Here is a 125,290-nt window from a genome sequence, read left to right on the forward strand (position 1 = left end):
TGTCTACCCAGAGTATGCTCACATATGGAGATTCCTGTCATAAGTACAAATCAACATTGTTATGTAATGGTTTTATACCCATATATGGCAAAGTTGAACCAGGCCGGCCGCTTTAGGAAATAACACAAACACAAATTAAGGTATTTATTTTTGAGGGGTGCTAGCCCCTCAGCTTTAAATGTGTGTGTTGTCTGAACAAACATAAAAAATGCCATGACGATGAACAGAGAACTAATGTTTGTGTTGTGTGAACAAACATTTAAAATGCCATTGACAATGAACGGATAATTTACGTCATATGTGTCTGAGCAAATCGGCATAGGGTATGCCTCCAGGGACCACCATTCTTGATGATGATGTACGATGATTAGAGTGCCCCTCACTTCACACGGGTGTGATTTTTGAGGGGCACTATAGTCCCTATGCCCAGTTTTGTGTGTTTGTGCGTACCACATTTGTGATGATTTGATTGGCCAGTTTTGTGTTTGTGTGAGCACGGAATGTGATGTATGATGATGAATCATGATACAATTACAAGTGTGATTTTTTTATATAGGCCTATATCATTCGGCTGCGTGCCTTTGCCAGGCTGAATTAAAGGCCAAATCACCATTCATCGGTTAGTATTTGGGTCCCGCCATCGGAGGGCACATAATTTTCCCGGCATGTGGCCGAAACCGAAAGGGCCTCTCCAACTCTATTTCCCAGGCTGAATTATGTTGCGTTCACACGGGGCAGATTAAACGATGCAGTCTACCATTCATTGTCAATGGAAGCCAGCGACATGACGTTGCAAAGGCGCAAAGATGGATGCATGATAGCTTCTCCAAATCAACTCACAACGTGCCTTTGCTTCGCTTCATCTGCCCGTGTGAACGCACCATTAGAGGCCCAGCACATCCCTGGCTGGTGTGGAAAGTCAGCTATTGGAGATCCAACAGCAATCTGCCCAGTGTGCCTAACATTTTGTTAGAAACACCACAGTTGGAAATGGAAGGGATGGTGGGGGCGATGGCGAGTTTGAGCACTGCTATAGTGTCTTGACTATTTAGAAGGGGTGACCACGAAAATGTTTGGGAATGATGATCAGTTTGTGCTCTGGTATGTGATGTTAGACCCAAGCTCGATCAAAGTGCATCAGTGCGTGTGTGTGTGTGTGCGCATGCGCGATGGTTGGTTATATTATCAATAGGCCTATCACATATTTTTCCTTGGTAGCCTACTGACAAAATAACAAAATTAAACTAACGAAATGATTTAGACCAGGCATTCCTGGATATTGCTTTTCGGTATGGTATCTTTACACATCAATTCCTAGTCTGAGCGTTAGCCAGAGTTAGCCTCTCTGATGGAAACAAAAACCAAGACATTTACATGTAGGCAAACAGGTCGAAAGGTACATGCTCTTTATGTAACATGTTGTACCTGATGTGTGGGCAAAAAAAAAAGAAAATCAATGAAAAACACAATGACCAGTATCACAAGCCAGGAAAAAGTGTCTGGTTTCAGACTGACTGGATTGATATCCTTGCGGCATCCTTCTTGCCATGATCTTTAGCCTGTGGCTAAGAGGGCATGACTTCTACATGGAATAAAGCAAAATAAAAATCTCATGACTGAAAATGTAAGTAAAGATGATGCTTAGGTATTATCATTATAAACGCATTGTTCCACACGTGACACAGCAGCCAACCAGTTGAAGACATCCTGGATGTGAGGCATTAAGGTTGCGTTTATGACATTTCTGTGACCATTCATGTTTATGGAAGATGCTTAAATGTCAAACTTGTATTCTATTGCTGACCAGTTGGCTGGTCAGTTAAGCACAGTAATACCATGGTCAGTATTCCAGTTACTAGTAGTGTTGGCTCTGTGGGCAGGTGCCAAGTGCTGCTGGAAAAGGAAGATCAGCATCAACATAAAGCTTGTCAATGTACGGAGGCACACAGTGCTGTAAAATATAATAGATGGTTGTGTTGAAGCTCTGGACATGACAAAACAGTGATGATTTAGCTGGTTTATCTGCTGTTGTTGATACACTTGACAGTGAAAACTTACCAATGGTTTCAACACAGCCATCTTTTTAGAGTACACTGTGCTTCAGTATGTTGACAAGCTTCATGAAGATGCTAATTCTCTTTTCCAGCTCAATTTGGCACCTGCCCACAGTGCCAAAACTACTAGTAACTGGTGTACTGACCATGTTATTACTGTGCTTAACTGACCAGCCAACTGGCCTGACTTGAACCCCACAGAGAATATAGGTTGTATTGTCAAGAGGAAGGCGTGAGACATAAGACTGAATACAAATTAATTTACGGCTGTTATCAATATCAAAGCAAACCTGGGCTTCCATAACACCTCAACAGTGCCCCACTGCCACAGTCTGATCACATATATGCCACGCCCCATTGAGGAAATATCTACGCCTAACACGGGTGGGCCATGTTGATCTGTGTCCAAGGAACAGAGATGCTCAATTTGCACATGCAAGTGATCCATTGAAGTGTGCTAGTAGTCCACTGCTCCCAGTTTGGCACACACTGACCCCTAGTGTGCAAATAAGAGAGCTGTTCAGACTGCACTAAAGTGATGATGCAGACTTGCTTTGTGTTGTGCCTGAATATTGCACAACTAACAAAGACAATGAAAGAAATAGTAAGACAGAAGAGTCAGACACACCTATGAAGCCTTGAATTCATGGAGATTTCATTGGTTTCCTAAGCCAATAATTTGATGACCAGCGGAGTCTCAATTTGAAGTAGTTACCATCATTGGTAATTCATTTTTATAATTTGATGACCGTCAATTGAGTCTCTGACTCAGACTCCGTTGGTCATCAAATGATTAGCTTAGGAATGAAAAAAAAAGATCTCCAGTACCAAGCAGATGACAATAACACAAGGGTGCATATAAACAGTTTTAAAATTATATTTTGACAAATAATAAATATTTTACACTTCCCACTGCCCTTCAAACCTTTGCTAGAGGAAGGAGAGGACGGGAGCAATTAACAGGAAGGGTTATACAGAACGAAAAGACTGTAGCCTCCATTCTGGCCTCACATTCAGGCAATCATTCATTGGCAACATTACAGGGAAAAATGAGACATATTGGTTTCAATAGGGATAGGCAAATTAATCACTTACGCCTCGGTAGCCAGGCTTTTATTTCGTTCGCATTCGGCTCAAAAAGAAAAGCCTGGGGAAACGAGACACATTTCCTGATCTAGGAGTGGGAGTGAACTACAGTGCAGAGGGGCGTCGCTCCAAATTTGGTGACTTCAGTGTTGCCCACTGTGTTCTATACCAGGGAGGGGAGGGGGGGCGGGCGCTCAGATCAGTGAACCAATATGATCCAACACTGTAATCCCGGCGGCACCTGCCCCTCTATACCAGAAATCACGGTGGCTGGGCAAGGCTACTTATGGGGTAAAGAGAAAAAAAAATAGTATAATTGAAAAATATTGTTACTCATGGCTGTTCATAAAAAAAAAGCCCATGCACATGGCCTAAATGTTTTTGCCACTGTACCAAGTCTCAAAGATCTGAACAGTAGTCGGTAAAGAATGAGGATCAATGTCAATACACCAAAATTGTGATTTAGTATGTGTTGCTATCTGTTGTGCCATATACACAAAATAATATGTGCACTTTGGCAAAAATGTAATATTTACAAAAAAAGAAAAACTATATACAACAAGGAATTGAGCAAAAAGTCCTTCAGCAGTCCTTACATTGCAATATTGAACAACTTTGTAAAAGTGTTTGTGCAGACAGATTGTGTATCTTACAAGAGGGATTGTTTGTACAATACCTTATAAAAAAAGTTCTCATCAAATACAACCAACTGCTAATAGCTGCAGCCCACATTCTCTGCTTGTATAAAAAGAGCACTACAAGTTTTCTTCAATGTTGTTACAATTACATATTAGTCATTAAGTGTTTACTGGTAATGTAAGACAATGTCATTCGTATTCATTTGTAGATTGTTTTGTATGAATGGGAACACAACATTTGAAGGCCTATTAACTGTGCCCATTCAGTACAGGAACCCCTTTTGGTGTTTTAAGCATTAGGTTATACTTTAGCTATTGAAAAATAGCAGATCTACAAGCTCATAGCACGTGAGTGCCACGCTACAAGGTTGTAGATCTGCTATTTTTGAAGAACCGTGAAAATGTGGCACAAATCTTTGAATGTATATTCTTTCACAGTGAACGTTTTTAACTCAAATCTTTGCTTCCGAGGTGTCCCTGGAACAACACATTTTCAGGTGGGGGTCCGCAGCCAAATACAGATAATTCTGGGGGACCTTGACATGAAAAAGGTTGAGCACCACTGACATAGAAACATAGGTTTTTCAGAAAACTGTTTAGATTTAGAAGATTTTTTTTCTAAATGGCTTCATCTGAATTGAATGAATTTAAAGCTTGTAGTATTTCTTCCAACCCAAGCCAGATGGCGTGAAGTGTGGCTGTGGGCACTGCTCTAGGATTACGCTACTGGGCCAATCCTCTCAAAATCACGTTTTACCCCAAACAAAGATCTGGGACTTAAATTCCCCCAAACGACAAAAGAAAAGATCATCTGGAACCATATACAGTTTGACGAATTGCATTTTAGAACGTCTACTATGAGATCATTTCTTGTGAACATCACTTTTGTACAAGCAATATCTAGCTAACAGAAAAACACAAATTTGTTCAACTGAATAGTGTTCATACCGAAATCCAATATCGTTCGACCTGACCTGCTGTTTCTGTCTTTAAGAGCTTCTGAAATGTTTTCCCTTTCTTTTTTTAAAGGTGTCATTTCAACGAATCAATAATTAACTGACCCTTATCAATGAACGAGAATATGCATTAGTGAAACATTTTGGATGGGACTTTAACAGAAGACTGAATAATGTTATATGAATAAGTGATGGGAGACAATTCCGTCACTTTTAGGGAATTGAATTGATCTGGTTAAAGGTCCTGGCAATGGTCTTGTCCATCTACTCATCTTTTAAGCTGTGATAGATGCTCAACATTCTGAGGCTGTGTACAGAGGAATACTATCCTTAGTGTCACACACACACACACACACACACACACACACACACACACACACACACACACACACACACACACACACACACACACACACACACACACACACACACACACACACACACACACACACACACACACACACACACACACACACACACACACACACACAGAGCAGGGCAGTGAGTAGAATCTCTTCAAGTTACGGCTGTCTTAACAGCTCGTACCGTCTTCAGAAAAGTTGATGAAAGACCATTGCCACCATGGAGAAATGTCCTTCATCGCCGTCACTGGACGGCGAGAGATTCTCCATGACAGGGCATTAGTGAGAGCTAGGTTGATACAAGCCCTGGTCTATCACCATTTTGTTTTGTGTACATCAATGATATTGAACTTGACCAAATAGAAACAGGGGAAAAATGAAAAATAAAAAGGATGAAACCTTCCAAACCAATCCTCTTTGCCATTAGCAGCAGCTTAAAAGAAGACCAAAGTCTTAAATGTAAAAATATATATATGTGTGTCATCCTCTGGGAACCCCATCATCTTTTCTTCAGGCTGGTATAGGTGGTAAAATAAATGACCATAAATATATGGATTTATCGGGTGAGCCCCCGTCCCACATCTCTCCCTCTGTGTGTGTGTGTGTGTGTGTGTGCTTGCTCTCATCACCATGCTACAATCTTTCATCCCAGCAACAATCCAGACAGTGCATTCAGGTCTCTCATGTAAGGGTTGTCACTCAGGATGCGGTCAATGCGCTGCTTCTGGTCGGGGAAGATGTCGTACAACTTCCTCTTCAATTCCGACGTCTCTCCTGCGGAACGCTGGGGTGGGGGGGCGGCCGAGGGCGAGGGCGCACGCCGGGGCCACTCGAGAGGGCCCGAGTGAGGCCACTGTGGTTCGGAGGGTCTGTTGGCGAAATGAGTGGGCCAGGGCTGTGGCGTGGAAGACTGGGGCCGTGGGACTGAGTTGAGGGGTTGGAGTAAAGATGCCGTTCTGGGATGTTGGTGATGCTGCTGCGACGACGGACGGTTGTCCAGGGGCCTCGATGGGGGAGGGGTGGCAGAGTTTCGCCTGCTGGAGAAGGAAAGAAAGAAATAGGATGGACAACATTGTCAGGAAGACAGCAGTCACCACACAGACAATATATACCCCTCTTGCTGACATGGTTATTCAGGCGCAGTGGTTCCCAAACGTTTTAGAAGTTTGACCGGGACCCAAACTAGTGAAAATAGCAGATGTACAGTGGTGAGCACTCCAAAGTGTCACTGGTGGTGCCTCCCTGGCACCTCCCTGGCACCACGTCTTTGGTGGTACCACTTTATTCCATGCTGTCACCAGGAGATGGCAGCAGAGAGCAACTAATGGTCAGACACAGGCATTTTGTGTCAGTATGAGGCAGGAATGCTAAATCAAGACATTTTGAGGCAGGGACCATCTATGAAATATAACACCCAGGAATTGCACATAATACAAAATAATGCATGGCTTTTATTAGCTCTTTAAAGTTATTTACATTGGTATATTGAATGGGCTATACTCTTTAAATATATTAAAATATAAACAAAGGCTGGAATCTAATAATGTAAGATCCTTGCATTAACTGCTAAAGCAGAGGATCTCAACCTGTCTGTGGACCACCAGTGGTCCCTGAGGGGCTCCAGGTGGTCCCCAGTTAAATGGATAGTTGTTATCCAAATGGACCTTTATAGATATTTTACTCTATTAAATTTACTCTATTTAACAAATAGTGGCACAGATAGTCTGTCTGTCTGTCTGTCTAATCCCTCAAACACGAACGCAAGGACAACACAAGAGACGGTCGCGGCCACACAGCCAACTCAAGGTATGGCCACTGAGCCAACTTGGGGACCCAACGCAAGGACAACACAAGAGACGGTCACGGCCACACAGCCAACTCAAGGTACGGCCACGGAGCCGACTTGGGGACCCAACGCAGCTCCTCCAAGGAAAACAAACAAATTAACGGAGCTGAACGTGAATCCCCCCCACCGCCCACCCCTTTTTTTCCCCCTCACTGTATATGTTTCTTTTCCCTTTTTACCTCCTTTATGATGAATTCCTGTTCTGTCTATAGAAGTGTCTATTTGTACGTCTCTAAATGTTTTGATGATTTGAACATGGTGGACCCTATTGGAAACAAGTGTAATGCTTAATTGGGTCGTCCACTCACAGTTAACAGCCTTTGTATTGAGTTTGTGCTTGAAATGTACTGTAATTCTGCAAACTGTTAATAAATTCTTCAATCTGTCTGTCTGTCTGTCTGTCTGTCTGCCTGCCTGCCTGCCTTTCAATTCATCTTTTGATGAATTGAACATGGTGGACCCTCTTGTAAACAAGTGTAATGCTTAATTGGGTCGTCCACTCACAGTTAACAGTCTTTGTATTGAGTTTGTGCTTGAAATGTACTGTAATTCTGCAAACTGTTAATACATATTTCAATCAATCAATCAATCAATGCTTGCCTGCCTGCCTGTAAAATTACAATATTTGCCTCTGAGATGTGGAGTAGAAGTAAAAGTATTGGAAATCGGCAAGAGAATATAGAGTATTTGAATTCATATTTAATGATGTTCAGGAGTTTAATACAGATGTGAGCTAAAATGCTTCACAGTTTCCTGGCAAGACAGTTCATATTACCCCACCCCCCATGGCGCATCCAACACCTTTAGCTGTGTCCCAAACAAGAACCAGGGTGAATTTTATTCACTTCAAACTGTGCTCTCCTGTGTTTTTTTCCCTGCACACTGTTCATAAAGGATTAAATCAATCAACTATGAACCCTAACACAATGTTGTTTGTTTTGAATGTATCATTAGTTTTCATGTTCCATTTACTTTGAAAGAAGCAACCCAAATGCAAAAGTAAAGTAAACTGGTCCTAAACAGACCCAAAACAAAGACAAAACTTGACTGGGTACAAACTCAGTGAGCAGAGTCTTGCAATTGAGAAAGGCCGTCATATGCAGTCCTATCTTCCTAGAGAAGACAGGCTACACTACAGTATGCATCCACTGCACACAAAATGAAGTGGAAACTGAGTTACATTTCCTAACCGTACAGAACTCCTGGGCTGTATGTTTTGATTAATTGAATACACAGGACCTCAATGGAAACAGGCCATATTTTGGTAAATGGTAAATTGTGCTTTTATATAGCACTTTTATCCAAAGCGCTTTATATCATACTCGTGTTTGTATTCAACTGTACTTTATGTGCGTGTTTCTTGCAAACTGTTTCTTGCAAATAAAGTAGTCAATCCATCAATGAGTTACAGTTACACAATGGAATCCTCATTTATCTCTGAGAGTGTAGCCTACAGGAGTCTGGTTTCAACTTCCAGTCAAGAGTCCTAGATGAGACAAATGCTAGGTTAATTTGCATGTAGTGTTTGAAATGAAGGGGGATGGTCACTATTCTGGTCTGGTAGCCTACATAGAGAGTGCATGCTTTAGTCTACACAACACCAACCAACCAACAAGTCTAAATTGTTTTGACTGCATGTTTTCAAGTCAGTTTTAAGGGGTATTATCTCTGTAAAACAGTTCTGGTAGGTTTTTGAGATTCATTCTTTAGATGCTAAATGAAAAATACATTACATTGTGTGGGGTTTCCTGGCCATACATTTCATAGTACCCCACCCCCCACCATGCATCCAACACAATCTGGCCTCTGTGTCCCCAAAAATGGAGCCAGGGTGAAATGTTAAATGTTACTCTTCTATGTTGAATAGAAGAGTAGTAGAGCGCTTTGGATAAAAGTTAAAGTGCTATATAAATGCAACATTTACCAATGCTTTCAATGTAACCCTCAATGAAATCAAGACATTTTGAGGCAGGCTTACTTTATTATATGACACTTTTCATGCAGTGCCTTTTGAATAAAATGTCTTATAGCAGGACAGTGTGGACATGTATTTTATTATAACACAGCTTTATGGGGTTAAGAAATCTCACTTCCGTTTAATTAACTTAAATTAGTCCATGTTTTTTATCACTCTTAAGACTTCATAGAAAGTCAGCTTCCAGGTAAATATACTGAGATTATAATGTGGTTTCCATCTCATTCTTTGTGTTTTCTATACATACTATAGTATACTATATCTTTCTACCATCTTTTCTTATTTTTTAGCTTAGTTACAAAACACATTTACCACTTAAAACTAGGCAATTTGAATTTGATTATGCAGTTAGGATACTTCTGGTCGACTCTAATTGAAGAGGTAGCACAAACTGGGGGGGGAAGAAAATTCGCATTGGATTTCACACAATGACATGCAAATTAATTAACACCTAGCGTGCCCATCTTTTCGCCCTGCTTTTAGTAGTACTGTAGTTAATACACAACTGACTGTAACAATGTTATAAAGATTTGTTTTGGGGGTCAAGGAAATTTATATTTTAATTAGACCTGTCAATGTTAAAGCGATAATAACGTCTTAACGCAAATTAAATTGAATAGCACTCATTTTTTGACGCACAATTAATGCACGGTGAAGTTTGATAGAGCATTGAGAGACTTGCGTGCGTGTGTGTGTGTGTGAGAGAGAGAGAGAGAGAGAGAGAGAGAGGATCCTGGACAGTGTTTGCCATTGTTCCAATAATAATAATAAAAAACATGCATTTGCATAAAGCATTTGTCTACTCCCATGGTGATAAGATTATTAAAAACTTGAAATAGATATTTAAATCTTGAGGTTCCATTTTACACTCTCAACAGTTTAATTATTGTTAAAAATCTGCATTACTTTAATTTACCAACATCAATACAGCATGGAAATGTGAACATAGGCTATTCTTTAGTTTGGGTCTGCAAGGCTAAATCTCATCAAATGGCGTCCCGTGGCTCAAATGCAGAATAAATATTGATGTGAAAAGGTTTGAAAACCACTGATTTAAGGTATATTTAGAACGGATAAAAAATATAGGATTAATTTGCGATGGACAATCATGCGATTAATCATGATTAAATATTTTAATTGATTGGCAGCCCTAATATAAAGATTTATTTTAGGGTTAAGGAAAATTATATTTTAATATATTTATAGGCATAAGAACATCACATTGCTTTACATTCTACAAGCTTGTCTCTGCCTCAAAATTACTTGATTTAATTATTGTTATATTTAATGTTTTATAAGCAAATCTACTCATTAGGAGATCTGAGTTAGATTCCACAAATAATACATTGTTTTTTAAGTTTTCATTTGTCTAATGCTGTTAAATGGGATATACACAGTTTTGTTTAAAGAAACAATTGCTTTTTAATTCATCCTACGGATTCTGCTTTATTTTCTATTATTTTCTTTATTTTCTATGTTTATAAAACATAAAAATAAAAGATGACTGAATAAAAATGACTGAAATGCATTCACCAATGAATCTAGTAAAAAATCATGGACTCACATGTGCCACACTGTGGCTGATTTGCCACACTACACCATTGACACCTTTAAATTAAGTGTGAATCGTGGTACCACCAAAGGGGGTGTGGCACCACATAGGCACCAGGGAGGCAGTCAAGTGGTATCACTGCCAGTCTCAACTGCTCACCACTGTACAAGCACGCAACGCATCGCTTCACGCCACGTTGCAAGCTTGTAGATCAGCTACTTACTACTAGCCTGGTTAATAAACCAGACCGAATCAGCCGTTGGCAGTGGCGGCTCCAGACCATTTTTACTGGGGGAGCTATAAGGGAGCTTGACTAATAATGGAGGTGCTATGTTTTTTTGTTGTTAGGCCTACCATTAGGAGAGATAACAGGCCATGTTGATCAAAATAACATGTTTTCTAAGTTCTCTAATTGTGTAGACTTAAATTAACTTAAGTAATGCAGCTGTTTAACAATTATTCAACTCTTGAGTGTAAAAATTGAACCAAATGGACACACTTGGTTTCATTTTACACTCTCAAGAGTTAAAGATTTATAAGGGTTCATTTGGTTACCAACTCTCCATCATTTAGCTGGGGACCACCTGGAACCCCCTCAGGGACCACTGGTGGTCCCCGGACCACTGGTTCAATCAGAACCACTGCTTTTCAAGTTTTAAATACTCTTATCAACATGGGAGAATGCTTGCTTTATTGCAAATGCCATGGAAGAGGGAAACAAAATCATAAACTCAACTCAACACACAGTCTCTCACACACACCCAGGCGAGAGCTCTCTCTCCGGGGACCGCATGTAAATCCGACGGAGCATTAGTCCGACATGCGGACGCATCTCGGACTAGTGTCTGCTCCTATGCTCTCTCCTGTAAGCACGCACGCAGTCAGGCTGTCAACATTAGCTTTAGCATTAGCATGGTCTGTGTAGCATCAAGCTATCACAACTGACTGCTATGTTTGTCAACCAAAACTGCCAGAGTTTTGCTTTTGCCCAATTCAAAGAGCTTCTGATCTAACACATTGTGGAGCAAATGAATTAATAACGAGCCCAACGAACGCGACGACTCGAGTGCTCACAGCTCAACTTCCCAGCCCACACTGGTAGGCTACACTCTGCGCACCGGTCCTGCACAGGCTGACGGACGAGTCACTGGGAGAGAGAGTGGGGAGAGAGGCGGGGCTCACTGACTGCCTGCATTCACATGAATGCGTCTCTCAACCATTCTGTCAAACTTCACCGTGCGTTAATCGCGCGTTAAGTGGGGGAAAATGTACATTTTGTTTGAGAATTTCTTGGGGGTGCTACAGGGGTGCTATGGGATTTTTGGAGGTGCTATAGCCCCCGCAAGCCCCCCCCCAGCGCCGCCCCTGGCCGTTGGCAAAAAAAATGTTGCCTGCCAGCGGATTAGGGTCTGGCGAGGCTCAGTAGCACGCCTCTTTCCTACAACCGAGAACAGGTCGGGCCAATCGGGACACGGTATGCAATATGGGCGGGCTTTGGTACAGTGACGTTCAATGCTTGAGAACTTTGACTGACAGTAGCTCTGACCAATTGCGTCAAAGAGAAAATGTTTGAACCCGCCCCCCGGGAAATGAAATCCAAGTGGAGCCAGCCCAGACTAATATACCGCGACAGTGTTGTGTGATATTAGTCTGGCTTATTAGCCAGGCTAACTTACTACTACTTGTTAATTATTTTACTTTTATTCATGGAATTTCTTAGATTTTATTTTTTCCTTAAAAGTATTTAATTATTTTTAATTCAAAAAACAAAAAAAATTGTTCCACAACTTTAAATTTCAAAAATAGAGTTTGTGTTATAAAGAGACACTTCTGTGTGTGTGTCACTTCATCCCTTCTCTTGGATGATCCTCCGCCAGGCCTCCGAGGTGTCAACAAAGTCCCTCAGGTTGTCATTCATTACGATACTACTTGTTAATTATTTTACTTTTATTCATGGAATTTCTTAGATTTTATTTTTTCCTTAAAAAGTATTTAATTATTTTTAATTAAAAAAACAAAAAAAATATTTGAAATATACATTTTTAATTTTTTACGTAGGAAAAGAAAAATTGGATTTTTACTCGAGCTCACTGTTTGGGAAACGAGTCGACAACATTGCAGAGTGGCTATAGAGCCACATCACACACACACACAACACTTGCACACGCGCATACAAGACAATGTATACACGGCCTACCTGTCTTTGCGCAGGAAGACGTCTAGGGGAGCGCCATGTCTCCCCATTGGGTCATCAGGGATCATGAATAGGTCCTCTACAAATGTGAACTGGAGTAACCTATGGGAAGGGGGATTGATTTATTTGAAAATATATGCATTACCAATTCATAGTGATAGCAGCTGATAATGTGGCTTTCTGCAGGGTCTGATATATATATGAATCTTCCAATATCATCAGTGAATTATTTCTGCTGTGCGGGAGGAGGAGGAGGCTAAGAAGAAAAAAAAAAAGGACAAGTGATCATCTTTCTAGTGCCATCAATGCTACACCATGATCCTGAAATGGTTTACCACCAATGCTGATGATAAGAGGCTTGCTAAAGGACGTGGCAAGAGTGATTTACACCGGAAGTCTATGTAACAAGAATGTTGACAATGTTTTCAGCAAACAGGGAAAAAAGTGTGTAAGATGTATACATTGCTTTGACTACAACAGAAACTTAAACGCAATTTATCCAGTTCCAGAATGACCATCGTTACCGTCGGACAAAAACCTTACGTGACCAAAACTGTTACTTACTAAGTGGGGGAAAGAAATTTGTTTTCCAAATAATCCAACGTAGTAATTTAGTCATAAGCTCTTGGTAATACTTTATTGGTTAAATAAATATGTATAAAACTCACAGACTTAACCCCGTCGTTCAACCTGGCGTCTCTACTTTGTTCATGTCATTATAGGTGAAAAGTTCCACAACTTCAAAAATAGAGTTTGCGTTATAAAGAGACACGTCTGTGTGTGTGTGTGACGTGTGTCACTTCATCACCTCTCTTGGATGATCCTCCGCCAGGCCTCCGAGGTGTCGACAAAGTCCCTCAGGTTGTCATTCGTTACGATGACCCCGCCCGTTTTCTCTGCCAGGTGGAGCAGGAACCTGTCAGTTTGCACATGTGTGTCGGATGGAGTTGGTGATGAGACAGTCAGGATGGAGATGGGGTTGGTGATGAGACAGTCAGGGTGGAGATGGGGTTGGTGATGAGACAGTCAGGGTGGAGATGGGGTTGGTGATGAGACAGTCAGGGTGGAGATGGGGTTGGTGATGAGACAGTCAGGGTGGAGATGGGGTTGGTGATGAGACAGTCAGGGTGGAGATGGGGTTGGTGATGAGACAGTCAGGGTGGAGATGGGGTTGGTGATGAGACAGTCAGGGTGGAGATGGGGTTGGTGATGAGACAGTCAGGATGGAGATGGGGTTGGTGATGAGACAGTCAGGATGGAGATGGGGTTGGTGATGAGACAGTCAGGATGGAGATGGGGTGACAGGGAGTTGGTGATGAGACAGAGTCAACATGTTCATTAGTAATGAATGAACCCATCAATTCTAGGTTAGGGCTGTCTGTCAGGATAAAAATGTTAAGCTGATGATTAATTGCGATTAATTTGATTAACGCGTTTCTTTTTTGCATTGAACAATGGAACGTTACAATTTGCCTTTTAGGCTTCGTAATCACACATTGCACAGGGTAGAAGACGACAAATAACTTAAATACACAAAGAAATCACTCACACATTTATTTTTAGTTATATTTTTTTCTTTCCAAAAAATGTACAAAATAGCGGAAATAGTTGATCTAAAAGCTTACAACACATCACAACGTGACGTGTTGCGCGTGACGTGTTGCGCGCAGTGCACCAGATGTTGTTGATGATGATGACAGTAGAGAAGTGGCATGTACATTTGGCATCCTTACCAAGGTGCTTAAGTACCAGTGTCTTAAGAATGCTATTATACAGCTTGGTTACAAAGTAATGTTCATAAATCAGCCGAGAGCTAAAGGCATTGGCAAAATTCTGTTCAGTCTCTGCGATAATTGCCAGTCGCCAAATATGGAGGAGGCGATGCTTCCTGTACCCGTGATCTGTATCCTGAAGCACATGTTGAGTTTTCCAAGTTTGTGCAGCTACTATTGTTCGTGTTCAAGAATTTCTTGTTAAATGTGAACGCAAAAAAAGATGTTAAATGTGTGTGTACCTGTCATCGTGCGAGGCGATCCTCTGACCACAGACCTCTCTGGAGGGAGTGAAGGAGAGCAGTCTCAGGTCTTCCAACTGGTTGAGGAAGTGTTGCTCTGACAACAAGGTAGGGTGAGCATTAATAATAGTGCAATTCATATCAAGAAAAACTTTTACCAAAGGCTATCTAAATCACACAAAAAAATCATCAAGACAACAAACAAGGCACAAAACAATGCACGCACGCACACCATATGACCACACACACACACACACACACACACACACACACACACACACACACACACACACACACACACACACACACACACACACACACACACACACACACACACACACACACACACACACACACACACACACACACACACACACACACACACACACACACACACACACACACACACACACACACACAATTCTAGTGTCAAACATAACATGTAAACATAAACACACTCCACATATGGATGCATGTTGGTTCAATCACTCACTCCTACAGCACTCAAATATAAACACACCATCTATATACCTATAGTGAGTCGATCTCTTTTTTGGCGCCACTGAGGGACAAAGACCGTAATCTCCCTGTGGCCCCGCCTCCAAAATGCCTCCACTGCCAGGGCGATACCTCGACAAGAGAAGACGCGATGAAGGCCGTGTCTAGAGAGAGATAAGAGTGAGAAAAGAAGTTATTCCCCATGGTTAAATAAGACTGTGCTTGGGGCACCCGCTAGGCGCATGCCACATATAGGCCCTGGCCTGACAGCGTGTTGCGGGTTCAAGTCCCATTCATGACGATCTTTTCTGCGTGTCTCTCCCCTTCGTTCTCTCCCACTTTCCTGTCTGTCTTCACTAAGAACTATCAATAAAGGCAAAAAGCAAAAAGAAATAAGACTGTGCTTGCTGTGCAGACTGGGCTTTGATTCCCCTGAGTGTTGTGCACTCCAACGAACATGATTAGCTCTGTTCATGGGTGGGAAGCAGGGCGTTCTCTCCGCTGCTGCACTAGCAACACCTAGTGGTTGGTCAGGAGGATGCCTGTTGAGAAGGGAGCAGTGTTGCTGCACATTCATTACGCCCTTTCATTGAAGCTCCTCACTGTCAGGTGAAAAGAAGCAGCTGGCGACTCCATGTGTAATGGAGCAAACGTGCTTGTCTGCACACCTTCCCCATGAACAATAGCAGGGGTTGGCAGTGGAGAATTGGCATGATGACTGAATTGGGGAGGAAAGAAATGAAAAAAAACATCAACACAAATATAACTGTTCTATGCTTTATTAAGAACGTGTGATAGTGTGAAGTGACATAATAGAGAAGGGCTGGGACAGCTTCAGATGGAGAAGTAGACAAGATTATTCAGCTGAAAGAGGGTGAAATGGAAAGGAGAAATAAGAAATAATACTAATAAGTATACATTTAACATACGAGCTTCTAAAACACTATTTAAAAAGCAGCCTTGTGGAGTCAGGACTGGAGCCGAGACCTTAAGGATAATTATTCATAAACTAACGCACAGACACACTAAAGCAGTGACGTTGTGCGTGTTCCACCATATGCACGTCAATGCAGCAACGAGGACACACAACCGCAGGACAACAACCTAAAGGTTCATTTACAAACAGACGCACGCGTGCATGGCCGTTAGCACTAAGCACTGTACGCAGTGACGTGCACGATAGTGACGATACACTACATGCACGTCAGTAGACAAACGCTGCACCAGAGCAGCAGCTAGGAGACATGTCACCGCAAGACAACATCCACAACAAACACCAAGCAGCTGTAGCCGAAGCGCTGAGAAACTCCCTGAAAGCAGCCACGCTCACCAGACAGGAAACAAGCTGCTGGCTGCTACCAACCACAGAGATATTTAAAATGTGTGTTTCAATACACTTCTGTTCTGTGTGCCCTACCGTGTCACATACCCTAACAGTATCAAGAAATGTTGACAGTCGGACATTAATATGCCATCATCTCGTACAGATTTCACGTAAAGAAATAAGACCAAGTTAGGTTTACTTGATATTGATATTAAAAATTGACACCAACAAAAAGAGAAACATTTATCTCAGTCACAGCGGTCCTAACAGTATGCAGGTTATTGTGTCATGGACATGTAGGGAGGGAAAATCAATGTCTCAGGCTTTTGGGGTTGATTTGAAATTGGGGAAGAGTGAGACAGTGCCTTATTGATAACTTATTGGTGCACAGCACAGCAGTAGTGTGGTCAGTAGTATCTGTCCATGTATATATGCAAACATAACGGAGACATGCATATTCTAACCAACACGTTTACATAAAAATGCTGGCATACCATGCATAGTCACACTAAAGGTAACTCTCCACCACTCTTACTACTTCAGACTGCTAGTCTGTTGGCATTAAAAAGTTGTCTGACAGCACATTGCATTCTTGACACCTCCACACCCCACCAGGAGGCGAAAGTAGCAGCCTGCCAGTGTTGCCAGGTCTGCTTATTATAATCGACTTTGGGATTGTTTTCCTGTAAAGTCGCTTGTAAATATTCATAGTTGCTGGTTCCTTTAGTTTGGACTTATTTCTGAAGTGTAGTTGCTTATTTGGGATGGCTTTCAAGATTATTTTTGAAAATAGCTGATGTAATAGGGCTCAAGTGGTGAAACCGGTGGCTTTTTTTGGGCTTGTTTTCATAGACATGGTAGATCGTTTCACTCACAGAATCTGGCAACTCTCCGTTTCTGCATCAAAACAAAACACTTTTCACCAGCCCAGGGCTAATGACCGTTTTTGCATGTGATAATAGTTATTGATATGCAAATTCAAAGTTGAAAGACAAAGTGATGACTGACAGTCTGACACCACTCACAGCAGGAAGAAGACATGATGCAATCAGTAAAATAATCAAGGAAACCTGGACACACTCTGAAATCAGTCAAATTACCACACAAACCTCGACTATTCCCCGATTCTGAAACAGACCACTTTCACATTAAGTCAATCTAAAACTGGTGTATGTCTGTACAAAGAACACATTCACTGGCCTATACAACAAGTACAGCAATTGTCTATGTCTCTATAGGTGACAGGGCCATCTAGAAGTGTGTGTGTGTGTGTGTGTGTGTGTGTGTGTGTGTGTGTGTGTGTGTGTGTGGCTAATCTCGCAAGCTGCCAGATGGATGCCACATGGCCACATGAAGTCAGAGATCCACATTGGAGTCAAGTCCAAGATGTTGATCCCGAGATCCATGTGATAAGACTTTTTAACGAAGCAAGGATGATTGGAAACGGGACTAAGGAACCGCAAATTATTTGAGCGACAATGAATCGTCATTAAAATGTCATAATCGTGATAGCCCTAATACAGTTAGGGCTATCACGATTATGACATTTTAATTGACAGCATAAACATGCATACAACAAGGGAGGGCAAAAACTAAATCTGTGTATACACGTATGGTATGTCACGTGACACATCACTCCTCAATGCTGTCTTTCCCAATATGTGTCCACGATCTGATATCCAGTAAAGGAAGTCAAGAAGTCATAAAATAATTTAAAGGAAGGAGAAATGAACACATCCTGTACACTATGAACAGTCAGTCATGTTAGGATGACCAATACTGGAGTTTACTTCAATATCTGGGGAGGTAGAGAGAGAGAGATAGAGAGAGGGGGGGAGGGCAGGCAGGAAATACTATTACGAAAGTGAGAGGTAATGAAAGGTCCATATTGGGATCTCCATATATGGCCATAAACAGCGGTACACAGGCAGACAGAATGATATGAGATAAAATGGTAAATTGTGAATTGTGTGTAAAATGTAGTGCTTTACAATGTGCATTATTCACCCATTCGCACACCGATATGGCGGAACAAACCATGCACTGACCTGCTCATTGGGAGCAGTTAGGTGTTCAGTATCTTGCTCAAGGACACTTGACTGTAAAACGGGGAGCACTGGACAGAAAAGCGTGTGCGGGCGTGCGCGCGTGTGTGCGCGCGCAACTGCGCATGCATGTGAACTCACGCCATGGCGACATTGCTGCCATCGATGATGATGTGTCTCAGATCCGGACATCCTGGCTCGTTTGGGAGGGTCAGCGTGTATGGCATCTTCAGCGACTGATTGAAACGGGCCAGGCCCGTTATCGGGGGTGCTGGTGGTTCAGCGGCCGGGGGAACCCTGGCTCCACCCCCATTGAACCCCATATGGCTAATTGTCTGATAGGGCTGATATGAAGACGACACGGGGCGCGACGTTGGCTCAGTTGCCTGGAGGAAGAGAAGGGGCTCGTTAGATCCAGTGGGACGAACTGCAAAGTATTTCACACAACAAACAGCTTGGTCGAATTGTCACCATAACAACAATAGCCAAATCATAACCATAACTGATGGAAAGTTGTGTGACAATGATGCAGAATTTCCATGACTTAAGTGTTTCCAACAACAATGTGAGCCCTCAATGGTAACTAAAATAAATGGTGCACTTATATTTCACATATTTCTTTTACATAGATTTGTTTATTACATTCACCCATTCACACACCGATGGTGGAGGAGGAAACCATGCAAGGCACCAACCTGCTCATTGGGAGCAATTAGGGCTTCAGTGTCTTGTTCAAGGACACTTCGACACCAACTCTGGGGTAGCCCGGGATCGAACCGGGAACCTTCCGATTCCCAAGCGGCCGCTCTACCCCTGATAGTGGTAAGTTCTACTGACTGAGCCTTGCTGTAAATAATAAATCTAAACTACATGTAACCACTTAACCATTAATTAATAGCAAATCCTTTGCAAGTTGCCCATTTCTAGAAGTCCTGGAGGTTTGTATGGAAGATCTTTTCACAAATCCCATGATCGGGGCAACTAAACTTAATCCAAAAACACCAGTAACATCTAACATTTGCGGTGGAGAGAAATCTAAGGTTCAGGTGTTAAAATTAAGTTTCAAATATTATTTTTGGTGGGGGTAAACAAAGCTTGGGAGTTCACAATATATCACCTGTCATACGTTTTGTTTTTCGTTTCATTTGTTAAAATCCAGCAATGACCTCAAACTTCTTTTTAGGGTAAGATACTAATTCACAACGGGACTGAAATCACCGTTTAGCCCCAACAGACAGACACCTTCTATTGATACGTACGTTGGTGGAGGTAGAGGAGGAGGTGGTGGTGGTCGTCAGCCACTGGGGGGCACTACGGAGCGCCGTCACACTCTCCACTCTGACCGGTCCTCCCAAGGTCTGAGTCCCGCCCCTGGTGATGTAATCCATCTGGGTGGCCCCAGCGCCGCCCCGTGCCAAGTAGTCCGTCCTGGATCCGGACTGCGTGGCCGGAAGCTCCATCGGTGCCATGGGCGTGCGGGGCGGCCGGTTTCCTGGCATGGCGGTGTCCGTGGCGAAGACGGTGTCGTTTTCGTCATCGATGGTGATCACGTCGTAGTGTCCTGCACCTCCCTGAGCGCTGGAGCTCCTCTTGATGGTGATGGCCTGAGTGATGAATAAGACGGTGATGGTGTTGAGGTACGTGTCCAGGAACTTTGGGAAAGTGTCATAGTAGCTTGTTTACAACTGAAACACTGAACATAGTACTCTTATTATACTTGTTATTATTCAAAATAATAATTAAAAAAAAACAAAAAACAAATGGTTCAAATCCATTAATTAAGATTCGAGTGCCAACCCTAACGAGCGAAGGTTCGAACCCCGAATGTTCGGGGACAGCCTTAGTGTGATATGAGTACATGCAAAACCCTATGATATGTGCACTTCCAATTCATGTGGAAGGTAATGGGTCCGATTGGCAGGGGGATTGAGTGATTGCTGCCACACACTACTTGACAAATAGAGGGTGAGGTGCAGGAAGAGGGGAGACCTGTGTACTAGTGTGAACAGGTGGAAGAGAGAGATCTCAAGGGCGCCAGGGTCTGTAGTTAGTGGCAAAGTTGCATTAACTACTGGTAACGTGCAGCCTGAACTTACGAGCCGTCGAGCTCAGCCAAGCGCGGAGTAAGTGGCCGTGTCGGGACGCTGAGGTGACGGTGACAACAGCGCTGGACTCATGAGTGAGCCGCCGGTCGACTAGGAACGCATCGGGGGTGAGACAATTCCTTGTTGTGTTGGATTGCCGGTGGATTACAGTTTAAGGGTTACCCCGGACATTGGTTGCGTTCGTACAAAAGGAACTATACTTTCACAGGAGCATGCTAGGAGGAGGGACTGTTCACGATTCAAAGCGCCTGCCTCGCTACAATTGAGGTGGTGATTTGAGGGGTAACAGACTTTGGGACTTTGTTGGGTTGAAAGGGGATTGGGGAATTGTTTGTTTGTTATTTTGGTACAGGGAGAGAGTTAGCAAGTGTGTTGTATTTCCCGATTGATTTGGCAGTTATTAAATATGTGAGTCTCACCAAGCTAAAAACCTGCCGATCCCGTCTTTTTCCTTTAGTTAGCAGTTTAAAGGCCCATGATTCCTCCCTTAAAGCATGCCTGGTGGATATTCACTTATGGATGTCTCAAAACTTTTTACAACTAAATTCTGATAAATCTGAGATTATTCTGTTTGGTCCCCTCAGTTCACAATCCACAATTCTAGACAGTCTTGGCCCCCTGGCAACAAACGTGTCTCCCGTTGCAAGACATTTGGGTGTCCAATTTGACTCAGAACTCCACTTTGAACTGTTTATAAGAATTCAAACACAATTCCATGACAACCAGTGACATTGGGAGGCATAGTACCTGCTGAGTGCTGTTCTCGCTGCCACTGCACTGCCTCCGGTGGCCCAGGCCATTACTACAGCCACCGCGGAGGTTGGGATTAATGCTGCCTGGGTGCAAAAATGCTTTGTTCAGCACCCGCTCTTTCTCTCTGCTACGGGACACTGTCGAAGTGGAAGATGAGGAGGGAGTTTCTGTGGGGTGTGTAGAGTTCAATCTTCCTTCTTCATCTTTTTTCTTCGTTTCCTTGACGACTTTCTCCAGGATGAGAAAGGTATCTTCTGTTTGCCCAGTTTGGCTTAGGACTTGCTCCACCACTTCCTTTGTGTAGCCCATTGATCTGAAGAGAGCAAAACCAAGTTTAATTGTTATTGAATTGCTAAGGTAGAGCACACTAGAAAAGACAATCAATACAATAGAATAATAATAAATTAATACATTTTAAATTATTTTACCAGACTTTCATGACTCTTGAATGTTTTCTAAAACAAACCATTCAAACATTGTTACGACTAAAACGTGATTCAAGTGTAGCTTTACTGACTTTACTAACTGGAAAATATTATCATATACAGTAGATATACAACACCTGAAGAAATTGACCAAACAGCGCAAGTTGGTTTCTGGGCTCACTGTCTCCCCATCGTCTGCCTCCTCGTCATCCAGTTTGATCATACCAACGATTGTGTTTGCTTTGGAAGAGGAGAGGGATGTTGAACTACAGGGGGTCTTAGACCGGCAGCTGCTCTGGCTACTGGTCCCCCTACTTTCCCTCTCCATTCTCTCTCGTTCACCCTCCCTCTCCAGCGAGTCATCCCTACGCTCCAGTGAGTATTGTCTCTTTGTGTCCCGAGTTTCGCTGTCAGATGAACGCCGCTTCTGTGAAGGACGAGTCCCATTCAGAAGGATATCAAGGCACGTGCCTGTACCACTACCGGCTCCACTATTTCCTCCACCCCCTGTTGGTGCACCAGCACTCCCAGACGCCTTCTCCTCAAAGCTGGTGTCCAGGATACGGTTAGAGAGCTCTGTCACAGGGGTGCTGCTCTGCGAGCGGTCCTGGTCAGCCTCCACCAGCCCGGGAAGCAATCCCTGGGTATGCAAACCTGGAGCCTGGGTGTGGGAATCACAACAACAATCACAATACATGGGAGTCCTTTAGAAATAGAGTAATACCAGTATGCTGCAGAATCCTTTTTAACATTTAATATAAACCATTTCATGGCTTAGCCAGAGCTTTGCCATAATTTTAATTAAGATAAATGATTTGATTACAATGGAGGGGTGGAGCGGAGCGTTGCGCTTCCTTGTCCGTTCTGTTGTTGTGATCGCCACTTTGGAATATTTTTTGACACAACCGTTTTAAAGTGGATTTTCATGACAAGCAACTCAGCAGTGTTCAAAGGTAACTTAAAACATTGAAGACAGTGAAGCCTGAAACACGATCCCACAATCCCTGCAATAAAACTTCAAGTGAACAAATGCCATTGTATAAAATTACGAAACCAATTCAGCAATTTTGTACATACAAATGTCAACATTTTTTACAATTGCTGAATTACATGTCAGAGGTTTTATACCAACCTGTGTGTGTGTGTGGACGCTAGTGGGGCTCTGTGCCAATCCTAATAACTCTTCTTTTAGGGCACTGGGCAGTAATAGGAGTTCCATGGTGTACTTATCATCTCTTTCCTCCACAAAGGATTTGAATGCTCGCTTCACAGTTGTTTCCCTCTCACTGGGCAGGCTCCTCTTCTCCTAGATAACACAAGCAAGCACATCCTTAATTATTTCATAATTAATCATTTGCCTAATTAAGTCTTGACAAACCAATCCAGCAACTTTCTTGAGTAGGCACTACACTTCTAACTGTGGTTTTGACAGCATAAACTCCAGCATTGCTTTTTTGCATTACACCAAATAGGCCTACCCCAAAACACTATCAATCTACTTGTGTGAACATAGCCACATTACTTGCATGTAATAGATAATACTTCTCTTGCAAAATACGTTTGGCAAAACAAGACATTTATTTGAAGTGGTCATTTACTGTAACAAACGGCTACAAATGTCACCTACATGAAAGAGTGCAACAAACTGCTGGACTCGGCTTTGAGCCATCACCACGGGTTCAGCCCGGCCCAAGAGTCTCAGGCGGCCGGGTTCAGCTACCAGAACCTCTGCACTGGTGTCTCGCAGGAGCCTGTCCAGGAAGAGACCACGAGCACCAGCAAAGATGCAATGCATGTCCACCGGGTAGCGTTCCTCCTCCTGCAGCTCTGGGTCACACAGACCCCTCACATACTCCTGGAGGGTTGGAAGGAAAAGAAAATCTGCAATATAAAACACTGTGCTCTATGTGACCCAAACCTTTCCTGTAAAAAGTCTCTCATGACAAGTGTGCAATGTTGATGATAACCACCCCTATCGCCATTATGTCTTTCACCATCTCTTTTCCCGATTCCTCTGTTCACTCAGTGTTCATACTCCTCTCCCTCTGCCATTCTCTTCCATAAGCTCCTAGTAAATAAATGGCATGCTCCACTAGTTCAAAATACAAGAAACAGGTTATGAGGTTTAACCATTCAGTTTGTGCTCCTAAGAAATCATGTGCATATTTTACATAATCACCTTAATCGCAATTATTTACAATAGCAGAAAGAGCAGATCTACATGTTGTAAGCTTGTAGAGCAACTATTTCCACAATTGTGTATATTTATATATATAGTTGGGTAATATCTGATACTTCTGATACTGTTTAACCTTCATAGATGATAAATCCACTGAGAAACTGACGTTTGCTCTTTGCGGTCACGAAGTATCAATTTGTGATTACAAAGCCTAAGGCAAATCGTTCCAATGTTCAATGCAAAAAAATAATTAACGAGTTTATCGCAATTATTTGTGTTAATTAAGCATCAACTTTAATCGTGACAGCCCTACTTGATAGTCAGTTGCTAGTTATTAGCAGAGATTACCGTCAGTAGTTACAATAGCAAACCAGTGTACACTACACATCTTCACATCGAGGAGATTCCCTGAATCAGTGACGAACAGGTTGATGAATCACACTCAAGTGGGTGATGTCACTGAGAATTACGGTACAGCAGCTGCTGTGTATACATTTCTCTAACATTAGCACGCGAGAGAGGCTCAATAGTACAAACACTGACTCAATAAGGTCACGGGAGATGGGTGGATGTGGTGGGGCTGTGTGGATATCAGTTTTGCAACAGAAACTGAATACAAATAAATGGGTGTTGCTTGTGCAATGAAAGCATTGACTGAATGAGCAGGGAATTCCCATCTTTCTCACACTTCTCAAGGATCACAGACTAGCAAAATATAATATATTAGGCAAGACTCCACAGGAATCAGGAAAAACGTTTTCTATGAAAATACACCAAAATATGCTATACAGTAGTACACTATAGCTTTGTGGCAAATGGACCTCATTTTAGGGTTCTGGACATGTTTGCAGAGGGGAGGATGAGGAGGAAGCTTATTTCCATATCCTGATGCCAGTAGGCATCAAGATCCAGTATCAACAATGTAGTTATTGTGAAATTGCAGATTGGCTATTTTCACAATATTGGTCTTCTTCTTAGGTAATACATATTGTATAGTATAATTTGTTGATTACTTGATGATTTGATTGTCTTTTTATATATTTTTTAATTAAAAAGGTCTTAAAAGCCCATGAATTGTCACTAGAAATGTCCCCAGTGTACTGTATACTGTATGTTGGTTTACTGTTGAGTAACAAAACAATGTAGCACATTAAGCAAATCATCTGGGGACACCCTAGGAGTGCGCGATATGGTGATAAATATCGTATTGTGATAAAATGTCTCTTCAGATATCGTATATTTGTGATACAGTGAATGCACATTCTATGATTTGCAGTTCTATACCTTAATTTATACTTTTGTAGGTTTCATTAGCCTTTTGGTCTAAATGTTACTTTTTGTTAGCTTATGCTGTTAATTAAAAATAATCGCATGCTAAAAGATTGTGATATCATGTATCGTGATACGGCTTGAAAAAAAATATTGTGATATTATATATTTTCATATCACCCACCCCTAGGACACCGCCTAAAAATGTGTGTGTGTGTGTAATAGCATCACACAGACACTCAACAATTAGGTTAAGATAATAAGATATTCTAATAATACGGTTTGAGACAACTTCAGGCTCCACCACCTAGACTAGCCTACAAGTATGCATCTCTTTGAAGTCTGAACCATGTCTTTTAACCCAAATCACACATTGAGGCTCGTCTAAAAATATATATTTGGAGCCCCATTTGGAGAGTCCTGCCTCCCACTTTAAAATCAGAATCAATCTTTATTGTCACATCACATCAAGTAAGGCGGGTGAAATTCTTAGTTGTGCAGGCTCATCATTGCAGTTAAAAAGATAGACAGGAGAGCATAAAGTGCATAACATGACTAATCTGCAATGATACAATATGAGTGCATCATAAAATAAATACTTCATGAGTTAGAAAACCCTTGTACTAGCTTAACCTACTGGCCACAGCCGCACTCCAGTAATGTCTAGCTTGCTTGATATAAACCACATTTTCATTTGAAAAAGGCCAGGTGACAGGCCAGGCCAGGGTGAGCTTAATTTATCCAAGTTTACGTGACGCTTGCAACCATAGTTAAGCTTACAGTTTATGTTAAACGTAATTAGGCTCGTGTATTATTAGAGGCCTTTATTGGTTCAATACGAAAGCATATTCACGATGATTCCATCAGACAAATAATAGTAAAACGTGTATTTCACCTTTGCCTTTGAAACGTCGTCCGTGTTTCCTATAAGCTTAAGCCATATCTGTCGTGATGTCTTGCTGCCGCGGTGGTGAGCCTGTCCCGTGTGGTCCAGGAGACCGATAATGGTGAAGGCTACCTTGAACACCTGCTCCACTCGGGGCTTGGCGCACCTCAGCTCGTCCTGCTTGTCTTCCAGCACCGTGAACTCGTCCACGGTGGCCGGCGGCTCGTGTTGTTGCCTGCCGGCGGGCGAGGGCAGTCTGCTGGGCGGCTGCTCGGAGCAGGCTAGCTCGGTGACTCGCTTCATTCCGAGGAGGGGCCGCGTTGTTGACATTCTGTTTTTGGAATATCCCAGTAGTTTGTTTTAATATTTTAACCTTTCGACGCCGCGGGTGTCTTGGCCTTTCTTCATCGTTCCATTTGCGCAGTCTTTCTCCGACCTGCGCGCTTTAATAGAATAGATATTTGCGCGTAACAATAATGTGCTAAACTCCAGTGTGGTCGAAGAGCCTTCGAGCCTCGAGCGACGTATCCGGAAAGTCCCAGTTGATGGCGTCATCAAAAGACGACGGACGAGTTATTGTTGCCAATCTTTTTGACTATTAAACAAATTTGACTTGTTGTATAATTCTAATAATTCCTGGTGGGATTTTTTTCACTTTACTGTTCTTATTTGAATTGCACGTAGTTGGCAACCCTAATTGGGCTGACGTGACGTGGTTTTCAAGATTTTTCAATTCAGAAAGTATATATATATATATATATATATATATAATTCAAATGGAACCAACAAATAGCAGAACATTGCATTTTGCTTTAACATAAATAACTTGTCTGTGACTCAGTACTAGTGTGTAGGTGATGGCGACGGCGTTTTCACTCCAATGCTACCGCTACGCCATCTAGCGGTGATGGAAAAAAGGAGGGGTTTCTCACGAAATGGATATTATCTCGAGTGCAGTAGGTCTGAACAAAAAAGAGAAATTAGTAGATCCTAAACAGTAGGCTGAAAATAGCATACTGTAATATGTAATACAGTAGGCCTACTGTATGCGGTTTATGCCGACATGATACTGTACTAGTATTTATTTTAGGACATAGGGATACAACCAAAATATCCTTCTTGGTTACTCAAGAATTGGAACAATATCAATGATTTTAAACATTTTTAATTTATACAAAATTAACTTGACAGTCAAATAAAACAGTGGATAATCTTAACATGTAATCACAGGAAAAATGATTAGTAATATAAATTAAGTTTGAGATTAAATTACACCTATACTGTTGTGTGTAGGTTAATGGTTACACACGTTCCTGGTTGCCATATGCTATATGGGTCAGTCTGTTAGCAATACTTCGTAAATGGTGCATTTATATAGCGCCTTTATCCAAGGCGCTTTACATAGATCGTGCATTACATTCACCCAAACATTCATACACCGATGACAGAGGAAACCATGCAAGGCACCGTTTGAGTCTGGCTTATTAGCCAGGCTAACCGTCCTGCACATCGGGAGGTTCAGGGGTTCAGAGACTTGCTCAAGAGCACTTCGACATGAATCCGGTCATGTCCGGTCGATCTACCACTGAGTCACAAGGTGCCATCATGGATCCAGTCGACAAACCTTTAATCTTCCAAACGTGTACATGGACGCACGGTCTGCGACTCTGCTAATCTGACACTGATGAAATCAAGTCAAATATGTGCTGTGTACAGTATCAATTCCAGCTGTGCAAACTAAAAAATCAAACAAACTACATACTACTGTATGTAACAACACACGTGGTGAAACAGATTCACGTGTTGAGTGCGAGTTGTCAAATGAGCTCCTATTACACTATCAACACGTACTTACAGAACTCTTGAGTGCTGAGTGCTGACATGATGGTATTCACCATTGTGATTTTTCAGGACATGGGTGGAAGTCTCACTCAAACTCCTTTCACAACTGGACACAACACCCAATGAATGTTCCTTACTTGATACTGAATTAATCATTACACACATATCAACATAAACAAGTTGTGTTGATGCTTGGCTTAATGAATCATTACACACAAATCACGATAAACACATTGTGCTTGCCAACACACATGTCAGGCCACTGACCGAGGGAGAATCCTGAGTAATGACCAGTCACACCACAGCCCTTAATGCAGTGGTTCCCAAACCTTTTAGCTCAAGACCCACAAAGGAAACTAGACGTTTGCCCAGGACCCAAACTAGTGAAAATAGCAGATCAATAAGCTCACAACACGTTGCTTCGTGTTGTGAGCTTGTAGATGTCATGATCAATAGATTTTCACTACTTATTACACATTTGTTTTCTTAATGGAATTTCTTTGATTTTACTTTGATTTCTTCATGATAGTAAAGATTATTGAATTTTGTTTTTAACTCACGAAATGTTTCGCTTTTATGGGAATGTTTTTTTTTGGAAAATGCATTTGAAATAATTAAAAACAAAACGCAGGAAACTAAAAATAAAGGGACCCATAAGAATGTGTCCGTGACTCACAAATGGGTCCCGACCCACTGTTTGGGACAACAGTGTCTTAATGCACAGTATTATCCGCTAAACATATTCCAGTGAGAAGGTGCCGTTTTGCTGCACCATACCAACAGAATATTGATGAAATACAATTAGCTGAGGGAGATGAAGAATCTGAAGTCTCTGTCTTCTATTTTTGGACTTCCTGTCAAGGCCACCACTGTGAACAACATTGCACGAAATGTTTAAGTACCTGTACACTATGCATATATACTGTATTTGCAGGTAGGTGTATAATATAAATTTTCTTTTTTTGTTCCCGATTAGCTGGTGCCACAGCATCCAGCTTGTCGCCCTGGGGTCCGGCTGCATTTCACAGCTTGCTGGTCAGCTGCGTGTGTGTGTGCGTGTTGTTGGCTGTCCCGGGGAACCCTCCATCGAAGGCTGCGTTCAGCACCTCGTCCAGGTTGCTGGCGGTTGTGAAGTCAAGTTCCGCTCGAATTTTGGCCGGTATCTCCTCTAGGTCCTTCTCATTGCGCTTCGGAAGAATTATGTGCTTCACCCCTGCCCTATGAGCTGCTAGAACTTTGTCCTTGATCCCGCCCACCTGAGAACAGACCAATGCAATCACTCAACAAAAATAATGTCTTTTATAAATATTTCACGAGACTCAGATTGACCTTTTTAAGGGGCGTGCTAGCCCCTCCAATGCATGGCTTTTGAAGATTGCGTCATGTGGAAGCCAAGTCTATGGCTCTTTGTTTAAAGCACTTATGACGTAAATCGTTCGTTTGCCAGCCAAGTCTATGGACTTTAATGTTTGTTTAGAGCACTAAATAATGACGTAGGACACCATGAGGCCAGTATAAATACAGTGGGCACCCATCACTTCACACAAGTGTGATATTTGAGGGGCATTAGCCCCTCCTATATTCAGCTATTAGTGTAGATTTTCGTCTTACACAAACATTAAATTCCCATTGACAATGAATGGAGAATTCACGTCATATGTGTCTGAGGAAATCTGCGATCTTCGTCCTACACAAAAATTTAATTCCCATTGACAATAAATGGAGAATTTACGTCATGTGTGTCTGAGCAAATCGACATGTTACAACATGATGTACGATGATAAGAGCGCCCCTCACTTCACACAGGTGTGATCTTTCTATAATATGAACTACTAGTAGGCCTAGATATATGTACACCATACTGCATTTGAAAACTTACCGGTAGCACCAATCCTCGGAGCGTTATCTCTCCTGTCATGGCGACGTCTGACCTGACCAATCGACCGCTGAACAGCGATGCCAGGCACGTTACGATGGTGACTCCGGCAGAGGGGCCATCTTTGGTGACAGCACCCGCAGGGAAATGGAGATGGATGTCTGTGCCTTCCAATGGGTCTTGACCCCCCACCACTACACGCACACACGCATACAGAAGCACACACAGAAATATACAATGTATGAGTGTATTTAAATTAAGGTAGTAAAAGTTTCATACTGTATTTTTGTAATTTGCATGAATCTAAATTATGCCACTAATTGACTCAGTTGGTAGTATTACAGTATATCTTAGTTAGCCAATAGACAAAATGAGCTGTAATGCCTACCAGGTGATCAATCTGTGTGTGTGTGTGTGTGTGTGTGTGTGTGTGTGTGTGTGTGTGTGTGTGTGTGTGTGTGTGCATTTATACATTGAACGGATGTTTTCAATCTGCATGCATAATATCTGTGTATCTGCATACATAAAGGGGTGTGCTCATATGTTGAATTATACAACTATACAAGGGGACTAGTGATTAAAATGTTTTAAGGCCTGGGCTGTGGCTCAGCGGTCCAGGCCCCTTGGCTGGTAAGCCAGCTTTACAGAATGTCGCCGGTTCGAGTCCCGATGAACTTTGCTGTGTGTCCTCCCCTGATCTCTCTCCCCCTTTCCTGTCTACTTACTATCACCTGTCAAATAAAGGCAAAAAATGCCCCAAAAATATATTTAAAAAATACTTTAGTTTGAGGGCAGTAACGCAGCACATAACGCAGGCACAAATTAAATACTCCTGCTGACATGCCCAAGTGTTGTGAACCTAAACGCAATGACTTTGAACGAGACAGACATGTATGTTACCATACGTATAAAAGTATCATATCATGTCATATGTTCACAGCCACTTAGCCGGGGGTACCGGATAATAGTAGATATTATATCTGCTATAATGGATATCATAACCAATGCATCTATCAAACAAATGCAGAATTTTTAAATTGTATTTATTGTTGCATATTCTATACTTAACTTCTTTATATCATTCAATGTGTTCATTTGTCTTATTTGTAGGCTATGTATCAGGGGTGTGGCTCTTTCGGAGTGGGAACTTTGGGGGCTGGGAGAGGTGGACATGCACCTTTTTTGTATGCTATTGTTTTAATAATAAAGAAACTTTGAACAAATGCAGCACGGAGGCCGTCATGGATTGATTATTTCCTCCTCCGTGTTTGACATGGAAGCACACGTCGCTTTAACAGAAATGTCCATTCTATACATGTGTTTCTATGTTTTTTACACTAGTCTCTGAAGATCAAGTTCTTGGAACTTTGCAATCGGTCCTCCTCATACACATATGTGTATCTGTATTTCTAGGTGGTGTGCCTGCATTTTCTGTATCAATCCATGTGTGTGAATGTGTTCATTGTTGTATATGAGACGAGTGTCCACTGTCCACACACACCACTTGTCAGCTGATAGTTCTTGGCGTTAGCTCTAAGCCAGGTGATAGCCAGTTGAGCAGACTCCTTCATCACGTCTCCCAGCTGGCCAGTCAGAGTGAGTTGGCCGTCTCCCTCCATTCGACTGGCCTCCACAAACATGATCTCCCCTCCTAGTGGAGTCCACGCCAGCCCCAGGGCTACGCCAGGCAGGGTGAGGTGCTCAGATACCTACCACCCACCGACACATACACACCGACACACACACACCGACACCGACACACACACACACACACTTCAGGTGTTGCACACTTTCGCAAGCACTTGATCCTTATGCCCTAAACACACCAAAAGGTCACCATGCAACTCCTTGGGTCCAAACGGTTGTAAAACTGTCTCGACCCATTGGTGTGGCCATTGAATTCCATGCGTTCACTAGGGTCAACGTGCAACAAGACATAACACACCGCAGGGGCAACGCTAAAACAGTCTTGACCCTTTGGTGTGTTTACTGTTTAGGGCTTTACTGAGTATTTTTGTTGACTGAGTGGTGCAAGGAACAGCTTTGTCCCTATGTCCCAACCTGTGTGACTATGTCCCTGACTCCCTGTGTCCCGATGTGTAGAGTACCAATAGGGGGTGCTGTTGCACCACTTGCTTCAGACTGGTCTGATTTTTTTTTAATGTTTTATCCCACAATTTGGTAACCCATTTTTTCACTCAGTGTCAATTATCTAATCCTGGGCGCTACACCAAGCTGGTCCAAGCTGCTTCTTTTCACCTGACAGGGGAGAGTTTCCCCGGCCGGACGTAGCGCGTGGTAGGAACACGTTTTTCCGACCAGTTCTTTTCCCCTCCATCAGGCGCCCCGGCTGGCCAGGGGTAGGTAGTTTAGAGACCAGGATTACTGCATGTTTTTGTGAGGGTACCTACCCTAGGGGACACGGGGAGAACATGCAAACTCCACACAGAAAGGCCCTTTCGCCAACCCCGCCTCGGGTATGGGCACTGATGACGCGGAGGAGGGAACACGCCCCCAGTGCCCACAGCGTCCCCAGCGGGAATCGAACCCAGGACGTTCTAGCTGTGAGGCGACAGCACTACCGACTGACCCCATTTTCCAGTTATTTCTGTTCTATTTAACTTATGCCCACTGCAGAACAGCTGTCGACAACTATCACAGCCTACTGTACTGTATATTCAATGTCCACTATCCTTTTTTCACCGATGAAAACTAAATAAAAACTAAATAAATAAAAAACTAAGCTATGATGACAAAAACTATGACTAAATATATTGACAATTATGTTTGGTTGCGACCGGGTGTTGCATTCTGAAAATAGCAGATGTACAAGCTCACAACGCGTCACGCTGCAACATGTGTTGCGAGCTTGTAGATTGGCTATTTTCAGCATGCAACCAAGTGTAAAATCAGACATTACGACGCCAAGGCATTACTAGCCCCACCAAAATGCAATTTTGTAGACAAAATCAAATGTAGATACTAGATTTAGTCGACTAAAATCGTATATTTAGTAAACACTAAACCATTTCAGGTGACTAAAATATGACAAAAACTACCAGAAGTACAACCCAGGTAAAATAATAAAAATGTCATTATAAAAAAATATATAAATTATATACGATTATAGTCCACTTCCTAGTTTTAGTACAGATGGCTTTCACATTGCAGCGATCCGTATCCGAGACTTGATTGATTGAGGTCCCGGGGACGGTTGGGCGATCCACTCCCGGGAATGGTACGCATCGTTCACACCACCAAAACATTTGCCAAGTGGTCCTGAGTGCGCACCCGGGCCGGGCCCATAGTTTGAATCCCCTATAAGTCTCCTGTTCCACTCCTGCCCAGTGACTCTTGTAGTTCCCTTCTCATCTCCTCACCTCCATTTCAAACAGCGGTGGTCCCAGGATGTCTTTAAGGGCCACGTGATCAATCACTATCGGCATCTCTGGGGGTGCTGCCATGTCTGTACGCAAGCACCCACCCACGCACCCACACACACACACACACACACGCATGCGCACAAACAAATGAAATAGCAACATAGACAAATGCACGTTAGTGAGCAACTCCTGGTGTGTGGTCGCATACAAACGTTTGGTTTGAATGTGTTCTTCCATTGTCTTTGTGAGTGTACAGTTGGAGGCCATCGATATTGTCCTTTTCTTTTTGCTGAGGTTTGCGTGATCTGCGCAAAAGGACAGTTAACCCATTTTGGGCGGGAACCCCTTTTGGTGTTTTAAACATTATGTTATAATTTAGCTATTGAAAAATAGCAGATCTACAAGCTCATAGCGCGCCACCGAGTGGCGCGCTACGAGCTTGTAGGTCTGCTATTTTTGAAAAATCGTGAAAATTATTTATTTCAGAAAACTGGAGGATTTAGTCAGGCCTAAATGGGTCAAATAATAAGGGACAATATCGGTGGCACCCAACTGTATGTGACGATCTGTACTGTAGGTGGGTTGGGTACCAGCCTGTACTGATCTGTACTGTAGGTGGGTTGGGTACCAGCCTGGACATCAAATAAGACAGACAGACAGACAGGAAGCGAGGGCAGGACAGACAGATGGACGGAGCGTGGCTGGACGGCAACAGGTGCCAACCTAGTCATGTGACATCTGTCACCAACAGAGACTAGAGGAACAGCTGCTGCTGCACAAACACACACACACATAGAAGGACATAACGGAAGCACACCAAATACCTACCACAGTAGAGTATTAACACACGTGCACGCGCACGCACACGCGCACACACACACACACACACACAGTGCTATGAGCTTGTAGATCTGCTATTTTTGAAAAATCGTGAAAACGTGTGAAAATCTTTGAATATATATTATTATTATTTATTTTTTTATGTTTCATCTTACCATTTATATTATTTCAATCAGACAACTCACGAATAGATTTACCAACATTTATTGTAGAATGAGAATACAAGTGTGCATATGATATTAATCTTGGCGTTCGGCTCTGCTGCATTTTCTCCCTGCTCGGCACGATTAAACACCATCATAAAACATTAAGAGCAGATATAGATACACAATAAAACCCCCATGGGGGACATAAATAACAGAGCCCACCGGTGGTGCTGGGGTGGTGGTGGGAGCAAACATCACATAACAACCAGGAACCATATGCAGAGGAAGGCAGGAAGAGCATGCAGTCTAGTGAGCTTAAGTAGCCCGCCCAATTGATCAGCTGACTGCCACATCAGCGAATGACGTGAGGGACTTGCACACACTTACAAGGTGCTGCCAGACTTATAAAAGAGAAGCGCACGTTCTCGGCTGTGCGCAGCTTCTTTTTCCGGGTTTTTAGACAGCTGGTCCACCTCCGCGGACGACTTGCTCGACGGCCAGATTCCCAGAAACGCTCTCCTCCGCGCAAGTCGTCCGCGGAGGTGGAGCTTAATTTCCATCCACCAGCTGTCTAAAAACTCGGAAAATAAGCTGCGTACAGCTTAAGACGTGCGCGGCTGTCGACCGTTTTGCGCTTAGGTGTGGAAACAGTGATACACCCACATAATAATGCAGCATGTTAACCCCTTGAGTATAGTATGCGCCTTTGAGCACGGCATGAACCCCCTCGAGTATGTCTGACTGAACTAACTCCGCAAGCTACGCATCATATATTGTAATTTGTGATGTCATGTGAAGCATGACAACAGAACAGTGACAAAACATAATGACCAAAAGCTTCACTTTTTCGGTTTTAAAAAACTACGAGAAATGCAGGTTCACTTTGCTGGCAAAAGATTCTTGGACCGAGAACAATAGTGTGTTGCCTACCATAGCAACCACGCACAAAAGTTGAAATATGGAGATAGGGGCTTTCTGTCCGACACCAACGATACATGCTGTAGTGTCCAGTTACACAAATGTAAACAAGATGGGATCTATTAACGGCGTACATGGCTTCCCTGTGGATCTCTGACATCACGCAGCCAGTGTATGACATTTGACATCCATGATGTCTCACTCACTACCATATCAAGAATCTCCATATTTGAGCAACTTTCAGCGAAAGTCAGTTATCCGTTGATGTCCATTCTGAAACTAGAAAAACTAGAATTGTCTTCACAATACATAAAATAGGCCTACTGACGGCAGCATGCTCAGGGAATGCAGTGCGCGCACACGCACACACACACACACACACACACACACACACACACACACACACACACACACACACACACACACACACACACACACACACACACACACACACACACACACACACACACACACACACACACACACACACACACACACACACCCCCTTTCTCCCTAGGAGCCACGTTGAAATAAATTACCCAAATCAATCGTGGCCCTCTGAATCGAATCGAATGAAATTGCCAGATTTCCACCACCTACGGCACACTGGATTTTACCGCGTAAATAAATAGATAGCAACGATGCATTCATGTTAAATAATGTGTTCCTGCCGTGACGCTGAGCTGAGACGCTTACCTCCCTGTTCCTGGCCTGAGCCCTCGCTGGTCACGCCCTCGGTGGTCACGCCCTCGGTGGTCACGCCCTCCGCCTTTGGGAATTTCTGACCTTCGGCGACTTTGACGGCCACCGCCCGGCAGATCGCTCCGATCTTCCTCTCCAGGGAGCGCACGCCTGCCTCCCGGGTGTAACTGCGCACAGACAGACAGACAGACAGACAGACAGACAGAGGTTAAGCTGTTGCACAGAATAAGCCATTGCATTCACACCCATGTACTGTGTATCATGCATGGGTGGCAGCCGTTGGGTATTTCAGAAAGTATACAGTATCTTGTGTGTGTGTGTGTGTGTGACTGTGAGTGTGTGTGTGTGTGTGTGTGTGTGTGTGTGTGTGTGTGTGTGTGTGTGTGTGTGTGTGTGTGTGTGTGTCACATCAGTGTGTGAATCAATCAAAATCATGTTTATGAACAGCAAGAGTTTCACCATATTCCTATCCTCACCCTGTCTCCCTCTGGAGGAAAATATAATAGTTTGTAGCGTTTTACTGTACAGTGTACCTATTTTTTTTTTTTTACTGTACATACATACCTTATAATCATTTTACATAATAACTTCATAGAGGTGTTGCAAAGAAGAAGCACAGTCACAGTATGGTCATCTATATCCATATGTGGCTTTTTAATGTTTCCATACAGTGGGCTATATTAGTACTTGGCATTAGTGTTCGTGCTAACCAACTAGCCCAATGTAATTTTATAGCGTGGCCCTTATTTGGGAAGGCAATGGTACCATGGAATAGTCTTGGATTCATAGAACAAAATCACTGTCGAGTCATAAGCGCTCAGCTGCTGAAGCCCTACGATACTCTAGGGCAGGGGTAGGCATCTTTGACGATGGAGAAGGCCACTATATTTCCACACAAACTCCAGAGAGCTACATTGCATATTACTGTCGTAGCAAAAATAGCCCATCTACAAGCTCAAAACGCGTCACAATGCGACGCATTTTGAGCTTGTAGATCAGCTATTTTTGCTATATTTGAATTGAAATCCTGTTTTCTTTGCTATTTTGGAATCCTGAAAATATTTTTTTTATTTCATTTCAAATTAATTTAGTTATAGTTATGTTAAAATTATGAACCAAATTCAAATACATTGGACATTAAAAAAAGACAATAATATTTTAATACTTAATTAGCTGAAATGTTCTGATACTAACCTGCAGGCCGCATTAAGTGAAGGTGGGGGCTGCATGTGGCCCCCGGGCCGCCAGTTGCCCATGTAGGTTCCAATTTTGTGCTTTGCAGTAATATAATACCCCTGCCCACTTCGAAGGTCGATGACCCTGACATCGGCGGATGTTGAACACCACCTTTTGTACATTACATTAGCTGACGGTAGGTCAAGAGTTTAACACTCTCTCCCCCGTCAGACCTTTGGGTAGCCTCTCAGCTCCTATTACTAGCAGCGTCTCAGTGGCGTCATCCAGCAACATCGTGCCGAGTGCACGACGGGGCCAGTATGGGAGTCGTGTGTGGTTTAGAAATGTTCCCATAATGATCTTTAAACATTAAAAAGGAGCTTGACGTGTATACCTGAGGATTGTATCAGTGTTGACGTGATTACCTGGTGATAGTATCCAGTGTACTGATGTATTTACCTGGTGATAGTATTAGGGCTAAATTTTCGTCACCGCTAAACCCCTTATCCCTAAACTTCTTTGCCTTTTTTTTTACTATTTTGAAAAGCATTTTTGAATAGTTCAACTAGCCAATCTACATTGAGCGTTGTGAGCTTGTAGACTGGCCATTTTAACTATTTAAAAATGTTTAGCAAAATAGTAAAAAAGGCAAAGAAGTTTAGGAATAAGGGGTTTAGCAGTGACGAAAATGGAGCCCTTAGTGTCCAGGGTGTATTGATGTATTTACCTGGGATATACAGTAGTATTCGTGTCCAGGGTGTATTGATGTATTTACCTGGGATATACAGTAGTATTCGTGTCCAGGGTGTATTGATGTATTTACCTGGGATATACAGTAGTATTCGTGTCCAGGGTGTATTGGTGTGATCAGATCACCTACCTGGTGATGGTGTCCAGCGTGGTGTCATGAGGGATCTGTAATTGCTGAGGTGTTAAACCATGCTGCTCTAGCTGGTGAGGGATCAGATGACGGTGGGCAATCTCAACCTTCTCTTCCTGGGTATAGCCTGGAACGCGTACACGTGTAAACACATCCACACACACACGCACGCACGTTATGGCCTACAATTTTTGTTTCATTTTAATCGAATTAATCTTAGTCCTGATGGAATTAGTATTACTGTAATGTCGATCCAGGAACCCATTCAGTACAAATATAAATAAATATATATGTTTCCCCGTCTGCTTTTGCCTCTGGAAGCACCACCTCCTTTTTTGTGAAGAAACAGAAACTCGGCTTGGCTCCTCCCCTTTCTTAGTCCACTTCCTCCCGGGTGCCTCTGTGTTTATTGCTACTAACAACAACATAACACGTCCGGGGGCAGTGGTGCTGACAGAGTAAGAGATTACTGTAAGTGATTTTATAGGATGATGAACCCATCACTGTACCCACAAACATTACTGAGGCACTTTATAGGTGACAACGTCAGCTGTCAACACAGCCCGCCATGAGGGTGTGGGTCAAGTACTTTAGTTTGGCACTAAACACACTGGACACGACGTGTGGAGACCTTACTGTAACCCAAAAGTCTGTTTGGGAAGAAGAGTGTTTTTGCCACATTTGAACAATAGGCCTATCTCACAGCCCGCTTTCCACGCCCACTTCCGGTAAATAGTGGTGTCATTTAACATTAGCATTTACACGTTTTTTTTCTCTGGAGAATCTAAGTACATTTTCGAATGTAAAAATGTGACAGACCAATATTATTATGAAGCAAACAAGATGGTAAATCAGCTCGAACAGATAGAACAAACCTTACCTTGAGAAAACAAAAGTTGTAGACTTCTTAAATTACCTCTGTTAACATGTAGCGTCTATGGAGTGACGTCACGCTATCACCACTAACCCCGAAAGGGGGCGTATTAAGGGGGCGGGGAAATTCTGTGAGATAGGCTTATTGATAGATACATAGCTATTGTGTAATGATACATTTTAACAGCGATACGATACGTATCACAATACATGGTTGACGATACGATACATGGACGATATTGGTTCATTCATATGCTTTCGATATTCGATATGCTTCAATGATTTAAAATCGATACAGTAACTATTTAGCACAAAAATTGAATCTGTGTGAAACATGTGGCTAGTGACAGTTTTTAAGGGAAAAACACCCCAATTGCCCAGGACGAAGTTCACTGTCCTTTCTATTAGTAACACCCAGCGCCCAGGACAAAGTTTTATCCAAAAGACGAAGTTTATTGGTATGAAAACCAATCGCATCGCTCCACAGCCTAGGAGCGCCTGTTGCGCAATCCTCGATGTTGCACAACAGTGGGACGTCATCGAAAATGTTCCCCCCCTGTTTAGCCGACGACAACGAAAAAACGTTAATAACTCGCTTTCTAAATCATCAACCGACGACAACTTAAAACGTTAATAACTCGCGATCTAAATCATCCCGTCCAATTCTAAGAAAAGATCCTGTGTTAGACGGCCCCCGCTGTCCAGTCGCGTTAGATTTAATCATGCCTCCCGTTGTTGTCGATCGATAATTGAATTATTTATTTCCCATGTCCGTATATATACAGTACGTACCCGACCGCTAGGGGACGTTATTTGCTAGGTCCGTATATATACGGACCCCAACGTATACTCTGTGTATATAATGGTTGAGCCCCACGGCAGCTTTTAACATTGATCCGGTTGCTATGCAACGCTTTCGTCACCACCAGCTATGGGACGTTAAATCTTTTCTCCGTTTATCTCAATTCAAAGCAAGATTTTCAAACCTCCATAAGTCGGAATTTTGGAGAGCTATCCTTGGTGGATCTTCTGCCATCCAAAGTTCGGATGTCATTTGTGACTTTGTACCGCGCAAGTGCGACATGTAAACGTTTCTGACGACAGGTAAACAGTGTGCGCTTGCGCCAATGATAGCAAAGTGTGTGTGTGGGGCGGGGGGCCGGGCAAACTCCTCTTAAAATGAACGCTGATGGTGGCACTGGGAACTGGGATTTATGCTAACAGCTAGCCGCAATAAAAGAGTTAATGAAGTAATTAACAGTCACTGACCTGGTACCTGTAGCAGCTCCATCCTGTCCAATAGGGCTGCAGGGATGGTTGCCGTGGAGTTTGCAGTGGCGATGAAGATCACCTGTGAGAGGTCAAAGGCCACGTTGAGGTAGTGGTCTGTGAAGCTGTGGTTCTGCTCTGGATCCAGCACCTACATAGGACAATACACGCAGGGTGTGCACATGTCATTTTGTGTGTGTGTGTGTGTGTGTGTGTGTAGTGAGTACAGAAGGACTCACATAGACTTCCATTTGATTCCATTTTTACACTGTCAGCGCTAAATGGTAAATTTGTGCATTTATATAGAGCTTTTATCCAAAGCACTTGTATGCTTTACAACATATATAGATAGCAATTAGGGGTTCAGAGTGTTGCTCAAGGACACTTCGACACTAACTCTGGGGGAGCCCGGGATTGAACTGGGAACCTTGCGGTTCCCATCCAGCTGCTCTACCCCTGACTCTGAGCCACTGCCATCCCCCTGCCATGCTAAGTTAACACCCAGGATTTCATTGTGTACTGCAAAAGCAGCAATGAATGCTTTGTTGTAGTTAATTAATGTAGGTAAGAAAATATATAAATATAAAGAAGTTTGGACAAACTTGCGTGTGTGTCTGTGTGTGTGCGTGTGTGTGTGTGCACACCTCCAGCAGGGCAGCAGCGGGGTCTCCTTGCAGGCTTCTCCCAAGCTTGTCCACCTCGTCCAATAGGATCACAGGATTGTTGACACCAACCGTCTTCAATCCATTGATGATGCGACCAGGCATGCTCCCTACATACGTACGTCTGGCAGATAGCCAGAGAGAGGGAGAGAGAGAGAGAGAGAGAGAGAGTGAGAGAGAGAGACAGAGAGAGACAGAGAGAGAAATGAAGACAGGTGTCTCCTAAATATAATCTTCAAAAGTCTAGAGTGCTGCACCAACTATAATTTTTACTTTACTCAGACATTGTTTACTTCCAGTTAGTTCACGGCCCAGAACCCATTGGCCTTCAAAATAAGGGTCTGCACTGAAAAAAAAAGAAAAAATAACGTGGCAGTGGCGGAATAATTAATGAATACCTGGCAGTCAATGTGTCACAATCTGTGCTGAAACGAGAAAGGCTCGTGAATAGCTACTGTACCTCACTGTGCCAAAACGAGATTAGATTCAAATTAGATTAAAAAAAAGAAAGAAAAAAGTTGTTTTCTATTTTGTTTTATTTGCTGTTTTTCTGCTCAAAATGAGACAATCTGGGATGTTTAGGACCTTATAAAACCTGAAAACAAGCTAAGCTAATGATGCTACCACCACAGGTTGCTAATATTGTATTCATAGGAGACCATAACAACAGCTATGGATGGCTACACCCCCTGGTTAGTCAGAGGGCTGCTCTTCTTTGTTTTTTCACGGATTTCTCTGGCACTGGCACCACGTTTTCCCCTAGAGGGCTGGGATTTAACGTGTTAAAATGAGCATTGGGGGGGGACCAATTATATGAAGATATGGTTGAGAATGGGTAGAAGTGCTCCTTTAAAGGTAATCAGTAAAATCTTAAAAAGCAGACCCGTAACGTTCAAATTATTTTAATTTCTTCTCCTGGTCATAGTAACAAATCTAGCAACAATTCTGTACAATTTGTATCCAAAAATACACATTCATACCTGTGTCCTCGTATATCTGATTGGTCACAGACCCCTCCCAGTGCGATCCGGTGAAATTCTCTGCCCAGAGTCCTAGCTATGGACCGCCCCACACTGGTCTTGCCAACTCCTGGGGGTCCCACAAAACACAGGATGGGGCCCTGATGAATCAAATCAAACTTTACGCATAGAGCCCATTTAAAACAAATCGAGATTGACCAAACTACCGTACACCGTAAAATCAAGGCATCAACAAAGATCTAAAAACATTTATGCACGTGCACCCAAATGGCGTCAACAGGCATGGTTCCGATAAAATCATCAGCATCACCAGAAACACAATTTAAATGCAATTAGTAAAAGCCTCAGGAGTGATCAAAGGCCATTGAAAAGAGATGAGTCTTGAGAAGAGACTTCAACGTCTCAATGGACTGGGCACTGTAAAAATGGCAACCTGCCGGCCCAGTCAGCCCCCCAGAGCGTAGGGGCTGCAACAGCAAAGGCACAATCTCCTCTGGATCTTAGCTTAGTTGGGGGAATGGTCAGAAGCAGCATGGCTGGAGTAAGTTCAGATAGATATGAGATGAGATGAGAATTACATGACAGCTTTGACTCACTGTTCTCGCACATTATTCATTTTAGTTTGATACATTGAGCTTAACTACGTGTTCCCAAATTCACCGGATATGAAACGTTTTATTTTTGAGTGGTGCAAACCACTCCAACAACCAGCTTTGTCTGTATCTATGTTTGTGTCTATGTATGTGTGTACCTGTACGTGTGTGTACGTGTGTGTACCTGTACGTGGGACCCAAAAAAATGAGCATGGTTACTATGGTCACTGACATTACGTCAGACCACAGCTGATCAGGCTATATAAGACCTTGCACCACTCAGTTCACACGGGTGTGATTTTTTATGATGCGATTGAGTGATAAATTACCTTCAGGGTGGTCTTGAGTTGTCTCACGGCGAGGTACTCCAACACACGTCTCTTCAGTTTGTCCATAGCATAGTGGTCATCGTCCAAGACTACACGAGCTGCCCGGATATCCAGGCAGTCTGAAGTTGGTGTGTGTGTGTGTGTGTGTGGACAATGAGGGAATACAAGGTAATATGTAAAAGAAGAAAGAGGATAAAAATAAATAATTAGAAAAATATTATTAATTGAATCACACTATGGGAATTGGTCCATGACATTGTTAGAATAACATCGTAGCCTGAGGATTCTAATCTAGTGCCTTACCCCTTATTCCCTACCCTTCTTTGCCTTTATTTTTTTACTATTTTGAAAAACACTTTTGAATAGTTCAAATTGCCGATCTACAAGCTCACAATGTGTCAATGTAGATCGGCTAGTTGAACAATTTTAGATGGAGTGCCGTGATCTTTTTCCACCTTAAAACATGATCATCAGGCATTATTATTATATAAGGCGGAAGATTTTTTTCTAAAGTGTACAATAACAGTATTTGTTGTTTTTATGTGGACAGACCCGTTTGCCTGGTGGGTGGTGATCCACCTGAACTGAAGCCGCACCCACGGCTGTTGTTGTATGATAAAGGGGGAGGGGTTAGGGGAGGGGATGATATCGTGATGTCACTACATCACTGTTTTTTTCATTGGCATGTTTGACTGTGAAGGTTTCAGCCTCCAGAAAGAAACCCTAAATACAAAGTGAAGACATAATTGCACATAACAACCACACAAAGGGGTCTAATGAAGTACTGTCACCTCATAAACACATGCAAAACTGGAAAAAATACAAAAGTCACGGCTGTTTAGGGACACAGTGTTTAGGGACACTGATGAACCTTACGACAGCATCATTTGAAATGGGAGTCAAAAGGCAATTAGAGGGTCCATGACATGAACGAGTTTGAGAAACTCGTCTTGAGACACTCTGGTGTGCCCCCTGTGGACAACCTCAGAACTATTAATGAGAAAACCATACATCTTGGATGGACAAAACAGGCACTTCCTGGTCGGGTCAAAATGCTTGCTCCAGCACCAGCAAAGTATCCAACACCTTTTTAACTACTGTAACATGACCTGTAAAACCGTCCGTTGCAAATCAGCTTACAGAAGGTGAAATCTGCTGGCTAACATTTGTATAGCATAGCACAGACTGCACAGTACGCCATTTCTCAAATGCTTCAGCTGTGAAAATTGACTTCATGCAGCACTGCAAGTGCACTCATGACTGCAAATCAATAAAAACCTTAGTTTATAGCTTTTGGTGGGGTAATAATTGCGTCTGAAACTGCCAGACCAGTAATATTTACTACCGCTTGCTCCAGTGGTAGCAAAGTATCCGACGTCTTTTACAGTTGGGTGCCACCGATATTGTCCCTTATCATTTGACCCATTTAGGCCTGACCTCAACATTTTTAAAAATCCTTCTAAATCCTCCAGTTTTCTGAAATAAATATTTTCACGATTTTTCAAAAATAGCAGACCTACAAGCTCGTAGCGCGCCACTCGGTGGCGCGCTATGAGCTTGTAGATCTGCTATTTTTCAATAGCTAAATTATAACAATGTTTAAAACACCAAAAGGGGTTCCCGCCCAAAATGGGTTAACTGTCCTTTTGCGCAGATCACGCAAACCTCAGCAAAAAGAAAAGGACAATATCGATGGCCTCCAACTGTAAGTACTGTAAAATGGCCTGCGAAACAGTCCCGTATAAATGTACCGTATTTCTTTGTGGGGAAAAGCGCTTTTCTCCCTTTCCTTTATCTCTCGAATAATAACAATTAACTTTATACTATGTTTTCCTGACAGCTCATCCCATGTGAATAAGACTTGATGACCTTATGTGGTGGACCTGCCAGCTACTGTAGTCAGTCACCACCACAAATTAAGCCACTTAGCATAGCCACTCCACCAGGCCAAAAGCGTGGCCGAGACTATGTTTTGGCCCCCCGTCTGTCCGTCCGTCCGTGTGTGTGTTGGCTAAGGTTGGCTTCCAACGTTTGCAAGAGTGGCCCGTTTTGAACAAAATGCCTCAAATCATGAACGCAGCATCCGATTGCTGTGAAACTTTGTACACAGATTCCCTGTAGGCAGAGTAAGAAATGCCAACCTTTTCACATTGTCCTGTTATAGCGCCACCAGGAGGCTGTTCTTTGCAAAACACATTTATTTTAATATTACTCTACTACTATTTTTTGTCCAAACATCACGTGAATCGGTACACATCATCTCTATAGTTATTTTTCATATTGTATCCTGATTGGCTAAGATTAGGGATGCAAATTATCGATTCATTCATTAAATGATAACCATATCGATCGATGAACTGGTTAGTTGATAAGCAGCATCAAAACTAACCATCAAAGTGGACAGGAAAGACATGTTGTGCCATCTAGAAACCACAGAGGAGGTCAGTGCAGGGTCTCTAGGGCTAGAATTATAAACGTGACACCATATAGCAGAGTATTTTTACAACATGACACAAAATAGGCTGAGGGGGCCGACATCTACATGTGATAGTTGCTTACACAAGAGCAGCGCATAAATAAGCTGTAATAATAACTGACCTGGGTCATGGTGAGGGGGGACGAACCAAAAGCCAATTTTAGTCCTGGCTGAAAAGGTCGAAGAACCCTGGTTGTACACATTATTGCTGAGCAATCCTCATTACAGTGCGATAAGTGTTGTTTTTGACAGCAAAATGTTGTTGTGGATTTAGTCATAGTCTTTTATTAAATTAAATTCCATTCAGTTTTAGTCGCATTTTAGTCATCTGAGATTTTTAATGTTAGTGTTTTAGTTGACTAAATATCATAAGTCGACTAAATCTGCAGTTTGTAGCTTAGTTTATTTTTTAGTTTCCATCTAGTTTTCGTCAGTGAAAAAAAGCAGTATGACCACCTAAATGTACATTTACCCTTTTTGATGATGCTGGCTTAGAGCTGAAACACATTCATTCCTGCCCGCAAAAAATAGACGCTTATGAATCCATGAGAGCTTGTATTCTGTTTCCCCTTTTATTCACCATAATATATTCTCCCTATTTAATATGTTGTTCATCATGCCTGTTTTATCATTTTTGGTTTATTCCATTTGGTTTTCTTAATTTATTGTACTGTGCATACCCATCATCTGTGCACTTTCCTTTAATGTGAATCACAACATATTGTATTTTAATGTATGAAATATGTTGCTAAATATATAGTTAGATTTAATTTGAATTACCCTTGGTGCTCTTGCTCCAGGGCAGCTCAACCATCAGGTCCAGATAGTTCCTGGTCAGGGCATACTCAGGCATGGACTGGGGCATCTTCTTTAATCTGAATGCAAAAGAAAAAGATAAATGCAATTTTAGGGACAAGAGAACTGAACAAACAAACATATTTTTCTGCGTTGCCAACGGACGTCACCTGCCAGGCACGTTCCTGCAGCAACGCAGGCGTGTCATTAACACATTCAGACCGTAGGACGGACGTGTGGAACCGTCATATGAAATACAACCGATGGATCCAGAGGACACACACGTTCTAGCGCTTTTTCATTGATAAACAAAAAATTAAAATTCAGATCGTTTAATTTTTTTTGGTTGGCCTCTCCTTCTGCACCATACTCCTTGCTGTTGCTGTCGTTCACTTCCTTGTTTACGGCTCAGAAAGAATGGCCTGTCTCTCTTAATCTAGGGAGCTCTCCATGGTTTTGACCAGATGGGCATACTTCTGTCTTCATTTCTGACTTCAACATGCCTCTCGTTTAGAATATTAATGCTTCTAGAGCATTCATCTACTGGTAGATCTCTACCAGTAGATCACAATGGCTGTGCAGGTAGATCACATGACATGCCCCTAAAGAATATTTAATTTAAATCTAAAAACTGTTTTTTTTGGCATGAATTAAGTTGACTTGATTGATTGACTGACATAAAAAAGGGCCTGTCAGCTCAAACCCATAATGCAATACTTTGTTTTCAAGAGTGTTGCTGCGCACAAATGTCGGTAGATTACAAATTAAATACAAAAGAAAACTCTACCTATTCCATTTCAGCAATGTTATTATGTTTTCGGTGGGTAGATCTTGTTGAGCTGGTCATTTTGAAAGTAACTCTCAAGTCAAAAAAGTGTGTGCACCCCTATTCTAGAGAGACTTTATCATCGCGAGGTAAGCAAGCAACATTATGCATCCCGGTTTTTGTACGGAACAGAAGGGGGGGGGGGGGCTTTCAGAGTAAAAGCTGCCATATCTGCCCGGCACCCAGAGCTCCTATTTTGAAAGAAATCCCGGCTCTCATTGTGTTAATGACAGTAAAGCATACCCTCTGGAAATCTGGAGACTGACATTCAGTAAATCGGGACTTATGATCAAAATAAGAACATTGTAATGGTGTGTAAAAACCAAATCTAGAATTACCCACGGACAAGGCAAAGTCCCGCCACGGTCAAATTTGGCTGTTTACGCCTGTATTGATAAGCCCTGGCTGTTAGGAGTGGATAATAAAATGTACCTCTTGAGCTCTTTGAGGCAGACTTTGAGGGCCGCCTCGTGCATGTTGGCCCCGTGCACCTTCCTCTCCAGAGCCACAGTGTCATCCCCATCATCATCCTCCGCTTCCTCCTCCAGGGAGAACTGGCGGCCCGGGAACACCCCACCTTTACGCACCGATAACACCTGGAAGACAAACAGAACACCCAGCCTTTACACACCGATAACTCCTGGAAGACAAACAGAGAACACCCCGCCTTTATGCACCGATAAGACCTGGAAGACAAACAGAGAACACCCCGCCTTTACGCACCGATAACTCCTGGAAGACAAACAGAGAACACCCCGCCTTTATGCACCGATAACACCTGGAAGACAAACAGAGAACACCCCGCCTTTATGCACCGATAACACCTGGAAGACAAACAGAGAACACCCCGCCTTTACGCACCGATAACACCTGGAAGACAAACGGAGAACACCCCGCCTTTACGCACCGATAACACCTGGAAGACAAACAGAGAACACTCCGCCTTTATGCACCGATAACACCTGGAAGACAAACAGAGAACACCCCGCCTTTACGCACCGATAACACCTGGAAGACAAACAGAGAACACTCAGCCTTTACGCACCGATAACACCTGGAAGACAAACAGAGAACACTCAGCCTTTACGCACCGATAACACCTGGAAGACAAACAGAGAACACCCAGCCTTTACGCACCGATAACACCTGGAAGACAAACAGAGAACACTCCGCCTTTACACACCGATAACACCTGGAAGACAAACAGAGAACACTCCGCCTTTACACACCGATAACACCTGGAAGACAAACTGAGAACACTCCGCCTTTATGCACCGATAACACCTGGAAGACAAACAGAGAACACCCCGCCTTTACACACCGATAACACCTGGAAGACAAACAGAGAACACTCCGCCTTTACACACCGATAACACCTGGAAGACAAACTGAGAACACTCCGCCTTTATGCACCGATAACACCTGGAAGACAAACAGAGAACACTCCGCCTTTATGCACCGATAACACCTGGAAGACAAACAGAGAACACCCCGCCTTTACGCACCGATAACACCTGGAAGACAAACAGAGAACACTCCGCCTTTACACACCGATAACACCTGGAAGACAAACTGAGAACACTCCGCCTTTATGCACCGATAACACCTGGAAGACAAACAGAGAACACTCCGCCTTTATGCACCGATAACACCTGGAAGACAAACAGAGAACACTCCGCCTTTACGCACCGATAACACCTGGAAGACAAACAGAGAACACCCCCACCGATAACACCTGGAAGACAAACAGAGAACACCCCGCCTTCACGCACCTTCAAAGGAAGGGAGAGAGGAAGAGAGACAGCGGGCGGGAGGGAGGGAGGGAGTCTGAATGGGGCTATGTTCAGACTGGCAGCCCAGAAATCAAATGTTTGAACTTTCACCTGTACCAGGCACTCTTTATTGAATATAATAGAATGTTAAGGTAAGAAAATGGTTAATCAGGAATTCTCCTTTAATGAATAAATCCGTAACATCTGGCGCATCTGTGTGTGTGTGAGCATGTTACCCTCTTGTCATCATCAGGCCTGGGTTTCCTGCTTTTCTGCAGCAGCTTCAGCCCCTCTATCTGTCTGGTCAACATGGGCAGAGTCCGCTTTAAACGTTCTTCCAAGCTCACTGCATCCAGGACCTGAAGTACAGTACACGCAAATCCATGGATATAGTACTGTACAGTGCTACATAATTTCAACCAACCAAAAATATATTGTATCGCAATTTATTCATTCTCCCCAATTGAGTTGTTTGCTGTGGTCCCTGCCACTGCTGATCCTCCCAGTTGGCCTGGGGGAAGGTAGACAACCATACACTATGCCTCCTGCCTCCTGACAGTCACCAAGTCGTTATTATAACTAATAAGAACTATTATTAGGAGAATAACATTTTTTATTCAACTATGATATTGAAGAATCCAATGATGAGGGTCTCCCAATTTTTCTCCGGACCAATTGAATCCCTGCAATCAGGAGTTTCACCAGAAAAGTGTATCACGTGTGGAGGAATATAACATCCCTCCAGGAACACAAGCCCAACTTACAGTTCAGTCAGATAACTCACGAATAGATTGAACCAATATTTTATAGAATGAGACTACAAGTGTAGTCTCATTCTGTAATGTAATGTAATATTAATTAATAGTAATATTTAATCTTGGCATTCGGCTCTGCTACATTTTTCTCCCTCCTCAGCACAATTAGATAACCATCATTAACTTTCTTTAAGCATTAAGAGTAGGGAGATAGATATACAATAACAACCCCCATGGGGAACAGAACTAATAGCAGGGTGGTGTTGGGGTGGCAGTGGGAGCAAACAACGCATAACCACAAACCAGGAATGCAGAAAGAACGCAGACTTAGGTTGCATTAAATATCCTGCCCAATTGGTCAGCTGATTGCCATGTCAGCGTATGACGTATGGGACTTGCAGAACACTGTATACATACACCCACTGTATATGCAAAATATATATTTAATTTTTTGTTTATTTTTTTTCCCATGCTTGGTTTTGATGTTCCACTTCCTACCTAATTGATGAGCTACTGCTGTGTGTCTGCTAATTACCTTTAGTTATGTCAGCTGTGTGTCTGGGCAGTGGCATTCAGTGAGAGAACAATGGGGGTGAGCTTTAGGCTCAATATTTTCTGATGCCCGTTTATCCACGTTTATTTTATCAACCTGTTCAGTAGTTTTTTGGACCTTGTTTTTCTATCAATAAATCACCTTAACAGCAAGAAGTGTTCTGGATTTGTTTGAAACGTGTCATAACAGTTCCTACCGACAGCTCAGCCTCATAGCAATACTTTTATTTGGTTTGATGGGAAGAAGTAGTCGCTACAACATTATCCCCTCGAGTATATGGTGCCTGAACTAACCTCGCAAGCTACGTATCACGCTGTATACCCAGATGTGTGGCACGCATAAACTATACTTAGAGTTTCTCCCTGTTTTGAGGTACACTACATATCATAAACGATATACCTGGAGTTTCTCCTTGTTTGAGGTACGTATCATGGACGCCACGACGTCAGGGAGGGTCTCCTTGGGCAGGCTGTCCAGCAGACGCCTCAACTTGGCCACCACTGGAACGGACATGTCCAACATACCAACCAACTACACACACACACAGCGTGTGATGATCATTATTAGGTCAACTGTACAACTTGCAGTGGTGGAAAAAGTACTCATTTTTTTTATGTATGCTCAATGGAGCCAAGAGCCTCACACTGACTAGAGATTCACACACACACACACACACACACACACACACACACACCTGGACAGCAGCTTGATAGAACTTTTGAGACAGCTCTCCCAGCTCTCCATCCTGTGCTGTGTTGTCTTCTGTGGCTGTATACTGCTCCAATTGATCCAACTGTTCCACCTTCCATTTACAACCACAAAGATATAAGTATACAGACACACATGCAGGTATCATGTGCGCGCGCACACACACACACACACACACACACACACACACACACACACACACACACACACACACACACACACACACACACACACACACACACACACACACACACACACACACACACACACACACACACACACACACACACACACCTGTAAACAACTGTCTGGGGTGCTCCCAAAAGACAGAGTAGACGATAAATTGAACCTGAACATGTTTGAAAGTCCATTTAACAATGTCCTCAAACTCATACTACGATAAGGACATAACAAGTTATGTGCATACACAATACAATATTTACCACAATAAAAAAAATGTGACTGAAATCTGTAGATGCAACTTTTCTTTTCCCATTTGCATGTCATAAAAAGCTGTTGTGACTGTAATACACATGCAGTAGCTCTGAGTGGCTGGTGAAATCAGTGGTGAATGTGGCTGTGTTTGACACTGGGCAGCACAGTGAGTGAATGGTGCAGGCAGGCAGCACACAACAGGAAATGTCGCAACGCGAACATGAGCAAAACTATGCAAATATTGCTGCTGTTCAAACAATTACAAAAATATATAAAGATTTGGCCTGTAAATACATATGGAATTATGCCATCCTAGGCAAATAAACCTTGTAGAGCAGTGGTCCGTGAGACCAGTGAGACCAGACCAGACCAGACCAGACCAGTGGTCCGGAGACCACCGGTGGTCCTTGAGGAGGTTCCAGGTGGTCCCCTACTAAATGATGGAGAGTTGGTAACCAAATGGACCCCTACAGGTACATTTGGTTTAATTTCACACTCAAGAGTTAAATTATTGTTAAACATCGGCATTACTAAATTTACAAGAAGGCTACACAATTAGCTCTTCGCTAAGTCCCACCCAAGCCCGTTGTTGGCCAATACCACGTTAGCGACGGTTACTAAGGTAGAAAACTGGTCACGCTTGCAATGCTGGTCAAAATGTTTAAGCAGTGTCAATAAATATATTTGCTGTACAGCATGTGTGGACCTCAGAAAGAGGGTTTGTTTTCTTACCTTGTTATGAGCAAACTAGTCCGTTCCATGAATTATTTCGCTCCGTTGTGCAGTTTAATAGTACATATTAGAAATAAAAATAGGCTCTCATTGACTTCCATTGTAACGGGGGAACAGCTCTCAAAGTCACTCTTTTAGAACACTGCTGATTCTGACCGTTTATGACATCAGGAAAACTCACTCACTTTTATTTTTAATAAAAAATGTCAACGTTGTCTTGTCTGTTTTTGTTTTGACTTCAGTGTTGCCACATTGTGTGAGAGAAATAAGCCAACCCACCTCCAAAAACAAGCCAACTCTTAAAGCCAAATCAAGAAAAACAAGCCAAAACAAACACAATAATATGACCATATATAATCATAATAAAAAGATTGTATGCATTTATCATTATAAATACTATGTAGGCCTATGTCTATGATAATTAATGTTTTGGTAATGTATTACATACACTAATTATTAGCCTTAAGCCAAAAGTAGCGGGAAATAAGCAGACCTGGCAACCCTGACAAGTTAGTGTGGAAAGAAGTTCCGGTTTGCCTACAAAACGATCTGATTGGTCCAAATCTGTACACACACTTCTGAAGTAGCCTCGGTCTCAGCCTTCCATCCAGGCCGTTGGATGTAAACAAATGTATTTGATCTCGTCCACTTGTCGCAAACACCATACACAATTTTGGACGCGTTTGAGGGAGACACTTTAGGAGAAATGTCTGGGACTGCAGCTGGGTGCTCAAACAGCATGGAGACTTGTTTACAAACGAGAGTTGGGAACACCAGAACCGCTTCACTGTATATCTCCAACCAAAATAGTTACTTTATAAATCTATCAAAAGACGCAAAGTTTTCCTGATGTCATAAACTGTCAGAATCAGCTTTTGTTGTGTTCGCTTATGTGCTAACTGACTGACTTTGAGAGCCAGGTATTTGACCAGCATGCAAGCGTGACCAGTTTTCTACCTTAGTAACCGTCGCTAACGTGGTATTGGCCAACAACGGGCTTGGGTGGGACTTAGCGAAGAGTGAATTGTTTTCCGGCTAAATCTAATCAAATGGCAAAGGGTGTTGATATAAAAAAAAAGGTTGAAAACCACTGTTGTAGAGAGGTTTACCTCAGCCAGTGGGAACGGGCGCTCCTTCAGCAGACCTGACACGCGGAACCGACACACCCCAGTGATGAGGAGGGTGTAGTGGGGCTTTGGCCAGTTGCTGCCCACTACCTGCACTGCCATCCCTGCTGTACCAATGCTAACAAAAGTAATTACAAGAGAGAGAACGTTGGATCATGGACATTTGTTAAGACAGACAGTAACAGAAAGAGCTGGAAAATGAAAGCACATTATTTAATCCAATAAGACCGGGAAAGCATCTGTTGTCATTGATTGTAGCTATATTATAGATGCGTGTGCGTGTCACAAGAATAGCAGATATACAAGCTCATAGCTCGTCACTTGTAGATCTGCCATTTTTTGAAAGATCGTGAGAATGTGTTAATTAATTAATATGTAAACGGAATTTGCCATATCGGCATTAAAATTGCAATATCGTTATCAGGGCCATTTTTATAGCCAATATTTTGTTTTATAATACGGTTTATCTTTAAATGTGATGAAAGCATGTGACTGTTTGTTCATTAGAATTTTGCATCTCCACTCAGAATCACAGTAACTTAATTGTATTAACAGGTGAAAAGGGTCCACTGGAAACTTCTATTGCAACATTGGTATCGTTGTTTTAACCGATGCAAATCACTGGTCTGATCAAAGGTTCAAGTCCATCTGTAAGGCTCAATCCTCTGTCTGGCTGTAATGACCTTTCTAGAACAAATTTCCTTTGGTTTCTAGAGCTGACTGGATTATAGCGTAAATATTAGCACAGCCTTCGTTTCGGAATATTACAATATGACATTTTTTTAATTTATTTTTTTACATGCAGTTCATTTTCATGTCCTTGCATGAATTAGCTCGACTCGAGTCCTATCTTCAGTCCTATGACAAGATGCAAGACGTTTTCAGCAATATAACTTGAACTTGAGATTTGATTTCCAACCCAAACCTATGCAAAGTCGGAAGATCATCTGTGTCGTGTTCTGGGTCTCTGGTGTTGGGAATTACTCCTATGATGGTGCTTTTCAGCGAAGTCCCCTTCAACAATCTGCTCTTGACAAGCTGCATATTTCGTGGCGTGTCCACGCTGATTCTCATCGTGGATCCGGGTAAAAGCACCCCTTCGTGGGTCAAAAGCAACGGGAGGCGCCCCGGGATCTGAATTCCACCGTTAGAAAACATGTTTGGGGTGATTTCAGAACCCTGATAGAGTTGTTATTGTTACCATAGGGGTTGTTAACTTGTTACAACAACTCAGATGAACGAAATGTACTTTCCTCCCAATGTCGGCTGACAGCTCCATGCAAAGAGAAAAACAATGCAAACTACGACGAGAAGCGAGGAAGGACAAACTGTGCATGAAACGCCAAAACATAGCCACTGGATGAATGAAACTCAGTCCCGCCCCCTTTCATGACCCGGAAGAGAATTTCCCATTCATTTTTCCCATAGAGGTTTCAGAAAGTATTAAAAAGACCTTTAAAGGTATATTCAGTGATTTCACTGAATTCAAATATCACTTCTTTTTTGTTTTGTTGTGATAATCCTCCCTACATAATAGAGTGTGCTGACCATATAAGGAGTTCCTCCTGTCCCCAGTTAACCCCTGGGGTAAAAAGAAAATTTGGCTAGGTAGCCCAGCCTTCATCCAATCAGGATAGAGAGGGGCCTTCCGCCAATCATGATCGAGCGGGGGCTAGCCTTAATTGGTGTGCGTGCTGTTGGCCTGCCGTGTGTCCCCCCACTGTAGTGCGTGCATGGGCGGTGGTGGCTCAGTGGTAGAGTAGCTGGATGGTAACCGCCAGTTCGAACCCGGGCTCCCCCAGAGTCAGTGTCAAAGTGTCCTTGAGCAAGACACTGACTGAACCCCTAATTGCTCCTGATTTGCCGGTTGGTGCCTTGCATGGTTTCCGCCATCAGTGTATGAATGTGTGTGTGAGGGTGAATGTAATGCACAATATTTAAAGCGCCATTTACCATTTATTTACCATGTGCACATCTTGTTACCGGGGCGGACCGGGGGTTTCCAAATCACTGAATGCTCCTTTAAGCCTCGGACAAAGCCAACTCGGCTCCTGACAAATCAAGACAATAAACACAATTCTTATTTGGGCCATACAAATAATTAGATAGAAGAAAAAAGGGCAGGATACAACACTTTTTTAGAGAGATTTTCTGCCCATTTGTTCTGCCCAAAATGTTTTGTTTATTGTCATGATTTGTCAGGAGCCGAAAAAAGTGGTATTTAATTATGAACAGTAATGAGGACCAATTATGAAGATAGGTTGAAAAGTGGTGAAGTGGTCCTTTTCTGATGAATTGAAAATGGAGGGCCCTGATGTATTCTAGTGCTTTTCGGTCTCGTCCTCATCAAAGTAGCAGTTGTTGTATTGGCCTGTGCTTTCGTTTGAAATGTACCCATTCTATATACTGTGAAATAAAAATGTAAATCAATTCAATCAATCAATTAAGTTAAGTACTATAGATAAACATTAAACAATCATGCTTTCCTTGAATGGACATGAAGCTATATCAACTTGTGCTCCATTTACCGGTACTTAGTTAACTAACTACTAACGAACTGAATGAATGAATGTAGTTTTCAAATGTATAAAAATCTTTTGAAAATAGCATATAACTACAAGCTCACAATTCTTCGCATTGCGATACATTGTGAGCTTGTAGATTGTCTATTTTCAAATGGCTGAAATGTATAAAGGTTAATGTATGTTTTGTAATAACAAAAATCTACAAAGTATAGGAACTAAAGTTTTCGAATAAATGTAGTGGAGTAAAAGTACAATATTTGGATCTCAGATGTAGTGGAGTAGAAGGTAAAGTATTAATGTGTTAATGATTATACTAATACTTTATAACTAAACTTCATAATACCAAAATAATACTTCTTCATATAAGAAGCTGAAGATTTAAAAAAAAAAAAGGCCAATGTAATCTATCCAAAGAAAAGGATTGGTGGAGGTGGTATAGAAATGAATGGACTCTGTACAAACCTTGTTTATAAAAAAGAGGATTTTAATTTTTTTTATACTTTTTTTTATTATAAAAAGCCTTGTCACATAGCATTATATATTTCCAAAAATAAATATTTTTGTATAAAAATCTGTTCATAAAATCTATCTTCAGACCGTATAGTCAGACAACATAGCCACCTTTCAGTTTTATGCAATTATCATCAATAATAAGTTATTCTGTCAACTTTGAGAAATAGCATGTTATGTCCAAAATAAGAATTCAAATATTCCATAAAATGCTGTCCTTGTGTTTCTAATTTTAAAAAAACTATACATATATGAATATTATAGAATAATACACATAATGTACATTGACATTGCTTAAATTATCAGCATTATTATCTCAACATCACTTTAGAGCTTTTGCATGATGAATGTGGGTTGAGCCTCAGAAGACGAATAAACTCTGTTAAAAGATAATTTCAAGAGAGATTTACATATACTGAGAATGAGAAGAAAAGAAAATAATTCAGATTAAAGTCTAGGCTAAATCCATGTGTGTGTGTAAATCCGTCGCATTATTGTACAGCATTCCAAACTAATTTGACATCATCTTTACAGAAGAGTGGCACAACTTGGCTTTCAAGCCTGGAGCATAACCCATACCTTCCAACACTCCTGACAGGAGACTCCTGAATGTTTTACCCTGTTTCCTTATTGGCTCCCTATCCTGAAATTATCCTGATTTTCGGTTTGGGTTTGTAATAGATGTAATTACAAAATATACACATCATTCTCAGATGCTATTAAAACCTATAAAACTATCAAACTCCCTGTCAAAATGCACCAGAACCGCATTCGAAGTGTCCCTTTATTTTACACAGTTGCTATTTTCTACGGTTATGAGTATAGCCCACTTATAAGTGTGTATATATGACTTACAATATATTACTTTTATCTGGTGATATTGCATTTACAGTAACAGTACAATATTGAAAACAGAAAGGGGAAAATAAAAGTGCACTTAATGTCTCAGAGTTCCCCCTCATGCAGCATTTAGCCCCAGAGAGCAGGGTCATGGGCCCATCACTATAGGGCCAGTGTATAGGGAGGAGTTTCACTCAGAACGTTTCCTCTGTATGAAAAGAAAGATGTTATCATGACCATGCTATCTCCTTTGGGGGAGTTAAACATATTATTGCATTACAGTAATTTACTCATAGAATACAATAACCTCTGATGCTCATGTGTTGTCAACCATTTCCACCCACAAGTAAAATTACATAACCTTGCTCTTTAGTAAAACAAAACAAAAATACCGGACTGTCTGTGTGTGAAGCATCTGTCTAGCTGTCTATCTGCCTGACTGGGCCATGAGCATATAAAGCTAATGACCTTCCTAGAACAATGGACTGTGAATTAAGTATGTTTTTAAGCAAAAAAAAGTGTGTGTGTGTGTGTGTGTGTGTATATATATATATATGATAAGTGATTAAATCCTTTTTTTCCACTGAACCATTGTTTTGGACACAAAATTACAGTTGTACATGCACTTAATTTTCATGTCATTGTTTGAATCAAACAAGTTGCAAGACAAACAATCACCACTAAGCCACAAGCTATAGCAGGGCAAGGCACTCGTTCCCCCAAGACAACTTTCAGGCATGAAACAAACCCCCCCAAACTATTTTAGTACCAATGCAAAGCAGGGCTATGCTCAGTGTCGTGTTCTGGGTCTCTAATGTTGGAAGTCACTACTTTCAGTAAACTTCAACAATATTGTGTCATAAAATAGGTTTAGTTTATTTGTTATTGCTAATCATGTTGAAGGACTATTCATCTTCTCTTGAAGGAAAACAGTTCCTATATCCTTATAGGTAAAATATAATATATAGCCCAGCTGTATGCTTGACAATGTAAAACTGGATGGATAATTTCACTTGAAGTAATTTTGGTGTTAGGCTACTAAACAACGTAAAATCACTTTCCTTAATTCCTTTTAGTAGGCCTAAAGCTGCACTTTACTGCACATTATTGTGAGTGATATGTTGGATATTCGATATGACCACATTTTGGAAGAAAATCCGACCAACTCTGATCTCCATTGTGGGGGAAGCCTATGCAAGTTCACAAACTTCACATTCAGTAGTTTTTAATCATTAACTACCTTTTAGTGCTTAGCCCAAAAATGATAAAGGTATTATAGAGTGTAATTTTACTTTAACAAACTGACTAAACCAGCAAGTCAGCTACAACTAGTTGCAGGCATTAGACCAGGTGCAGGAGTGTGGCACGCTTCCAAACTGGAAAATTATACTGTAGAAAATGGGCCATGGGGACAGATGAAAAAAACATATGACTTAATATTGTACACATGAGGAAGTAATCACACTGAGGGATCTTCAGCACTGTTATTCTCATAAGTGGCACAGTGTATTCTAAAAGACAGCAATGCATTGTGTGGTTGGTTGCTTCTAATCAGTGTACATTTGAAAGGTTTCTACCCTTGCTACCACAGCTTGGTGATCTACAGTTGGAGGCCATCGATATTGTCCTTTTCTTTTTGCTGAGGTTTGCGTGATCTGCGCAAAAGGACAGTTAACCCATTTTGGGCGGGAACCCCTTTTGGTGTTTTAAACTATGTTATAATTTAGCTATTGAAAAATAGCAGATCTACAAGCTCATAGCGCGCCACCGAGTGGCGCGCTATGAGCTTGTAGGTCTGCTATTTTTTTTAAATCGAAGGATTTTTTTAAATTTTGAGGTCAGGCCTAAATGGGTCAAATAATAAGGGACAATATCGGTGGCACCCAACTGTACATCCACCTTCTTCCCTAAAAAGCCTGGTGTGGGGAAAGCATGCAAGCCAGTGTGACATGATCCTTCCAGCCCAGCCCACAGTGCAACACTGCACTATTTCTGGACGTTGCTCACACACAAAAATTAAGTAGATGATTGATCCCAGGCACACTTTAACCCATTAAGAAGTGAGGCCGATTCTACAAATGCCTTCTCAACCAGTAGTTACAATATTTTTGAAAAGCCAATGCTAAAATCTAAACACAGACGCTTTTCTGTTTTTAAGGTGAAGGAACTGAAAATATTCTGTAATGACCAAGGCCAAATAGATGTTATAGTTCACAGAGATCCTGAATCTAAACAGTTATTATGCAATAGCCCTTAGTTGAAAATGAATGAATGAATGAATGAATGAATACATGAATGGCTTCATAGATGTCAGTAATCCTTTTCCCGGTGCTGTGATGGATATTACAACACTGTTCTTCCCAAGTGGTATATTCCCAGTAGTCTGATTTCATTTGCCAAAAGGCGGTCCATTTCTTCAGTCATAGAAATCCATCTCCTCCATGAAAACCGATTTCAATGTCCAAAAAAAGATTCCTGGAGAAATCCTGAATGTCCAATGCACTTCCACAACAGAAATGTGGACATCTTGTCGGTCAGCCAAACTGTAAAGCCCTTTATCCATAAGAGATGCACTTGGCTTCGGTCGTAAACCTCTCAAAGATTAGTCCAGTTACACACTTCCCCAGAATCTTGTCATGATAAAGCCCACAGATGGGTTTCATCTTCTATATACCAGCGATTAACCTTTGAGCTTAAGCAAATACTGGTGACTCCCAGATTAATGTGGTCAATCCATCACATACCAGCCACTTATATGTGTATATATATATATATATATATACCATACCATTATACCATACCATTCATAGCATACATATATGTTCATACCCTTGCCTTGGTCTTGGTATGTGGGTATGCAGAACTACAGTGCAAAGTAGAATTGACAGAATATAAAAGCAGAGGTGTCACATAACCTATACTGTGCATATGCAACAACTTTACACATTTTCCCAGACAATCTTAGCCTATTTCTTGGAAATATGCCAGGTGACCTTGAAGGCTCCAGAAGTAATCAGATGCCTTACAAAAATGCATGGTCATGGTCAGCCTCATAAGAAATTGAAGCTGTTCTTCCTTAACCCTATCTTTCTTTACATACAAGCTTGTAGATTGATTATTTTTGGTGAAGAGATTTGGCTCTATTTTCGTCCATGCTAAACCCTTTATCCCTTTAACGACTTTGTCTTTTTTTACTGTTTTGAAAAACATTTTTGAATAGTTCAACTAGGCGATCTACATCGATACGTTGTGAGCTTGTAGATTGGCTATTTTAACTATTCAAATTTTATTTTCAAAATAGTTTTAAAAAAAAAAGGCAAAGAAGTTTAGGGATAAGGGGTTTAGCATGGACGAAAATAGAGCCCTTGGTGTAGAAGGAAAAATGAGTTGAACAGGTATAGAGCCCAAGGAGGACCCCAGTCCTCAGAGTATTAGGTTTAAGTCAAGTTACTAATTTTGACATGGACTGATTTGGCGTGGATTCCTCTGTGCGTGCACACAGGGACAAGCTTGACAGGCTTGATGACACAATAACACAATTGTACACTATTACACAATGCAAAAGCAAGCCTTAATGGTTTTCCATATTTTTTAACACATTTGAACTCATTGTGGTTTCTATTTCTGTAATAGCTAAAGCAATTGTTACCACCTGGATTTGAACAAGGGTCTCCCGCAAGGGAAACCAATCATCTAGGGCCCAGTGGAAGGGGAATCCTCCTGTGGCAGGTATACTCTGCTACATTCAACTACCCCCCATGCACCCCCTTTCCGGTTTCCCAGACAGCCGCTGTTCTGCTACGCAATAAACACAATATAAGGTGTAGAGTCAGACCTTGTGCAATGTAACCAGAGATAACCTCGCGTCACAGGCTTTCCACCTCGGAGGAAAGCCTGGTATTCGGGTTTCAATGGTTAGGCCCTAAAAATTATGATGCGCGAGATCGCAAGGAATTAAGTGATCAGAAACCCGAAAAGGTTGCATATATTTGGTCCAACACGCAATAGTCCGACACATTACCCCAAACCCTAAACTAACCCTAACCACACGCAGAAGCCACGGGTGAGTCTTAACCGGCCATGTATGTCGGAGCCAAGGTTAACCGGCCACGTATGTATCTTAACCGGTCACATATGTCAGAGCCACGGTGAGTCTTAACCGGCCACGTATGTCAGACTATTGGTACGTCGGACTAACATATGCCCCCCAACCCGAAGAAGTATTGATCCCAGACTAGCACAACATCATCTAACTCCTTACAGAGAACAGCTAACTGACTAGCCATGTTGCCAGTCTCTCTTAAAGGCCTGTTAGAATTATATAGTTGCCAAATAAATTATACATAAGTCATTGTCGTGATTGGCTGAAAGAAAAATAAAATAAAATAGGATCTGTGGTTTGAATAGAAACCTATCACAGGGTGAGGATTGTGTTTTCCTATGGCCCGGAACAGGGAGGTTCAAATGCAAGCAGATTCAAGCGTTCAAAACTATACTCTGAGCCCACCACACACTGTAAAACAAACACTTTGTATGTGGCCCAATAGACGGCAGTACAGTACATGCATTTGTGCATGCAATTGGTGTAAAAATGTTGAACCTAAAGAAAGGTTTAGTTGAATATATTGATGAAGTCAATAGCCACTGTAGGAAAATTAGTCAACAGTTACCCCGTTTTGCCCTTCTTTTTTCATTTCAATAAAAAGTACTCTGTTTTAATTAATTCTGGTCCCTGAACTTCACGACGACATCATTGTCTAGTCCTCTCTTTGGTCCTTGGGGGTGAACCATCCTGGTTCCATTCAGAGTGATCTAGTGTGAGAGTGACAACACTAGCGTTGTAATAATGGAATGCGGAAGTGCTCATTCTATCTCAATGGGATAGTTCCAATGTTTGGAACTATAGCCCATAGCACCCCGCTTTGCGGCGAGATCAAATCGTGTGGCGACTCTCTTCTTCTACGGCCCTGATTCCATTGAAGCACAACAGGTTTCCGGGTTGTGAAGGAGCAAAGTAACAGCAACGTTTCCACTCCACCATAAAGTCTTTGCTGTCTGGGAATCAGCTTCCCCCACACACACAAACACACACATACCGTGTTACTGTAAAGTCAGAATCAGTTTTAAAACTGAATCAAGTTCTGTTAACCTTAACTGAAATCAAGAGACATAACCTGACATTGTGGATATCATAATTGTTGTTAGCATTTACATCCAAATGCCATCCAATTTCATTATAGTGGTTAAAAGGTTAAAAAGACCATTTCTCTGTAAAAGGAAAATAGTAGCCACAAAGTGATCCTCTCTCTGGTAATGAGCAGTGTCAGGATTTGTGTCTTGATGTCATCATAAATACAATTTAGATTTGTGTAGCTGTGGGAGAGGCTGGTTCAATTTTCATCGTTTGAATTTTGTTTTAGGGTGGACTGTCCGTTTATCCATTTTGATTTTTGGGAAATTATAAAACTAATCCCTAATGAGTTCAACACGGACAACTACACCCTCTTGAGTTCTCAGCTTTCCGGCTGCAAGGTTGTGGCTGGCTGCAAGGTTGTGGCCGGCTGCAAGGTTGTGGCTGGCTGCAAGGTTGTGGCTGGCTGCAAGGTTGTGGCTGGCTGCAAGGTCGTGGCTAGGGCAAGTTTCTTCCTGCCTTTCCTCCAATGGGAGACACCACAGTCTGAAAAAGAGGAGAGACAACGTTGTTTCAAAGTAATGTTTAAAACGGAGCAGACCAGCAAACTGACCATGACTCTGATGAAGACCACATAGGTGGAATCGTTATCCTGTATACTAGCACCTAATAAAAGGCTCTAAATGTCCGTGCTGCTCCAGTGTCCTCTCCTCCTTCTGACCATGGTCTGCCTTTCGTGGTCCAGTGCATTTGAAGCATATTCAGAGAGTACAGACCCATTTTATAGACATGTCTCATGGACAAGTCACACAGACACACATAATAAATGACTGCTGCCAAGAGACCTCTCTGGAGTGGCCGCAGCTCATTGGGTAGCATCCTGACTGTGTTGTCAGTCAGTGCCCCTGAGCCCCCTCAACCCCTACTGCAGGGGTCTGCAACAGGCGGCTCTAGAGCCGAAAGCGGCTCTAGAGCACACCCCTAGTGGCTCCCTGTAGCATTCCCAAAAAAACGATGAAATTAAATGTTATTTTTTCACATTTTTGTTTTTCATTTATGGTTTCTGTAGGAGGCCAAACGTGACAAACACTCTTAAGTTTTCCAATTTTGTAAAAATGTGTAGAATAAATATTAAGTTTCAACACATATGTCAACTAAAATGTGCGTCATAGCATGCGCCGCGCCAGCCAGGTGTCTATTATAAACAAACCGGTGGGTGTGTGAGGCTGCTCCCTGCTACGCTACTACGGCTTCTACAGGGAGAAAAAGAAAGATAGCCGACGAAAACAGAGGATTTAACAGTTTGTGGACGTCAAACTCCACCACTGCTGCTAGTGTCATTGCAACCCGGGAGATAATAAAGCTCGGCAAGCTGCATTATTATGCGTAAATTCTTTTGTGGCTTCAGATAGATTTTGAATTTATTTTTGGTCGAAAATGGCTCTTTCAACATCGTGGGTTGCCGACCCCTGCCCTACTGTAACTATTGCCCAGAGCACTCATCATACCGATCTGAGCAGTCATCAGCTGGTTGAAGCTGAATCAGAATTTTCCCTAATGAGGACAATCCCAGATGGGCATATGGTGAACGTCATCATAGAGATGATGGGCCATGCAGTGAAGCAGGCTTAGAAGACTGAGAATCAAGATTCCACACTGGGGTCTCTCACCGTTTACCGTCTACATATATGACCTTCCAGAAATAACATCCAGGAAACGGTTAGAGTATCCTTAGCTAACCATTGGTCTCACGTTTCTAAGCAGGCAGGGCCGCGATAAAAAACAGCACTCCTGCTTTTGCTTTTCCTACATGTACTGTATGGGTTTCCTTCATGGACTGTAACTGTTTCAAACAATACTCCCCCATTCAACGGCTATACTCACAGTTATGTTGTGGGTCTGTGCTTGGGAAGCAGTCCCTGAAGAGACAGTGCATGGTACGGTAGAAGTTGTCCAGCAGGAATTTGGGAGTTTCAGCCCGCCAGTGACGGGCTGAAACTCTCTCTGGCTCCTCTGTCAATTTGTCCCAGAATTCCTGGATATGCTCTGGAAGTTCCTTCTCTAATACCTGGACACAGACGTACACATTATCCACAAAATGACATAAGCATGACGTTAGTACAGTAAACAGAGCTCACACTTGAAACAGCACATGGTGATAGTAAATTAATCGGTATGGGAACATTCTCAGACTATGGTGCACACTTTACTTTACTTTTCAGAGCAGTCTTGTTTACAGTAGCTTACCTCAGATGGGTGCGACTGTACGAAGACCCCTTCGGTGTCCCTGAATCGGCTCTCCAGCTCTGCAGTGTATTTGCGGGACGGGTGTCTATCTGACATAACCCTCAGAACCTTAGACGTGCATTCATTAATCAGTGCCCATTCTCATTAATCATAAGAATACAAAACACAGAATACTTATGCCGTTACAATACATAATTATATGCTTCTGTTTTTTCCGTTTCTTAACAGCTTGTCAGCTAGACACTTGAGACTGCACTCAATGACAGTTTGCATAAGACAACATTATCAGTTTACAGTACACATCAATTGCAATAGTAATCAAGAAGTTGATCATGAGGAACAGGTGCTATTAGTGTACATTTCAGTTAGGGTGTGGCCAGGCAAGGCTAGCAATACAACCTTGTTGAAACTTTCAACCTGCAAAGGTACAACAATTAGTTTACTGCACTGCATGTGACTTAAGGTGTTTTACGTCATTAAAATGATTGTTTGTTTCTACCTTCTTCAACACGCGCTGGTTGATCACAAACCACAGCCTCTGGAGAACTAAATCCTCCAATCCGTCCACCTGCTGTCTCTAAAGGAAATAATAGAGAAGAGGGGGTGGGGCAGAGGAGAGCAGATCAGAGGAGAGGACGGGAGTTTTTTTGTTGCATTATTGTATATCAAAATTCAAAAGATAATCCAAGATTATTTGTAAGTAGCCATTTAATAAGCAGGATCATAGTAAGACAATCATTATTGGAAATAAACCTAGACAGGGTGACCCTGGGGTTTATTGTACATTATCCCTTGCATAATACATTTAGGCTGTGAGGTACCACCGCCTCCTCTCATTTGGACACAGACCAGGAAAGGAAAGGATTCAATGAGTCATACACAAGGGGCCAGTGAGGCGCTCCAACGTTGAAGCACTGGGCCCTAGTGGTAAGAGGAAGGACTGCAGGCGGACCCGTGCTTTAACACGTAGGACCATCACTCCCTACGTCACCCATACGTCACCCCGGACCTCAAATTTGAGGTCCGGAGGAGGTACTTCCGGCAGTCTTCCGGGTGCTTCAAAACGCCACTGAGCAACTTCATCGAAATGAATAGCTTGGGGGCGGGGCTAGTGCTCCAGTTCGGTCTCTATCCTTTATATACTCTATGGTCATACATCATTTGGGATGAAAGAATCTGGAGGCATGAGGATATTAGAGAGGAGGTTAACTAACTAATTATATATTGCTACATACAGGTCGACAGACAGAAATATAAGCAGAATGTCTAGATTCTCCTACCAGTCTGCGGATGTTTGAGAGTTTGAAGACTTCCTTGTAGTGAACTTTGATGGTGTAGTTGATGGGGAAGTTGTGTTTCTGTCATACAAAGAAGAGAAAGATGTAGTCAAAAAAATACATCCTATCCAATCTTTAGCTATTGAACGGATGTGATTGATTTACGTTACATATTGTAGTAGCTTGCCTAAATTCCTTTTAAGTCAAACCATTTGCGTTATAAAGCATTAGCTGTGATTTCTTGCCAGGCTTTTATATATGTATCTCTCCCAGTCGTGCCACTACTTACACTTTTGACAATCATGTTGCCTTTTTAGCCTTGCACATCAATAAAACATCTATCAAATCTTGGGGACTGTTACGACCTTATGACCTTATATGGGGTCTTACTCTAAAGGAGTAACATATGTGGCTATCAAGGGTCACAGAGTTTTGGGGACGCTACATCAGTGATGGGCAAAGAGACTGACAGACGTGCCTTCGTCTGTAATCACGCGATTAACTACACAAATCATTCGATTAAAAAATAATAATCGTTGATTCGTTGGACAGCATTAATATATATAGAGAGAGAATATTGTATAAACACCCCCCCCCCCCCCCCCCCCACACACACACACACACAGACACACACTCACCATGAATCGTCGCCTATAACCTAGGCTGCCGTTGAGTGTCTTCAAAGCTGTACACAGAGCGGGTTGCGTGGGTGCCATCAGGACAGGCCCTAGCAGTATTAGACCTAAAAGGTACACACACACACACACACACACACACACACACACACACACACACACACACACACACACACACACACACACACACACACACACACACACACACACACACACACACACACACACACACACACACACACTGGTTTATTTCTGGTTCACAGGATCAGTAATTTGGAAGTGAATCTACAGAATGGACAATGGATAAGTCTTTTCAGCTAGCAAATGGTGCACATTTAGAGTGACTGACACATAAGAAACAGCTGATGTTATAACCATAAAAAACCTGCATGATCTATCACACCAATGCTTGTACTACTATCATTCAAGTAGTTCCTATTTCCTTCACAGCAGAAATGCCAACATCTTGACAAAATAATTGTCTCACACTGAAGTATTTATAGAGAGATGACTTCCGCACACCCGGTAGGTTTGGAGCAGGTGCGATGATGACAAGGCATATACAATGTGAAAGGAGGGACACCCGCACACTGCCACTTGCTGGGTTCAGAGCATTTTATTTAAAGCAACGTTTCGGTCTTGCGACCTTCCTCAGGCTTAATTCAAGAATGGGCTGACATTGTCACTAAATACATTTCAGACAGTATAAACAACCAATCAAACACACTGAAGTAAAAATGATTGTGCATGTGAACATGCACATACAAATGCACTGTGCGATGATGACTCTGATAGAGTGATGGAACTCACTTGATAGTGACTGAAAGACACCGATAGCTGATCATTTGCGGCTGGACATGATTGTAGAGAGGAAGAAACCCTATGCTCAGTAACTGACATTTGTGGCAGGAGTCCACATCACAGGACGAAGCCCAGCGGGCTAGGGAAAGGTTCCTACGATAGGCAGGGTGAGGAGAGTATAGCGGGGACAATAGCGGGGCGGGTTCAGTGCCTCCGCACTTCAGTAGGTGCGAGTGGACACAGTGTCTGACTCTTTGAAGCCGAAGCTGCCAAGCCAGCGCCAAAGCTCAGACCCTGTATAGGTAGGAGGCTCTCGAACTCCGGGGGATGTTAACATCTAAAAACATGTTACCATAGGGGGCGGTAGGTGGCCAGTGCCAGTGAAATTTACGACATCAGCAGATAAGAAGAGCTCTTGTTGGCGAACCACTCGTTTCAACACTATTCCAGGCAGCGCACCCCCTGCCCCTCCCGCTCTTCTGCCCAGTCAACACACACACACACACACACACACACACACACACACACACACACACACACACACACACACACACACACACAATTAGAGACGGGGAGGGCCAGGAGGCGGAGGAGCGGGGGGTGCGCTGCCCGGAATAGTGTAGAAACGACTGCTTCGACTCTTGTTGTTATGTTTGAACTGGAAGTGTTAATCGCCTATGTTCTACTAAGAGTCACACTACTAGCGACCGATCCATTGATATTGTTAGCGACAGCTTGAATTAATATTTTATTAAGCTCCGAACATCGTACTTTATCGCATTATGAGCACTAAAGTCACTAAAGGCCGTGTGCAACATGTGCATGTGATCGGAGAATTTTGGATTTTGGCTGTTACTTCCATGGATTCCAGCGGAGGCTAGCAACGGAGGCTAAAATTTGGTAAAAACAAAAAGGTTTTTAATAATTCTGGATGAATGCTCATTTATCATATCTCGTATTATCGTCTAAGGCTACCTGTGCATTATTAAATTTATCTCGTTATCCAAGGAGTTAAGTCGACAAGTTTTAAATACATTAAATAAAATTATATGTGGTAACATTCGTGGTTTTAATTCATGGATATTATTTTATCTACCATTCACTCTACAAAAAAATGGGCAAATGAAGACAGAAAGGCGATGGTCGGCGGATCCTAAAATAGATCAAGACATTTTGTGTTGTTTATAGAATCATAGATTCACTCCCAGCAAAGACTAGACAGCTGGTGAAACAGCTGACCATTCAGTATTTGAACAACTCTAAGGGGCCAAGAGCGTGCATACAACCGCATAGGCTACTGTACGTTTCTGCAAAGGAAACCAACATACTGGTTGAATTACACCATGACTTTCAGGGGAGCCGTATTCTTCGGGGGGTGGGGGTGGGATGGTACTGTACACAGTACATGCACTGTATGCACACATACAGTTGGGTGCCACCGATATTGTCCCTTATCATTTGACCCATTTAGGCCTGACCTCAAAATTAAAAAAAATCCTTCTAAATCCTCCAGTTGTCTGAAATAAATATTTTCACGATTTTTCAAAAATAGCAGATCTACAAGCTCGTAGCGCGCCATGAGCTTGTAGATCTGCTATTTTTCAATAGCTAAATTATAACATAATGTTTAAAACACCAAAAGGGGTTCCCGCCCAAAATGGGTTAACTGTCCTTTTGCGCAGATCACGCAAACCTCAGCAAAAAGAAAAGGACAATATCGATGGCCTCCAACTGTATTTTTCGGGGGGTGGGGGTGGGATGGTACTGTACACAGTACATGCACTGTATGCACACATACATGGATATAATCACCTATGCAATGTGCAACATGTACTGCAGTCTTACATTTCAATTCATAGAATTCATAGAAAGAATATTTAGCATGGGACAATAAAGAAACCTAACGAATCAACATTGTAATGCTTTTGCTTTTTTTTCTTAAAGGCATATTCAGTGATTTCACTTAATTCAAATATCACTTATTTTTTCTTATTTTTTTGGATAATCCTCCCTACTATAAAGTGTGCTGACCATATAAGGAGTTCCTCCCTGTCCCCAGTGAGCCCCTGGGGTCAAAAAACCCTAGTTTCGGTTTGGGCTTTGGGTGGTAAAGCCTTCATCCAATCAGGATGAGAGGGGCCTTCCTCCAATCATGATCGAGTGGGGCGGGCATTGGTGCACGTGCTGTTGGTCTGTTGTACTTCCCCCCACTGTAGAGCGTGTGCATGTGCACATCTTGTTACCGGGTGGACCGGGTTTTTTTCCAAATCACCCAAATCACTGAATGCTCCTTTAATCAATCTCTGCAAAGAAACAATAAATGTACAGTGGAATATTAGGTTGCAATTGCATCCCATGACAAATACAAACATGACTTGACAAATATCCAAAATGTAACCCAATAAGGATCAAAACATCTTGTTTGTTAAAACAATTGTCTGAACCATAAACTTCAATGTGTGTGTTCCAGTGGCACCAAAAATATGATATATTTCAGAGCACTCCCTACATTTCTCAAATGAGGCTTTCTGGGGATCTCGTCTCTTTCAGGGGAGACAAGATTCAAGGTTGTACTTTATTATCTTGTGTACAGGTGAGGTACATATAAAACGTATTTTTGTTTTTGGCTTCCTTCAGACAATTCAGCAGCATAGGTAACTAGAAAAAGTAGTCCTCGTGGCACAGGTCTCCACCAAGCCAGGTCAGGTTGTGGCCTCCTGGTGGCGCTATAACAGGCCAATGTGAAAAGGGTGCCATTTGTTCTTATGCCTTGGATGGCAATTGGATGATTTGAGGCATTTTGTTCCAAAAATGTGTTTTGCAAAATTCCACCTGTTGGTGGCGCTATAACAGGCCAATGTGTAAAGGGTGGGATATATTCCTCAGCCTAGTAGGAAAGTGCGTGAAAGATTTCACGTCAATTGCACACTGCGTTCATGATTTGAGGATTTTTGTTGAAAACGGGCCAGTCCTGCAAAGTTAGCCAATTAGGATGGAATATGAAATATCGGACAGATCCGTCTTGAGCACATGACTATAGAGATACTGTGTAACGATTTGCGGGATTTTTGGACAGAATCTGGGGGAGTAATATAAAAAAAATGTTTTACAAAGGTCGGCCTCCAGGTGGCGCTATAAAAGGCAGATGTGAAAAATGCAGGTCAAAGGTTTGTCCTTGGCCTCTAGGGAGTGTGCATGCAATGTTTCATGCAGATTGGTGCAGTTATAGGTAAAAAAGGTGAAAAGCTGCCTCATGGTGGCGCTATAACAGGCCGTTCTGGAAAATTTGGGGCAGAGGTTCATCGATGGTGCCGGAGAGTAGCTGGTAACAGACGGACAGACGGACAGACACACGGACGGACAGAGTGCAAAACATACTCTCCCCATGACTTCGGCTGGTGGAGACAAAATTTTAAGTTTTAAGAAAGAGAGAGAGTGCAAAAAAAGAGCAAAGAGAGAATAAAATAGACTCCATGCCAAGAGCATCGTCAAATGTACATGTGTTGTGCAAATAATCTTGTTATTATTACATTTTATTGTATATTATATTTTATTTATATTTTATAATATTATATATATTTTTTTATATACACTTTTTTACTTGTAAAACTATGATGTGACAATAAAGTTGATGATTCTTAGTTCTTACCAGCAGCATTATTATTATTATTATTATTCTTTCAAAACAACTTATTTTGTTTTGAAATATTTTGTATTTATATTCCATGTACAACAGATTAATATGTTCAACTTCACAGTATGTAAGCTCCCTGTAGCTACCCTTTCATTTGAACAATGAACACACAAATAGACATGTGAAAATCATGTGCTACTAGCCTACTACTAGTACATTAAATCATGCTTCATTCTGTCTGTGCATGTGTCTGTTTAGCCACACATCTGTTGACCAGCACATCAGTCTACAGTATCTTGTTGGTGCTCAGTATATCCTACCATGTGTTCCGGATTACATTTCTATGCCTTCCGGAGCCATGGGAAAAGGAATTCTCACTAAACTTCTCAACCCGATCAGGGGGTTCCACAGTGCACACCACCCACTGAGTGTTACAGTAAAGAATCCAACATGTGTGCGAGTATCTATTTCTTCTCATCCTTTTTGGCGCACTTAATTTAATATGCATCACCACCAGGAGAGATGAACAGTAAAATCAAGCAGCGGATAATTAATAATTTTTGCAGGCCTCTTTCAAGTCTTTTAAAGTCTATTTTGATTCAAACTGTGGCTTTCAGATCTATAGCGGTCTTCCAATAGCCAGGGAATGATCGTCGAATACATCGATATGAAGGGGCATGACAGAATGCAATCGGAAGATGGCATTCTGTCATGGCCTTCTAAAAAAGGCTCAATTTGAACAACTCGGGGTCTTTTGTAAGAGAATGTAACAAATGCCCCTTAACTAGTCACTCCAGTTAGACAGGATCCCTACATTCATACTTGACATACTACTGTACTAAAGTAGTCATTATCTAGGGATGTGTCACGCGTGCACCTAAAACTATTAGTTGTGTATTGTGTGTATAGCCTTGAGCCCAGGTAGGTACTGCACATCATGCTACTGTAAGTAAGTAAGTAAGTAAGTAAGTAAGTAAGTAAGTAAGTAAGTAAGTAAGTAAGTAAGTAAGTAAAGTTTATTTATAGAGCACCTTTCACAGACAATTACAGTCACAAAGTGCTTTAACAACAATACAATTAAAACAAGTCAATAGTCAATAAAACAAGTCAAGAACTAAATCACTAATAAAGTAAGACAAAATAGAAAAAGTAGAGTAAAAATAAAGCAATCAACATTTAACATTTAACCAGGCCGGCTATAGAAAGGCCTGTTTAAAAAGGTGAGTTTTCAACAGTCCTTTGAAAATGTCCACAGAATCCACAGTTCTTAGGTGGAGGGGGAGCTCATTCCATAGCCTAGGGGCAAAACCTGCAAAGGCTCGATCACCTTTGGTTATTTGTTTTGTCTGAGGAACAACCAGCAAAGCCATGTGATGTGGATCGCAGTGACCTTCTGGGCACATACGGTTGGAGCAGGTCAGAGAGATAAGGAGGTGCCTGGCCATGGAGGGCTCGGTGTGTAATGACTAGAATCTTAAAATGTATTCTGTAATTAACTGGGAGCCAGTGTAGGGAGGCAAGGACAGGTGTTATATGACAGGATCTCCTGGACCTGGTCAGCAACCTAGCAGCTGTATTCTGAACCAGTTGCAAAGCCAAGAGCACAATACAAACACCTGCCAATCAGTTAACCCCTGGCACCACTCCCATTAGTCACTCCCTGTCTTCACCCACAGCAGGCTCTGTGTGGCAGAAACGGCAATATGATTACAAATGTTTGCGGATACAGCTAAAAATCCTATTATGACATGCCCACATGTGCGATGCTAGGGTTTATGTACTTTTTTGACATTTCATCCAATTTGGTGAAATACATATTCAGCTCATATATGTTTGCTGAGACTAAGCAGTTTGCTAATGTTAAGGGTACAACTATACAGCAAAAAGATCTAACCACCCCAAGGACAGCTTGTGAAGTGTGTGTTTAGCCAACTTATAAAATAGGCATGGGGGAAAAAGTATATATAGTATATAAATAAAGTATATATGAACCCGAAATTCAAGTGATGTTGTACTGCTGTTAATCGCTTTCAACACAGCATCTGTGAGAAATGAAGAATGTTGTTCCAAGCTAACACATCCATCTACAAGTTGTCACATTGACTCAGGTCTTCACTGGGCACACTTCCTCCTCTCAGCAACACCATCTTTCACATGCAAACAGTTACTCATGGTCAAGCCTGGGACTTGCCAGATATTACTACTACGGTATTCCGCTGCTAACCACCAAACGTCTCCCCGAGGAAGTTTTGCTAAAAAAAAAAGGAGGAAAGGGAAACTTGAGATGCTCCACAAATGTTCCCTGAAAGGCCTTAGAGACCTCAATAGAGGCCACGGAGAGGTCCTTCTGCTGGCCTCAGCACTTTAGTAGAAGTCACCTATGTCTGCCACTTGGCCACTGCTTCCTGATCATACTCAATTGCTCAATGGACGAGGAATACGGGTTTGGCTGAAGGGGGGATCGCCCATGAAGGTATGAATAAGGTTTGCCCAGGGCACAATAGTGGGTATGTGTGTGACATCATCATCATACCCAGAAGTTATGCGGGAATGCATACTGAGTGGCAAACAAAAACTACTTTCTGGCCTTGACAGCCCATACATCCAATTTCCAAACAGTAAAGTCCAATCTGATTGCCACTCACTTTATGCATGCTGCATGCATATTGCATACCCTCAACTGGTAGCACAACTGGTAGCTTTCTCGCTCTCAGTCAGCATAGCCTCCAGCTAAAAGAAAACACCAGACAACCATGCACAATGGCAACACGGCAATACATTATTTTTTTTTAAGACGCTCCATTTTGCCTTTTGAGGTTGGGTTCATAATTACAAATAGATGACACATGACAGTTTATGTTAGCTGAGTGCCAGAGGGATCACATAGTTTTGTAGGCCAACTCTGAAGTTACCATCGAATTTTGGATAAACATATTAAATAAGCACTTGTGATATTCAAGTTTTGCACAATCTCCACCAATTAACACACTTTTCATGATTTTGGAACCACACAAGCAATGTATAGACAGAAGACAGAAAGACATGTATAATTCACTTGTGGGTTTTAGGATGATAAACGTTTTATTTGCGCGTGGAATACCGGACATCTCACCCCGGTGAGTTGTCTTCACTTTTTGACATGTCGGGGTGAGTTGTCTGTACTTTCCGCTGGGGCGAGTTGGGCGAGAAAGTACGGACAGCTCACCCCGGAAAGTGAAGACATCTCACCCCGGTGAGTTGTCTTCACTTTCTGACATTGCGGGGTGAGTTGTCTGTACTTTCCGTGGCACCCATTACAGTAGGCATAATTCAATTTCGGATCTAACTATCGGTTCCTACAGACGTGCGCAGTCACGGCTAATTATTTATTTATTTAACAGTAAAATCCGGTGAAACACTTGTAAGGAGTAGAGCGTCTCTCTCTCTCTCTCTCTATGCAGCATTGAGGGGGGGGGGGTGTCGTTTGTGGATAATGTTTGCGCTTTAAAGGCAGAGTCTCACGGCTGTACAAAGTTGCTAATTAGACGCACAACGGACGCATGATCAATCAATCACAGTTCTAATAGGCCTATACTGACTGAATTACATCTGAATAGCAAAGCAATATCGATGATGATATGGCTACTGCTAGTTACATTAGCATGTGAGAAAAGTGACCTTACATTCAGCCATCTGGAGTAACCAAATTAAGAGGGGTTCAGTCAATGGGACAGCACACTGCACTGCACACAGCACAACTTTTTTCTTCTATCACTGAAACAGTGTTTTTGTAGATATGACAACTTTTTAGTGTTTTTGTAGCAAACTGATGTTTTTAGATATGACAACTTTTTACTATATTTTTTAGTTTACATTTTTTCTATACTTAACTTTTTTCTATATTTTTTTCTACAAACTGATGTTTTTCTAAACTTTTGATGTTTACCTTTTTTCTATATTTTTTGTACAAACTGCTGTTTGAACTTTGTTTACAATGTTTCTATATTTAAATAAACTACATTACATTTGACCGTACATTTGACTCTTGTGTTATATTCTTGTGAAATATTCAGTAAAGTATAGCTCAAAGGCTACATATTCAGTCAGACTTTTGGTGAGTTGTCCTGACAACTCACCCCGAACGTGAAGACAACTCACCCCGAAAGTGGCCAAAAGTGAAGACATCTCACCCCGGAAAGTGAAGACATCTCACCCCTGGTGAGTTGTCTTCACGTTTAGGGGTGAGTTGTCAGGACAACTGGTGAGTTGTCAGGACAACTCACCAAAAGTGGCAAAAGGGGTGAGTTGTCTTGTTACCTGCGCGTGTGTGTGTGTGTGTGTGTGTGTGTGTGTGTGTGTGTGTGTGTGTGTGTGTGTGTGTGTGTGTGTGTGACTGTGTGCATGCATGCGAGCGTGTCAGTGCTTGCATGCGTCTGTCTGTCTGTCTGTCTGTCTGTCTGTCTGTCTGTCTGTCTGTCTGTCTGTGTGTGGCTGTGTGTGTCTGTGTGTGTGTGTGTGTGTGTGTGTGTGTGTGTGTGTGTAGGCACACGCACACAGACTGACATGGTAGCTAGCTTCATTGGTCAAACTGTTTTTTCTAGCCAAGCATTCACTGCAAATGATTGTTCATAAATACCTACAGTATGTAGTGTATCTTTTGGCAGTAAGTCACAGCAGTCAGTGCTTTTCTGGTTCAGGGTCCACACGGGAGCCATGTGCATTTTCAGAGAACGTTTATTTTAATGATCAATCAATCAATTTTGCTCCGGCTTGGATCAATAGAACTACAGTAATATACTTTAATCACTGAAGACACGGTACTGACGTCTGGGGACGTCAATGGCAGTTAATGAGAGAATATGAGGAGCTAATACAGTATCTAAAATGCCCATAATAACTACTTTTAGTAGATGATTACAAAAAATAATCACGTTTGTGAGGCCTTTCTGTTATTTCTGACTATCATTCCATTACTGTTGAGTGCTCAATCTGAAAGTTAAAACTAATTAAAAACTCATGTGACAATGAGACAGGAGAGACTGAGTGTATTGACCATTTTATCAATTGAAAATTATAACAACAACAGAAAAAGAAAATCACCAGGTGAACATTGAAAATATAGGGTGCATTGTGGATGACTTCGTGAAGAGCAAGTCGTCACATTGCTCAGTGTAAGGCTGTAGTGTTATTTTGATTCTTGTTTGTGTGTGATTCAACTAATTAGTCATCAATGTGAAATAAGACCAACAAACAGACAAAATAGTGTTAACATATAGCCTTGCATGTGTCCTGTACGTACGTCCGGGGACGTGCGATGATTATACGTACGTGTGTTTTGTGATGATTTCTCAAATTGAATTTGAGTGAATATTACCTACTGTGTGTACTGCTTGAAAGCCATGCAATAGGCCTATCTCACAGCCCGCTTTCCACGCCCACTTCCGGTAAATAGTGGTGTCTTTAACATTAGCATTTACACGTTTTTTTCTCTGGAGAATCTAAGTACATTTTCTAATGTCAAAATGTGACAGACCAATATTATTATGAAGCAAACAAGATGGTAAATCAGCTCGAACAGATAGAACAAACCTTACCTTGAGAAAACAAAAGTTGTAGACTTCTTAAATTACCTCTGTTAACATGTAGCGTCTATGGAGTGACGTCACGCTATCACCACTAACCCCGAAAGGGGGCGTATTAAGGGGGGCGGGGAAATTCTGTGAGATAGGCTTATTAAACATTTGGGTATGATAACGTGTTCAAGTTAAACTGTAGAGTCAAGCTCTTATGGGATATATTTAGCACACAGAATGAAAACAATCAGACCCGTCTGATTATATATCCTACAACTGGAGCCTACAGTGTGCGAGCATTCTCTTTTAGTTATCATGCTATATTTTTCCGCTTAGCACCTGCCCAATTTTGGGTGTGGATGTGCATGTCTCTCCACCCTTATAGCAGGGGTTCTCAACGTTTTTGGCCGGGGACCCCCGGAAATGCTTTGGCAATGTCTCGGGACCCCCGCCCCGCCCCCTCCCGACCCCCAATATAAATTGACTGCTACAATAACCTTAACCCATTTTGGGCGGGAACCCCTTTTGGTGTTTTAAGCATTGTTATAATTTAGCTATTGAAAAATAGCAGATCTACAAGCTCATAGCGCGCCACCGAGTGGCGCGCTACGAGCTTGTAGGTCTGCTATTTTTGAAAAATCGTGAAAAAAATAAATAATTTGGGGACCCCCTAAAATAATTTGGCGACCCCCCGAGGGGTCGCGACCCACGGGTTGAGAACCCCTGCCTTATAGCACACAGAATGCAACACTACATTGGCGTTCATGGCGTTCAAACTATATGATTGATTGATTGATTCTTTATTGAAGTGTCATGCTTCCGAAGAAGCCCAGCCCATAATGGACTTACAGGACACTTTTTACAGTTTACATGAACAATTACAATAAACCGACATGACGGTTTGCAAACAATGATCAATTGAATACCAAACTGACACTCCAGATACTTACGAGGCAGATTACATAATATATAACATAAAATAAAATACCATAAAATACACCATTAGGCCTGTGACAGGAGACACATGTACCTACTTGAAGAGCTGGGATTGTCTTCTACTCCAGGCTCTAGAAACAAACTGGGCTGTCCTAAATACTTCATAATTATTATTACAGACATGCTGGCCAGCTGTTTAAGATCTCATGGGTCAGATTGCTCACTTTTTGCTCATCTTTCCCTAATAAAAGTGCAGTCAAACAAGAGCAGTGCCAGGGTGCGATAAAAGAGAACAGATAGCCCATTTGCAGTAGCATTCATAAACAGCAGGGAGCATTATTGTAAGAAGCAGCAGCTGTCTAGAATGAGCATTGCATGTGAAAAGGCTGCACTGTGAAGGTACATCAGCAGTGGGATGGTTTTAAAAATGCTGTGGGTTCTTTGGCAAATCTAACAAGCCAACATTTTTTTGATGTAGAATTCCCCAGAGGTTTGGGGGAGTGTGGAACACATGAATGACAGACAGAATTGGTCTGGTGTCTCTATTTATTATTCATATTATGCCGGTGGAGCCTGCGGAATCCACCACTCCCGAATGAGGTGTCTGGTCCTGGGCGCACCTGGTGAGAGCAGGAGAGGACCTGGTGAGGCGGTCAGGAGGTGCCCGGTCAGGAGTCAACCCACATTGCCTAGTCCCTCCACTGTCCAGTAACGGCAGAGTAGTTCTGGAGCAGTGGATTGTGTGTCCCTGGTTTTTCCCTAATGGGACTGATCGAAGGTAGCTACTGGGACGTAAGTCGGGACTTGATCACCCCGGCTGGGTCACCCGAGTGAGGGGCATGATGTTGGAAGACCCGAAACCCTGATGACCTTTGGATACATCACTGAGGATACGTCCCAGTTGCTTCCTAGCGATGTTTTTTTTTGTTCATATGCATATAATGTTATAATAAATAAACAAAAGTAATTATTATAGACCTACATGGTCATTATAATGATATATGCATCTAATATTTTTTATTAGGAATATATAGCCACATTATTGGCTTGTTTTGGCTTGTTTTTCGAGGTGAGATTTGGCTTATTCCTCTCGCAAGATTTGGCTTGTTTTTGGAGGTGGGTTGGCTAATTTCTCTAACGACAGTTAGTCACTGCAGCCGTGACTAAAGGTGGCCTTACACTAGCCGATAATCGGGCATTTTTTGACGCTCGGGGGGTGCCCGACTCAATCGATCTGCTCGGGGCCGCTCAAAGCGCGATCGGGATCGGCCCGATCAACATCAAGAATGTTTGATATTTGCTCTGCCCCGCTCCGATTATCCTGTAGTGTGTGGTGCTATCAGATTTCAGATTGAAAAAAATCGGCTAGTGTAAGGCCACCTTAAGTGCCACTTGAGTAGATTGCCTGTATTTGTTTTGCAGGGTTGCTTTATTTATTATTTCTCTGTTCCATTTTCTCCAATCCAATCCTTTTCTTCTTACAGTACTTGTCCCGGTCTACCACCAAGACCCGGACCATGCTCTAGAACAGGCTTAGAACAGCAACGAACAGGGGAAATACCACATCCACATCAGTCAGTCTAATTTCAGATGACGCAAATGCTTCAGACAACTGGAATGTATGCATCATCACACCACAAGGGGGTGACTGGACGGTAGTAGAATGTTATAACCTCAGAACCATTTCGAGTAACGATAAGCAATGTATGTGACCTGTTGAAAAGTTATGTTTTATTCATCAAATAAAGGAACCCTCAAATCAGCATAAAGTGTACAATAAAATGTATTGTACACTTTATGCTGATTTGAGGGTTCCTTTATTTGATGTAATGCAACAACAAAAACCTAAGCTATTCTGGGAAGATGATGGCCAGAAGTTGGAGTGGTAATTTAATTATGAAGTATGTAAGACAGAACAGTTTTTTTTCTAGAGGCTGGAGTAGAAGACAATCTCAGCTCTTCCAAGTACTGTAGGTCCACGTCCGGTCTCCTGTTATGATGTGGGGTAACAGGACCAATGTCGCAAACTTCTGGGAGTGAGAGTATCATTAACAACCAGGAATAGACTGGGTGACGACTACGAAGAGTGGGGTGACAACTGAAGAGACAGAGGAGGGCCGGAGAGACAGCGACCAGGTGTGGAGAGGGTTGGCAGCCCCAGCCATACTTCTACCGTGAGGAGGAACCCTAAAGCTACAGACTGCGCGGCGGTAAAACCTGCAAGGAGGGTTGAAAATCAGCCTCGGTGCAACTCGAGATGCTGTAACTGGTCGGGTCGCCTGGAGGAGGGTGTCTGTTGCAAGACCCCAAACACCCAAAGATTCCAAGAAACAACACTGATGATGTGTCCAAGTTTGTGCATCAGTAGATTCTTAACTATAATTATAATTAATTACTGGTATGTGATCTGCCATGACATGAAGCTTGGGTGATTTTAGTTGGTTATTCATTTGATAATTGTTTGTGAACATGTCATGTCGGTTCATTGTCATTGTCTAAGTAAAATGAAAGTAAAAGTGTCCTGTATTGCCGGATACAGCAAAATGTACATGTAGTCTAATAAGTCTATGTTTAATCATTGCTACATCAATAAAAGTGTCCTGTAATTTGAACATGAGCTGGACTTCCTCCTTGGAAGCATGACACTCAAAAATCTAGTATATATTGCGTGGCACAGAGCTCTGAACACTGAACATAAGAATGCATGAGCACCCACGCTGTGGGGTGTGAAAGGCCATTGTTTGAACTGGACTTTCAACACCTTCCAATACCAATAAACAATTATTGTGTATGTTTTGTTCAGCCAATTGACTGCCGTACCCCAACGGATCCACTGTACCATTCCACCTCCATTTCTCTACCACCATACCCCCCCCACCCCCCTTCATCTTTCTATTATTTTTCTTTCTGTCCTCTCATGCCATCTGTAATCACAGACTCCATCCTGCTATTTCTGGGTACATCTGTTTTTTAACGTGGCTCGCTGTAATTCCACATTTATCCACAATATACAGTACTGTATCATTACAACAGAGATGGTAGGCTACTTGTTGTATACGGGTGTCTGGGTAGCTCAGTCGGTAGGGCACTTGTCTTTGGACCACAAGGTTCTGGTTTTGGATCCCATCATCCCGGGCACCATCAACCCATCAACTATCATGTGTACTGGGGGAGCTGATGCTATATGTGTTGCGCTCAATCACCCAGGGGCCTATAGTGCATTGTAAAGAGCATAGATTATCCAAGATAGCAACAATAAACCACTGTGACTTACACATTTCATTTTTGTTGCAGTCTCTCTCTCTCTCCCTCTCTCATTCGTTCTCGAGCAATATAAACACTTTCCCTTCCCTCATAACTGTGAGCAATGCAACTCCTAACAAATAAATACGCCCTCTCTCGTGCACGCCCGCTCAGTATGTCTGATTCTGTTTGGCAATGTTTTTGGATCTCAATGGAAATATATAAACTGCAGGGATGTGAGAAGAACTCTATCTATCACGAATAAAATGCTGGGACCAAAGGCTATCTGTCTGTGTGCAGTGAAAAGGGGATGGGCCGTTGAAAGCATGGAAAAATAACAGATCTTCAAGCTAAAAACGTGTCGAGTAGAGACGCTGTGTTAGCTAAGCTTGTAGATGTATTTCGCATAACAGCAAGGAGGCTTTTTCCAAAGGAAAGGACGGTGCATAACATAGTATCATAAAAATACAAACTGTACGGTAAATCTGAAATGTGAAAATATAAAATGTAGTGTGTTGGATTTCCTATGGCATGCATTATTGTCTCCACCAGGCCGAAGGCATGGGGGGAGAGTATGTTTTGCACTCCGTCCGTGTGTGTGTCCTTCCTTCCTTCCTTCCGTCCGTCCTTCCGTCCGTCCGTTATCAGCTAATCTCCGGTACCGTTGGCCCGATCCATGCCAAACTTTGCACACACACTCCATGGATGCCAACGATGAACCTCTGCCCCAAATATTCCTCAACGGCCCGTTATAGCGCCACCATGAGGCCGATTTAGGCAAAACACATTTCTGTAGATTACTCGTACACATTTTATCCATACATCACACAATTCGGTATACACTATCTCCATAGTCATGTGATCAACACAGATCTGCACAATTTCCCATGTTCCATCCTGATTGGCTAATATTGGCTTCCAAAGCTCACATGATTGGTCCGTTTCGAACAAAATGCCACAAATCACAAACACAGTGTGCAATTTCCGTGAAATTATACACGCACATTTCCACTAGGCCGAGGACATGCCACTCATTATTTTCCGAATCAGCCTCATGGTGGCGCTATAACAGGCCAATTCCTGTGTTTAGCTATAACTTCATCAATCTGTATACAACTTATGTATGCGCACTCCCTAGAGGCCATGGAAAAACATTGTCTCTGCATCCCTCCACATCTGCCGGTTATAGCGCCACCATGAGGCCGATTTCTGCTAAACACATTGCTTATGTTAGTCGCACAGATTTCATCCAAATCTCACGCAAATCGGTACACATGATCTCTGTAGTCATGTGATCAAGACGAGTCTGTTGGATTTATCAGATTCTACACTGATTGGCTAACATTGCCTTCTAAAGTTTTCAGGAGTGGCCCGTTTCGTTCAAAATGCTGCACATGTCCTGCTCATCCAGAATTCTATCCTCAGAGATTCTATGAGTGATCTGGCTCTGCATTTCCTCAACAAAATGAAGAAAATTGTTGCAAAAAACAAACAAACAAAAAAACATGTTTATATTACTCCTAAACCTTTTGCCAAACATCACACACACTCCTATCCTCCTGGTGGAGACCTGTGCCCAGAAGGGCACTTTTTCTAGTTATTTCTGCATAGAGAGGAAGCAATTGCACTAATGATGTTCTAGACTAGAGCTAGAAGAGACATGGATAAACAATGTGCGCCTTTGGTAATTAGTGTGGAAAGATAACTATTCATTCTTCGATGAGGTGCCGTCCTCAGCCTAAACTCCTGACTAGAATATAGAATAGAATACTCCTGAAGTCTCTAAAACAGTAGTGACTGTGAAAGATTAGATTAACCACACTGTGTAACACTTGTGTAATGTTGTGTCTCCCTCTGTTATGTATTTTTGTTTGTCAGTGATGTTTTATGTGTGGCTGCAGCAGGGGTGAAAGCCCAAGACAAATTTCCTTTCCTTTTCCTTTGACTTTGACCGTGAAGGGATTTGGTCATAAAATGGTTAAAACATTAAAACCCCAATGCAAACACAAGGAAATATATCCACAAAGCTGCAATTTGGAGGTTGAAGCCAACACAGACTGTTGCAATACTTCTAGGCCTTTGACAAGGCATCCAAGGAATCTAGTGGAGATGGAATTACGACCTAAGAATTATATATTATAGCTCAAAATACAAAGTTGCTTGTTATAACCATAGATATATATAAACACTAGATGGCTCAAGGCGGAGTTTCTGACGTCGTTCACCCGGCAGCCATTTTACTTCGGGGCTACAGTACAGTATGTTCAATGGCAGCTCAAACAGAAACAGTCATAACTCGCTCAAATCTTGACGGATTTACAAACGGGTTGGTTTATTACAAACGTTGTCAACGTGACTATGATTCAGGACGCTTATCTGCTTAATTTATGTTTTTTATATGAACGTCGTATAAAAGCATATAAGTATGCGGACGTCTCTGACGTTTATAACAAACCAAACCGTTTGGAAATCGGTTGAAAATTGAGCAAGTTATGGTCATTTAAGAGTACATGCCCCATAGACACAATGTTATGTGTCCCGAGGTAAGATGGCCGCCACGTAACGACGTCGCTCTCCATTGGCCAACAGCGCGGGTGAGCTATCTAGAGTTTATATATATCTATGGTTATAACAAGCATTCAAGAGGCCAAGTGAGAGAGAACCTGAGTAGCAGCTAAGACTGGACCTATCTGCCATGTTTGGTCAAAATGAGTCTTCAGTCTCTAGAACAGGGGTTCTCAACCCGTGGGTCGCGACCCCTCGGGGGGTCGCCAAATTATTTTAGGGGGTCCCCAAATTATTTTCAAAAAAAAAAAAAAAGAAAAGAAATCACGATTTTTCAATAGCTAAATTATAACAATGCTTAAAACGGACTTTTCAAGATGGCGGCAAGCTAGACGGACGTGTGTCTCTCAACTCCGCAGCTTGTTACAAATTATTTAACAAAAAAAACAGACTAATGGAAAAGTGAGCAGTTTTATTTAAGCAACCTGATGATGAATAACAAAAGAATGCCCAAACGAGGTGGCAAAAATCAAGCCAAGTTGAGCTTTGGTTCTGCTGGGTCCAAGGAAAGCGGGGAAGCTAATGCTAGCAACATGGCTGGGGCTGAGAGCTCGGGAGCTGAGATGGAAGACACGGGCCGTCGCTCGGAGAGTGCAAGTTGCTCTATTCTCGAGGCTATCAAGGAGATGAAATCCGAATTCTCACAAAAGTTAGATTCAGTCATGTCGGCGATTGAAGGTATGAAGAAAGAGGTCGGAGATTGCAAAGAACGAGTCAAGGGTGCGGAGACTCGCATCTCTGGCACTGAGGACATTGTTGCTAGCTTACAGGCTAAGGTCCAGGACCTGGAAAAGAAGTACAAGCAAATGGAGCTAAAGGTTCTGAGCGGAGAAACAAGGTCCAGAAGATCCAATGTGAGATTGGTAAATTTGCCAGAGAAGACAGAGGGTTCTGATGCTTGTGACTTTCTCGAGCAGTGGCTGGTAAAAACATTGGACTTAACGTCGAAGCTAACCATTGAAGTGGCCCACAGGATTGGGCCGAGAAGAGAAGACAACGCTCCTCCGAGGACTCTCATCATGAAATTCCTGGACAATAGAGACAAGGTGAAGGTGATGAGGGCTGCTCGAACCAAGGGCCAAATCAAGCACGGGGATACATCTATAAAACTTTATCCCGATTTAACCGACGAGGTGCGCAAGCAGCAAAAAGTTTTTGACTCGGTCCGACAAAAACTTCGAGAGATCCCTGGGCTACGTCAAGGAATAATGTTTCCAGCTAGGTTATTGGTGACATATAAAAACAAAACTCAGTCCTTTGACAAACCAGCGGACGTGGATGACTTTATTCGACGAATAAAAGACGTGTCTGGAGCAGTCAGCAGTGGAGCCGCGGAGAAGTGAGGATGTGAGGTAGGCTGGCTAGCTAGCTAGCCCGAGGCAGCTAAACCAACACGGGGCACAGAACTTTTTATATATCCCTTTAATGTATTTTTTTCTATACAGTAAACCGTGATATAATTTTGATATGTTCAGATCATAGTTGTGCTCGGCACGCGATATTATTTTATACTGAGTTGTACTCTGAATGACGTTAAATGTTTTGGTTTTGGTGTCTCGATTTGTTTTGAATGATATGCTAGCTTGTTGTTATCTTGGAGATACTGTTAGCTGAAGGCTAATATGTTGGGGGCCGTGGGGGTTCTTTTTTTCTCCCCGTCTTTGTTTATGGTTCAGGCTGATGTTTTTTTTTGGTTGGGGAAGCTTTATATTATTATTATCCTATAACTAGATCGTGTGGTTTGTACTTATTATAGTAATTGGGGCTAAATGATGACACTATAGTACCGTGTCTCGGCACGGGACTCAATTTCCCATGATGCATCTGGGTCCCGGTTTTGTATTTCAGTTCCGGATCATTGTACAGACCTAAGGGTCATCTTAATTTTGAGGGAGCACCACTGCTGGTACCCTCCGGTACTACACCCGGATTTATAGTATAGCATTTTGTGTAGTGTCCCCTGCCACAGGGCTTTCATGGCACAACTTTGAAGGGATAGATTGCAGAATAGTGTACTCTTTTGGTACACATTTATATTTCGTTTTACATTAAATACACAATCTAAAATTAAAAGAAGGCAATGGGTGGGGGGGGGGGGATTTAATAAAACCAGGAAAACTATGTTTTTGGATAGTTCACTACTAAGGGTTGTGTGTGCACATGTATGTATATGCATGCATGTGCGTGTATGTGCATGTGTATATACAGTATTATTATACAAAAAATAATTTATTAAAAAATAAAGTATAATTATATTATATATTTAAAAAAAAAAAAAAAAAAAAGAGATGGGGGAAGGGAAAGGATTGAACATCGGTTGTAAAAAAAAATATTTTGTTTTTTTTATTTTATTTTTATTTTCTGCTCAAGGTCTAATACTATGGTTTAAATTCTGTTTTCACTTATATTGGGGGAGGGAGAGTTTATCACGAGGCGAATGGTGATGCTGGGTCATTCCTCACATTGTGTGGAGTGGTCTTTAACCTTTTTGAAGTGGGAAGCAGGGGGGGGGGGGGCAAGCCTACTCGATGGGCTCAGGGGTTTTGGGGTTTTTGTTTTTCAGGCTCACTATCGCAGCCTTTGTTTTCATGTTATGTGTTTATTTGTTTGTTGAAGGCACTGCTCTAAATTCAGGTTCAGAAAAGTCATTTGAGATATGTGATTATGGCTAGAGAATTGGAGGTTAAATTCACTTCATGGAATTGTAGGGGTTTACAAAAAATCAAAAAGGTTAAGCAGGTGATGGGAAGGTTAAAAGATATCCACTCGAGTATTGTCTTTCTCCAGGAAACGCATTTGATACTGAATGAGGATATTAGGATTAGGAAAAGATGGCGAGGGGAGGTGTTTTCAGCACCTTTCACTTCCCAGGCTAGGGGGGTCATGACTCTTATACACAAATCTATCCCATTTAATGTTACTAAGGTAATTGCCGATAAAATGGGGCGATATTTGATAATTCAAGGTAATCTTTTTGCAGAGTGTCTTATTTTGGTAAATATCTACGCACCGAACAATGATGACCCAAAGTTTTTCAGTAACTTATTTATATTATTGACATCTCTTGGGGGTCATTATCTGATAGCGGGGGACTGGAATGTGACCCCTAATCCTACTGAAGATAGATCTACTCATTCAGACAAAACTCACTCTAAAAGTAGGGAAGTTATTCACCAGTTTTCCAAAGACTTAAATCTTAGAGACATATGGAGAGATAGAAACCCTGGTGTATCTGCATACTCATGCTATTCTAGTACATACAAAACGTACAGTAGAATTGATTTATTTCTGGTTTCTGCAAGTCTTGTAAATAGAGTTAAGGACTGTGTGTATGATAGTATCCTAATTTCAGATCATGCTCCTAATAGTTTGATTTATGTAGACCCAGGTCGGATGCGGGACCCCCCTAAGTGGAGGTTTGAGCAGAGATGGCTCCAGGACCCTGAGCTGATAACTTTTTTGGAAGAACAAATAGACACCTATTTTGCTACAAATACGGATGAAACATCGGCAACTATAAGGTGGGAAGCATTTAAGGCTTTTATTAGGGGACAGATTATAAATTTTACGAGCTCCAAAACAAAGAAAAACAAACAAAAAGTTATATTACTGGAATCAAAAATTAAAGCTATGGAAGGTTCTTATTTTAAGAAGCCTTGTCCTAAATTACATCAGGAAATATTATTATTACGTGCACAATATAATGAAATATCCGCTTCCAAAGCAGAAGCTAATTTGTTAAAGCTCAAACAAACTATCTTTGACCAGGGTGAGAAGTCTGGCAGGGTTCTAGCCTGGCGCATTAAACAAATGCAAACTGAAAGAGCAATCAACATGTTAAAAAATGATGTTGGGGAGACGATAGAAGACCCTATCCAAATTTGCGAGGCATTTAGAGATTATTATGGTAAATTATATAGCTCCGAGACAAATCAAGAAGATGTAGTTGAGAGCTCCTTTTTGGATGGAATTAATATTCCTAAAATTCGAGAGGAAGACAGTAAAAAGCTGGGGGCAGATGTGAGTATTGGTGAGATTTTGGAGGCAATGAGTAATATGAAGTCTGGAAAAGCTGCAGGGCCTGATGGTCTGCCGATAGACATTTATAAAAGATTTGCGGGCAGATTGGCGAAACCCCTCTTGGACATGTATACTGAATCTTTTGAAGAGGGAGTATTGCCTCCCACTTTGAGAGGAGCCCTCATTATACTTTTGCCAAAACCTGGTAAATCAAATGATAGATGCGAAAATATGCGTCCAATCAGCCTCTTAAATTCTGATCTTAAGATACTTTGCAAAATACTTGCAAAGAGACTAGAACTTATCCTACCTGAAATTATAGATGAGGACCAGAATGGGTTCATGGTGGCCCGCCAGGGTTTTCACAATGTAAGGAGAGTATTGGATTTATTGCATGTCCAGGAGGGGGCGCCAGATACAGCCTTTTTATCTCTCGATGGGGAAAAAGCTTTCGACCGCGTAGAGTGGCCGTTTCTATTCGAGCTTCTTGGTCGATTTGGCTTGGGGGAGAACTTTTGTAAATGGGTAAGACTGTTGTATAACGATCCATATGCAGAAATACTAACCAACAATAATATATCTAGACCGATTAGGATCCATAGAGGCTGTAGACAGGGATGCCCTTTATCACCACTCTTATTTTTGATCGCAATTGAACCATTTGCAATTGCTGTAAGGGAACATACACTAATTACAGGTATTAATATAGAAAATCTAGAGCACCGCATATCTTTATATGCTGATGATGTAATATTATTCCTGAAAAATGTGGAGATATCTGTCCCAGCTATTCTGGATCTAATAACATCGTATGGTCGCATATCTGGCTACAAAGTAAACAACTCTAAGTCATCCATTATGCTTCTGAACTCGGAAGAAAGATCAAACCCTCCCGGTCATGTTCGTCACTTCAGACCAGTAAATGCCTTTACTTATTTGGGAATCCAAATCGTGCCAAGGTTGGAAGAGGTTGTGAATGCCAATTATAACCCAATTTTAGCCACAATCGAAAATTCAATTAATAGATGGTCAAGTCTTTCAATATCTTTGATCGGCAGAATTAATATACTCAAAATGAATGTACTTCCCAAGCTATTGTATTTGTTTCAGAACGTACCCTTGTCACCTCCACCAAACTTCTTTTCTAGAACCAGGAAATTGTTTACCAACTTTATTTGGAACAATAGACGTCCTAGACTTAGATTGTCCTTACTTTGTCTACCCTATGATAGGGGAGGATTACAGTGTCCTAACTTGCTGTGGTATTTTTGGGCAGCTCAATTGAGAACACTAATGTTCTACTTTACAACGGATGCGGCGCCGGCATGGAAAGATGTGGAATCAAGCTCCTTGAAGTTACCACTCCCCCTTTATATTTACTCAGATACTTATAAAAACCTAAAAAGAATTACAAGCAATCCTATAGTTAAAACAATGATTGAAGTCTGGCATGAGGTTAATATATTTTTGGGAGAACATCCACGTCTCTCTCGCTTCAGCCCAATATGGGGTAATAATCAATTTGTGCCAGGTAGAGCTGATGGGGGGTTTAAATTGTGGGCTGATAGGGGAATAGGTCAATTAAGGGATGTATTTGAGAGGGGTCGGGGGAGTATGCTCTCGTTTGAGGAACTGGTCATTAAATATGATATCCCTCGCAAACACTTCTTTAAATATCTGCAACTGAGGGACTTTATTAGAACTAATCTGGGGCAATCCATGCTGGCCCCATCCATGTCTGTGCTGGAGAAAGCTTTGGTTAATGACCCATTCGGAAGGGGGTTAATATCAGATTTCTACGCCCTATTGGTTGACTTTTCTCCGGAATCCTCGGAAGATAGGCTTAATGCCTGGAGAACAGATATTCAGGAGGATTTAACAGTGGAACAATGGAGTACGGCTTGTGCACAAGCTCAATCCCAGACTGGGAATACTCGTCTAAAACTTCTACAATACAATTGGCTTATGAGAGTGTACATTACACCAGTTAAACTTAATAAGTATAATTGTAATATTCCAGATGTATGCACCAGATGTGGTGAAGATAGAGGCACATTGTTCCACTGTCTATGGTCCTGTCCAAAATTGATTGAGTTTTGGGGGAAGGTCGGGCAGGAAATACAGAAGATTTTGTCAATAAATATTGTACCAGAACCAAAGTTCTTCCTGCTCGGTCTATATCCGGAGGGACACAAGATAAAGCGTAATGAACAAATGTTTATAGATATATGTCTTTTACAAGCTAAGAGAGTGATAGCATTGACCTGGAAGAGGCCGGACAAACCAAGTATTACACAGTGGTTCAGAGAATTGTCTTTATGTCTACCTTTGGAAAAGATTGCATACATTCTTAAGGACAAACAAGAAATGTTTCAGGAGGTGTGGGGCCGTTTTATGAGATACATAAAGAACAATAATTTGTCACATCTAATGGATGGAGCTGAAGAGGAGTAGTGCTGTTGTTGTTGTTGTTTTTTGTTTTGTTTTGTTGTTTTTGGTTATTGTTGTTTTGCTTTCTTTATATCAGTAATTGTCTTGTACTGTTCATTGTTGTTTTTTGTATATGTGTATTGTCATTTGTGTGTAAAAAGGAAAATAAATATATTGTTGAAAAAAAAAAAAAAAAAACAATGCTTAAAACACCAAAAGGGGTTCCCGCCCAAAATGGTTTAAGGTTATTGTAGCAGTCAATTTCGGGAGTCGGGAGGGGGCGGGGGGGGGGGGGATTGGGGGGTCCCGAGACATTGCCAAAGCATTTCCGGGGGTCCCCGACCAAAAAGGTCTGCTCTAGAACAGAAGAAATGGCTGAATAAATGAACTGAGATGATATATGCTAAAAATCCTCAAATGCATATTGTTCCAATGCTCTCACATCCACTCTGCTTGTGTGCATGTGTGTATGCGTGCGTGCGTGTGTGTCAGTGTTGATTTCATCAACTAAAACTAAGACGAAAAATGTTCGCCGACTACCTTTTTTCACAGACGAAAACTAAATGGAAACTAAATGAAAACTAAGCTATGATGACTAAAACTAAGACTAAATATACGGACAATTTCGTCAACAAATAAAAACTAGACTAAAATGTTAGGAAGGGACTAGTGTACAAGAGATCCAGTATAAGTCATTTTACACTTGGTTGCATGCTGAAAATAGCAGATCTACAAGATCACAACGTGTCGTGCTGTGGCGCGTTGTGAGCTTGTAGATCGGCTATTTTCAGCAAGTGTAAAAACAGTCATTACGATGGCATCAAAGCCTGCCAAAACACATTTTAGTCGACTAAAACTAGACTAACACTAAGACATTCCAGGTGACTCAAATGCTGCCAAAAACACTGGTGTGTGTCATATATTGTAATATTCCATTAACATGTATTCAAGAGAAACAGATGTTACAGTCAGAATTGTGTGTGTGTGCGTGCGTGCGTGCGTGCGTGCGTGCGTGCGTGCGTGCGTGCGAAGCATATCTCGTAAGTGGTTTCATTGCTCAAGTGCAAGCATGGGTCATTTTGACGTCCATGTTTCCCTGTTAACCTCCCCGTTAACCTCATCTCCAAGGAGAATGATAGAGATCAAGGCAGAAAGAGGAATGGAGGGATCCGAAAACTAAGGCGGTTGTCGGTTGGGAACAAAAAAAGTCTAAAAACCCCACTAGACTAAAGTGTTTGAACCAAATGACACAGCCATCCTTAGAGCCCTGGCCTGCAATCTCAAATGAATGTGCCATTTTTTGTTTATAATATTATATGATTATTGTCTCCTCCGGCACCGTTGGCCAGATCAACGGAAAACTGTGCACACACACTCCCTGCATGCCAGAGCATAACCTCTGCCCCAATGATTTCACATCAGACTGTTATAGCGCCACCTGGAGGCCAGTTCTTTGCAAAAACTCTTTTTGAATAAGTACTCCTACAGATTTTGTCCAAACATCACACAAATCGGTACACAGTGTCTCTATAGTCATGTGATCAAATTGTTCATATCCCTGATTGGTTAAGATTGTTCCTAAGTTTGGAGGAGTGATCTTTCCCACATTCCAACTAGAACAACTTGAGCTTGAACTTCACAATGAAGTTGACCATTATAAAACAGATATTTCCGGCCCTTTATTAAGATTGGCACATTCAAAAGTCACTGTAAAATATCCGGGACCATGCAGGCTTTGTCACAGTAAATACATATGGCAGTTGGCAACCACGTTTTAGTGCTGCAATGTTCAATCTACAATTTATGTGAATGATAGTTAAAAGTCACAAGTGAGGGGCACTCTTATCATACATCATACAATCAAATCATCACATTCCGTGGTACACACAAACACACAGCTGGGCATAGGATAAGATCACACCCCAGTGTGAAGTCTGTGGTGCCTTTGATGAGTTATCATACATCATACAATCAAATCATCACATTCCGTGGTACACACAAACACACAGCTGGGCATAGGATAAGATCACACCCCAGTGTGAAGTCTGTGGTGCCTTTGATGAGTTGATCTGCTGCACCCACACGGACATGAAGGTGCACAGGAAGTTCCATGGCATTCCAGCCTGTGGTTTTTGAGATACTGTTACAACACTGTCTGTCCATGTTCGATGGACAGACCAATCAACTGACCAACTCTGTCATTACAGCTGCGCCAGCTAGTGGGGTTAAAAAGGAAAGTGTGCTTGCACAATGCGAATGCCATCTCCATATCCACTTTTCACTCTCACCCTCATATCTCTCATATATATGCCCCACACACACACACACACACACACACACACACACACACACACACACACACACACACACACACACACACACACACAGTGAATCCTTTACTTTGACACAAAAATACATGTGAGAGCGGTTTGAGATTAAACATTTTAGCACAGAATGAAATAAGCCCCCTCTGGTGACATCGCTGATGTCATATGGGTACCACCATAACATCACTGATGTCACCAGAGAACACAAACACATGTCTCTTACCAAACAGGCCTCCCAGCAGGCAGCTTGATATGGATGGCTGGATCATATTCTGACTTGAGCTCCGACCTTCAGTTACCCAGCGCCGTCAGAAGAACTCTGTGTGTATACACGTGCGCGCGCACACACACACACACTGACACACACTTTAGTCCACGGTTCGACAGTGTGATCAGTGGGAACGGATTGTGATGGAGACAGACCTCAGAGATTCCTCAGGTTCTCCTAGTGTTGCCAAACATTGCTGAATCAGCAGAAAAGCCATTCATTCACACAGGTCCACTGGTTGGTATTCCCTGTTCCTCTGCGTCTTATTGCCCTGGAGAGCCTGAAAGCATGAGGTACAGAAAAAAGGTAAGCATTAAGGTAACACGCATCAAGAAAGGAATTCAGGACAAAACATATGGGGGTGGTGGGAGGCAAATGTGTAGTCACACTGACAGAGACCGGTGATACCACAGTGAAAGAGTTTGAAAGCATCATAAATAATAAACTCATTGAAACCCATTCAGTAGTTCATAGTTTGATTCAACAAGTGTAGTATTGTGGCAAAAATATAACCTTCACTGAGGCCTAGACAATACAATTGTCAAATAAATCTGAGAGTATACAGAGGTATGGTTACAATACAAATGGATAACGGTTTCACACCGTATGTGTACAACATTTCTTGCTTTGGGGGTCATACTGAATGTGCGCACTAGACCCATGCTCTGTGGTTGATTTATGGACATGGTAATGTGATGCCTTTGGCTATTATGCAGACCTCTAAAAACTGTGCCATTTTGTCAGCACTCCCCCCCCGCTAAATGACAGTAATAATTATGTAAATAACTATCAATATCAAAAGACATTCACTGATACGAATCCCAAATTTGAGGCACTCCTGCTATGGAAGTCGGGGTCACAGACAGCGATGAATAGCAGCATTGTCTTCCATCCAGTACAGTGCCCCAAAAAGTAATGCGATTCCCAAAGCAAAAATGAGTCAGTTACTGACAGCCAGTCTGAAACAGGCAGCACTGTTACAGTGGCAATGTGAAATTAGTGACCCTGACTTGTTTTGGCTCGTTTTACCAAAGTGATGGGAGTTAAACACACCTACATGGATGCTGCCGAGTCCCGACACCGGAACATCAGTGGACAATTACTTAATATTATTTTCGCTAACGAGGGCATTCAACAATCATCGTTTTCATGAGCCTGTGCTGTGAGTGTGAGGCTTGAAAGGCTGGATCTGTGGTAAGAGGTGGACTGTTAATAAGTAACCACTGCACACACTATTTGTGAATGGCAAGACGACTTCCTGAAGTTCCTGACCCATAGTGCAGAGTGCTGCATGCACCAATACAGAACAACAATACAGAAAAGAATTCTATTGCAATGGTTTTCAACCCTTTTCGTATCAAGGTCCATTATTTATTCGGCATTAACTCTTGAGAGCGTACATTTTAAATGTGGTTTCATTTTACATAAGGGTCCATTTGGTTACCAACTCTCCATCATTTAGCTGTGGACCACCTGGAACCCCCTCAAGGACCTCTGGTGGTGAAAACAATGGACGTTTTTTGGGGGAAATCACCCTCTCCTCCTTGCAACGACGTAGAGTCTGTGGGGGCCGGGGGGCCAGGGCCCCCATGAGGAATTGGACCAGGGATCTCGGCCCCCATGAGGAATTGGACCTGAATATATATTCGCCTCGGTTCGTCCCGTTTGTGCCGCATCAGGTCGCGCCCGTTCGCGCAATTCTCGTCTTGCATTGACTGTGTATACAATCGTGCCGCTCTAACCATCCAAGTCTGGCACCTTAACACGTACTGTCCGGGGCGGGGGTGGTGGGGGGATCTACACATGCAGATCAGGCATTGAAATGCTAATCTGGGTGCTTAACCTGGCAGGTATGTGTGTGAGGAGCTGATCACAGTCACAGATAGAGGGAAAGTGTTATATTTGGCCTATTATTTATGCTATATATTATTGACCGCGTCTGTGTCACAGTCTCACAGTCACAGACATTGTGCACACGAGAGAGAGAGAGAGAGAGGGAGAGGGAGAGAGAGAGAGAGAGAGGGAGAGGGGTGCTGCGTGTTAAAAAATAAATAGGCTACTCATCTTTGTGTTCTGTTTCACCTTATTGCTGCGTGACCATCACAGGGAAAAGCAACAAGGGGTTTAGACGCGAAAAAGTCCGTTGTGGAGAAAATGAACTATAGCCTATGCACTCCTCACAGAGTGATTAGACTACTAATGAGTGACAGGTGATGCCACTTTTGGAGCGTGGCTGAGGATGTCTGTTGGAGAGAGTGTGAGTGAGACAGAACCTGCCGAGGCGGACAGGACTATAGCCTGCAATCATGGCATTTAAACATGCTCTTCTGTTTATAAACTAAACACTGTTTAAAAAGTGTTACAAATAAGTGTTTAGAACCTAAACGCTTGAGTTTAGTGTGAAAAGAAAAAACAACAACTTTTTTTTTGCCCCCCACAATGAGTGGACAATAAGATTACCAAAAACACAAAGAGCTAGCACTAAATAACCACAACAGGTCTTTGAGTGTTCAAATCGAACCAAGTGTACCCTCTCAGAGTCATGGTGTACTTGGAAATAAAGCTAGCAAATTAATGAGCTCAACAAATTAAGCATTAATTGCCTGTTTGAATGTGCATGCTCAAGTATAGTATGACACAAAAAACAGGGTGATACTAATGTGTTGGATAACTGGGGTGCATACTTAGTTTAGACTAGTCATTGGCTAGACATGGGTTAAGGTTAGGTTTAGGTGTGCTGCCCCGTGGGAGGTTAGGTTTAGGGTGAGGGTTTGAGATAGGTTGTAGTTGTAGCTTGTAGTTGTAGGACTAATGACTTGTCTTTAGAACCAATGACTAGTCTAAACAAAAAACTGTCCAAACTAAATAGGCCTACTGCACCTGGATAACTTCATGTGTGTTTTGACAGTAGAGCAGATAGTGTCAACAGTCATAGCCAGTAGGCATATTATAGGCTCGACTGCTATGAGACTAATCTGACAGGCCATTACGCCAGGGCTCCACCGGACGCGTTGCGTTGCGTCTGCGTCGCGTCAAAAAACGCACCGGTTCAATTTTAATGCACGCGTCGCGTCTCCGTCAACGCGGGCAGTGGAGCCACCCTTCATTGATTAAAAAGGGAACATTCCCTGACGGTGACGGAGACGCGACGCTGACGCGCCCGGTGGAGCCCGGCCGTTACGGCCGGGCTCCACCGGGCGCGTCAGCGTCGCGTCTCCGGGAATGTTCCCTTTTGTTCCCTTTTTAATCAATGTTCCCTTTTTAATCAATGAAGGGTGGCTCCACTGCATTAAAATTGAACCGGTGCGTTTTTTGACGCGACGCAGACGCAACGCGACGCAGACGCAACGCAACGCGTCCGGTGGAGCCCGGCCGTTACGGCCGGGCTCCACCGGGCGCGTCAGCGTCGCGTCTCCGTCACCGTCAGGGAATGTTCCCTTTTTAATCAATGAAGGGTGGCTCCACTGCCCGCGTTGACGGAGACGCGACGCGTGCATTAAAATTGAACCGGTGCGTTTTTTGACGCGACGCAGACGCAACGCAACGCGTCCGGTGGAGCCCTGGCGTTAGGCTACACTGTTTATTTCATATCTGCGTATCCCGATTAATTGAATATGAAGGACCACAATGGAAACAAGCCATATAGGCTTTCTTGTGTTTTAAATCCTATAGCAGACATTAGTTGTATTGAACTGTATTCCTGTGTTTTTTTCCCCTGCAAACTAGCTGTTAACAAAGTATTCAATCAAAGTTAAATGGCCAATAGCCAGCGGGCTGATTCAATCAGAAGGATTAGTTTCCTCTAAATTCACTTTACTTTTCTCTCTAGCTGATGCCAAATTAAAACAGGGAACATCAGGAGACCAACCGAAGTTACCGAACTGTGGCAGCGGTGGCCGAACGGATAGCGGCGCGGTCTAGATACCGGAAGGTTCCCAGTTCGAACCAGCCGTCCGACACGTTAAAATTACCACCGCTGAAATGCCCTTGAACAAGGCATCAACCACTACGATGAAATGTGTTCTATGAGCAGGGCCTGGCTGGAAACAAGTTCTTGAGCTTAGCCCAGATACCCTGGGTAAATATAGATTTCATTTCATTTCATTTCATTTATTAAAACACTAAAGCAGCTGCCGCGTTTAATTAGCCTATAGGCCTAATCTTTTTGATGTGCAGCAGTGCGACAATAAAGTCGCATGCTTCCTATAACCAAGGGAGAACGCTCTGTTTCGTTGCAGCCTGCAGGTTCTATATGCACGAGATTTGAGCGCTATGCAGAGTTTTGGAGCGTGTAATATTTGAGTGGTGAGCGGAGCAGGCGAAGCGAAGGTCTTTATATAGGCCTAATGCCTGGTACGCCCACCATAGCATGTCATCATAATGTACACATATACATTACAATCATATAGATAGCCAGGCTACTGTAGGATAGCGCGGTAAGCGCCGAGATTGGTGGGGATATTTTTAGTCGCTCCTATTTGGGTGACGTCTGGTGGGCTGTGACCTCTCGCTTGTTGTGAATGTGTGCCATGCGGTCGGTTCAAGTGGCTGCTCAGCTGAACTACTGTGAACAATTGGGCTAAGAAAAGAAATTGTGCTGAGTTCAGCAGCTCGGATGAGGATATACTATCATTTACAGTAACCAAATGAAATCTGTAGCTGCACCTGGTGGTGAAATGAAAGTTGAAACATATGATGAGGTCACTGAGCTCAAGCAACCCCTCTCTCTCTCTCTCATGGCATGGGTGAAATCAATGTTTGCATTTTCAAGTAAACTTGCAGCAAAGGTCAGTGGTTCCCCTGGCCTCCACGCAGGGTTAGGGTTGCACTGGTGAGAATAACCCCACCGAGCCACGTACACGACCCGTCATGACAGACATGCGTTCAGGTGACAGGTCCATAATATATTATGAATTTGATATCTATATTTTTAACTCTTAAATTGACTCTCGATCTGGTCAACTCGGTGTCCGGGACACACGTGCGCACAGAGAGAGAGAGAGAGAGAGAGAGAGAGAGACTTCTTGGGGAGACGTCTTGGGGCTGCATGAGTTCATTATGGATCTTTCTTCCCATAATATAGCCACATTCATAATTCCTATGGATTAGGCTACTTGTCTGTATAGGCTAACTAAAACAAACATTGCATATCTGATATCTGCTAACAACTCACGTATATTGCAGAATTACACGAGCTACCTACGACACGTTACAAATGAAACCATAAACCTTTATTACCAAGCTAAGCAAACCGTTTTTCGAGCGCCCCTGTTGAAGCAGAAGCAAACACCTGGAGAAAGTGAAAGCACGAGCTGTAGCCTAATACCCGAGCCCCCAACATCAAAGTATATAGTAATATAGTAAATGATATTATATATGAGGCTACATACCTGTTTCTCCAGGGAATGTTGGCCTTTTTTTAAAACTCGCAAAGGTGCAGAATCGCAGAAACAAACAGCAGCGCGTACAGCCTACTGTCACACACATTGACAAAAGGAGACTTGAACCAATAAAGCTAAACTTCAGTTCCACGCCGATGCAGGAGGATTAGCGGTATATCCGTTCAGAGATGGTGTGTTAATGGGCAGTCGTTAAACTTCGCAGCAAAGGAATCCGGGTCTCGGCAAAAAAAATAAAAAAATAAAAGTAATTTAGGAAAGTCCAGTGGCAGTGCGTCTCTCTCTCCCCACGACCCACGTTGTCGCGGTGCGCTCCGTCCCTGTGTTCATGCCAAGTGCGCAACAGCCCACTGTGGGTTCCAGGCTCCAGCGCCTTTCTGCTCTCCTCCCCTAATAGGTGATAGACCTACGTAAACTGTCGTCACAGTGCTGAATGCTGCTGTGTAAACCAAATTATATCTGGACAATTTTTACTTTCACTTTCGACACGTCACTCACAGTCTGTCCCAGACGCACAGACGGTCATACAAAGTCGATTTTGTTCAATATATAATATAATAGCTTAATAAAGCCCAATTATCCGCCTTTTGCAATTGAAATCGCAATTACTGCTAACGTGGAGCCAAACATCATACTTACATGTGATATAGTTCAATCATGTTGTCATTATGATAGCCTTTTCCCCTCTGTGTGCACTGCACATCTTTCTCAGGGGACTTTCAATACATTTCGTCACCTTTGTAAAGGTGTCTCTGGTAGTCTGGTAGGCCTAGTATAAACACATCTCACAAAGTCTGAAATTCAGTTAACCTAGGAGAATCTAGCTGTGACAGGTGAGGAAAGTTGGGGTCCATCTATCCATCTTCAACCGCTTATCCGTAGTTGGGTCACGGGGGCAACAGCTCCACCAGAGAGCTCCAGACATTTCTCTCCAGAGCTACATTAGTAACTTCCTCCTGGGGGATCCCGAGGCGTTCCAAGGCCAGTGAGTCAATGTAATCCCTCTATCTGCGCCTTGGTCTGCCCCGAGGTCTCCTCCCAGTGGGACGTGCATCGAGGACCTCCCTAGGGATGACTAACTGTCTTGCTCAAGGACACTTCGACACCAACTCTGGGGGAGCCCGGGTTCGAACTGGCAACCTTGCGGTTACCATCCAGCCACTCTACCCCTAAGCCACCCCACCCCGAGAGCCCAGCCACCCGTCGGAGAACACTTGTATTCATGAACTTATTCTTTCGGTCATGACCCACACTTCATGACCATAGGTGAAAGTAGGAACGAAGACTGCTCGGTAGACAGAGAGCTTTGCCTTCTGGCCAACTCTCTTTTCGTCACAACAGTGCGGTACAGCGACTGCAATACCGCCCCTGCCGCTCCGATCTCCTTCTCCGTCCTCCCCTCACTCGTGAACAAGACCCTGAGATACTTAAACTCCTTCACCTATAGGGTAATGCCTCATTCCCTACTTGAACTGCACAATCCACCGGTTTCCTGCTGAAAGTTGGAAAGTTGGGGTACCATAAAACTATATGCCTAATCTATTTTGATTTGTTTGGCAGGAAAAAATACTTTGGGCTATACAATTTTCCAGGTCATCACATTTTTGATTGTTGACAGCTGCGGCTGTTTTTAGCCCAAGGACTGTTTTTTGTGCAATGGATTCAGAATCATGAAAACCCCCTAGTTTGACCCCTCACATGCTACTTAATTAAAAATCACACCCGTGTGAACTGAGTGGTGTAAGGTCTTATATAGCCTGTCTGACGTAATGAAATCATGTCTGACGTAATGAAATCACACCCGGGTGAACAGGGTGAACATAGCAACCATGCTCATTTTTTCTGCACAGACTAACAAAGCCAGTTGTAGGAGTGGTTTACACCACTCAAAAATAATTTAAGTTTCTAAATTTGGTCACGGATTCCCCTAGGGAAAATTAATTTCAGTCTTTGTGAGATGTGTTACTAGACACCTTTACAAACACATTGGTGAAGACATTTCTTGATAAGGAATTTATTCACAGATTGGATTTTTCCCTGACTCTCTCTCTCTCTCTCTACTGTCGCCTATAGGAATGGCTGCGGTTGTGAGTGGTGCAGGTTACCACCAGGCTGTGTCAGTCCAGTCGCAAAGGCTACAGTCCCCACGTAAACCCATCCTTCTGGAGTCTGGACTAGAAACCACAGTAGCAAGCCAGCCAGGGGCAGCGGGGAATCTCAACATCTGGCAAATTCAACCTCAGATCTCTCGACTAACTGTGTCAGGGTTGACGTCACGACTTCCTAGTCGTTACGTCACTCCCTCCTTTTATAAGGCAACTTGCCAGCAATTAACCTCTGACGGATTTAAGATTCCTTAAGATGTACTTCAAGAAGATAAATCTAACTTTAAACCTAAGCTAAAGCTTCCATCTCTAAACCCGGAATCCCATCTATTCGGCAGCCTCTAGACAAGAAGTTACATCTAGTAAGCACTTCCGCACTTGTGACTGCGGAATATCCTCAACCCTTACTAGTTGGACGTTCCACTTCCTCAGGCCACTGAGGAAGTGGAACGGTCATGTCAGGTTTATCCAGGAACAGAAAGAAGCCCTCATGTGGTTGGATATCGCTGTAGACTTACTTCACTTGACTGTGCTTAAAGTAAAGTGGCTAGCAAGATCTATCCTTCTTTCTACAAAATGTGGTCCTCAAACTAAGTGGACTTTGAGCTACTGTCTCCAGGTCGCCGTAGGGATTTGGATTGCGGTACAACAAATTACTTCATCATGCCCTTCATCCCAAGGCCAAGTGCCATTGACATGTTTAAAGTGAGTGTAGGCCTAAGTGAAGCAAGTTACTTTGTGTTTGCATGTCTGTCTGCATGAGCACATACAGTATAGACAAATCCATGGAGCAGGCCAGGTGTAGCTAATCAGTGCTGAGGTGTAAAGCTGCTCTTAATGGTACACCTCAGTAATGGCTGCAACCATAATGGCTGCTAATGCTCATAATATGGGTCCACAGCCCTCCTATATGAGACACAGTAGATTTGTTTACCATTTTATCATGAGCATTAGTGAGGTCCAATTATATAAGAATATAGGTTGAAAATGGGTGAAGTCGTCCTTTAAAGGGCCACTTCACCCCTATTGCAACCAGCTATTTTAATGTTTAGGACACACTAAACACTTTCCTGGGGGTTTATGTGTGTAATATGTGTTTTTAGATATTTTAGCCATGACGCCAGCCATGTTCATGACCAAAATGTGTCTTGAAAATGTGGTCTCACTTCATTCCTGGACTACAAGTCCCACCTCCACGCAGCCTCCCCCTCTCCTCAAGAAGGGGCAGTGCATTATGGTCATTGTAGGAATTCAGCAATCCCGTCAAACACTTGATCTACTGTACTACAAATACTATTAACATTGAGTGACTGCAGTTAATTCTTCCAGCGGTGAAATGTCCCTTTAAGCATAGTGAGATAAGTCTGGTGAAGCATCCCTTGACGTATGCGCGTAGGGCGTAGTAGGCTATACAGAACCAAATGCAAAGTGGTGACTACATTATGGAAAGTTTTCAATTTCTAAAAGTGCATAAGGGGGATTCCATTATCGCAGACCATACCCAAATCGACCAAAACACTCGCACCCAAACCTCGACCACAAGACCATCTTTCCGCCCAGGCAGGTTGGTGATTTCAGCTGGGAAACCCCGAAGATGAGTAGGATGAATGAACTACGTTATTTTAAAGATGCAACAGTTTTGGCCGATCTGATGGTTTAAGGCAACTTCGAGATTCATGTGAACTATTTTGTATTGTTCCATTTCTTTCTTCCCCTTCCACCAAAACATGGATAAGCAATGACAGGTGAAACATACAGTAGTCTACTACCGTCAGGACTACATGATAGCCTGTTGAGCCTTCAGAGGGTCCCAAGATGCATTAGTGTGTCTGTCATCAGAGGGTGCTCCCTTTCGCACAGTCTAGACACAGCTATTTAAAATCATCTTGTGCAATTTATACATCAGATTTATACATAAGATGAGAAATCATATCACTGTAGCTGCAGTATGAAGTTATAATGCTTAGAATACTGCAGGCTTGCAAGCACTAGTTGCAGCCAGGGTAGGTCACCCACTCCCAAAGAGCCGTTATAGCCCCAACTGATCTGGTATAAATGCCTAGTGGACAGATAGCAGTAGAAGACTGTTTCCTGGTGTGAATGTGCTTCCTGCGCTGTTGATCCCAAAAGGCCACATGGCTGTGAATAATGTTTTTTGAGTGGTGTTAGTTTACGTGTCTGTCTGTCTGTCTGTCTGTCTGTCTGTCTGTCTGTGCTCAAAAAATGAGCACGGTTGCTATGGTCACCCAGTTCACACAGGTGTGATTTCATTACGTCAGACATTACGTCAGACCACAGCTGATCAGTCTATATAAGACCTTACACCACTCAGTTCACACGGGTGTGATTTTTTTACTCTTAGACAACGTGCATGGTTACACAAAGCCTATAAGAATTTACATTGCTCATAAATCCTGATGTATCATAATGCACCTATACCAGTATGGCTTTGCAGCAGTAGGATCTAGGATCTGTAGCACCGTTTCCCAAACAATTGTTATGGGTCAATTTATTGGAAAAAATAATGAATTAAGGCGCATCAGTCGCTTCCTGTGTGTGAAAAGGACTTTAAGCACTCGCAATGTCGGCAATCTGGGAATCCGTCTGGGGGCACCATGTGTAGAGAGTCATCCGTCTGGGGGCACCATGTGTAGAGAGTCATCCGTCTGGGGGCACCATGTGTAGAGAGTCATCCGTCTGGGGGCACCATGTGTAGAGAGTCATCCGTCTGGGGGCACCATGTGTAGAGAGTCATCCGTCTGGGGGCACCATGTGTAGAGAGTCATCCGTCTGGGGGCACCATGTGTAGAGAGTCATCCGTCTGGGGGCACCATGTGTAGAGAGTCATCCGTCTGGGGGCACCATGTGTAGAGAGTCATCCGTCTGGGGGCACCATGTGTAGAGAGTCATCCGTCTGGGGGCACCATGTGTAGAGAGTCATCCGTCTGGGGGCACCATGTGTAGAGAGTCATCCGTCTGGGGGCACCATGTGTAGAGAGTCATCCGTCTGGGGGCACCATGTGTAGAGAGTCATCCGTCTGGGGGCACCATGTGTAGAGAGTCATCCGTCTGGGGGCACCATGTGTAGAGAGTCATCCGTCTGGGGGAACCATGTGTAGAGAGTCATCCGTCTGGGGGCACCATGTGTAGAGAGTCATCCGTCTGGGGGCACCATGTGTAGAGAGTCATCCGTCTGGGGGCACCATGTGTAGAGAGTCATCCGTCTGGGGGCACCATGTGTAGAGAGTCATCCGTCTGGGGGCACCATGTGTAGAGAGTCATCCGTCTGGGGGCACCATGTGTAGAGAGTCGATGTCGGCCCGTTCACTCCCCTTCACCCCTCCCCTTCCGGTGGTGCATCTTTGGTTACATTCCTAACAGCAAACTCTACCCGTTGTAAACGGGAGTTGCCGACAGATTCAGCTGCGGAGCTCTGAATCTGTCTTGAGAGGTTACAATGTCAGAGACATGGAAACAAACCCACCAGTGAATTGGCTAATCTTACTATAATTTGCTCACAGTCACAACACACTACTGTCCAGCTCAGTTCCTTCACGGCTCCTACAAATAATAGTGGGCCCCATCAAAGGATAGGCTGTCTGGTCCACTAAGCTATAAGTTATAACAAAGGTATACAGGCAATACATTATCTTTGACAGACAGGGCCAAAATATGCATATCACATAATACAAAATTTGATGATGTGTGATGTTGAAATAGAAAAGTAGCATCCTTTAAGGCCGGGAAGAGTGCCATGGGAAGCGAAAGTGACAAATGGAGAGCTCTACAAAAAAGCTTTAGTTGAATCATTGCTACTCGTAGTACATTGTTTTTTTTCCAATTTTGTCCTAACCATTAACCATTTATACCTGAGGCCAATTCTAAAAAGGCCTTTTAAATCCTAACGTAGGTTTTCTGAAAGAATAAAATAAAATGAATAAATAAGATTGAAAGGTTTAACAGGTCTAAATGAACCACTGCATATTCCCCGTGGCTGCCAACCCCCAGTTTGGCTGGGTAGGGAACAAAGTCTTCCCTCCTCCAATATACATGGATATGCAAGGCACAAGCCACATGTTTCAACTGACAATGAGGAGTTTCACCAAGAGAGCATAATGCGTGCAGAGGTAATCAATCGCTTGAGATAAGAATATGGGTATCAGGGACCTCCATATGGGCATAAAGGGACATGGACAGACAGGTACTTTGACAATGATACAATGGGTAGGGTATTGCATAACCAGGTGGGGCATGTATTCCAATTTTGCATCTGCATTATTATTCTTTGCAACTGCTTGGCCACTTTGGACTATATAGGAATTGAATCCAAATTCTGAATATATTTGGACAATTGTCTGTCCTGATGAAGGAACGACCGAAACGTCAAAATAATAAAGAGCAAGATTTTTTGCCGGTGTGCATGTCCTTTATTCAGAGATCCACTTTTATATGCACTTTTGTCCTACGCACCTGTGACCAACCGTTTGGGGCGTGCATCGGCATTTTTCTAATAACTTATGTTGGGGGGGGGGGGGGGGAAATCATGTCATAGTGGTTGCTACAAAAATGGATTTTATGCATTAACATAACTGTTAATTGAGCAATTGTGGTCCACCACAGAAACTAAAACAAAAATAAAGAAATCATAATTATAAAAAGTCTTAGGTACCCGCAAAACACAAACAAGCACAGACAGACTGGAAGATTAGAGATACTTTGTCATTACACAATCGACAACAGCTCTAGTGCTGTAACCTGCACAAGAACCAAGAAAGGGACAGAAGCACAAACACAATGAAAATGACCACAAACCACTATTGTTACCAAAAAAATTCTGGGAGCCACTAAAGCTTACACAGGTTTAGAAGAATGAGAATCTAACCTTCTCTTTTTATGCAATGCATTTACAACGTATCGAACACATGCACATCGAACTGCGGCTGCAGTTGCATTGGAATCAACAAATAATGGCACAAACTCACACAGGCAGTTGATGACTGACCGATGAGTTACCAAGTAGTTTTTAATTATACTAGACCAGTTCCCGGCTGTAGAGCACGAGTCGGTAACGATGGCAGTTGGAGATCCATGCCCCACCCGGCTATGCAAGACCCGTTGTACCCGTGTCAGAGTACCCGTTCCACCCATCTGTCTGTGTCCCTTTTATGCCCATATATGGAGATTTCTGTATCAGTCTCTCTGTGTCCCTTTATTCCTATATAGAGAGGTGGGGTGAACGGTTCTAAAGGTTCACTACAGCCGTACACACGTACAGACAGACGTACAAACAGACAGAGACGTGGTGCATTTATAGATAGATGTATGGAGTTCTGTCAGGCATGTCCAAATATGGAGTGATGTGATGTCAGAACAGGCCAGCTCCATATATGGATACGTGCGGAGAGGCCTGTCCAGAGCCCGGGCAGAGACCTTTTGTGGCGGATCTGGACACCGGGCACTGCACTCCCTGTGGGGGTGTGGAACGCGTGTGTCGAATTTGAGGTTGGTGCATGCCCATTTAGTTAGGGAAAGTTAGCCGAATTTTGGACCAATCTGCAAAATAAATGCTTAACAATAGCTTTCTTCACAAATGTGTTCATAAAAGTGTGTGTGTGTGTGTGTGTGTGTGTGTGTGTGTGTGTGTGTGTGTGTGTGTGTGTGTGTGTGTGTGTGTGTGTGTGTGTGTGTGTGTGTGTGTGTGTGTGTGTGTGTGTGTGTGTGTGTGTGTGTACTATCCCCTGTGAATTTGTTCCAACCCACCCCTTTGGAAACTTTGTGACAGCTGCTGAAAGTTGGGGTACCATTAACTAATAAAATAGGGGGTCAAACTAGGGGGGTTTCATGAAACTGAATCCATTGCAAGCATACGTTTTGCACGAAAAACACTCCTTGGCCTAAAAACGGCCACAGCCACTTTTCTAAATGTGATGACTTCATCAAAAACAAAATTGGTATGCCAGAAAAGATAACATGGCCAGGCAGGCCCAGTGAAACCTTTGATCAAGGTCATGTACCTGTACATTTGGTTAAGTACGTGTTTTTTAAAGGGGGGTACAATGTATCCTGCCGGCACAGGCCACGACAAGCTGAAGGCAACATATCAAGTTCAAACAAGGGCTACGCACCACTATGCATGCAGAAATACCTTCCCCTTTGCCCCAATTCTCACAATGCCCTTCCGGTACAAGCAACTGGAGCAATACAGGATAGACACAAAGCACGCAATGTTCTTGTGTTCCATCTATACAGTCCACCCTTTTTTTGTGGTAATGTGATTTTTGTGGTAAAAGAAAAATAGGGGGAGAGCTCTTGCCTTTGTTGTCTCCACCAGGCCGAAGGCATGGGGAGAGAGTATGTTTGCACTCCGTCCGTCCGTCCGTGTGTCCGTCTGTGAACAGCTAATCTCTGGCACCGTTGGCTTGATCGCAGCCATACTCTGCACACACACTCCCTGAATGCCAGAGCTGAACCTCTGCCCCAAAGTTTTCACATTGGCCTGTTATAGCGCCACCAGGAGGCCGCTTTGTGCAAAACAAATGTTTTGACAGTACACCTACAGATTTTGTCCAAACATTACGCAAATTGGTACACAGTCTCTCTAGAGCCATTCAACGAAACGGGTCTTTCAGATTTTTCAGACTCCATCCTGATTGGCTAAGATTGGCTTCCAAAGTTCGCAGGAGTGCTCTGTTTCAAACAAAATGCTGCAAATCATGAACACATGGTGTGATTTCCGTGAAATTTTGCACGCACATTCCCACTAGGTCGAGGAAGAAATGCCACTTGAATATTTTCAACTTAGCCTCATGGTGGCGCTATAACTGGCCGATTTGTGTTTTTACCTATAACTGCACCGATCTGTGTAAAACCATGTATGCACACTCCCTAGAGGCCAAGGAAAAACCTTTGCCTGGAGTTTTTCACATCTGCTCTTTATAGCGCCACCAGGAGGCCGACATATGTAAAACACATTTTCTAATATTACTCCTTCAGATTTTATCCAAATTTCACGCAAATCGGTACACATGCTCTCCATAGTCATGTGATCATGTGATTTGTTTGATTTCTCATAATTATCCATCCTGATTGGCTACGATGGCTTCTAAAGTTTTCAGGAGTAGCCCGTTTTGTACCCGTTTTGGACAAATTGCCACAACTCCGCAACGCAGCGTCCGATTGCGGAGTGCATGCCTATTCCCACTACTAGGCTGAGGAAGAAATGCCACTTGACAGTTTTCAAATCAGCCTCATGGTGGCACTACAACAGGCCAAGTCGCGTCACACACACACACACACACACACACACACACACACACACACACACACACACACACACACACACACACACACACACACACACACACAATAAACATGTTTATATTACTCCTATACATTTTGCCAAACATCACACACAATCCTATCCTCCTGGTGGAGGTGGAGACCTGTGCCCAGAAGGGCACTTTTTCTAGTTTGAGCTGTGTTTGAGCTGTACTGCATTGAAATGACAGGGTAAGTAAATGTTAAGTACATTTTATTTATAGATGCCGCGCAGGCACGGATTGGACGGTCTGGCAATTCTGGCATTTGCCAGAAGGGCCGGGCAGGGTGGGGCCGGCTGAGCGCCCAAGAATAAATGAATAAATAAAATCCCCCGCAATAAAACAAACAAACAAAAAAATAAAACACATAGGCTGCACCCAGCCTGGCCACCGGCTCTATTAGAGAATTGGGCCGGCCCGGTCCATAGGGAGGTTAAAGTGGTTTGCCCCATCTGGGCCGTCTGACTGACGTAAGCCACTTGGTGCTATGGAGAATGCACAAGCGAAAAAGCAAAAAGGTGTTCAAGATGTTCGCAGCCCAGCAGCAGCAGACTGAAAAGAGTGTTATTGGTGAGAAAGACGAGGAGGAGGAACCGGCTACCGGCACCGCTGCTGCTGCCGAGGATGGTGGTGGTGTTTCAGTTATATAGCGGAATATTCGCTTCAGCGATTCACTATGGGAGCGCTCCCTCTGAGCGCGAGACACAGAATAATTACATAAACTCACATTCTACTGTAGTCGAATGGGCCTTTGCGACATGCCGTATTCCGTCAGGGCATTAGTCTGACATTCATCCGCATGTCGGACTAGCGTCTGCTCCCGTGCTTGCGGTTATGGTTAGGTTAGGAGATGAGGTGGGTTGTCATTTGTCGGACCAATGACTTGTCTGAACTACGTACTACGCGCATGCGCACTAATTCGATTTTCTTCTGCTCGTGAGACACACACTTTCATATCACTCTCAGATCTCTTTTCCAATATTGGTTCATTTTAAAAATTAATCTCATATAAGGACGGGTCAGCAATTCGACCTGTACCGCGAGGTTCCTCTATCGGTGATCTCACCTCGGTGATATAAGCTCACAAATTACTTTCTACCGCTAAGTGAGTACTCGCTGTGCAAGCTAATGCTACTTAGCCTGTTAGCTGCTGTGTAAGCATAACCTTTTGTTTAGCTCTGCTGTATAAGCTTAGCCTTTGTTTAGCTAGTTAACCCCGCTGTGAAAGCGATAGCTTCTAGCCTTTGTGTCGAGGTTGCTGTAACATTATTTTGCGCTGCACAAGCCGTGTTGTTAGCTACTGTTTGCTGTACAAGCCACTCGTAATAGCCGCTAGTGTGTTTTCAAAGTAACCACAGCAGCATGGCCGACCGGGACTACTCTAGGGCCTCAGCCCGCCGTTATCATCACGGCAAGTACCCGGTACAGCAAAAAACATGCAAGAATCGCTCTTGCAACAACTCCATGTCTGGGTGGGACCAGCACAACCTGTGCGCCTATAGAGCTCCGAAGTCTGACGTCACTTTCAGTAGAGGGCGTCAATCTCCAGGTTCATGTATTTGTTTATTTGCATTGAGATCCCCAAACGGCGATTTTAGGTCGCTTCATATAAGAACTGTGTTTGAAAAATAAACCGACCACCTCAGCGTTTCTGTCAGGGGAGTGGCTGTGCGTCGTTAATGATGTCCATTCATATTTGATACAGCCAGTTTCTAGAGAAAATGGAATTAATGTGACCGCAAAAGCCTTGAAACTACATATGAATGCAATGTCGCTGAGCATATACGTCACGCCCAGCTGTCAACATATTGCGTTCCTGAGATTCCTCGTTGACGTAAGCTCAGCTGGTGGTGACTCGACTCGTACTAACCACGATACATTATATATCAATAAAATAAAAATAAAAATAAATGTAATTAACGTTCAGTTTCTGTTGTGTGACGGGCTGCGGGCAGAAGCAGCCTACCCGGAAATGTAGTCTCTGGGTTGTTTGGCTCGTTTCTAACGCTTATTTTGTTACTCTTTGGGTATATTTGTACATTTCCACCTTCAGTCGATGCTTCATATCCATATGAGTGAAAAGGCGATCGGTTTATTTTTCAAACACAGTTCTTATATGAGGCGATCTAAAATCCCCCTATGGAGAGTACAATGCTTATAAAAACATACATGAACCATGGCAGTGACGTCAGGACTTCGGTGCTCTGTCTGGGCCTCACACTCTATGGCCCTCATTTATCAACCGTGCGTACGCCAAAATATGGGTGTACGCCGAAATTACCGCAATTTTCGGCATTTATGATTTGCGCCAACGTTTGATTTTGAACTTGAGCCAAGATAAAAACCACGTCTGGTCGGGAGCTGTCGTACGCTTTGTCCTCACCTGTTTTTCTGTCGTAGAACAGCGGAGCAGCATTGTTTGACCAGCTGAGAGGCTGTCACAGGCATTGAAACATATGTATTCACTCCTAAAATGTTTATATAAAACTGTATAGGTATATATGGGCTAAATACATATAAGATGTGTCTTTGTGTCATATGAAATTAGTAGGAGATTTCCAACTTTACAAGTAATTAAAATCGCGCAATTAAAAACAATGTTGCAAGTTAGATGCTTAAGCCATTTAAACAGTGTTTTGCATGAGCGCATACATGCGAGGATTTGTGCTGTCTGTGCTGAAATATTTCCATGACGGGACGTTGGAGAGTAGCCTACTATAGGCTAGTGCAGTGCTGCAGCTGCGGAGAGTCCCAACGTGGGTAGCCTACTGTAGCCTAATCTACAGCAGGCCGATGTCTTTCTGGAGTTACGGTATGTGCAATCTCCTCCTCGTTTAATAAACCCGACGCGTCGCTCAAATGCCAAATGTACCGTGCCAGCGCACGTGGGAACCGCATCGGAGATATAGGTAGGCTACCCAGCCAGCCCACCACCACCAGTGACCAGCCACTGCAGCGACTGCGAGGCAATCTAAATAGTCTGTTGAACGTGCGGTGCATGGTCAGTTGGTCACGGTCACGGACGGACCACAGTGATAGAGAGAGACAGACAGACAGGACAGGAGGAGCACCTATGCAAAACAGCAGCGTGTGTGTGCCTATTTGTTATTTAATTCATGGTTCACAGGTTCAGGTTTTCGTTCACCAATATATCTTGTTGTATATTAAATTAAAAAGACTTTAATAATTTAATATACAACTAACAACACACAGTGACAGTTGCTTGCAAATTGCGATATGTGCGTGCGTGCGTGCGGGGGGTGATGCGGGCAGCAAGGGAAGCGAAGCGAGAGGAGAAACAGACAGCGTAGTCCTACAGCTTTATTTAATTCATGCAGGTTTATTTATTTAAGATACAACAAGTTGCTTGTGCGTCTGTGTGTGTGTGTGTGTGTGTGTGTGTGTGTGTATGTATGGGAGGGGGCAGCAGAAACTTTTTTTCCCCTGTAACCATGGTTTCCAGGTCGTATTGCAGTTGTTCATGTCGCAAAACCGAGGGCGCGGCTAGATTTTATAGGGCGTGCCAGATTGATTTCAGCCGTCACATTTATCACTGCTAGGAATGAAATTAGGAAGGAACAGCTGTCTACGATCACTTTGTAAATGCCGACCCGACGTGGGTGTACTACGAATCCTACACTCGAATTTGGGGCAGAATTTCCACTCGATTGATAAATGAGGGCCTATGGGCCTCACCCACGCAGAAGAGGCCCTGGACTTTCCGGCCGAGCAGGCCGCTCCGGACGAACAGGACGGGGTGGCGCCCGTGCAGGACGCTGCCGCCGCCATGGCACCACCAGAGGCCGAGCTGCAGAAGGACGACACATAAATAACTGTTTTAAGTTGTCTCTCTTAAAATGAGAGACTTAACTTCTGCTCTGACCAACGCCTAGTTGGGACAACTGCAGGGGTCCACCGTCCCTGTATGCTAAATAGATCAGCTCGCTGATACTGTGCTTCCTTCCTGACAATGCCTTATATGGACACACATAATATGTGTGTCCATATAAGGCATTGTCAACATATTAGACTTTAGACTTTAGGGGGGGTTGGGTAACCTTCAAGAGAGACACTGGGGCTCTCGGGAAGCGTGGGAGGACGTGTCAACAGCAACGTCACGGCCAAATTTTCCAGAAATGGTCATCCCCGCCACTAGAGCGCGCCATTACACCGCCAATGAGTGCAAGGGCGGTGGCGGAGGGATCTGTGTCATCCCACAAGGTGAATCGGGCCGTTTCCAGCCCCTGTCCAACAGAGGGCAGCATCGCGCCACAGATAAATCCTCCGGTAACTATAGAGAATCCACTTGCTCTACATTCAGAAAAGTGGAAACGAATTGGAGCGTCTCCATGGGTGCTGCGCACTATCGCCCACGGATAGCCTACAAGCTACAGTTTGCGATGAGACCACCCTTGTTCGAGAAAATAGTTGTCACACGCGAGTGGTCAGGCAGCGGATGTACTACGGTCAGAGATAGTCTCTCTGATAAACAAGAGAGCCATCAGAGAGGTTCCCACTTCACAGTTCCCACGAACGAGAGCTAGATGGGGTTTTATTCGAGATACTTTCTCGTGCCAAAAAAAAGGGGGGGGGGGGGGGGGGGGGGCTAAGGCCTATCCTAGACCCGTGCTCTCAATCGACACCTGAAAACCTTCCGCTTCAAGATGCTGACAGCGGAATCGTTAGTGCGTTCTCTGCGCCAGGGCGACTGCCTGGTACAACAGCGTGGATTTACGGGACGCTTATTTTCACATCCCTATCTACCCACCAAACAGAAAGTTTCTGCGCTTCGGCTTCGAGGGGAAACTATACGAGTACACATTGGTGCTGCCGTTCGGGATGTCCCTTGGCTTTCTCCCAGAGTTTTCGTGAAGCTAGCACACATTACACAAGCCGCCATCGCTCCCTTGAGACGACGGGGGGTCCGCACAAGGGGCCAGTGAGGCTATTCAACGTTGAAGGTCTGGGTCCTAGTGGTAGGAGGAGGGACTACAGGCGGACCCGTGGATTCATGACCGGGAAACCCCGTGCAGCTGGGCTTTAACATTGAGCGCTCGGTTGCATACGTCACCCCGGACCTCAAAGTTGAGGTCCGGAGGAGGGACTTCCGGCAGTCTTCCGGGTGCTTCAAAACGCCACTGAGCAACTTCCACTGACATGAATAGCTGGGGGGGCGGAGCTTCGCTCCAGTTCAGTCTCTATCCTTTTATATACTCTATGGGTCCGCATAGCAAGCAACCTACATAGACGATTGGTTGATTTACACAAGCTCACCACCAGAGGATCTGTCCCACACTCCACAAGTGGTGAGTCTCCTATCCTCTTTGGGTTTCAGCATTTCAGGTGTTTTGGTGCCTGCACAGATGATAGATTATATAGGCATAACACTGAACTCTCTCTCTTTCACGGCCAGGCTGAGTCAATAGAGAGTCAGGTCGTTCCGTGCATGTCTGGCACTTTTTCAAACGGGTCACAAGGTTACGTTTGGAACGTGTCTAAGGATGGCGGGTCTCATGGCCTCAGCCATCTCCCTGGTGCGTCTAGGCCAGGTCTAGGCAGGTTGTATATGACAGGGGTTCTCAACGTTTTTGGCTGGGGACGCCCGGAAATGCTTTGGCCTAGCCCAAACATTTAGACTCTCGTAGAGGTTTTTTTCGATTCTGACGAATCTCTCAACGAGAGTCTAAAAGACTAGGTCCCCTTTAAGAGGGCTCGTGTTTACGTTTATGCCTCAAAATCACTCTTACCTTGTACAAATGCAAAATCTAAAAATAATCAAGATTGCCCCACATGTCCGGCGGGTGTTCGGAAAACAATTACTTCCGTAGCGACCGTAGTTTTCAATAAAAAAATATTTTAATCCACTCCGTCCATACTAAAGTCCATACTCTGTCTCGGAATCTGGCGGCCATCTTGGTTTTCTCTCCATTGTAAATGCGCAACAGAACCCTGGCCACTAGGGGCGCGGCCAATGTTCTGTTGCGCATTTACAATGGAGGAGTATGGACGGAGTGGATTAAAATATTTTTTTTATTGAAAACTACGGTCGCTACGGAAGTAATTGTTTTCCGAACACCCGCCGGACATGTGGGGCAATCTTGATTATTTTTAGATTTTGCATTTGTACAAGGTAAGAGTGATTTTGAGGCATAAACGTAAACACGAGCCCTCTTAAAGGGGACCTAGTCTTTTAGACTCTCGTTGAGAGATTCGTCAGAATCGAAAAAAAACCTCTACGAGAGTCTATGTTTGGGCTAGCTTTGGCCATGTCTCGCGAGTCGCGACCCCCGCCCCCCCGTGACCCCACCCCAATACAAACTGCCTGCAAAAATGACCTTAATATTAAGAGAAAATATATCATAAATAAATACTGAAACCAAATATAATCATTAAGGAAAGTTTATGCATGTGCTATGTGTACTATGTAAACTCTTCATTTCCATTTTCCAGCCATTCATTTGCAAAAAATAAAGAAAAAAAAATTGAAATTTATTTGGGGACCCCCCAAAATAATTTGGCGCCCCCCCTAGGGGTCGCGACCCACGGGTTGAGAACCCCTGGTATATGAGACCGTTTCAGGCATGGTTGAAATCCCTGCGGATCCCCAGCAGTCAGCGACACAGACGTGTTATAGTGACAGCGGACTGTGTATTAGCACTGAAATGGTGGAAACATGTCCTAACGGAGGGCGTTCCCATGGGAATAGTCCTCTCCAGAAAGGTGGTCACTACAGACGCAAGTCTATCGGGGGTGGGGCGCCACCCTCGATGGGAGGACGGCCAGGGGGACATGGGACGCCGGCTTCCGGACCGCCCACATAAACTATCTAGAGTTGATGGCGGTCCTACTAGCTCTACACCGTTTCAAGCAGTTTCTCCGCGGTTGCCACGTGCTGATACGCACAGACAACACTACGACGATGTACTACATCAACAAACAGGGCGGACTCAGGTCGCAACGGCTACACCAGCTGACGCGCCAGCTGATTTTGTGGTGCGACGAACACCTCTCGATCAGAGCATGTCACGTCCCAGGTCTCCTGAACGCAGGGGCCGACCTGCTGTCCAGGGGTCCACTCAGGTATGCGGACTGGTCTCTGCATCCTGCAGTAGCAGCGCAGGTTTGGGACTCCCGAGGTGGACTTGTTCGCCTCGATGGAGAACGCAAAATGTCCCCTGTTCTTCTCAATCGGGGGGAGGCACCTATGGGTGGCCTCGGACTCTACTGTATGCGTTCCCCCCGCTGTCCCTGATCCTTCCCATGCTGAACAGAGTGAGGACTCAGGGTCTGACCTTGATCCTAATAGCTCCTTCCTGGGGGTCATGGAGGTCGGAGATAACTCCGCTCCTGTACGACCGACCATGGCAGCTCCCGCTACGGGCGGACCTGCTCACTCAAGTGAGGCACAAAATACACGCACTGGACCTGTGGGCCTGGCCCGTGAGAGGATGAATCTGCACGCGGAGGGTCTGCCCCCTAACGTCATAGCGACGATTCAAGGGGCTAGGGCCCAGTCGACGAGAAAACAGTACGATGTGGCCTGGTGGGTCTTCGAACGCTGGTGTGCGAAGAGGCCTGGGCAGGTGGTCCCATACAGGTCTGGCCTCGGTGAAGGAAGTTTTGTCCTTTCTACAAGAGTTCTTGGACAACGGCAAGTCCTTCTCCACAGTGAAGGTCAATCTGGCAGCCATTTCGTCCTGTCACATAGGTATTGAGGGGAAGACCTTGGGTGAATACCCCCTCGTACGTCGTTTCATGAAGGGCGCGAACAGAGCGTGTCCGGTCTCTCGGTCTCTGGCTCCTCCATGGGACATATCTCTGGTTTTGGACGCACTCATGGAGGCACCGTTTGAACCTCTGGAGTTAGTGGAACTAAAGTTCCTGTCACTCAAGACCGCACTGTTGGTCGCGCTGCACTGCATGTTCTTCAGTGTGGATGGACTTAGGGTGACGGTGAAACCGAACCCGGCCTTTGTGCCTAAGAATTTTGTGTGCCAGTTTTGTGTGCCAGTTGATCTGAGGTAGTTCCATCCACCTCCTCATGCGGGGGAGGGGGATGGGAAGTTACACTCTATGCCCGGTGAGGGCGTTGAGGATATACATGCAGAAAACGGCTCCCTTTAGGCAGGGAAGCCATTCAACTGGCCTATGCTAGTGCAGGTGCGCCTCCTCCTGATGGCCTGAGGGCACATTCTACGAGAGGAGTGGCGGCATCCTGGGCACTGTTCAAGGGTGTTTCGATACAAGATGTCTGTACATTACATTACATTACATTACATTACAGTCATTTAGCAGACGCTTTTATCCAAAGCGACTTACAATAAGTGTATTCAACATAGGTAGGGAACAAAAACTACTAATCACCAGAAGTCTTTAGTGCATTTTCTGCAAAAACAAGCAACCAAGAGTATACCTAGCGGCTAGCGCTAAGGTAAAAGTGCAATATATCAGCTACCTATTTCCTTAAACAGATGAGACAAAATAGCTAAATCAAATGAGCATGAGCTAAAACAATAAAGTGTATCGACTAAACAAGATCCAATAAACAATACAACAATAGAAAACAAGCGTTCGTACAACTAGTTAACAACAAGTAGGTCAGGCAGAGAGGAAGGGTAGTGTTTCCTGAAGAGGTGGGTTTTCAACCTGCGGCGAAATATGGGCAGTGACTCTGCTGTCCTAACATCAGTGGGGAGTTCATTCCACCACTGTGGGGCCAGAACAGAAAAGAGTCGTGACCGTGTGGATCGGCCAGAAGGACCCTTGAGTGACGAGGCAATCAGTCGCCCCGAGGCGTACGGCGGCGAGCTGGTCTTCCCCGTCGACATTTCCCCACCCCCTCCACCGGAGGGGGTGGGGGTCATTAGCCAGTTGAAAAAAACTGGTTTGGCTGGTTTTAAAGCTACAGTGTTGGGGGTAGGGTGACCATATCCTACAGTTCATCTGGGGATTACAGGGTCTGGGTGTTCATTCAGAATGTTGAAAGTTTACAGTAGCAGATATTGGATGGAGCCCGCACACCACAGGTATAAGAAAGACGTTTTGATTTGAATTTGAATATTGTTTTTCTTGCAGATTCCAATGTTTGTTCAGCCTAAAGTCGACTCAGGTGAAATCAGCTTGAAAAAGAGGGGAAAGGGTCTGTTATTTTTTTATTTTTTTTAAATAAAATGGGCATGTAGGATATGTATTTTTATTTGTACATGTGAGAGGGGGGAAGGGAAGGGATTTGTAAGCCATGATCTACCACTAAAATATGTAAAAAAAAACACTTGTTTTTTGCGATGTGTACACACATCCAGAGACTATAGTTTAAGAATAAATAACTGATAGTTATATAATTAATGCCTAAATATTAAGACAAATGTATTAGAAATATACATATTATTATTATTATCTTATTTGTTGAGGCTTTTTTTAATAAAACAAAACGCAAAGGACATGAAATTAATTGCTTATATAGCACAATATTTAGTTTCTCAGTTCGATGAATATTCACATTTACAGATGTTCAAATGACAAATGCATACAAATGCATACAGTACATATACAGTATATATACCAATAAAGCGAAAAGTGGAGATGTCATGTTTAAGATCATTGAAATGAATGGCAACAGGATAATCACGGTCATTTCTTCGAATAGAGCTCTTATGTTCACTCATTCTCTGTTTGAACTGTCTAGTAGTTTTCCCAATATATGCTAAACCACAGGGACATTTGATCATGTATACCACATGGGTTGAGACACAAGTATATATACAGAACTGTTGACAAAAACAAAGAAAAAATGTTGTGTCACCACATATTCTCATCACTCTCGTAAGATAAAGGCTATGTTCAAAAAGCACTGGCACATTTTAACCTCTGAGTCTCTGACCCTGAATTATTGTCATTATTTAAGTACCCTCCCTTGTTTTCTTTTAAACGGAAAAACCAACTTGTACATTCTGACTTTCAGTCCCCTAAGGTTTCACTTAGACAGACCTTATTGAGTCCTCTGCCACAGGGCAATTATCCATGTGGCCATTGTGCCCAGTGTGGTAATACACACAAGACGTCCTCTTTTAATCACCCCCATACTGGCAAGAAGTTCAAGATTAACAGCATTATAACTTGTGTCTCAACCCATGTGGTATACATGATCAAATGTCCCTGTGGTTTAGCATATATTGGGAAAACTACTAGACAGTTAAAACAGAGAATGAGTGAACATAAGAGCTCTATTCGAAGAAATGACCTGTTGCCATTCATTTCAATGATCTTAAACATGACATCTCCACTTTTCGCTTTATTGGTATAGAACAAGTCAAACTACCAGCCAGGTGGTAACCATGATGTCCTGCTCAAACAACGCGAGGCTTACTGGATACACACATTGCAAACCCTCTACCCGAAAGGGTTGAATGATGAGCTATTATTAAATGTTATGCTGTAATCCATAAAATGTATTAATTATATTATTGATTTTAACTTCATGTCCAGTGGGGTACTAAAAGCACCATGTGTCTTCTTTTTTATCCTTTATGTCCACTCTTGTTTGAGTATGGACCTTTTTGACATTTATTTACTTATTTAATTGTATGTTGATTTCCTTATGTATTATGGCATGACTTATATATTATTCCCTGTATTGTTGTAATTGGTGACTTTCAATAATATACTAGGAATGTTCTACAGAAGTACTGCACCTTTAAGTCACATGACTGGGTTCTTCACAGCTGCTATCTGATGAATGATTACTATATACAATTTGATTGGTTGTCTAAACCTACTGTTGTGTATTTAATGAATGTCAGCCTATTCTCAAACTATGCCTGAAGAAGGCCGAAAGGCCGAAACGTTGCTATGACTCTTTAAAATAAAGTTCTTGAACCAGCAAGTGGCGGTGTGCGGGTCTCTCCTCCTTCCTCATGTCACAGACATACATTTGTGATCAATACAGATTTTGATGGCATCGTGACTACGAGCTGTGCGGCCTCTCTCCTTTCTCAGTCATAGTTATCTCCTGCGGTCAGCACCTCCCCACTACTGGTGTGCGCTCCTACCTTCCTGTTTGTGTGATCAATAATTTGACCATGAATACATAATAAACTAAATGTGCTGCACATTTTTTAAATTATACTAGAATAATACAGAAAAGTCAATTTACGGCACTTGGCCTATAATGACATGCCCAAACAAAATGGAGATGCCAGGGTTAAAGAAAACCTTACGACCACCAGGTGACTATATAAGACGGTCATTAACTGTGGCATGATGACAGTTTATTCCATATTTGAGGTTTCAATAATTGGGTCTCATCAGTACAGTTAGTGCTTCCATCGCATGTTACATAACATGAGAAAAGGGCCATTTAGGTGCAGAGGTGAGTGGGTGCGTGTTATATGGTTATTGTAGAGACTGCTTGCTTTTCAGAGGACAGGGTTGCTTGAGGTCATGAGGAGATCCAGTTCTACCTTATCAAACCGAAACTATTTGGTTTGGTACGGTAGCTTCGATAGTTGGTGACATCTTTTGTTACAAAATACAAATACTGGGTCACAGAATGTATTTAAATACAAAATACAAATACTGGTCTGAGAAATGTATTTGAGATACAAATACATTTTCATTAAAATGTATATAATAAGTAAATTCATAATTAATTGCCAAATATTAAATTAATGACCTGTCAGAATGTCTAATACAGGGGTAACCAACCAGGGGTTCGCGAGCTACCAGTAGCTCGCACAAGCCATTCAAGTAGATCCCGGTGTGAGCGGGTGTCAGACTGACAGGCAGTCCATCACTACCAATACACAGAACGTGCATTTAGAATAGCTCGCAGTGATGGCCCCAGACATGTGGAGTTTGTTTGTTTGACGAACCTCTGCCCCAAATATTCCTCAACGGCCTGTTATAGCAGGCTTTCTCCGTCGACCGGGTAAACGGTGACGGAGATTAGCCAGCTCCTCTGCAGTGGATGAATTTTAAATTAATTAATTAAGTTTATTATTTACTTTCTAATTGTTTTCTCCATGTCCGTTGACGAAAACACAAAGTTAAGAGATTGGGGCATATCATCCAATGGATTAAAATAACGAAAGGAAAGAGACAAATATACGTTTTGTGGGTTTGAAATTCTTGCTTTTTGGGGCAGAGACAGATCGACACGGCTTGGACCCATAAAGATATAAGACAAAAGTTAAGAAACAAAATGGCTAGTTCAATCACATTGGAAGTGGCTCGGGAGGCATCCTTTGGTTAGACATAAGGTTAAGACTACCAGATTAAGGTTGGTGAGGGGTGCGTTAAGGGTTGGGAGAGGGTTAAGGTTAGGTTTAGGTGTGCTGTCCCGTGGGAGGTTAGGTTAGGGTTTGAGATGGTTAACATCGGTAGACAACTTGACAGCGTGTGCGTGCGTTTGTCTGGATTTGTGAGTTCTCTTGGCACAGTACCATGGGTGTGTACGCATAACAAAACCATGATGCTTCTATTCAATGATTGGTATGAAAAACATCATTGAAGCTGAGAAAGGCCATGCCAGTGCCAGTGTCTAGAGAAAACTATGCAATGAAAACAGACCTGAGAACAGATAATTAAGTACATGATGAGTGATTCATGAAGGCCATGTCAGGATTTAAAGGAATGCAGTGTGACAACAATAGTAGTTTGATTAGGGTGCCCAACCTTGATCAGAGCTGAGGAGGTCTGTGGATCAATAGGTTTCCATGAATTATACTTGTGTTATTATGATTTATTGTAATTTGACACTTTCTCTCAACTGACAAAAAATATAACTATTTACTTGTCCAGTTCTGCCCTCTTTAACAATGATGTCATGCCATGTTCTTTTCCACTGTGGTCATACAGTCGACTTGACTCACACATACCATGACAAATGTGGTACCGATATCGCATACAATACCACACATCTCCTGCAACATATTAATGAGCATGTCATCCTGACACTATATATTTAAAATTGTGAATATTAAAAAAAGATATATACGGACATACGAACAACGTTCACTGGAGTTCACTGTGTTGTTGTGGAGCATTTGCTATAACAAAGTAGATAGACTAGACCCCAGTAGTGTCATTGCTGTAACTTGGTATCTACAATGTGTTCTGTTGCTGCAGGGTGAACTATGGGTAGCATTATTATAGTATAATTGATGCCTTACAGCCCCCCCTGTCTGTTTTGGAATGAGGGAACATAGGGCTGAGGGAACATAGGGCTGAGGGAACTTGGGTACGGTCCCCTGGAAGGGAGAAAGGAGATGGCCTTCATTTTTTCCAGTTGGCTTCTTGTCATTATGATGGAGGACAACTAAAAGGCTCAAGACACACCCACACGCACAGAGCCGAGATTCATCTGAAACATTAAACGGAATCTCATATTTCCTCAGGCCTAAAAACGATTTTCATATACACCGCTCACATTTTCTACCTGTGATTTGTTATGAAATAGGTTTGCATTCAGCAGTCAGCAAGTTTTTTTGTTTTACCATATTTTGTTTCGTTAGTCCCTGTGGAGCATAATTGGTATATTTCTTTGCATTTAAAGTGATTTTATTTATTATACTGTATAAAAAGATCTACATTTGCTGAACACAAAATACAAATACTGGGTCACAGAATGTAACAAAATACATTTTCAATGTATTTTGCCCATCTCTGGCCACTGTCTGCTATTTTGTTTAAAGCTGCATTACACCTCAAGCAGACTGTAATTATGAAACCTTTTAATTAATTGTCTGGTTTGGGTGTTATTTTGTTCATAAAGTGCATGCTATTCTTGTGTGATCCTCAACACAGGATTTGATATATCCAGACTAACATTATTAGTATTGCCGCCACCACCAATAACCATGATAGTACAGCAGCTATCTACAACATCACTATGCCAGCTTGTGAATGTGATCGACATTTCCATTAATGTTTTATTTTTGCCACGGACATGCAAAACAAGTGATTACCAGAACACAAATGTATAGCCTACAGTACTAATAGACTCTTGACGTGTCATAGTGTCTACTCTATTCCACTGCGCTACACATTTTAAAATAAGTCACTTATCAAAACTTATTTTTGGGGAAAAGCCGATCTACAAGCTCACAACACATTACGGCATGTTAAGACCTTGTAGATCAGCAATTGTCCTTTCTTCTTAGCCTATAATGACATGCCCAAAATTGGGATGTCAGGGTTAAAGTAGTTAACTATATAGTTATCCAACTTAGCCAGCAAGAGAGGGAAGTTATCCACTATACTGGCAGGTGGCCGTCCTGAGACAGGCATTATATGTGGCATAATGCATGTAAATGACTACATTCTGAGCAGCTCTGGGTTATGTGTGGTTTAAAACTGTCCACTAGGTGGCAGAGTTGGCCCATGCCCTTTCTGGGCATTCAGGTATACAAGGTGACGTTAGAGTTGAAAGTTCATCGAAAGACAAGATGGCGGCAGCGCATGCAGTTCAGAACGAACTCTTGTCAGCTATAATAACGTTTATATTTCATGTTTAACACCCCTTGGAAGGCGGAATGAGGTTTGTAAGATAAAGATTTCATAGTGCCAAGAGTGTGTGTTCATATTAAGTATAGTTAAAAAGATCGTTTTTTATTGCTCAAATGTAAAGACTTAAATGCCACACCACAATGAATGCAACACGTGTCTTCCTAAGGGATATTTACAAGAGTTAATTCATGTCTGTCATTTTATAGCTTAAGTTGGCTTATGATGATTAAGAAATATACCATTGTGTTTATTGTCAAGTTTGAAGATTATTTTGGCTAAACTGTATGTTTAATGACTGTATTTTGACTTTAATGTTGATTATATTTTGTCATATTTCTGCAGTTTTTACGGTGCATTTTGGTGCTTCACCAAAATAAAGAGCATCATCATCATCAGTTTGGAAACTCTACTGTCTCATCATTAATGTCCATTAACCAAGCCCAGGGGGCAGTTACAGTAAAAACTCACTGCTGGATATGAGACCAGCGAGTTATCATCGACACGACGACCAGAGACATCCATTCTGTGTTACCCTTCCCTTCCTGTGAGTCCTCTTCAGAGCACCAAGTGAACAAGATGTCAGACAACGGAGAACAAGTAAGCAACACAGTAGAGACACAAGAGGAGGACAAGAGCAGAAGTACAAGACAAAGAACATTCACAGAGAAAGGAAGAGAAATGCATGACAAGGATACGAAGAAAAAAGAGAAATCATTTAACAAGGCTTATGACACATGGAAGAAGATTGCACGGGAAAATAGGATTCAATTAAAAGCCTTTTGCACTGTAGACGACCTTGATAAATTGAACCAAGACATCCAGTCAAGTCGGGATGATGTCTGCCTTGACTATCAGTCAATTATACAGAACCAGACCCCAACACAAGAGATCCTCAAGAGGATGGAAGCATGTGTCACTCTGACGAGCGAGATTAATGATCTTGTGTGTCTACGAAGAGAGACTGTTAAAGAAGAATTTAATGACCGACTGGAAAAGGACAGAGTGAGAATTAGACTAAATAAGGATGAGTATGGGTCTGTCTTCGGTCACACAAAGACTGAAACCATTTCAGAAAAATCTAATAACTCAAATAACTCGAACAAAAGAGAAGATGCAGAAGCAGAACTTGCAGCTAAGATGGAAGAAGCAAAGGCCATGAAAGAAATCCAGGCTCAACAAGAACATCTCCACACACTAGAGAGTGAAGAGGCTAGAATGTTGGCAGCAATGAAGCAGAAGGAGGCGGAGTTTCGAATGAAGCTGGAGAAGGAGAGGACAAAGCTACAGCAGTTAAAGGCAGAAACAGGAGTCAAGGTAGCAGCAGCCCGTGTGAGGGCCTACAACAGTTCTGGAAGCGATTACGAAGAAGAGAATAACCCAGAAACAAACACTGCTCACCAAGCATCTCCTGGGGTGTCAGCCAACCAAGAGGCTGTCAGTCTAGCCCAAGCAATCGCAAGCTCATTAAGTATGAACCGACTGCCTGCACCAGAACCAACAACATTCAGCGGTGACCCCATGAAGTTTCTTGACTGGAAAATGACATTCATTGCCCTGATCGATCGAAAGCCCCTCCCACCAAGTGAGAAGATGTTCTATCTGAAAATGTATCTTAATGGAGAAGCACGCAAGGCTGTGGAGGGATTCTTCTACAGGGACTCAGAGGATGCATACAGAGGAGCATGGACAGTCCTGCAAGAGAGGTATGGGAATCCTTTCATCATACAGAAGGCCTTTAGAGATAAGCTCATGAGATGGCCTAAGATCAATGCAAACGACCCCTTTGCACTTAGAGAGTTTGTTGACTTCTTAAAAGGATGCACAGAGGCAATGCCCCACGTCAGAGGTCTGGCTATTCTAAACGACTGTGAAGAAAATCACAAACTGCTCAATAAACTCCCCGAGTGGATCGTACGAAGGTGGAGCAGAATCGTAGTAGATGAACTGGACTTGTCTGGAAATTATCCAAGTCTAGCAAGTTTCACAGCGTTCCTGAACAAAGAGGCCCGGATAGCCTGCAACCCCATTGCTTCCCCATTACTATTTAGCTCCAAAACTACAGAAGAGAAGTTTCCCAAGAGAGCCAGAGCATTCTACACAAACATGGAAGAGGAGGATGACACCCCAGAGACAGAAGATTCATCCAGTAAAGCGAAACCACCATGCTCTGTCTGCAAGGAAGAAACACACAGCATTGTGAGGTGCCCCACTTTTGCATCAAAAACCATTGGAGATAAAAAGGCATACATCCATCAAAACAATCTCTGCTTTGGATGCTTGAGGTCAGGACACAAAAGTATAGAATGTAAAGGGCGACACACCTGTAACACCTGCAGCCGTCGCCATCCAACATGTCTCCACGAAGAGAGAACACAAAGGCCAATAGAAGCAACAAAGAGTGACTCAGCTACGACGAACGATCAAAGACAAGAAATCCACAAGGTAGTATCGCATACAACGACAAGATTTGGTCCTGCCAGTACCACCTCAAACATCGTCCCAGTATTCGTGTCATCAACGCAAGAGCCACATAAAGAGGTCCTTACTTATGCACTGCTCGACACACAGAGTGATTCAACATTCATCCTTGAAGATCTGATTGACAAGCTGAATGTGGAAGGTCAACCAGCGAAGCTGAGACTCAGTACAATGACAGCTGTTGACACAGTCATAATGAGTAAGAGTGTCAGCGGTCTACAAGTTCGAGCAATGAAAACTGGAAACAACGTCAGCGTACCACAAGCCTACACTCGTAGCTTCATCCCAGTGGACAAGTCTTACATCCCAACCTGGAAAACAGCACTACAGTGGCCTCACCTCAAACACCTGGCAGACAAGCTGCCAGCACTTCAAGACTGTGAGGTGGGACTGTTAATCGGCTGTGACTGTCCAGCAGCGCTAGCTCCTATTGAAGTTGTCACAGGAAGCAAAAACGAACCCTTTGCACAACGAACGGAGCTTGGCTGGAGCATAATAGGCACATCGAATCGTCATCCAGAGCGACAGGGAACCCAGAGTATTGTGCACCGAGTTGCCGTAAAGGAAATGCCGTCCCCATCAACGACTGACGTCCTGAAAACCCTGGAGTCAGACCTCATCGAAAGGATCAACAAAGGCAAGTATGAGTCACAGGATGATGTTCGCTTCATACAATTCCCCAGTGACTACATTCGACAGAAAGAGCTAACCAGTGTCTCAGCTTTTGAAGAAGCCAATAGACTAATCATCGAAGCACAGGATTTGTGTAAAAGAGAGAGCCCACATCTGCACAAATTCAACTGGAAGGACTACGTAGACCCCTCCGAAAGAGCTACAGCCACTGAACGTCGGAAGCTCAAACAGGGTGCCATTCTAACGGAGCATGCAGTTGGCCTTCAGCGGTCTTTCGAAGAGGACACTTTCACCTTCAATGTCGACAGGAGAAAACAACCTTCAACTCGTCAGGACGGACCACAGTTGGACGACTTGAAGCTACGGTGGGAGGAGTGGAAGAAATTCAGAGAAGTTGCAATACGTAAATGCTACAATCCACATGACTATGACAACACTCAACCTCCTTGAGAGTGATAGAGACGCTCGTTACATATCTTTGATACACTGAAAGGGGAGAGGTTTAAATGACTTTTGTATTGTGCTACACATTTTTGCAGGTCTAAGAAAAGAGTGGTCAATTGTTGATCTAGAATTCCTGTATGATTCATAACTGTATTTCATCATAGCAGGATTTGGTGGGAGTGTAAATGACTACATTCTGAGCAGCTCTGGGTTATGTGTGGTTTAAAACTGTCCACTAGGTGGCAGAGTTGGCCCATGCCCTTTCTGGGCATTCAGGTATACAAGGTGACGTTAGAGTTGAAAGTTCATCGAAAGACAAGATGGCGGCAGCGCATGCAGTTCAGAACGAACTCTTGTCAGCTATAATAACGTTTATATTTCATGTTTAACACCCCTTGGAAGGCGGAATGAGGTTTGTAAGATAAAGATTTCATAGTGCCAAGAGTGTGTGTTCATATTAAGTATAGTTAAAAAGATCGTTTTTTATTGCTCAAATGTAAAGACTTAAATGCCACACCACAATGAATGCAACACGTGTCTTCCTAAGGGATATTTACAAGAGTTAATTCATGTCTGTCATTTTATAGCTTAAGTTGGCTTATGATGATTAAGAAATATACCATTGTGTTTATTGTCAAGTTTGAAGATTATTTTGGC

At 42.9% G+C, this 125,290-nt stretch overlaps 3 protein-coding genes across 4 annotated transcripts; all 3 read right to left on the bottom strand.

Moving 5' to 3' along the window:
* Positions 1 to 2,915: 2,915 nt before the first annotated feature.
* Positions 2,916 to 26,714, bottom strand: n4bp1 (nedd4 binding protein 1). 2 transcript variants are annotated; one of them, XM_079501063.1, is made up of 12 exons: positions 26,171 to 26,714; positions 23,455 to 23,682; positions 22,960 to 23,133; positions 21,965 to 22,488; positions 21,397 to 21,715; positions 19,804 to 20,148; positions 18,686 to 18,930; positions 15,209 to 15,339; positions 14,678 to 14,774; positions 13,472 to 13,579; positions 12,667 to 12,765; positions 2,916 to 6,133 (listed from the first exon to the last, which is right to left on the bottom strand). In XM_079501063.1, the coding sequence occupies exons 1-12, from the start codon at positions 26,489 to 26,491 to the stop codon at positions 5,740 to 5,742; spliced, it is 2,985 nt and encodes a 994-aa protein (XP_079357189.1). In that variant the 5' UTR covers positions 26,492 to 26,714; the 3' UTR covers positions 2,916 to 5,739. The 2 variants fall into 2 exon arrangements, with proteins under 2 accessions (XP_079357189.1, XP_079357188.1); XM_079501062.1 differs by having other exon boundaries at positions 19,804 to 20,196.
* A 596-nt stretch (positions 26,715 to 27,310) lies between these two features.
* Positions 27,311 to 54,118, bottom strand: lonp2 (lon peptidase 2, peroxisomal). The gene is made up of 17 exons (XM_079501391.1): positions 53,735 to 54,118; positions 52,792 to 52,927; positions 50,502 to 50,609; positions 50,207 to 50,338; positions 48,736 to 48,858; positions 47,160 to 47,323; positions 45,887 to 45,981; positions 42,631 to 42,749; positions 41,709 to 41,848; positions 40,711 to 40,852; positions 40,067 to 40,217; positions 37,925 to 38,051; positions 35,863 to 36,035; positions 33,260 to 33,345; positions 31,381 to 31,588; positions 29,883 to 30,073; positions 27,311 to 29,259 (listed from the first exon to the last, which is right to left on the bottom strand). The coding sequence occupies exons 1-17, from the start codon at positions 53,965 to 53,967 to the stop codon at positions 29,026 to 29,028; spliced, it is 2,562 nt and encodes an 853-aa protein (XP_079357517.1). The 5' UTR covers positions 53,968 to 54,118; the 3' UTR covers positions 27,311 to 29,025.
* A 7,970-nt stretch (positions 54,119 to 62,088) lies between these two features.
* il34 (interleukin 34) lies at positions 62,089 to 97,460 on the bottom strand. The gene is made up of 8 exons (XM_079501680.1): positions 97,141 to 97,460; positions 91,706 to 92,030; positions 65,978 to 66,081; positions 65,343 to 65,420; positions 64,562 to 64,639; positions 64,063 to 64,170; positions 63,700 to 63,883; positions 62,089 to 62,361 (listed from the first exon to the last, which is right to left on the bottom strand). Exons 2-8 carry the CDS (start codon positions 91,749 to 91,751, stop codon positions 62,198 to 62,200), a joined length of 762 nt encoding a protein of 253 aa, XP_079357806.1. The 5' UTR covers positions 91,752 to 92,030; positions 97,141 to 97,460; the 3' UTR covers positions 62,089 to 62,197.
* Positions 97,461 to 125,290: the final 27,830 nt, after the last annotated feature.

Source organism: Electrona antarctica, assembly GCF_951216825.1.
Source record: "Electrona antarctica genome assembly, chromosome: 5".
Lineage (NCBI taxonomy): Eukaryota > Metazoa > Chordata > Actinopteri > Myctophiformes > Myctophidae > Electrona > Electrona antarctica.

Bases quoted from the DNA above. Each gene is read 5' to 3' on its own strand.
- il34 (XM_079501680.1), bottom strand. From the start codon at position 91,751: ATGATCCAGCCATCCATATCAAGCTGCCTGCTGGGAGGCCTGTTTG. The intron at 64,640-65,342 runs GTAGGAGAATCT...TATTTCCTTTAG, and splicing joins TCTCAAACATCCGCAGACTG to AGACAGCAGGTGGACGGATT. The intron at 63,884-64,062 runs GTAAGCTACTGT...GTCTGTGTCCAG, and splicing joins TACAGTCGCACCCATCTGAG to GTATTAGAGAAGGAACTTCC.
- lonp2 (XM_079501391.1), bottom strand. From the start codon at position 53,967: ATGTTTTCTAACGGTGGAATTCAGATCCCGGGGCGCCTCCCGTTGCTT. The intron at 50,339-50,501 runs GTGTGTGTGTGT...GTGTGTGTGTAG, and splicing joins TCTATCAAGCTGCTGTCCAG to TTGGTTGGTATGTTGGACAT. The intron at 36,036-37,924 runs GTAGGTGATCTG...GTCTGTGCGCAG, and splicing joins ACGCTGGACACCATCACCAG to TTACACCCGGGAGGCAGGCG.
- n4bp1 (XM_079501062.1), bottom strand. From the start codon at position 26,491: ATGTCAACAACGCGGCCCCTCCTCGGAATGAAGCGAGTCACCGAGCTA. The intron at 14,775-15,208 runs GTATATAGATGG...CCTTGTTGTCAG, and splicing joins AAGAGATCGACTCACTATAG to AGCAACACTTCCTCAACCAG. The intron at 13,580-14,677 runs GTACACACACAT...GCAAACTGACAG, and splicing joins ATCGCCTCGCACGATGACAG to GTTCCTGCTCCACCTGGCAG.